The 144,179-nt window shown below is 40.6% G+C and overlaps 1 protein-coding gene across 1 annotated transcript; it reads left to right on the top strand.

Moving 5' to 3' along the window:
* The first annotated feature begins 23,417 nt into the window (after positions 1–23,417).
* On the top strand, positions 23,418–120,328 carry arid3c (AT rich interactive domain 3C (BRIGHT-like)). The gene is given in 8 exon segments (XM_072387049.1): positions 23,418–23,530; positions 23,777–24,397; positions 39,320–39,392; positions 99,614–99,797; positions 114,731–114,972; positions 116,128–116,430; positions 118,745–118,834; positions 120,158–120,328. Coding segments are annotated over 8 exon segments (1,707 nt in total). The 5' UTR covers positions 23,418–23,491; the 3' UTR covers positions 120,313–120,328.
* The last annotated feature ends 23,851 nt before the right edge of the window (positions 120,329–144,179 follow it).

The following is a 144,179-nucleotide window of genomic DNA, read 5'->3' as shown; positions in this document are numbered from 1 at the left end:
TTACTGAGACTGTACCTTCCTCACCGATCTGAGTATGAAATACGAAGTGCCGATCTTCCGACCTACGAGTCTTTTTACAGCTCTGGCTGTGTCCAGCTACCAGGCTCAAACCGTCCTGAGAGTGTGAAAAGTATTGTCAAAGCAAACAGAGACAAATATGAGAAAAACACTGAGGAGATTGAGAATGCACTTGTAGAGTTTGAGGAGAGCAGAGACCATGTGATTGATGAATGGTGTAATCTTGCTCCTGAATCTGAAGTTGTGAGGTTGCAGTGTGATGATGAACTGCAGGAAAGAGAGCCAGACAATGAACAGGAAAATGTGCCCGACTATTGTACTCAGTCTGCTGCTGTAACAGAAATGAGAGCCACCAGAGAACCCCCCGCTATGAATCCAGCTGTGCTACGACAGATGTATCAGAACCTGAACCAGAAGCAGGCCTGTGTGTTCTATGCAATCAGAGACTGGTGCAATAAACTTGTGTGTGGCCTAAATCCAGAACAGTTTTTCTTCTATGTCAACGGTGGTGCAGGAACAGGAAAGTCACACCCGATCAAATGCATTTACTCAGAGGCATCTAAGATACTGAGCAAACTGCAGCTCTACTCAGAGGAGTTTGACATATCAAACCCAACTGTTTTACTCTCTTCTTTCACTGGAACTGCAGCTTTCAACATCTGTGGCACAACACTTCACTCTCTACTGAAGCTTCCACGCAGTCTGAAACCACCAATCCAAGGACTTGGTAACCAACTGGATGAACTCAGATCTGAACTGTTTAATGCTCAAATCATCATAATCGACGAGATCTCGATGGTTTCAAAGACTAAAACAGATCAAAGGCAATCAGAGAGCGTTTGGTGGAATGTCAGTTTTAGCTGTTGGAGATTTTTATCAGCTGCCACCTGTGCGACAGTCTAAACCGCTCTGTGTACACCATCCAGCAGATATTGACCTGTGGCAGGAACACTTCCAGATGATCACTCTGACTGAGATCATGAGACAGAAACATGATGCTGCCTTTGCAGACGTGCTGAAGAGGATTCGGGTGAAACAAAAGGCAGATGAGCTGTCTCAGGCTGACAGAGATTTGTTGTCACAGGCCATCACTGAACCAGCTCGTTGTCCCACTGAGGTTCTGCACATTTTCCCCACATATAAGTTGGTTGATGAACACAACTCAGCAACACTGGCTTTGTTCCATTCCAATATTATAACCATAGATGCAGATGACTTCCAGAAAGATCCCCGAACAGGCAGAATGGCACGAAAAGACACGCCATGTAAGGGAGGTAGAAGTGATTTAGCAGACACTCTGAAAGTTGCTGAAGGTGCTCACCTGACAGAGACTCACCTGCAAGGCTCCTTTGTTGCAGGTTGAGGCTCCATTCTGTGCAGTGATTGCAGCTGTGTACAGACCTCCTGACTACAGTCTGAGACCGTTCCTGGAAAACCTGGTAAGCCTTTTGGATGCACTTGAGGTGTTGGACTGTCACCCTGTTATTGTGTGTGGAGACTTCAATGAGAATCAGTTGCATGGGTCAACAAAGCCAATTCTAGAACTGTTTCAGTCTAAGGGATATGTACAGCTGATCACCTCTGCCACCACAGACAAGAACACACTGCTTGATCTCATTTTCATTTCCCAGCCACAGCGATGTCTCCAGTCAGGTGTCATGAGAACGTATTACAGCTATCACAACCCGGTGTTCTGTGTCCTGTCCACCAGTGAACCATGAAGAGGTCGGTGAGTCTTAGAAATCATGAAAAATATAAGAAATTATCGTCTGAAGTTTGTATTTTTGGTGAAAAGATGAAAATGTTTTCTTTAGATTAAGAAAAGTGTTATCACAATATGCTATTGATATTTAACAGAATCAGATAATGATTTTTTTCCATATATAGCATTTAATATATATTATCATCCTCTACCTTCAACATGTTGTGGTCTGTGCATTTATCTGGGTGGGTTGGGTCAGGGTTGATAAATGCACAGGCCACAACTGTCTGAGCAGCTCTATAAAAGCTGCTACATTTACCAGAACATAGAGGAAATATCAGAAAGCATGAGCTGCATCCAGAGCTCATGCTTTCTGATGACACCAGCTGATACCCCACTGGGATGGAGGGCAAAGTGGGTTGGGGGGTGGGGTGGGCTATATCAGAACTATAACTCTACTAAAACTAAAACTGTTTAGATATTTAGTTATGTTTCCTCCAGACAGGAGACATGTTCTCCTGTATCCTCCAGCACAACAACCTCTATGACAACATCCTCCAGCACAACAACACACACTTCAACATCATCTTCATGAACTGTCAGTCCAAACCAGAGCCATCACGGAGAAACTTCCACATCCTGCCATCCCAGCCTTTCTTCAAAGCAGATGATAAAATGGCCCCTGTTAACCCTCACCCGACCACCTGGCTGACCCTGAGAAAAACCACACATCATGCTGCCTCAGACCACCAGCAACAGTGAACTCAGCACTGCTGCATCACACAGAGACATGTCCTCCTCCTGCCAGTGTCCAGGGTTCTTCTCAGCTGACAGAAGGTAGAGTGGAGATCTTCTCTTTGGAAAGACAAACACTAACTTCATTACTCTGAGTATACTGTTTATTCGTCTGTTAATATCATGATTATGAATCTCTTCATTCATATTACAGCTCACAGTATCTAATTCACAGTTCCCTTGTCTTTCTTCAGGCCTTCCTGTCCTGTGAATCCTTCATAGCTGAGACCCTCACAGATGAACAGAAAGTTATCATCAACACTTCTGAAACATCCACATGTTAAACCTCACTGACAGGAGATGGTTTGTGCTCTGCAGCACTGTTCGAGGTATATACTTATCATGCATCATGTGACCTTTCACCTTGTGTTTTTAAAGACTAAAGTTCATGACAATATTTGTCTTGTGTTGTTTCCTCAGGATCATTTCCACCTTCATGGCTGCATGTCATCATCTTCCTCTCCAGCAGAGACAAACTGCTGTTGACTCTTTGGTTGGTGGTTAGATGTCTGTCCCCCATCTTCACACACATCCATAAAGGACGTGAAGGAGAACAAGGGCCTCCTCATGATGAAGGGGAAAATTGTGCAAGTATGTTGATTCTGTTCATCACAGTAACACACTGATGCACTAACTTTGATCAACATTCCCAGTAATTACAACGTGTGCACTGATCTTCTGTAGTTTTATTGTTGAATCAAACCAGAATTATAAATGTTTTACTAAATAAAAGCTGTCACTATGACATGTTTCGTTCTAACCACATTAATAAGTGCTTTACTGTGTTATTTAGCTGTCATCTGTGAGGATGATTGTGAAAATGAAAAAGGTCACATGGTGAGAACACTTTACATCTTCACATTGACTCTGTGCTTCTTTGACTCTTTAGTTTGCACCATCACATTCAACAAACAGCAACCCCATAAAACTGAACTGTGGACAAAATGGAGGACTCTGAGTAACAACACTCATTTTATCCTGTCCATCCATCCATCCATTTTCTATACCGTCAATCCATCAGTCGGGTAGCGGGTGGGCTGGAGCCTATCCCAGCAGTCATTGGGCGAAAGGTGGGGTACACCCTGGACAGGTCGCCAGTCCATCACAGCATTTTATCCTGTCCATCTGTGTAAATGTGAACGTTTATTTCATGTTCCAGAACAATGCATGAGTGTGTTTTCTCATATGTGGTCACTGTTCAGTAGAAAGTTTTACTCCTTCAGATGTCGTGTGCAAATGTACTCATGAGCACACCAGAGAGAACTGATTCAGTCGTACTTGTAGCAGGAATAAGACAGGTTGTGTTGAGTCATTATGGAGAGCATTCCTGACATTTAGGAATGTGTAATACTTGGTCACCTGATTAAATTGTTGATCATGAACTCTCCACCATATTCTAAACAATAAAAACAAAACAAGAAATTATTTTCAATGGTTGTATTAAAAAATGTTGTATTATTAAAAATGTACTAAAAAAATAGACTTGAAGTCTAGTCACACATGATTGTGTGAATCTTGTCTTAGTGTGGGGTATCAGCTGGTATGTTGGTATCAGAAAGGCTTCCCACATTGTGCAGTTAGACCAGGCTAATATTAGCTCCTAATATATATATAGCTAATATCAATGTGAAAACATTGGTCATATATACAGACTTGAAAACTGAACCTCTTGATGTTCACAGATGTTCTCAGAATGGCCGCCATCAATGAGAAGATCACACAGGCTACATGTAATGATGTGAGTGTTCCTGTGTTTGACATTTTACACAAATGTGACTCAGATTTTTGTGAATCTTTGTGAAACACTATCATATGATTAATGCACAGATTGAATCCGACTTTTAGTCAATCTGAGCGGGAGTTGGACACATAATTGTGAACATTAGCCCTGGACTGAGCACCATGTGAAAAGCTTTTAGAGATACGGCTAAACAAAACTGTGAGTCATTGAGATTGTCGAATCTTTGTTTATCAGTGTTAAAAAAAACACTATAAACAGTGTATTTTATCAGTGTTATTTGGACACTTTAAACATTAAACAGTAATAACCAACTCATTTAGCATGTGAGTTCCAGTAAAGACACAATCTTTACCATAATTCACATATTCTATGCCTTATTTTATTCACTAAGGAAGAAAGACTACATTCAAACTGTTATTTGGACACAACAGTTACCATAAAACCACAAAAAGGTAACAATGTACATGATACAGGATGTTGCTGATTTACAGTGTTCAGCCCTGCCTTTCATCACAGAAACCAATAATGGGAATTTAGTTTGTGTACTCATTTATTTGTCTTCGTGTTATTTAGTTTTTCTTATTAAAGAATTTAAAAAAAAATTATTTTATATTTATTTTACTTATAATAAATCTAAAATCTAAATATTTTACTTATTTTCTTATTTAAGATTTCTATTCTATTTTTTTATGGAGAGACATTCCTGACATCTAGGAATGGCCACCTGATCACATTGGTGATCATGTTATTATTCAATAATTATTTAATAAGTTCAAATTTTCTCAACTTTCCACCATGTGGAAACCAATAATAGCAGAACAGTTGATAGAAAATTATATTTGGCCATTCTAAAGACCCAAAAAATTGCAAATTGAAAAGACAGAGCATTAAAATGGAACACACAATTGAGTGAATCCTGTCTTACTGTGAGGTATCAGCTGGTATTTTGGTTTTGGGAATTATTTGTTATTATTATTAATTTTCATATTTGTATCTATCTATCTATCTATCTATCTATCTATCTATCTATCTATCTATCTATCTATCTATCTATCTATCTATCTATCTATCTATCTATCTATCTATCATAATAATGGACATTATTTGCAATCCATGATACTTCGAAATGACTGAACATGACTTTGTAAATTAAGTGTTTTTGAGGTTTTGTATTCATCTAAATGTTCACATGTCGATTAACAAATCTGTTGTAAACTATTAAAAATTTTTGTAATGCTTTGAAAATAAAAATAAAAGTATTTTGTTAACTTCAAGAAAACTGAACAAATATTACTGGATTAGTCCAGTTTAAGCTCTTATTTATTATTTTCCTTTTAATATCAGAGTGCATTCCAAAGGCCATATTAGCTTCTTTAAATGAATATTTGTTTCACAGCTGAACTTCCTTACATGGTAGTGTTCAGCACTACATGTTCACATGTTTACATGTTCAAGTCGCTGTTTGTTTTTTTAATCCTCTCAGCTTTCATTCAGTTCCAGGTCCTTCAATAATTATTTTTCAACCCTTTTTCAACTAATTTTCTGCTAATTTCTTTCCATTTTTTCAACTCCTTCTTCTTCTCAACAACTTTAGGTGCCACCATTCTATTATGATTGAAACAGAATTTAAAACAATCAGCTGAATTCTTCTGCTTCTGTTTTTAATCAGGTCTTCAACCAAGACTTCATCAACTGGTTTTCTGCAAAACTTTCAATATTTTCAGCTTTTTTTTTAGCATGGTCAGCTTTCCCCATTCAGCTCATCATGTTTGCATGTTTCTTCTCTTTTCTGTAGTTTTCTGCCTTAATCTGGCGCCAAATCCTTTCAAAAATACCTTTGAAGTGCTCTGAAGATTCAGCTAATAACTTTCTGAAAATTTTCAGCTTTTTGAGCATGGTCAGCTATCCCCATTCAGCTAATAAGCATTCTCACTGCTGTTTCACAGGAACAGCTTTTTCTAGTTACAACTTCTTAGTTCTTCCGTAGGTTTTTTTATGCTTAACTAGTTCTGCATACTGTAACCGATTTCAACCATTTTTTATCAAAATGTTCAGCTCCTTCAGGAGATTATTTCTATGACTTTTGGTGTTCATAATTTCTATATTTTTTCAAACTATTTAACTTTTATTCAACTTTTGTCTTCATTCAAATGAATGGAAACTGACTTCAAATATTCAAAAACTTCCTCCTCTTTCCAACCTAACTAGCTGAGCATACTTTCAGCTAGAGACACCATTCAAATTTTAAACAGATCACAAGACATTCAGCTATCATCACATGATTCAGCTTTTTCAAATATTAAGCCAATGTTGAAATATGACGGTTTCAAAAACATGAAAGTTTAGCTCCTTCTTGATTTTTATGCATGAAATTAGGGCTCAATGAGCCCCAAACTGCCCTATTTTAGAGGGCTCATAACTCAGCCATACGGTATCACAGAGATATCATTTAAAGTTTCCATGTGACTGGGAAGACTCAACTTTAAATATGGTAAAGGGCTTGTCGATAGCTTATAAAGCATTGACACAATGGCAGTTTACGTTTTATGGAGTCAGAGGACCTCGTCTCATGCAGCTCACACTCTCACTCCCACTAGAGAGAAAATAGGATCCCTTCGATCAAACTCTGTTTGACAAGTGACCCTTGACCTCTTATCGATCAATCAAATTAATATGACAGGTGACCTTTGTTTGACATCCGTTTGCTGACATCTGGGGATATGACTTTTGACCTCTTATCGATCGATCAAGCTATTTTGACGTGTGACCTTTGTTTGACATAGATCAGCCATCTGTTCAGGAGGCCTTTGACATCTAAGGAAGGGGGAGTTTATGGCTAGGGTTAAGAATGATTACAGCTAAGGTCAAGAGGTTGTAGGAAATATATTAGTTGAATGTTTAAATAAGAGAAAGGGTTAGGGTTAAGGTTAAGTTGTAGAAGCGGTCAACATTTTAACAGCTTCAAAGACTGGTCCCTGTAAGGTAAAGATGAGAAAATAATTAGATATGTGGGGGGTATTGTTCGACCCCAGGTTTGAGGGCCAATGGGTGGACAGGGGAGGGGTTTCGAGTAAAGGATAAAAACCCTGAGACAGTTAGTGTGTAGAGAACGACTTTGGGGTGAAAGATAGCTGATTCAAGATGCCTAGGACAAGAAGCAGAGTGAGTGTAGAGGAGAAATCTACACAGGCACCTGAGAGGACGTGTGCTCTGCGGTCTCTCATTTGTGAGTCTCCGGTAACGATATTTGAAGATCAGCCCTTGATACCAAATGCTCCCAAGAAAAGGATGGTGTTTCTGTGCAGAACGCAGCAACCGCCGCCCGTGTCTCTACAGGAAGACTGGTCACTGGAGCCTTATGGACTGCGGGGAAGATGGGGCTATGTGTTCATGTATGAAACAGTTGACTTCTGTCTGTATCAGCTTGAAGAGGATGGTGAGAAGCCGGGACCTCTGACCACTGTGGGTATGCTAACTTCCAACGACTGGGGAGTGTTGAAACTAGCCATACCGTGTCATATAGAAGGAGGTAAGGGCTCGGCTGAGGAGGTGTTAACAGTGAAAGAAGAACCCGAAGAAATCCCAGCAGCGTCTGCAGCCAAACATCCGAGACTGGAGAGTCCGAGACTGAAGAGTCCTCTGGATGATGCTGAGCTGGCCAAAACAAGGATGGTTTTCACTGCTGTGTGGCAATCGAAAACAGGCGTTACAGGCCGTTGGTTCTTCCGTGCAAGCCACCGGAAATCTAATGAGAATGAAGAGGGGGATCTTTTTGTTCTTGAGTGTTATAACTCTGACTGTGGTGTGTTTAGGACGCTGTTAGCAATACCTCATGCAGCCTGGGTGGAGAAGATGAATGATATAGCGGATCGAGTTTCCATGCTGTTCCGCAGTTGTCAGAACTGGGGTGAGATTCTAGCAGTCAAGAAAATCCTGGCTGTGTAGACCTCCCTCCACTGAGCACCCTCCTCCTCAACCTCAATAACCACACCCCCTTTAGGTTTATAAGGACACACTCCAGCACAGGTCATACACCGATCAACACGAGGGACAGGATGAGAACTAGCCTCCAGAAGACATTGTGCGAGGAGATCACTGACAGCGATCTGGAGAATGCTTCTCCATCGCTATTGATGCATACAGGGAGCCCTTTTGCAACATCCACATCACCGCAGTTTGGATCACCAGACAGCGACAGATACTACCTGGAGCCGTATCACCCTCCTTCACCAGCGACTTTGTCTGAGTCTTTCTTCTCCTCCAACTCCTCCTCTTCTCTCGAGATCGAGTTCTCAAATTCGGCGCCTGATGACCGCTCTACCCGATAGGATCCACCATAGCCGTAACAACGGAGGAAGCTAAATCTAACGAAATGGAGGACTCTCAGCTTCCACTAGGCCAGGGGCCCCCTGCAGACACTCAGGATGGGGAGGAGAGGGCGAGGACGAATTTGATGGATGGGTCCCCTCAGGTTTTATCAAAGTTGTGAAAACTGCAGTGATACACCTCTTGAATGAGACCATCAAAAAATTTATGACTGAATCATGCTACGGGTGTAGTGTCGATCACCCTAGTTTACGCCAACATCAGTGCAAGGATGTGCTCGAGGACGACTTTTTTCATGACCACTACTACACTCTGATGCGGAGACTTTATAATCAATGATTCATTGCTTCCATTCAACATCTTCTAACTGCTCGTAACATTTGTGAAGATGATGCCAGAGTCAGGGCTGTGGCAGAAGCTTACTTGTACGAACTAACTCTGGTGAAACAAATCAACACTTCTATACACGATATGTACGAGCAGTTGATTGGAGAAGATGTAAAGAAATTGCAACAGCTTCAAACCATGACAAAGTTCTGGGAGGGTTAAAAGAAGGATGTAACATTCCTTCTTTCCATCAGCTGGATGTGTTTAGACTAATATTGTACTCATGTGATGTTGTTATAACATTTAACTTTTCTTAAATCCTATATTACTAGCATTCATGCTTTTCGTGATCATGTGTATGTGTGTGTGTATTATCACACATTAGAGAAAAAAATAAAAGGTTGAAATATACTTGCGTTTTGTGTTTTCTGTCATTACAAGCCAGAGTTTGTATAAGGTGAGATGGCTGAAACGAGATTAATGAAAAAGGTTTTCTACGATCCTATCCACCCAGGTAGTTTTGGGGGAGTAGAGAGGTTGCATAAAGCTGTACAGGATGAAACGGGTAAGAAAGTCGCATGCGAAAAAGTGCAAGACTTCTTATCAGAGCAAGATGCATATACTCTACATAAACCTGCAAGAATACATTTTCCGAGAAACAGAGTTTTTGTCACCAGCCCCTTAAAACAATTCCAAGCAGATCTCTGCGACATGCAGGCCTTGGCTGAGTACAATGACGGGTATAATTATCTATTAACCGTCATTGACGTGTTTTCAAAAAAGGCTTACGTTCGCACTATGAAGAGAAAAACCGCCGCAGAGGTGGTAAAGGCTTTTGAATCCATTTTTAGAGAAAGCGAGACCCCTAAAAAACCTCAAACTGATGCGGGGAAAGAATTTTTCAACAAAAAATTTAAGGCATTATTAGAGAACCACAGAGTTGTGCATTTTGCTACTCCGAGTGAGGTAAAGGCATCTGTGATTGAGAGGTTTAACCGCACGTTAAAAACCAGGATGTGGAGATATTTTACTGCTAATAACACACGTCGATACCTCGACGTCCTGCAGGATCTCGTGGAAAGTTACAACCACAGTTACCACACGAGCATCAAAATGAAGCCTGTAGAGGTGACTCTAGAAAACACCTTTAAAGTTTGTCAGAACCTGTACGGCTCTGCACGCGATCGACGCTGCAAGGACTCAAGGATAAAGTTTAAAAAAGGAGATCTTGTAAGAATATCTAAACTGCGAGGCGTGTTTGACAAGAAATATGAACAAAGTTTTACAGATGAAGTGTTTACAGTGACTGAGCAGCTTGCACGATCTCCCCCTGTGTACAAACTCAAAGATTTTGATGGAGAAGCTATTGAAGGTTCCTTTTACGCTGAGGAGCTTCAAAAAGTTAAACTGAATAAAGACAAGATGTATCAAGTGGAGAAGATATTAAAATAACGCAGCATCAGGGGTGTAAAACAGGTTTTTGTCCGTTGGAAAAACTGGCCTGAGAAATTCAACAGCTGGGTCAGAGCCAGTGACCTTCACGAGGTATAAAGGGGGCCATCGCTACTCCTAGCCCGCTACATTACACCATGAACCGAACGGTAGAGGATGAGGGGTTTTATATCACCCTACCCTCCAACGCTAGTCTCAACGTCTTTAAGAATAATACCAGTTCCAGTTTCCGTGTGGATTTAGGCCAGCATATCGATTTCGAAGGTTCGTGGCAGGTTGCCTTGACGGAGATTTCTTATCCGTACACATGGCATAATGCCCCCAGGGACCAGGCTTTTTTTGAATGGAGGAAAGCGGGGCTGGAAAAGTTCTACCGCCAGAATATAGGATGCGGACATTTCAAGGATTTGAATCAGCTCAAAGCCGAGATTGAGGGTCACCTTATAAAAATAGGTTCTGATATTTATTTAGTTGTGAACACGGTGGAAAATAGACTCATGTATCAGGCAGGTGCCCAGTACCACCTGCGTTTTTATCCACCACTGAGCTACATGCTAGGTGTGGAGCCTGGCAAATGGATCGTATTTGATAAAAGGAGTGCCCCTTACCCGATGGATTTAAAAGCAGGTTTCTACCAGCTTTACTGTTACAGCAATGTGGTTGCTCCTCAGATAGTCGGCGATGCTTATGCCCCGCTCTTGCGAACAGTTAGAGTAGAGGGTAAGTTTGGCGATATAATTACGCATACTTTTAACCCAGTCAACTATCTACCTGTAGCAAAGAGGCATATTGAAAACATCCACATAGAGATTAAAACGGATCAAAACACTCCGGTAAATTTTACTTATGGGAAAACCGTTGTGAGACTACACTTCCGACCCGTGATATCACAACGCGTAATGAAATGATGGTCATTCACTCTGATATCACAGAGAGAGTAAGAGGGAATTGTGATTCTATCTCTCCCGATAATCTCTGATCAGAAGTAAATATATATATATATATATATAAACGGGTTGATCAGACTCATTAGTCACTATCAAGCAAACGTTCAGTCAGAGGTCACCTCTGTGTCTGTGTCTGTGTCAGGAGGAGGATAACAAAACAAAGCAACATGGTTCAGATAAACATGAGGGATGATCCTCGCCGCTTCGTAAACTATTACCAAAACCAGGTCGGAGGTACCCTGCCTGGTTTTTATGGAGCACCTGTACTGTACGGTCGCGGAATAGGCTCTATATTTTCAAAATTATTTCGCTTCGTAGCCCCCCTTGTTAAAAAAGGTTTTGCTATAGCTAAGCCTCATCTGAAAACAGCAGCTACAAACATTGCCTCAGATGTCATAGGCAAAACCATGAGAAGGATCTCTGGTCCTGCAGAGACGGGAGGACAAGAAGGATCGGGTATTATGGTTCTGTCACGAAGACCAAGAAAGCGGCCGCCTGGTGAACGTGTGAGGGGGTCACAAATAGTGAGGCCGCTCAAAAGAAAGAAGTCACTTGGAAGGATCAAGCCTAAAGGGAGGAAGTCTGCATGGAGCAGGGATATATTTCACTGAATCATAAATAGAGAGAGAAAGAGAGTAAAACATGGCTCTTTTGCATCACAAATCCCCTGAGTGCACCCTGGCAGAACTGGACTTATTTTCAGTCCCTATGACCCAGCTTTCTATCGAGGATAAGATCTACACGGAAATTATGCCTCTATCCGCTATTACTGAGAATGGTCCGATTGAGTTTTTTATACCGGGAGATGGTGAAAAGTATCTGGATCTCAACGATACCTTGTTACATCTACGCGTGAAGATCACCAACACAGTCTAGTGCCACCCACCCATATAGAGCTATGATCGAGACTCTGCTAAACTTTTCTGAAGACGCGTTAAAGAGTCAGTTTAGCGCTGGTCTTTATTATTTACACCCAATGTCACGTGTGAATGTAAAAACATACTCCATCCCTGAAAATTTGAGGATATGTAATCAGGAAAATCTCTTTTGGGGAGCGATGCCTAAATATATGGTTTTAGGTATGGTGCACCACGAGGCATTCACGGGAAGAAGGGACTTGTCACCCTTCAACTTTAAACATATGGATATAGAGTATGTAGCTCTTTGTCAGGATGGTAAACAAGTTCCCGCCAAGGCATTCCGGCCTCAGTTCAACCAAGGCATTTCAGTCCGGTAATTTTACAATTTGTTCACAGCTACCGGTCGTCATTTAAAACAACGGTTACTCGCTGTTTATCTTTAATCTCAATCCTGGTGAGGATAGCGACGCCTTGTCACCTGTTTCTAATGGGAATTTAAGATTGGAGATGAGGTTTAGAGTACCACTACCTCACACCACTACCCTCATTGTCTATGCATGTTACGATTCCATTTTGGAGATCAACTCGAGAAGACAAGTGCTGGTGGACTATTATTAAAAGAGTAAGCATGAATAACCACCAACTGGAGAGCCTGTTGCACCATCTACTGGGAGACCTATTTTGTGGCGTGTGGGCTAGTGACCAACTCCCCTTGCTCACACAAACGTTTACAAAGCCAGCTTACTTTATTGTGAACACACATCCTTCTCACATGCCTGGGGAGCACTGGTTAGCTCTGACTCTGGAGGAGAATGGTCAAGCCACCTTTTTCGACTCTTACGGGCTACCGCCAGATTTTTCTCACTACCCCTCAGACATTGTGTCATTTCTGAAAGACCGATCCCTGAAGATAACGTACCATAATCGCCAACTTCAGAACACCTTGTCAACCGTGTGCTGTCAGCAGTGCGTTTATTACCTCTGCCACCGGGCGTGTGGAATGTCTCTACAACAAGTATTATCCTCCTACAGTGACGATGTTCTTAAAAATGATGTGATGGTATGTAACTTTGTGAAAAAATATCAGAGATCCATCAGAAAGCACAGTGCTACATCATTTCATCACGGAGCCTGTTCTTTACAGATGTTCAGAGTGCTACAAATTGTGAATGCATGAAAGTGATGACTCTGTAGACTCTGAAAATTGGAATCAATAAAAATTTTTATTGAGAACAAATGACGGTATCATTTTATTCATTTCTTACAGAAATTTATGGTGAAAAGGTAACCCAGCGCGGAAGTTTTATCTTTTTATGCAAACAATGTTCATCTGCAGCCTCGTCTCGCTCACTATTTCCAGATCTTAAAAAATGTGGGGAGATGGTTATCTTCTTCGGTTTTACAGATGGTATTTTCTCCATTCCGCTCGGCTCTGTTTTGAGACGACGGTATTGTTCACGGGCTTGCGGATTATTCACAGAGGATAAAGGTATGTTCAGTTCATTCAGGACATTGAGAAAACTTGTCCAGCCTGTTGGTTGCATGGTTTGGGCATTTCTTTTAAAAGGGAGCAGAAGGTTTTTAAGTAAATCAACCAAATGTGATCCTCTCACAACCTGCCCCTGATAAACAAATTCTCCACTGGTGGTCCAGCCATTTCTCTCAGATAATTTCCTCAAGATGTATTCACCATTTCTGCGATCGTGCTTTGGAAGGATTTTTAATACCTCACTCGCCGTTGCATCCAATTCTACCTGATCGGGCTCGTGAACACGGTCCGTCTCACGGGAATCTGATTCAGGTATTGGATCATTAAGACTGTGTCCACGCGCGTCTCGTTAAAGAATTGCTCGTGGAATTTGACGCACCCCTTGAAGAGTATGTCTACATCATTTTTGCAGTAAAGCATGCTCTGTTCACGAAAGGTAAAGGTACCTTTACACACTCCAACGTACCATCTGTAGAACTCTCCCTGCTGACTGGGGCTCATGAGTTCTACAGAGTAGTAACTCGGTGAAGGAAAAGGCCCCACATATTTCAAATTCTGTTCTGAAGAGAATCTGTGGGGAAAGAAACCTTTGGTATGATCACTGAAACCTAATGCTTTCAGCATCATACTCAGTTTCATAGCCAGGAATATCGATGAATCTCAAACCATAATCACAGTCTGTAAAACAGAGAATTTTACTCCCCTGTGTGATGAGAGAGGGCTTCATACCTAGTTGCACCATGACGTTAAGGATAAGATAGCTATCATATCCTCGTCCGTTGTGAGCAATAAACGTGTATCCACGGTAGCGTGGTCTCCTGAAATGGAGGAGGAATTTCCTGACACAATCCAAGCCGTAGGCAGACCACTCGACCACCTTTCAGCGTTTTTGCACAGACCAGAAAGGGGACATGCACATCGTTCTGACCGACTAAGGATTCAAAATCATAAAAGATCAGTTTTTCGTCAAGCCGTTCGTCTGCGCTGCTAGGCTGAATGTAGCACTGGTGTCCACTGAGAGTTGCTGTAGAACCGGGGGTCAGTTTCTCACCACAGATTTTACATTTTAAACCTTCACACACGTGGCGGGTTTTTACCTTAGTCATTGCAACACAATAAAATCTCTTACACGTCGGACACCTTTTAATCAGATCACAATCATTCACTTGCATTCTGGCTCGGGGTCTCTCACGAGGTTCTTTGTGTCTGTTGAAGCACGACGAGTTACAACAGCTTCTGTTGCAATCGCCACAAAATACAGGACTGAGCTCTTGATTTGTACATGACGAGTCGCAACACACAGGACAGTAACCAGGACAGTAGTGTGAGTGTGGCTCATTGTAACTGGTGTAGCAGTGCTCGCAAATGTACCTCGACCCTATAAATCCTTTGAGGTTTTTTATTCCATAGTAATGGTTTTGGAGTAATAACAGAAAGAGAGGGCTTGATCGATCTCTGAAATCAGTCTCAAATTTACACAGAGCTCGATCACCCTTGGTTCTGTGAAACACCACAATTTTTCTGTTTAGGATTTTTTCAAATTTTCCAACATCACTGAAAAATACAGGCGTCTGATCAGTCAGCCCTGCCAGACGCTGCCACTCTCTCGCCTGGGCCAAAGCCTGACTATCGGTAAATTTAGAGCCGGAGACGTGCGTGAGACTGATGGCGAAGCAGAGCTGATTGTCACAATTATCTGTAATGTACAAGTGACGTTTTTTCTTATGGATTAATTCGCATTCAAAGGTTTTTGAAGCCTTCCGCTTGGCGCCCCCTGTAGGGTTTCTTACTACCTGGAGGACTAACTCCAGGTTAGTATCAGAGGCAATCTCTGCGTTCGATTGAGTTAACTCGTCTAAAAAGTCCCGAAAGGCTTTCAGGATTACATCAGACTCGTCTGTGACAGAAACGGTAATGTGTTGAGAAATACTCTCACCTACTAATTCTAGCTGGACGACATCATTACATCTGGCGAGTGATCGCGCTGTTTCTGCCACTTCAATAAGATTGCTCATAACAGCTGAAGTGAACTCAGCGATGTTGGGCATTATATCAGGGCACGGATGCGGTATTGTGACGGGACGTCTTATTTCAAGACAATTGAAATGTTCACGCTCAATCGGTGGAGGTGTATCTCTCTGATTCGGTTCAGGGACGGCTACATTCTCCTGATTCAAGCCCCCAATCGGTGGAGTTGTATCTCTCTGATTCTGTTCAGGGACGGCTACATTCTCCTGATTCAAGCCCCTACCATGCTGCCAAGTTTGTTCTGCTGCAGCTGGAGAAGGTAAAGAAATAAGATTTGGTGAGACAGTATCTGATGCTGAAGTTTGAGAAGCACTATTCGCTGAGACTGTATCTAGTGATGTAACACAAGGAGCTGGATTTGGTGAGACAATATTCGGTGACTCATTTTGCAAACTCAGGGCGGGTGACGGAGGCCCGTTTAAATTCAGGATTGATGATTCTAATTCGTGTAACACGCCAATATCATAATTTTCATCTTCTTCAATATTCGTAGGAGATGACTGATAATCGACATTAAGGAGCGCATACTCCAGCGGTGTAAAGTAATTCCACACATGAACCGGTATGGGAATGTTTTCCAAATTTCCCACAGCCTCGGATATTACAGCCGGCACAGCTCTGCCTGCTTGATTATCCATCTTTACACAGAATTGAGAATGGCTAAGAGGGGATAAGATATCTACTTATATATATATATATATATATATATACACACACATTTACTTTACTTCGAAATCACCTTCAAGTCCCGGTTAATTTTCTGTATAAGAATCTCGCTACTTCTCACGAATGCCCGAGCTCTTGATTTTTCACGTCGGATGGTAGCGTTTCTTTTCCTCCACAGACGAGGGTCGGGCCGAATTGTAGGACTTATCCGTTCTATCGACAGGTCGGCCTCTGTGGATGAAGGAGAAATAACCATAAAAGTATTTTAAATATGGTTCCGTAATTGTGAATGTTTTAAAAATAAATAAATAAATAATAATTAAAAATAATAATAACATTAATAATAATAATAATAATAATAATAATAATAAAAAATTAAAAAGTAGAGAAAGAAACTGTACCTCTCATTAACCCTCGGACAAGCGACAGTCTGGTGCGCACTCTATTGCACCGTCGATTCTTTACCACGGACCTCACAGGAACTATAACATCAGATTCTGTCAAATTGAAACACAGTTTAATAGCATAAAAATAGATAAATAAATAAAAAACCTTGCTTAAGTATACACTATGTGAAATTTGCATAGATGTTACCATGTAATGCTCCCGTTGAATGCAGCACGGAAAAGTGGACAGAGCAGTAATAATATATCAACTGGCTTGTTTTACAGGCACTTCACATGAGTTCTACTGAAAAAGGCTGCGCTCTTTTAACCACTACCCCTCCCACCCTCACTCTCTCCCTATGCGTCACATCCGTGTTGATGACGTATGACGCTTACGCGCACACGTGAGAAAACAAAAACAAAGAGTGATGAGTTTTTTTGTTTTATTTTTTAAACTTACCCCGCAGATCAGGCTGTTTAGCGAGGGGTCCTTCCTCTCCGCGAACAAGGCCCGGTTCCTTTAATAGCTGTGCCGATATGCAGCCTAGTAAACCGACAGCCTGTGTCCCCTCGCCCTCAACCGTATCGGTGTTGAAGCCGCTCACCAGCAACTCGGGCCGCGGTATTATTCGAGGGGAGAAACGTATGCTCGGTGGTGTGTTTAACACCGATGATTCCAACAGCCTGTCCTCTGTAGTAACACTCGGACACTCCGTTGAAAACTGATTGTCCAGAACAGGTAGCAGTCTTCGTCGTAGCCAGGATTTATTCAGGGTAAGTCCGTTTCCCCTGCTCGGTGCGATGAAAGTCAAATCTCCCTCAAACACGGCTGGGTTCTTCTTTCGGGGAAGCCCTTGCTCCACACTGTTTAATAAATCTGTAAACAGCTAGATCTGATGTTATTTCATTGAAACATTTCACTTGTTAAAGGTTATTAAAGTTAAAGAAACATTACCATAATCGGCTTGCGTCAATTTGAAGAAGTCATCCAGATCCTCCGCGTCCAACTCTGGAAATTAACACTCTGTCATGGTGTGGTAATATAATTATACACGCATTCATATGTTTATCATCAGATCTTTTTACTCACCGTTGAATACTCCTAAGAGGGTCAAAGAACCACCGGTTGGTTGTGTATGCATGTCAGCTCTTGTTTTCCGTCCTAAAAAAAAAGTTGTTTGTTTTTTTGTTTTTTTTTACTATTACAAGTACTGACCGAAGAGATTTAAAGATTTAAAGTTTTAAGGAGACTTTTGCGTACCAGAGTCCATGATTCCTGTCCTGCCTCAGTTGAGCCCCCGACGTAAATGCCTGAACCATTTTATATAGTCTTACATCCCCCTCCATAGAAATAAGGGAGTGTTATAAAAATTTCTTGAAGTGCTAATTTCAACCCATTTGCTCTTCACACTAAGTCTACACCCATCCTACGGTTAGTAACAGATGTATTGATTCTGTTTACTTGTGAAGTAAGACATAGGATGCTTCCCGCACAGCATGATGCATTCTAGTGAACATCATATATGTTCATTTGTTTACTTGCGAACTAAGACAACGACACAGACTGTTTACCACACTGTACTTTGCATTCTTATGACCCCTGGCCATTTGTTCCTACTGTTCAGTGCCACTGTATGATGCATTCTTGTGACCCCCTGCAGTTGAGTCTCATGGTATGAGTTGATCAGTCAGAGAGAACCAGACGTAAACTTTATGGGCAACCTGGTCTATTAGTGAATTCTCTGTAGATCAACCCTTGAAACCATATGCACTATGTATGCAAACTAAGAGGGAAACCTTTTTGTGTAATTTAAACCTACCTCTATTTGCTATAAACACCCCATCCTCCGTTCAGTGTCACAGTATGGTGCATTCTTGCGATCCCCCTGCAGTTGAGTCTCATGGTATGAGTTGATCGGTCAGAGAGAGCCAAATGTCTGTTACCCCCCACCCACACCCAAATCCTTGTAGTGCTGCATTCTTGCGACCCCCCTGAAGTTTAGTCTCATGGTATGAGTTGATCGGTCAGAGAGAGCCAAATGTCTGTTACCCCCACCCACACACAAATCCTTGCAGTGCTGCATTCTTGCGACCCCCCACACATCTAATTATTTTCTCATCTTTACCTTACAGGGACCGGTCTTTGAAGCTGTTAAAATGTTGACCGCTTCTACAACTTAACCTTTTCTATTAACCCTAACCCTTTCTCTTATTTAAAAATTCAACTAATATATTTCTCACAACCTCCTGACCTTAGCTGTAATCATTCTTAACCCTAGCCATAAACTCCCCCTTCCTTAGATGTCAAAGGCCTCCTCAACAGATGGCTGATCTATGTCAAACAAAGGTCACACGTCAAAATAGTTTGATCGATCAATAAGAGGTCAAAGGTCATATCCCCAGATGTCAGCAAACGGATGTCAAACAAAGATCACCTGTCATATTGATTTGATTGATCGATAAGAGGTCAAAGGTCACCTGTCAAAAAGAGTTTGATCGAAGGTATCCTATTATCTCTCTCCCACTCTAAAATTATTTTAAAAAAAACTTCCTCAAACAAATGCCTCTCACGTCCAAAATATCTGCCTGAGCTAGACATATTATACATCACAACGTAGGTATTTTAGTCCTCTTTCACCCAAAGTTTTTTTTTTGAGCTTGGCCACACAGATTTCTCACAAATCACCTCCAAGCGCAGAGAGGCGCACTCCATCTCCCATACCTTTCCATTATAGACAGGCCGAGCAATGAAATCAGTGTGAAAGACTCATTTTAAAATTGCCATAAAAAACAAACCTTACACAAGATCAGAATAAAAACACCTCTGGCTTCCCCCATCCCTTCTGGCGCTCACGGTACAAGAATTATTGGGATACGACTTCTACTTTTCGATCAGCGACCGTTTGTTCCAGACTTGTGCTTCATTATTAAACCCCCAGATTTTAAGGGGACAAAGTGAGGTGTAGATTTGTCAGTTGGCACGTGCAGCTGTTGCCCATAGCAACTAATGAGGAGGCCAGACTCAACATGGCTGCCCTATTGTAAAAGCTTTACACCAGCCTGTGTTATATGTGCTCCTAATGCAAAGTAACATGATGTTATCTGTCTCTCAGCCATCACGGCACAATATTCACACTAAATATTCACATTTTCCTGCATTGTTTGTCATCTTTCTGATTTTTTTCCCAAAAGGTTTAAATGATTCCACAATTTTATTTCACTTTCACTGCTTCAACCAGGATTTCAGCAACTTGCTTTCTGCTAAACTTTCACTATTTTTAGTTTTAGAAATGTCACACTTTAGAAATGTCAAGACTTTTCACTTATTACCTGCTTGAAACCCTTTTGTTGTTTTTAACCCTTCAGCTTTTCTTTGCTGACAGTTACTCCAGCCAACATGGCTGCCCTATTGTAAAAGCTTTATGCCAGCCTGTGTTATGTGTGCTCCAAATACAATGTAAAATGATGGTATCTGTCTCTCAGCCATCACAGCACAAACTTCCATGATAAAGAAGCTGCACTTCTCTCCTTTAAACTGACAGTGAGGGCCGTGTTAAAACTGCCATAAAACCTGTATTCTACACAGGACCTTGATAGAAATGACTTAACTGTTTGCAGCATACCCTTCTGCTTTTAACAATCTATTGAAGCAGCTGATTGTTCTCAAGAGGCACAACCCGTCCTCCTCTGTGTCTCCAGCTTAGGACGTCCTTCTGTGTGCTTTCCCTCATACTGGCCTGGTAAAACCTTACTGCTTTCAGGAGATTATGGCTTTCACTTTTGGTGTTTCTAACTTTTAAACTATTCAACTTTTTAAAAATATTTTATTTTTATTTTTTTTTTATTTTATTCAAATTTTCTGTGATTTTTATGCAAATTTCACGTTTCGACTGTTTCTCCTCTTTTCAACCTAACCACTTCTACATACTTTCGGCTGGAGACACCATTCAAACTTTAAACGGGTCACAAGACATTCAGCTATTACCAAATGAGTCAGCTTTTTCAAACATTAAATTTGAAAATTTGAAATATGACAGTTTCAAAAACATGAAAAATACTTCTACATTTTTTCTACCCTTTCATCAAATCTTTCGTTTTTCCTAAAGGTTTAAATCATTTAACTATTTTTTTCAACTTCAAATTCCTTCACTTCAGCAACTTTTTTTTCAGCAATTGAAAAAGTTTTTCCACTTTTTTAGCATTGTCAGCTTTGCCCATTTAGCTCATCAGCATTCTCACTGCTGTTTCGCTTTTTCTAGTTGGGTTCAAAATTTCTGTTTGAGATTTCCTGAAAATATAGATTAAAAAATTTGAGAATATACAAACTACTTTTTTCCTCTTTCCTCTGTTGTTTTCTATCTTTTTTCCTCTGTGTAAAGATTTAAAAAAGGCACAATAAATGTGAATGAAATAAACCAATGCTTCAGCAACACTTGTTGTAATCACTTCAAACATGTGTCTTATCTACTTTGTTATCATTTCTAAAATTGTACAGAAAATTTATACAGATGTAGTCTTGATCTTGGTATGTCTATTTTTCAACATCCATCCATCATCTGCCGCTTCTCCGGGGGTCGGGTCGCGGGGGCAGCAGCTTTAACAGAGAAACCCAGACGTCCCTGTCCCCGGCCACTTCCTCCAGCTCTTCCGGGGGGACCCCGAGGTGTTCCCAGGCCAGCCAGGAGACGTAGTCTCTCCAACGTGTCCTGGGTCTTCCCCGGGGTCTCCTCCCATTGGGACGAACCCGGAACACCTCACCAGGGAGGCGTCCAGGAGGCATCCACTCCGATCCCCTCCCGGATGACTGAGCTTCTCACCCTATCTCTAAGGGAGAGCCCAGGCACCCCGCGGAGGAAAACCATTTCGGCCGCTTGTATTCGCGATCTCGCGATTTTTCAACATGCTTGTTAGTATTTTTGAAAATGACAAATTGAACTAAATTAAACTAAACAATGCACACAGCACTAACATGTTGAGAGGTGATGGGATTCTGCTCTGAAGGAGATGAAGTGAGAATGTTAACCTGTTCTGATCAGCTTTCACTTGACCTTGACAGCTATTCAAACAGTGTATGACGACTTTAAAGTAAGTAAGTTTTTCAAACTAAAATTTGAGACGAGTCTTTGTTTGACCTCAGAGGTTGTGAAATCTGTAATTGAAAAATTAATTTAGGATTGTTGGACAAATGATCTTTAGCCAATCAGTTGGTGATGGGAACTAAACATTTGCTATAACTGTACATTAATTTAAAAGTGGCCATCCTAATTGTAACTAACATATCAAACAATTTTGTCATCAGTTGTTGCACAGAAAAGACGAGAAGTGCTACACCATGCTTCAATCCTTATCCACCTTCAGCCACCAGAGGGCGAGGATCAGCTGTCAAAGCTGCCATTTCACCAGAATTGATATAATTTGTAGGATTTTAACACATCCTTTCTTAACGAGCAATTACAGTAAATAACTTTAACAAGCTGAATTATATAAATACATATTCTAGTCTGTTTGAAAGGTTATCTGTTCATGTATCTATTTTCTATACCTGCTTCATCTTCTTCAGGATAGCAGAGAGCTGGAGCCTGTCAGCTGTCACAGGGCAAGAGGCTGCACCCTGCACATGTCCCCACTCCATCAGCACAAGACATGGGGACAGTCAGCTATGTACACTCACATTCTCACCCTCAATCAGTTTTAAATCATCAACACTCAGTGGGGTTTTGGACTGTGGGAGGAAACCCACACAGGAGAACGCGCAGCTACTACATCTGCTTTGGTGACTGCAGTTTTTCTGTGGTCACATCACTGCCATACTGCTGAATTGGGTTATTTTCTTAGTGCGCTCATTCACATTAAGGCACATGTCTCTGGCTATTTTGAAGTTTTCCATTCAAATATGCAAAGAATTGCTTTTAGTATAGATCAAACTCTTACACAGTGTCTAATTATTCCGTTAGTCGTAATTTCTCCACACAAATATAGAGATCACTACCTAGAAAATGCAAGAGTTGTATGACAACAACAAAAAAAGTTTTGGTTTTATTATCCTATCTTTATTGTATTTCTATTAGAAAATCAGTAACTCATATCTGAACAGTCACTGTAGGAGACAATAGATAAAAATGATTTCCACACTGCTGTTCTAATCCTCCATGCTTGATTAAATGAGCAGCTATTAAAAGGTAACTTTGCTTTTCAATAGCAGTTTGAATGACAGCAATGCCACCAGAAAGACCAAACCCAGTGTCATAAATGTGTCTTTGTTTTTCATTGGTAATATTTTACACTCAGTTTGAGGAAGTGACAAATGCCTTGTCTTTGTCCCAGTGTATCACCTCATCCTTGCTAATAAGCAAACTGAAGTATGACAATACTGACTTTTAATGTTTTTTCCATCAATAAAGCAGACATGCAAACATTCACTTTCCAATACAAGTAAACACACAATAAAATCGTTTTGGTAATGAATCAAACTCTGTCATCATCGTGTTAAGTGTCCACAGATACAGTAGGATGTGTCTTCGTGAAGATTAGAAACAAAGAAGAAGACTGATGTCAGGAGCTGGACGCTCCCCACACTGAGTTTGTCTGGCGGGACTGGCGTGTTGGGAGCAGATGATCTCTGCATCCACAGGTCATCATCACTGATATCGCCACTTGTTGCCGAAAGCAGCCCAGGGTCCAGCGTTCAACAGCACTTACCAAGTGCTGAGAGAGCAGCCGTAGTCAGTGTGAAATTACTCTGACAGAGAGGGGCATGGCTGATCATACAAGTACAGCTACTACATCTGCTTTGGTGAGTGTCACATCACTGCCACACAGTAGCTTTGGCTTCTTTTCTTAGTACGCTCATTAGCCTAACATCAAGGCACATGTCTCTTAGAAACGTTCCGTTCTTTTACGTTTAAACACTTTAACGCTGTTTAAGTCTCTTTGGGAGTTTTTTTTTTTTTTTATCTCACTTGCTTGGTGAGGCTTTAATGTTGCGCGGCTTTTCTTTAGTGCCCCGAATAATCATTCTATCTAATCTGTCCCTTTGCAGCAAGGCTCTCCGTCGGCCGCCCGCAGCCTTCCAGCTCAGCCTCTCTCCGTAGCCTGCCACGGCCCGATCCGCAGCGCACAGTCTCAGCAGCTGGCCAGCGGCGGCATGAAGCTGGAGGCGGTCATGGAAAACCTGCAACGGCAGCAGGCAGCGCGCCTCGCACTGGAGGACAAGGTCCAACTGGCAGAGAAAGAAAAGGACCTTCGTTCCATGGTAGACTCCCAGATCCACCAACAAGCTCTGGCTTTCCGCCACTACCAGGCGGCGGTGCGCAGCGCTCTGACAGCAGGAGTCAGCAGCTCCTTCACAAGGGTGACGCTGCCTCACCTGGAGGACGAGGACGGGCTCTCCGTAGCAGGCACCAACGGCAAGGAGCCGGGTGAGGTGGAAGATGGCATGGAGCAGGTGATGGTGTACGAAGAGGGAAGCGACAATACTGGGTTGAACTGCTTCCAGCACAGACAGTCTGCACTCCCGGGAGCGTGCCTGTCTCCGAAGAGCGGCACGGTGCACACCATGGTCGGAGTCCCGGCGACCCACGTCCTGGCTTTCCGCGCACAATCGCCGTCGGCACACCCCCAGTCTCATCACGAGTGGACATATGAGGAGCAGTTCAAGCAGGTAGACTGAGAACGCGCTGATTCAAAACTATCTATTAAGTCTTGAATTTGCTGCATTGTGCGTTCAGTTACACACAGCACTCTGTCGTACATTTTCTGACCCGATAAAGTGTCTGTTGGTTTTTAAGAAGCCACCACTTGAATGTGTTTTATGATTTGTAACTTAAAGCTTCGTTCATGGACACTATGCAGCTCTCACGAGCCATTAGTTGATGTGTTCTTTAGTTAAAGCTGAGGAGAATCTGGATCAGAATATATTTATCAGCAACTTGTTGAACATTAAAGTGGAACTCACAAACAGAACTGCTCTGCATTGTGCCATAGTTTTGTGGGGAAAATGTAATTGTGGGATTGAAAGTAATGTATCAATATTTTTTTTTGTTAGTGGTAGGAACAGCCAGGGGCATATTTTAAAGTTAGTCAGTGTGTCAGAACAGAGAGCAAATAAAGAAATCTTTATAATAATCAAACTATTAGAATTGTTTAGTGGAAGCATTAGAATATCATTAGTGAAACAGTGGAAACCCTTGATGTACTTTTCATTATGCGTACTGTCTGCAGCCTGCATGTCTCATGCCTACTTCACAGCATGCATTACTTGTCACGATCTAGGTATTTTTGTGTTTTTCTGTCTGGTTTCAGTTTTTGCCAGTTCCCTGACCTTTTTTTCTCAGTTCCGTGCTGCCTGGTCATCAGCTCCAATCCCTTCACCTGTGTCTATTTATCCTCAGCTGGACTCATTCACTAATCACTCAGAGGTGCAAGTTAAACAGAAGCAAAAAGGGACTGTATGAGCCAAGGATGGTGAGATTATGCTGTGCAGAGAAGAGTCGTACCAGTGATATATCTGCCATTTACTGATGCCACATTTTGCATAATCATTGTTGTAATATTTGTGCATTAGTTCAATAGTCATTAGAAGTTTATGTATCATGGGGAATGCTTTCAAGTACTCTGAGTTATTAATGACATGAGCCAACACGTGTTAGTTTGTAACAGATTTAGTTTTTCCAGAAAACCTCTGTGTTCATTAAGGCAGGTTTCCTTGTGAAGCTCGGAGCGGGCTTGGGATTCCTCAGGATGTGCAATTATTGTGCAGGTCATTTGTATATAGTCATTCAGTGTAATGGTCATGGGACAATAAAAGGCTGAATATGGCTGCTGGGCAGACAGAGAGGAGCCAACGTGGTGATCATGCTGAATGCTGGAAATTTAACCCTGTTTGAAGACAATAAATGCATCTTTGGAAATAAGAACAAGATGTGAGCTAAATGCAAAGAGGCTCCACAGAGCACCTCAGACAGTCAGTGAATGTAAAGGCACTTGTACATGACAGGAACATTTTGACAGCATAATATCTGGCCATTGTTATTTCCCTCAGTATTTCCTATTGTGATCCAGATATTCACTGCAAAAATTGTGAGCTACTAAAACTTCTAGTAAAGCTAGTTCTATCTTGGGATTAGGCAACAAGAGACAGTGTGCAGGAGAATGTAGAGATTAGACAGCAAAACAATGTGGATGGGAAGCTGCCCAGCAGAGATGACACTGCCTGGAGTTTTGGCTACAGCTCAGAACAAGCAACAAACTGGAGCTTGTAGGATTCCAGTCAGGCTCTCACTCAAAAATGCTGGGATATACCAATCTGGCTGTGTCTAAGACAATGCCTGCAGCTGAAAGTCGGCTCACAGCCAAACTATTATGAAAGAGGATTGCATATTGTTACACACTCTGCTTTTCCCTTTATTTCACACACATTACAAATGTGTTTGCACAGACATATGACCCTGTAGAGTTTGGCCAGGTGTCTTTCAGATATACACAAATATCTCCTCCACAACATTTTTTTTTGTATTAAACATGCAAAAGAACTTGTTTCATAATTGAAGCCTCTGATTTTTCAAGGCCACTGCAGAACACTCTGTTCTTATTCCAGGAGGTGTCACAGCCCTGTGGAGAACAGAACTGAGAGGTCTGCTCTGCCATTTTACAGAAAATAACACACATGACTTTTACTGTGGAGTTACACAAGAAGCTTTAAAGTTTCTGCAGTCACAAATTATACAGCAACTTGAAACAATATTGCATTGTATTGCATGGCATTAATGCTATCTTTTATGTTTAAAGTACAGTAGTTTATGAGTCAGTAGGATAAAAATATTGTGCTTGGTTTGATATTAAACAATTCCGCTTGCCTGAGCACATCGAAACTCACCATATTCTATCATTATCATTTTAGTTGCATTTGTGCAGTAAACTCTGCTCTGCAAGCATATGTTGTTGGCAAAGGAAAGGTTTTCAGTGCTATCTCAGGATACTCATCTTTGGCTTTAACCTAGAATACCTTCAATTCAATGTTGTTTCAAACCAGTTTTTCAATTCACTGCAAGCATGAGGATTAGATCTTCTTTCCACAAATCAATCATAGTTGATTTGCAGGGGATTCAGAATTAGGTCACGGATTCATTCCTTTGTACCTCTGTGGTCATCTGTGATTTGGAAGTAAAAGTTAGCTAGCTAACAATGCGCTATCAAAGATAAGAAACTCTTCTTCTTATGTTTGCATGTGTGTGAGGTGGGGGTAAAGACAGGTTAATTTAATAAGACAGCAGGTGGTGTTTTCAATCTGTATATGCACAGCCAAGTGGAGCTAGGTTAAAGCTCGATTTGGACATTAACTGGAACAACATTATAATGTTGAAGACATTCTGCTGCTTCTAACTTCCTCTGTGGGAGATCATGGTATGTGTAAGAACAGCTGTATTCACTGCACAGACGTTGTCTTTAAGTTACTTGAATGGTGATTTTGTCAGATAAGGCTGTGGTTATAAAATTAGGATTTTAACAGTCTGGAAAGTGATCGCCAGTTGACATAGTCTTAATGGGCTGATTTTCAGTCCAAGTTTCTGATAAAAGAAACTCATGTGTGAATGAGAACAGCTTTACTGGGAGTTCAGCTGGATTAATATACACTTGCACTTTACTGTTTTTACTAAAAGATGCATGTTATCCTTTGTTGTCATGCTTCGTTGTTACTGGCTTCTACTTCTGTACACTGCATTGGAACTGTGGAGCTTGTGCAGGAGTTTAATTCAACTTCAGACTGCTTTATCTGGGTGTGTTATTCCAGTATCAGAAACTACATATTTTAGTGATTTTTTTATTTTTAATTCATTAATTTTTTTTATTGCGGTCTAACATTTTTACATGCATTTTAAAAGTTCAGTTCTGGTTTAACTAACACAATAATTCTTACAACAAGGTGTAAATTGTTATACAATGTTGACAGCTGCCATTGTTGTCTAGGGCAAAAAATGCCTCCTTAGGAGGAGAGGTTGGGGTGGTGGACAGTTAAGATTAGAAAATATATACTTTATTTGGAACTATTTATAACTATTTTAAACTTAATATTTGCTCTTTCTGTCACCTGATGTAAATGGTAAATGGACTTGTACTTGTATAGCGCTTTTCTAGTCAAACTGACCACTCTAAGCGCTTCTAACACTACACGCCACATTCACCCACTCACACAAACTCATACAGCACGTCTTAAGATACAAATAACTACGTGCTTTCTAATCATTCATACACATTCATACCCTGATGGATACATCAGGAGGCAACGTGGGGTTCAGTGTCTTGCCCAAGGATGCTTCAACATGTAGCCCAGGGAAGCCAGAGTCGAACCACCGACCTTCCGATTGGTGGGCGACTGCTCTTCCTCCTGAGCTCTTCCTCCTGATGTGAAGCTACCCTACAAAGCAATTGCCTAAAAAACATCTGATCAAAATATACATGATAATTATTTTGGCCATAATCGTGCAGCTAGAGTTTGAGCTCAATTTCTAATATATTTGTCAGCTCTAATCGGGGCTGACTCATCCCCCAACACAAATATTCAAGAGCTTAATGTAACTTAAGCTTAATCTCAAAATTGCATATATCATGGCTAAAAATGATTGGCTTTGTCACAGCAACATAAAACGTGAACAGAATAATCTTCCCCCAATGTAAACCTGTAACAGTTTGATGTAACCATCATTTAGGAACCCAAAGTGACTAAAAATGTTTTTATTGATTACATCAAATTATTATCCTCTTCAGTCGAGATGGTTGTTGAGCTGCAGAAATTAATTCAAAATTCTTTAAAACGCTTATTGATATTCTCAGAGATTGAAAGTAGATCACCGTCTGGAGACCAAACTGCAAACTGGTTGAGGCCAGCTGTTTTATGTAACTGGTATAGTGACACACGTAGCGTGATGTGATCAGATATAAAGTTCTCAAAGTTCTCACTATCTGAATAAGCCTTATTTTACGTCGTTTAGGGCACCACAGTCTATCGAATCATCCGATTCTGGTTTGTTAAATTAATAATCAATTATTAATTAATAATGAATAAATTCCAGTCTCACATAGTCGCTACTCGTGAATTCTCGTTTTGATGAACTCACACGTACGTAAAGAACACATACACAAAAGCCGGTTGATTTTATATATGTATATATATGAACCATTTATTAAAATGATATGACCAAAGACATGAACCTTAAGACAACAGGAGAAATGCTTTGAATAGGGATGATTATATAAGAAACACTTAGTGAATTGAACATAACTAAAGGGAGGGGATGGATGGATACTGGAATCATTCAAATAGTCGAGCTTTGTTACTATTTGAATTTTAACCCAAAAAAAGATTTTGGGTTAAACAAAGGAACCTGGTTTCTTCATTCCTCCATCTCATAAACATTTGTTCAGAGGATTCTAAAACACCATAACTTGTTAAGATATCAAGGGTAAAGATATAGCATAAACTTAGGATATAAAGACATCAAAAACAACATAACATGATGGTTCTGAGTCTCAAAATTCAGATGGATATCTGTAAAGTTATGACGTATGAATAACAAACCAACCAATGTTATTTTCCTGTGTTAAACACAGGGACCTCAGGGACTCAGGACACAAATGCAGGGTATTTTCATATGCAAAGAGGTTCATTTTTTTAAAACACATCACAGGCAAGGCAGGGCAGGATCTCCAAGCAGAGCAAAGGATCAGGCTGTTCAAGTCCCAAGCGCTCTCCTCAGTAACTATGGGTGAGGACGAGTGCAGCTATGACAGTTATCAAACATAAAAACTCTCCACGCTGGGAGGAAAGCAAAGGGCTATGAAAATATAACAAAACAAAGACACGCTCTCCTAACGAGGCGGATTTAAACAAAGGACACACTTGAAAAACAGAGGCACTATGAAACTAACTATAAACTTAAAGCGTATTACTCACTATGAATAAGAATAAGTTACAAAACAAGATAGCACTGCAGAAGAATCGCTCACTGCAGGCTCGTGGAAGCTATGGCTCAAGACAAAAGGCTGGTAATGAAGCTCAAACTGAGACAACATACTGGCACAAGACAAGGGAAACGAAGACTATTTGAACACATGAGGGACCAAGGGGAACAGGTGGAAACACTTGGGAATCAGGGAAGACAATCAGACGCTTGACACGGGAGAGAGGGGAAGGTCAGAGATTTTTCAAAATAAAACAGGAAATGACGAGACAAGACATGAAACAAAACGTAAATCGTGACAGATATAAAGCACACTTAATACAGTTTCTAGATTCAGCTGAAAGTGAATCTGGGTAAGGTTATTTTAAAAGTTCCATGAGGCATCTGCTTCTGGTTTGGATCAGAGTCAGGGCAAACTGTCACCATTGTTTACTTTGACCCAGATAGGGTCAGAAGGGTCCTGTTCTGGTTTTCCCCGATCCCGATACTCTCCTGAGAGGGTCCGTTGTTTGTTCAGCTTAGTTAGCACTAAGTCATTAATGCATTTACCTAAATTTATGGCACAGGTCTGTGGAAAGAGGAGCTGAGAAACTCCCCCAAAATGCTTTCATGGGCAAAGATTGTTGTAAATCTGAGGATCTCTAGTCTTTGCACCTACATTTAGCAGCATGCATCACTCCCTCAATTCTGAACAATTGAAAAAATGTCAAATGAAAAAACATACCCAGCATGATGCTGCCACCATCACACGTAACTGTGGGGATGGTGTTCTTGAGGTGATGAAAGGTATGAGGTATCATGGCATTTCCTTAATGGCAAAAAGCTTCAGTTATCCTCTACTCAATAATTTCATTTATACGCACTTCACTGCTGGGATTGTTTTCTCAGGGTGATAACAGTTATATATAGAGTACAGTGCAATGGTTTTCAGCCACCCCTCATTGTGGGAATGTTGATTCAGCACCCACACTTCTGAGATCCTATATCTTTTATGGTAGAAATCTGAAACAAATTAAGATTTTGAGGCCATTTTGAGCCAGTTATCTTTTAACGGATATTTATTGTAATCTTTGCAAAGGATCTGACAGATTTATGATCCCTAGTCACCTGAATAAAATCTGTATGTGTCTGATACTGAAGACCAGAATCAGTCAGTATATAAAAAACTTCAGAAGAAAAAAAGTTTTTATGATATTGATAAAGCTCTATCTGTCTATCTAATGATCTTTCCATGCAGCTGTAGAAGGGAGGATTCATCCCTTCTATTAGCTTGAGGTAGTAAAACAAATCACTTAGGAAGGCTCTCACACTGAAGAAAATCTACCATGTAGGTAGAAAAGTATATAAAACTGTTAGATGACAATCCAGTTATCCATCCAGTTTTTTATACCAACTTAATCCAATTTAGGGTTGCAGGGGGGCTGGAGCCTATCCAAGTTGCCATTGGGCGGGAGGTGGAGTACACCCTGGACAGGTAGCCAGTCCATCACATGGCAGTTAGATGACAATCAATTACTATTTTTTCTACTACACCTTCTATTGATATTGTTACATATTCTAACTTTATCCATACGTTTTTCAGCACTGAACTATCTGCGCATGCTTTGTGCTATAAACAAAAAATGCCAATATCAAAATGTTTAGCTCAGTCAGGACATCATTGCTATAACTATGGTGTTTGTTTTTTTTAAACATTTTTTTTGTTTTTGTTTTTAAATGAATAGAGAAACTTAAAATCTTTCTACAATCTTTCAACATTATACTTTTTGAAAGCTGACGACTTTAACATCCTGACAGCTAGAAACACCATTAAAAACTTAATTTAGTCACAAGTATTGGGCTATTAATAAAAAAAAATTCAACTTTATAAACTCTTCTACTGTTTTTGAAAAATTAGAGTGTCAAGTTAATTGGTGACTCTAAATTGACCGGAGGAGTGAGTGTGAGTGTGTATAGTTGTTTGTCTCCGTGATGGACTGGCAACCTGTCCAGGGTGTACCCCGCCTCTTTCCCTGACAGGTGGGATAGGCTCCAGCCCCCCGCAACCATGAATTGGATTAAGTGGGTATAGATAATGGATGGATGACATCACAGATCGTAAGACTCACTTTAGCTTCTCACAATAGTTGAGGTGCACACACAGACAAACATGCTTATAAATTACATTGTGAGAACACAACTATAGCAACTCCATTGCTTTAACACACATATACATACACTCACTATTATTAATTAAATGTTTTATTATATCATTGTTGTTTTCCTGACAACAAGAAAAAATAATGTTGAGTTCATAGTTAGACATAAATACTTTGAAATGTAAAGATACTGCACTGTAAGCATGACAAAATTGCAGTAAGTGCACACATATCTGTATGTAGAGTCAGAATATAATTTCAAAACATGTTAGTGAGTGATTATCACTTGAACGACAGACTGACTTCATCCAGGCATGCTAAAAGTGCCAAAAGTGCTTCGGAAGATTTAATTAGCACAAATTTAAGAAAGTTTACAGTGTTTTACTCCATCCATTTCTGAAGACTTTGCTTCTTATTTACTCGTGGGAGGCAGAGCCTGATTTACTGTTGTCTTTATTTGTGGTGTACTCCATTTGGCTGCTCTGTCCTGCTGACGCATTCGAGCTGTCAAGGATGCTGTAGCTTCACCAAACTAATCCAAAGCATTGGAGCAGCAGATATGTAATCACACTTGTGTCTGTGTCATCAGTGGTGGAGTTAATGTTTGAATGGAGGAAACAGAGTTAGTCACAGAGGTATTCACGGTCTCAGCGATTCAGCAGAGCGAGACCAGGTCTCAACAGCATGTGGTCAGTTAAACAGAGAAGTAATGTTTCATCAATAAAGCAAGCATTTCACAGACGTTAAACATTATACAATTAGATGCTGATAAACAAGGCTGGCTTTGTGCTGGGGACTTCTCGAGTAAATGACAGACACATAACGTACTTTGTAGAACCTATAAAAGTTCGAAAGGCACTGTATGTAATTGTGGAACATTTATTAAATGTTCCATTATATTCATTATCTTAAGCTCATTATCTGTGGTTGGGTCGCAAGGGCAAAGGTCCAGGAGGAAAAAACAGACATTCATGAGTGTCTCTACAGCGACACTCTCAAGCTCCTCCTGGGGGATCCCAAGACATTCAAGTAATGGGTGCTCCAGTAGTAAGAGTAATTAACCACCTACCAGCCTCTACAGGCAAGCCTTTATCCTCACCTACACAGGTGCAACCAAAACAAAATGAAGACATCCGTCCAAAGACTTGCAGTGCCAGGTCAGCAGGGATCCAGAGGGGTGCAATAGTGAAAAGTGACAAAAGAGTGACAAAACACAGCTACAGCTTCAAATAGATTAATTTCATCACATGTGGCAATAATATTCACACATGCTGATCTGCACATAGTGAGTGATAGTGATAGTGTTCACAAAAAATTCATAGTGTATATTGATCTTTCTGTACATGTGCGGTAGGTAACATGCTCAGGACAGAATCAAGACAGTTACTATGCAATAATCAGAGGTTATTTTCAGGATAACGGTCTTTAACCCTTCCTAATGTTGTTCTATTAGGTTTATATAAAGGATATTATTACTGTGGTTGATAATCTGTATCTTTTTTCTATAAAATATATACTTAAACCAGCTCAGGTAACACATAGTATATCACCAGTGTTTCATCACTGGACATTGCAACTCTTTGAATCCTAATAAGCTAGAATTAATGTAAGCTAAGGTTTGAATGACCAACGGTATCACATTTTTCATGTGCAGCTTTAACCTATTTAAGGGTTCTCATGGCTGACCAGCAAGAAATGAGTGAAACCTGAGAAAGAAAAACAAGTCTATAAACAGGAAAGTAAGTGTCTAGAGAAGCATGGATCAGCTTTTTGATATCAGCTATCTAGTGGCTGCTTGTCTAACATTAATTAACATGTGAATTCTTGCAACAGCAACTTAGAAGGAAGGACCCAGATGCAGAACACCATGGCAGGTCACATTCCAAAAACCAAAGGTAAATGAACAAATGTATACAGGGAAAAAGAGATAGCCAAGGGCAGGCAAAAGATAAAATTCAAGACAGTCCAATATATCCACACAAGAAACAACCAAATAAGAAATTAAGGATACAAGGAGTATAAAAGTTCCAAATAACAAGGGGCAAAAAAACCACAAGAAAATGCCAATCTTTTGACAGGAGTAAGGGAAAACAACAGCAACAAGCAAAGTTATTTAAAAGTAAAACAGAAAGTGGAAAATGAATTGTTTCAGTGAGTATGCAGATGCATTAGAACAAACAAATGTGAAAAAAAAGTATCACCTGTGGGACTTGAAATTGCGTTATGATGAAAGGTACTCATTACCAGCCCTGTATGTATCCACCTCACTAATTGTACAGTGACGCAAATTTGACTCTTGCACGTATCTCACTTCCAATATACAACCCATTATGTTTAAGACTGGAGGAAGTAGCTACATTAACTGGTGACCACAACACACTTCAGAGATACAATTACACATCCACATCCAAAACGTGTGTATTGGTCGTGTGTTTTATGAATAGTTTATTCATGGGGGCTATTGAAAAATAGAAAGTTGGCTAAAAAATCTTAATGTAATTGGCCATGTGTATTATCATAAAAAAATCCAATTTATCTTTTTCATGTGTGTGGTACTGTTTGGATGGAAGGAAAATTTAAAAACATTCAAATCTAACAAATATCGTCCTATGCCACTTCAACTCCAAATGCTGAATGCTGGGACTGCATCATCCACAACAGCCACTCCCATTAGAGAGTTGACACCCAGGATTAGTCTTTTATAGAGACAAATCAGAGTGTGGAGAAAACAATACAGAGCTCAAAATGTCACGAACATCTCATGTATCCCTCAATCAGGACCTGAAACATGAGTAGGCTGCCCCAGATAGTCTGGCTCAATATGTCACAAAGGGAACTCACGGAGAGAACTTGGATGCAGAGTACTCAGAGTATTCTTCAACCAAAAACAGGGAAATCTCAGGGAACAGAAAGCACCTCAAAAGAGGGATGATCGGAAAAGGCTCTAAATATACTATAGGAGCTATGGAAATACAAAATGGCAAAAGGCCAACCAAAAATCTCTCTTAGCGAAAAAATCACAAAATAACAATCAAAACTAGAATAGCTCTGATTTAACTGAAAGAGCTATTAAATACTATATGGCAAAAAGGCCAACCAAAAATCACTCTTTACAAGGAATAAACAAACTCAACTATGACTAAAGACTTGACTATGGACAAAGGGCTTGTGTGCAGGACAATCAGACGTGACACACTGGCACAGGACAAAGCGAAACGCCGACGTACAAAAAGTACACAAAGTGGGGAACAGGTGGACACAATCAGTAATCAGGGAAGACAATCAGACACAAGATGACACAAGAGGAAGGGCAAGGAACCTGAAACGAGAGGAGAGTTCATTTGCAAAATAAGACAGGAAGTCACAAAACAAACGTGGAGACAGGACAAAAACCTAACTTGACATACCGGTGTGACACAGTAATAGTTCACCTGTGTTACCTGCTTACACTCTCTGACATCTTCAGTTAAGTTTTTGTAAATTAAGAAAAATATAGGTAAATAAACTGACACCCCAGTGTAGTCATGGTGATGAGATTTATAGATGAGATTTAAAGATTTCAGCCTCACCTGTCTCTGCTTAGGGATGGGAATTGTTAAGAAGTGATCAATTCCGGTTCCATTATTGATATCGTTTATCGATTCGGTTCCTTGTCGAATCTCTTATCGATTCTCATCCACTTATATATAGTACAAATGGCTTTTCTTCCAGCAAGACTTGAATTTCAAGTATGCACCAACATTTGATATATTTTCGCCTCTGTCATTTTACTTTTCCCTGCCCTGGAAGTTTTACATTATAGGGCTCTCAAGGGGCCCAGTTGGACGGGTCACAGGAATGGGGATCTTCCATTAATAAAATTATTATTAGTGTCGTTGTTATTAATAACTGCTCTGCTCAGACTCATGGGAGACATGCTTGTTTCCTGCCATTCCATAGGGATAGTGGCGCGCCAGAGAAATGTATATTAAAACATTTTTTCAGCGTGAGAAATACAATGTGTGGCAGGAGTGCGTGACAACAGACCGAAAAGTGTGACTGTCACGATCAGTGCGTGAGACTTCAGAGCCCTGCGTTACCTGGTACTTTTAAGACTATGCTGTGCCACAAGCTCTCCCGCGAAAGTCGTTGCCATTGTGTCAAAGACTTTACATTCGTGCAAAGTACTTGCATGCTGTGTGGTCAAGTGTTTCAGCATGTTGGAGGTATTTCCCCCGTTTGATGTGGTCACAGCTTTGCAATGTTGCAACTGGCTCTGGTATTGTCCTTTTTGGTGAAATATAACCAAACTTTGGAGCACTTCTGCCTCGATGCCATGTTGGAAAAATTGAGCCAAAAGACGAAGTGTGCACATGACGTCATTGTGCAAATGCGTCAGACGTTAGCAGAACCTATAAGCAGGATCATTAAGTAGGCAGATTAACGATTCCACAGAATCAAACTACTGAGAGCCGGTTTTCTTCAAGAACCAGTTCTCGATTCCCAACCCCATCTCTGCTACACTTCTACTTTCCAAAAGTTCGACAACTGATGTTTATTTGTATTTTGTTGTTCACCTATAACAACAAAAATAACAATTTATACAGCAGCAATATAAATTATATTTGGGGATTGATAAAGTATAATTGAATTGAATTGACATCAATTTAATTTAATCAAAGCTACAGGCAATTCTGTGGTTGTCAGGAATCGTGTTTTGTTAGGCTTTTATTTTGTAATGTAATATAATCATCCAAACAGACCTGGGATCACTGGGTTAATGTCAAGTACTACCATGTATGACATATTTTAAATATGGTCCCTCCACAGTTTAAACCTTTGGAAAGCTTTACAAAATTAGTTTTAGCAGTAGTTAACAGTACTCACTCTAAGTCAAAACTTATAATCTATACTTTGTAAATTCTCATTTAAGAAATGATTAGCAATTTTTGCAGCTAGATACAGAGCATACCCTAAACATCTCAACTTCACTGAAATGAAGTGCAGCAAAGGTTCACTCTCCCTTATACAAAATAAGTGTCCTTGTAATGATCCACTTTAAAGAGGAGTAGCTAAACTATTAACTAAAATTCAGTCTGTGGGGCTCATCAGCCACGCACTTTATACATTAACCACTACAGATTCAGTTTGTACAGTTAAATCAAAGTAGTTGCAAGATTAGGATAAATTTTCATCCACTGTGAATGAAACTAAAGTTACATCCCAATGAAAGCCATGCATCTCTGTTGTGAACAATCACAGGCCTGATTCCTCTTAAAAGCTAGACCACTTAGCATCAAACAGCAGTTACTTTATTACATGGCTTTACATGTCAAAGGGTTATTTTGTTTCGGATGGACAGGATGAAAGAGAAAAACAACCTCCTGAACTTGGACCGATGTTCATTAGTAAATTAGTTATTTCCAACTCTATCCCACTAAGACTGCTTGGCTGTGTTTTTAATAAAAGTCCTGCGCTTCATTGGGTGAAGAGAACAGGTGTATTTTCCCATTGTGGATAACCCTAATTTTGCAGGAGTTACACTGGAATCCTCATTGTGCTGAACTTGACCCTCCACAGTATAGATTCTACTGAAAGATCTTGAGCCAAGAAGAGCTTACTTCCCTCATTTGTGATATCCCACTGGTTCATGGAATGGTAGACAAACTCCCGGCCTTGAAACTTGAGAAATCAGATGAGAACCGCTCTGTTCTGGTTCAGTTTTGTTGATGCGAGAGTTTGGTGAGTTCTTTCCAGGACAAAAGATCTGTCACATTCCAGCTTAGCCAACATGGTAACATATATTGAATAAACTCCAGCAATGGTCAGCTTTTTTCAACTCCCTCGTCCTTACTGTCAAGTTTGCAACCAAACTCTGAATGAAGTGACTTCAGCTCAACTAACACCACTGTTAGCCCCACCATCTTGCTAGCAGACTCGTCACTCTGTTTAATGCTGACTCCCGACTTCTTTGAATCTGTTTTCTGGGCAAAAAATTTGCAGTCCTTAGTCAAGTTGATTTGGGCATAATTTCAGTTCGGTTGGCACACTTAAACCACGCTTTTTAGTAAACTTTCTGCACGGTTTTACAGAGCATCTGTAAAGGATTCATCTTGGGTTGTGGCTTCATAGTGCCCCCTTCTTTCAGTCTTGATAAGTAAATAAAGTAACTATGACTGATTTCATACATAAGATAGGCAATAAAGAAAAAAAGTCCCCACTTCGGCAACATTGCTGTCACAACGGACTCTAGTTCAGGACACACAAAGAAATCAGTTATAAATGTCTTTAATATTACTCGAAGTCTTTGGGGTTTAAGGCTGGGGAGGTGCAGGTAAGTAGGCGTGAGCACTACAGGATATCTCCAAGAGCACACATGCAGGCACACTGGAATTGGGTCTGTGGCAAAAGAGATGAGGGCACATAAGAAAGTGGCATAGATTAGTCCAAAAACAAGTTACTATGACTAAGGAGGCCTTGATCATGCTAACGTAACCAAGTAGTTTAATAATCAGGCAATAAGTGAAAGGCGAGTCCAGGTTAAATACTGCTGAGGATGAATGATGATTGTCAGGTGTGCAGAAGGTAAGCAGAGTTGGTTCTCATGCCCACACTGACACATACATGACAGAGGGAGGAAAGATAGAGCAGGTAAGAGAGACAAGGTAGAAGGAGGGTCGGCACCTGAGAGGAAAAAGGGACCACAACAATTCCAGTGCACCAGTAAAAAAGCACAGAAGTTAAACAGAAGACAAAGCAAATAATGAGCATAATGTAACTGTCAGTTCCTGTCACATGTAACTGGAACTATTACAATATCCATACAATGGCATGTACTTTAATGTATATACTTGCATTCTGTTGTTGTAGGATTTGAGACATCCAGGACATTATTTTCATATTTTCCATATGTTGGCTTATTGTCTGGTACTCTACACCTAACATAATAAGTTACATGGGCCTGTGCATACATTTTATGCTCCTAATGCAAGTAATATGAAAATAAGGAAATATTATGCATAATATTTTTTGATTGTAATGATTAAACACGTTGAGCTTTCTACTCATGTCAGCAGTCACTATCTATTTTTTCCATCTTTGATTTCAGCACAAAATCAGGAAATGTAGTACGGTTCGTTATCAGACGATGAAAATAAAAAAAATAAAAAATATTTTTTTTTACAAGTGGAAGAAACGAATGAATGATGCATGAATTCTTTCTGACTTCCAGATGTGAAAAAGCTCTTCATCTCTATGAAGCATTTCTTGATGTTGTTTGAGTGCCTGATTGAGACTAAGCATGTTTCTGTGAAGGTGTGTTCCAGGCCCTCTGACGGGATGATTAGTAACTGCAATGTGACACAACTTTTGTGCTCAATGTTGCTTAGAGACTTTCTTCAAGCAACTCATTGTTCACATCTTTGCTGTCACCAAGTTCAGGAGATGCAATTTTTTTCTTTACTGAAAAAAAAATTACATTTACTTATTATTGCTGTCTTTGTTTTTCAGTTGTATGAACTGGATGATGATGAAAAACGCAAAGAGTTTCTTGATGACCTTTTCAGTTTCATGCAAAAACGAGGTAAGGGACCCTTCCCCCTTCAATACAAAGGTGTCTGTTTACCTGTACTTCTTTCTAAAATCGCTTATGTATATCATACTATCGCTTAAGTATAACATACTTAATATATTCAAATACAAAACAATTGGTACAAAAGAATGAAGTACTTCATGTCTCATTTCAAATTATTTTGATAAACAGTGAGTGAAAGATGGTATTTATGGATAAAGTAATGAAATAGTCTACTGAATGAGTGTGTTTACTGAATATAAAGCAATAGTAAAAATACCCTTTAAAATCAAGATTAATAATTGTAGATTGAAATGGTCCCATGTAGGTAAAGAAACAAGACATTTAAATGTATGATTATTGAGGGTGGGAATTTTTTAATCACACACTTATGGCAGTGACACAAATACCACATTGGGCAAACATATCTGTATGTAATCATGTCATGACTAATCATGAACAATGTTTTGAGGTAAACTGTGACCAAGACCACATAACAGACATATTTGGAAAAAGACAATTACATGAAAAAACATGGATACTTACTCAGTGACTGAAAATGATGACTTGAAAACATGAATGGTAGTCACACAGACAGCACTTGGATGTTTTTGTGGTTTAACATGGTGTTGGCAGAACAGTCCACATCTTGAAATCCAGGTGTTTGAGCAGTAAATGGAAGAAGTGGATGAGTCTGCTGAGAGTCTGTGAATGGAGCGTGAGTGCCTGAGCCATGGTGTCCCTGTGTGAGTGCTGTTAGCTACCTGCTGCTGCTCAGCGTGTTAATTATTTGCACAGGTTTACATGGTTCCGTTTCTATATGCAAAACTGCACAAATTATATATTATTTTTTCTCAATGTATTACCAAACTGTAACTCATAACCAGATATGTTTTTACTTATGAAACCTCAAACATACACATACTCTCTGGTTGAGCCATTTTCTGACCAATAATGTGCAGGTTTCGGGTACAATTCCAACATCCACTTAATGGTTTTGATATATATAAGTTCATAGTTGAACTGATCATAATTCTTTAAATCATACATCTTACACACTTGTGGATTCAAACACAAAAAAAGACAGAGCAGAGCAGATGTTCTCGCTTGAACCAACTGGTTCAACAGACAACACATTTAATTGAAAATATAACAAAAATGTAATGAACAGAATTAGATACATTTAGGTATATTAAACATTACTCACAAAAATTCAGCTTTCCACGTCAACAAATATACATCACTTGTAAAGATAACATTCACAACAAAAAATGACTTGATTGTTTATGTTGACAAAACAATGGCATACCTTATGTCCAGTTTAAAAATAAATGGTTTGGATGGACTATATATTTATACAACTATGTATAAGTCACAAATTTCATTGTTTATTAGTAACGTATGTTAAGACAAAAAAAAAATTCAGGTAAAGAACTATTTTGTAACACTTTTGTAACCAAAATATATTATTTAATGTAATAAATATGCATCTTACACGCTTGTTGTTTACACGGTTGTTTATTGAATCACATTGCATATGGCTCACAACTCAACAGTATACAAGTAAATAAGTTATTAGGTCAATCATAGATCTACTCAATCTTCCAGCATTTAGAGACTGGTTTCCCATTATTTTTTTTGATTAAGAAGTAATCTATAAATCTTACTCATCAATTGCAAGATCCTGTTTAGTGTTAGACTTTGTTATTGCTACAACTTTTCTACTCAAACAACATTAGGTGGACAGAATATGACATGAAATATTAACTGCATGCTCAATAACATAGCTGCACATACATTTCTATAGCTGTAGTGAGTCAGTAGCCATTTTTGTAGGGAAAACATTATAGCAGTGAAAAAAGTACAGTTTCATGAAAGCTGTAGTATGTCTGTGTAACTTCAACAATTACATCATCTGTGTCTTTCACATAGACATGATCTATCAATGTACCTTTTTCAGTTGTACCTATTTGCACATGTTAAGTGTAGCCATGCTGCTCCAGTAACTTTTGATTGGAAGATAAAAACAAGATATCTTCATTAAAGTCTCCCATGATCAGTTTTCTGTCAGCATGCATGTCAAGGTGAAAGATGAGCTGCAATAACTTATGTTGAAACATGTCAATGTTATAGGAGTTTGGCCTGTACAAAACAGCAGCACACCAATTTATATGTTGTATTTCAAATTACAGACATTTAATGTTGTGACATACCATTATGTCTTATGTCAATGATCGATCAATTGCCTTGGAACCCCGCATTGCTGCATGCAACTACATTTGTGTTTGTAGCTTTTCCTATTGTTATTGATCTACTTTCCGCTGCAATTGAAGTCTATGGTAGCCCCATGAACCCTATAGTAAAAAGTTTTGAAATTTGGCACACGTATTGAGGACAGTCCCATTAGCAAAGTCAAGAATTTCCGTGCCCAAAAAGTGAAATCTCTAGCGCCATCAACACGTCAAAATGTGAAGTGCATTCAGCTGCATAACTTTGGACTCATTAGTCCAAATTTCACACAGTACCGTTGGAATCCTTGGAACATGACGAGTCCAACGCACCCTACGATGTCAATTTTCACCTCACTAGATTTTCCACTATTATGGATTTTGTTGAAAACCTTAAATTTTCAGCGGTCGCAAATTTTGACCGATTCTCACGAAAATTGGCACAGACTATTTTTGGACCAATCCGCACAAAAGTTAGGAGATGGATTTTGCAAGAATAAGAGTTTCTGTGATGGGGGGTCAAAAAATAGTTTTGACTGTCTGAACTCGTCTTCCCATAACATTAAATGGCTAGTAATGTCTTTTTCCATAACATTGTGTGGCCAGCAGACATAAACAATATAAATAGCAATGGTACCATTTTGTTAGTCAGACAACTCTGAGCCAGCTTCCTGACATATTTTGCTCATATCTTTGGGCCTGTTGGTCCAAATTTCACAAACGAGGCACCGTTGGAATCCCTGGATGTAGACGAGGTCAAAGCACCCTATGACGTCATTTGCGCCATCTTGGATTTTCTGCCATTTTGAATGATATCAAAAACCTTCAAAAAGTATTACGGGTCACCCAGATTGTCTGATTTCCACGGGACTTGACACATAGAATCTTCAGATCAAGCCTCACGAAAATTATTAATCGGATTTTTTAAATTTGCTTCCGTTTGCCTATAGCAGCCAATCAATTTTGGCGCCGACATGCCAAACAGGAAGTGAGGCCATTTCTCAGCAACCGTTGAAACTTAAGACTTTGGGAATCTCCCTCATTCCCGTGTGGATATGTTCGTGTGTAAGGACCAGAGATCCCCTAATTTATAACAACCTTTAACCAATGAAAGCATTTTGGGGAAGCTTCTCAGCCCCTCTTTCCAAAGACTCACGCCATAAACTTAAATGGATGCATTAACGACTTAGAGCTAACTAAGCTGAACCAACAAAGAACCCTCTTTAGGAGAGTATTGGAGAAAACCAGGATAGGATACTTCCAACCTTATCTGGTTCAAAGTAAACCAACAGTGACATTTGTTCTGACTCTAATCCAAACCAAAGACAGATGCTGCATGGAACTCTCAAAATTACCTCCCTCAGATTCACTTTCAGCTGAATCTTGAAACTGTATTAAATGTACTTTATATCTTTGTATATGTTCTTTCAGGTTCTCAGTGAAATCATGAGCTGCATTTTAAGACATTTTTAAGACCTTTTTTTAGACCGATCTTACTTAGAAGAATACCGAAGAAATCATTATTTTGGAAAATGACTAATCTGCCCATGGAGTCACATTGCCCCAGAGTGGTCTGTAGTATTGAATAGTTAAACCCTTGTATTCCATGTTTAATACAGGAAGATAACATTGTTTGGTTCGTTATTCATATGTCATAACTTTACAGATATCCATCTGAATTTGAGACTCACAATCATTACCTATGTTATGTTATGTTACGTTGTTATTTGATGTCTTGTTATTTAATCATAAGTCTATCTTATATCTTTAACCTTCATATCTTAACAACTTGTGGTGTTTTCAAATCCTCTATATTATGTTTTATGAGACGGAGGAATAGAGAAATCAAGTTTCTTTGTCCATCCAAAATCTCTTAAGGCTAGAATTAGATCGTCTTACAAAACATGCCCTGGCATACCATTGGCTGAAAGTGTAGCGTAAGCCTACGTTTTGTCCCGCCTCTGCAAGTCAAACTCCTGAAACCGCGACGCAAAGTCTGAGTTTTGAAAGAGAAGTTTTGATTCTTTTGAAAATGGAATAGAGAGAGTTTTCAAATGATTGATGAGAGTTTTATAAAATGATTGAGACAGAAGACAGAGAGAAATGAAGTAACCAGAAAGATGGCAGGAGAGGAAGATGAGAAGGAAGAAAAAGATCCAAACAAAGAAAGAAACAGGATGAAGTAATAGAAAGACAGATGCTTTTGTGTTTCTTCGTTTGTCCATGTCATCTGTCTTTCCTCCGCCGCAGCACGCATCATCACATAAGTTTGCTCACCAAGAGAGCCAGCGTCAAGCTTGTCAACCTTTTTGTTGATATTTTGTGAATTTAAGTTCACCTCATCAGAATTGGTCAGCAACCAAACCAACTTTGACACTTGGACAAATTTTGTCATTCTTTTCGGTGAATTCTTCCATATCACCGAGCCTCGTCTCCGGGGCCACCAGAAGCCCCAACCTCCGGCGTAGAAGAGCGACCGGTTCAGGCAACTTTAAAGTCCATGAAAGTCACCCACAACGAAGGCCGTGAGACGCGGAAACGAAAGAGACCCACTTGGATCCGCTGGCGATCCCTGTGGTTCGGAGCTGACTTAACAGGACGAGTGTGTCAAGGAAGATCTGCCCTGTTCTTACATTTCAGACAGTATGCAGTGGGTGTAGAGAGAATTCATTGTTAAAATGATAAATTAATCCAAGCTGTTAATCTTTAACTTCAAGTCGTAACAAACCTAGACTATTTTAATAATTCCGGTATCCATCCATCCCCTCCCCTTAGTTATTTTCAAATCACTAATTGTTTCCTATATAATCATCCATAGTCAAAGCATTTCTACTTTTGTCTTAAGGTCTTTGGTCATATCGTTTTAATAAATGGTTCATATATATATATGTATAAAACCGGTTGTGTTGTATGTTTTCTTTACATATTTGAGACTGTATATTAAGTTTCACATACAAGAATCGTAAGATTCTGTCTTTCGAGACTTCCGGTTATGGAGGCGTAGGGAACAGACGTATGGTGCCGTGCTCCACTTACTAGCTCACTGAAATTAGCCTTCTACTGACTTTTCACCAAGTCAACTCAATGCCAAGTGTGCTTTAATAAGTGGAAACACTGAAAACGAGATGCCACCGAAAAAGAACGACGGAAATAAAGATGAGAAGAACAAGCAAGTGCTATCACCAAGTGCTAGCAGGAATGGCAGCAGGCTAGGTAACCAGTCTCCACAGCACCCGCCACAGTGGTTCATCTCTGAGATGGAGAAAGGAATACAAAGGATCGAGTCAATGATTGCAGGAAGTCTAAATGTGCTTTCTGAAATGATGGAAAAGATTGCTAGAGATAGCGAAGCTATTGGACACTGAGTAAAGAGCATCGAGGGGAAGCAATGTGAGTTTGATGACTCACTAGCCGCCTTGCAGCGTGAGCTGGATGATTATAAAAAACTACAGACGGCGAACAGACAAGTGACCTGAGGGGGCAACTGGACAACCAAGAGAACCGGGCCCATAGGAGGAACCTGAGGTTGGTCGGCTTCCCAGAAGGAGTGGAAGGGAGGAATGCAGTGGCATTTATACAAGAATGGCTACCCAAGATGCTTGACTTGGATGGGGAAACTTTTGAAGTGGAGCATGCTCACAGGTCTCTGCTACAACGCCCTGCAGATGGCCAGGCCCCGCACCATTGTGATCCGGCTGCTCCTCTTCTCTGACACGGTCAAGATTATCGAGACGACCCGGAAGAAAAGTTCAGTACAATAAAGCAACTCGACCATAATGATATTCAGATATATGTCAACTGCCCTGAAGAAGAAGAGGAAAGCCTTTGTTCCACTGAAAAAAAACATGTAGAAATCCCTCCATTAGCTCTCCTATAGCCACAAGTAGCCACATAACAGCACCTATAAGCTAACAGAGCTATAGTACATGTTCGTTCATTCATTCTTCTTAAGGTATTGGTGAAATGAAGACAGATAATGCCTTATTTAGAGACTGCATCGTCCCTGCCCCGTTCACTCCGTTATATGGATATACGCCGATCATGAGTTATCTAAATAGCTTCTGAAGGATGCTGACTTTCACCAAACGGTTCTCGGTGAGTAGATGAACATATTTCATGCCAGAAATAAGGTCTAGGTTTAAAAATACCAGAGTTTCCCTTTAACTTCCTTCGGATTCATAAAATAGACATAGCTCTACTACAGGACACCCATCTAAATGAGGCTAAGCACGTGAGACTAACGCGCCAGTGGCAATGGCAGACCTTTTACTCCTCCTTCACATCCCAATCTTGAGGTGTTGCCACATTGATAGGTAAAAATGTCCCCTTACAAGTGGATAATATTGAGAAAGATAAACAGGAGGTTGGTCGGCTTCCCAGAAGGAGTGGAAGGGAGGAATGCAGTGGCATTTATACAAGAATGGCTACCCAAGATGCTTGACTTGGATGGGGAAACTTTTGAAGTGGAGCATGCTCACAGGTCTCTGCTACAACGCCCTGCAGATGGCCAGGCCCCGCACCATTGTGATCCGGCTGCTCCTCTTCTCTGACACGGTCAAGATTATCGAGACGACCCGGAAGAAAAGTTCAGTACAATAAAGCAACTCGACCATAATGATATTCAGATATATGTCAACTGCCCTGAAGAAGAAGAGGAAAGCCTTTGTTCCACTGAAAAAAAACATGTAGAAATCCCTCCATTAGCTCTCCTATAGCCACAAGTAGCCACATAACAGCACCTATAAGCTAACAGAGCTATAGTACATGTTCGTTCATTCATTCTTCTTAAGGTATTGGTGAAATGAAGACAGATAATGCCTTATTTAGAGACTGCATCGTCCCTGCCCCGTTCACTCCGTTATATGGATATACGCCGATCATGAGTTATCTAAATAGCTTCTGAAGGATGCTGACTTTCACCAAACGGTTCTCGGTGAGTAGATGAACATATTTCATGCCAGAAATAAGGTCTAGGTTTAAAAATACCAGAGTTTCCCTTTAACTTCCTTCGGAATCATAAAATAGACATAGCTCTACTACAGGACACCCATCTAAATGAGGCTAAGCACGTGAGACTAACGCGCCAGTGGCAATGGCAGACCTTTTACTCCTCCTTCACGTCCCAATCTTGAGGTGTTGCCACATTGATAGGTAAAAATGTCCCCTTACAAGTGGATAATGTTGAGAAAGATAAACAGGACAGATACTTGATACTTAAAGGCTCCCTAGCAGGTGAATCTATCATGCTAGTTTATATTTATGGCCCAAACTACAATTGCCCTCAATTTTTTCAAAATCTGTTTTTCACACTAACTTGTCATGCCAGTGAACCTTTTATAGGTGGTGACATGAATTTAGTTCTGGATCCATCCAAAGATCAGTCATCCTCTAACCTCAAAACTCGGTCCTAAGCAGCCAAGACTCTCCAAAAAGAAATAGCAGATTTCAAACTTGTAGATGTCTGGGGAGAAAAACATAAGTCAGTATTAGAATCGATCTTTTTCTTACTCATGCTGACAGACTTCATCTTATATCCTCATGTGAATATCTAGCTATGACTCACTCGAACCACACCCCTCTCATGCTCCAGATGGATCAAAAGAACGCTACTAGTAGTTGCAGGCTTTGGCGTTTCCCCACACACCTACTTAATGACGTATAATATGTCAAACTTATTAGTAACAAAATGGACAGTTTTATTAGCATTAATACAGGGTCTGCCTCACCAACGGCTGTGTGGGAATCCTTACGTGAGAGGTGAGACTATAAGCTACGCATCATGGAAAAAAAACAATACATGCTGAAAACCAATACACTTGATTCAGAGATTAGGAATCTCAAAAAGGAGCACTCTCAAACTCATAGTGAAACGACTTTAGATCTTTTAAACATCAAAAGGACAGAATATAATCTTCCAACCACTAGGGTAATTGAAAATACTATGGCTAGAACAAAGCAACAGTACTATGAACATTGGGACAAAAATGGTAAATTATTAGCCTGGCAGATCCGAAAAGAAGAAAACTCTAGATGCATCCCCTCAGTTAAGACTAGAGGTGATGCTGTAATAATCCCAAACATGTCAATGACATTTTCAAGGATTTTTTATGTTGACTGATATTATTCTCAGGGCGTCGATATTCAAAAAATTAATAATTTCTTGGAGGGGATGTGGGCGAAGACGTGGGAGAGACTGGAGACAGATATTACTAAACAGGAGGTTCTGACTGCAATTGGTAAGCTTTCAGCAGGGAAATCGCTGGGGCCGGATGGATTTTCTATGGACTTCTATAAAGCATTTGCATCCAATCTAATTGCACCACTAATGGATATGTTCAAGCACTCACTTGAAATACACCAACTGCCTAAAACTTTAGAACAGGCTCTGATTACTGTCCTGCTAAAACCGGGCAAGGACCCAAAGCTATGTGGCTCATATAGGCCTATCACCCTCCTCTCATCAGAATATAAGGTATTTACCAAGATCATAGCTACCAGGTTGGAGAAAGTGATACCTGACCTTATATATAAAGATCAAACTGGCTTCATTCAGAACCACTTTTCCTCTGATAATATTCATAGGCTCCTCAACGTGATTTTCTACTCCCAAAACAACAACACGCCAGTCATTGCCCTTTCTTTAGATGCTGAAAAGGCATTTGATAATTTATGGAGACGTCACTCCTCGCCCTCTGCACCTTGTTAGAGGACTATAGCTGCATCTCTGGGTACAAGATAAATAAACAGAAGTGTGATGACGCCTCTTAACCCAGGCGCTCAAGGATTATCAAGGGGAAACATTTCCTTTTACTGGGACCATCTTTTGCCATCTTGGTCTGTAAATACCCAACCAGCAACATCAGATTTACTCTCTCAACTATGAATCTCTGTTTAAAAAAGTTGAAACAGACTTGGACAGATGGCAGTCGCTTCCTATATCCCTAATTGGAAGAATTAATTGTATTAAAATTAATATTTTACCCAAATTCCTTTACTTATTTCAAGCACTGCCAACACCCGTTCCGAAAACTTTCTTTAAAAACCTGGACAAACTGATATCTAGATGTCTGTGGAACGGTAAAATTCACAGAGTCAAGCTCAAAACCCTCTGTCGGCCCACTGAACAGGGAGGGCTAAATTTACCAGATTTTCAGTTATACTATTTGGCTGCTCAATCCAGAGCTATCTGGACATGGATTAAAGACCTGGAGCACCCTCCAGCTTGGAAACAGATCGAACAGTCCCACACAGTGGAAGCGTTGTCTAGCATTCCATTTATTTACTCTTATCACATGCAAAAAAAATTTACTTCAAACCCAATGATAAAACTTACATAAAAAATCTGGAATGAAATTAGAGCAAAGTTCCATAGTGTCCATACACTGTATAGTTCCACTCCATTCCATTTTAATTCGGTTCTACCTGGAGCACTGAGAGATGGCATCACTAAAGACTGGCATAACAGAGGTATTTGTACTTTTGGGCATATGATCACAGTAGTCTGAGATCCTTTGAGCAACTGAGGCTCGGCCCCTCTGCACATTTTTTAAAATATTTGCAAGTCAGAGATTTTATTAGGGTACAGCAAGGTGGGAAACTCTCCCCCTTAGAGGATTTTGAGATAGACAGCATGAGATAACTCGAAATGCTTTTTATCCTATGCTTATAACAGACTAATGAGACTAGCAGAAAAATAAAGCATTTATTGCAAAACTTAAGTGGGAAACTGACACTGATTCTGCCTTCGAGGACTTTGAATGGAGGGAGATTTGTAGTAGCTCTCAATCATTTTCCTATAATAGCTGACACAAACTGTTAGAATTTAATCTTATACATAGGGTTTACTTGATACCTGATCGACTCCATAAGATAAGTAGTACCTACTCTGAATACTGCCCTAGGTGTCAGACTGAAACAGGATCCCTCCTCCATATGTTCTGGACATGTAGTTGTTTGGAGCAGTATTGGAGAGCTATCTTAGACATTGTTAAAGGGATTGTGGGGGTGGAGGTCCCAGCCAATCCATGGCTGACGTTATTGGGGGACCTGTCGGTGTTACCAGTGAATATGAGAGTCAACACTCGCTTCATCAGACTTGCCCTAATTGCAGCTAACAAATGTATAGCTATCAACTGGAATAGTGGGGACCGCCCTGGTGTTTCTTTGTGGCTTAAAGAGCTGTCTTCATACTTGCCATCAGAAAAGATCATGTTTAATCTTATCAGCCTTTGATAAATGTTGGGGAGGATTTGTAACCTTTTTACATAATAGAGCAGCTCCTATAGGTGACGTTACGGTGGCTGAGAAGTGCAAAACACTTACAATTAAAAAACAAACAAACAAACAAAAGAACACATTTACAATTAAAAAAACACTAACAATTTTTTTTTTTTAAAACACTACCAAATTTTAAAAAAATGTGAAAACAAATTCACAAAAAAAAGACATTTTAGCAAAAACAAAATTTTTGGGAAACACATTTATGTTTAAAAAAAAAAAGCGTGCCGACACAAAACTACAAGTTGTCACGACCTCAGGACACAGATGCAGGGTCGGTTCAGATGCAAAGAGATGTTTATTAAATAAACACAGCACAGCAAGGCAGGATGAGGATCTCCTCACAGAGCAAAATAACAGGCTGTTAAAATCCTAAGCGCTCTCCTCAGTAACTATGGCTGAGGATGAGTGCAGCTATGAAAGTTAACAAAAGTTCTCTCCATGCCAGGAGGAAAACAAAAGCTATGAACAATAACAAAAACTCACGCTCTCCTGATGAGGCGGATTTAAACAAAGGACGCTTTCAAAAAACAGAGGCACTATGAAACTAAAACTATAATCTTAAAGCACTCGTTTAACGGAGGCGTGACAGATCTTACAAGCACACAAAAACAAAACTCTCCACTAGAGGAGGAACTATAAAACATTATTTTAACCGAATGTAAAGCTCTGCTAATCGGAGATGACGATGAAAAGTTACAAATCAATAACTCTCCAAAATCGGAGGAACAAAACAAAGCTATTAAACTTACCGTGATGAATAAATAAACTATGGCTATGATTAGAAAATAAATTACAAAACAAGTTAGCTCTGCGGGAGGATCGCTCACTCTAGGCTTGTGGAAACTATGGCTGTGGTTACTGTGAAAACTGTGAAAACAAGACAAGACTGGTAATGAAGCTCATGGACAGAGACAACATACTGGCACAAGACAAGGGAAACGTAGACTATTTGAACACGAGGAGCCAAGGGGAACAGGTGGAAACACTTGGGAATCAGGGAAGACAATCAGACGCCTGACACGTGAGGAAGGGCAAGATACCTGAAACGAGAGGGGAAAGTTAGTGATTTCAAAATAAAACAGGAAATGAAGAGCCAAGACATGAAACAGAATGTAAATCATGACAAGTGGCTAAACAGTTACAAAGCGAAAAACAAATTAACAGAAGACAGAAAGGGATTGTCCTAAAGACCGGACGTGACGTCACGGTAACCCAGACTTGTAGTACAGACAACTGAATTTGTAGTCCTGCTTCACGTGGAAAGTCAGCGGTAATTTTTGATGGCAAGAACTACGCTGAATGTGTTTTTTCTTAGGTTTATGCTGACTGAACAATTTGTTTCCCTTTTTGTGGAGTAAATTTCAGCCAGTTTACACCATTTTGTTCTTCGTGCGGATAATAATGCTGTTAATGACGTTCTCCTGATGAATCTTAGGCGTACATCCTTGAGGATTAAGCTCCCAGAGTAAATTCATGACATCGTCTCTCTCTTCACTTTGAGATGGTACTTTTGTCTAAGTACCTGCCTCATGGTTCTATACCCAAACAGTTGTCCAGGTCCACGAAGTTCTTCCCTGATTGCATTAATTACGGTGGTCCTGGAGCGAAAATATTTTCTCCAGTTCAAACCAGTATTATTGAGTTTACTTTTAAGATTTCTCAAACTCATCTTAACACTATGTAAACTTGATGTTATGTCCAAGATTACACTGTATGAATGATCCTCATTGAAATAATCAACGCAGCATTGCCAGCTGCACGAAGAACAAAATGGTGTAAACTGGCTGAAATTTAGTCCACAAAAAGGGCAACACATTGTTCAGTCAGCATAAACTTAAAAAACACATTCAGGAACAAGAGTTCCTGGTGGCAGTATCTCTAACATTTGGGGTCAGTAGCCTATTCCTGCATTCAGCTGCTAATGTTAGCTGATCCTTGGCGTGACAAAATGCAGTCTTCAGTCTTTTCTGATGCTCAATTACCCACTCATGGGTGGGGCCCGGGGTAAGGTCATTGTCAGTGGAGCCCAACAAGAAATCAACAGGTAGCTTAGCTTTTTGGTGAAACATTAGCTTGAATGAGGAGTAACTTGTGGAAGCATGCTCTGTTGTATTATAGGCAAAAAGGATCTGGGGCAGATCCTTTTCTTTTCAGGTGGGAGACTACGAAGTAGGTCAAGCAATGTCCGATTGAATCTCTCACACTGTCCGTTGCCCTCTGGGTGATATGGTGTGGTGTGGCTCTTCTCAGTGCCATATATTTTGCACAACTGCTTCAGCAGCTCGCCTTGAAAATTCCTTCCTTGGTCACTGTGAATACGTCTGGGTACTCCATACATGTAAAACCATTTTTCAGTTAGAACTCGAGCTATGGAGCTAGCTTTCTGGTCTAAAGTTGCATAGGCTTGAGTAAATCTAGAAAAAACGTTTGTGATGATAAGGACATTTTCTTGCCCATTGCCAGCTTTCTCCAAGACCGTGAAGTCAATGGCAAGGATCTCCAGAGGCTGTGATGCCACTATGTTACCAGGAAAAGTTCTGACTTTAGGCTGGGGTGATTACAATTGTGGCAGTATTTTTCAATATCTTGCCATGTGTTGGGCCAAAAACATCTCTCTCACCAGGTGTATGGTCCGTTCGACCCCTTGGTGACCATGATCATCATGCAATGTTTTAGCACTTCACTCTTAAGACTTAAGAGGAGGAGTTGAAAATCCTGTCCCATTGTTGGACAAGTTTGCGAACATCTTTGGGCCCTTCTGTCAACTCCTGCTTTGATGGATGTCTTGCACGCAGTCAATAAGACTTAAATGCACCAATCACTTGATCAGCTTCTTGTAGGGCCTGCAGATCTGCTTTTTCCCGCGCTGGGAGAGCCTGAGTTGCCACAGTAGTGACAAAATCCTGATGGGGGATCTGTGGCCCATGCATTTGTTCCCGAATCATATTTGGTACTTGGATGCCAGGGGTTACAGAACAAATTGAGTCATTTCTATTTGCAGTGCCAGGATGATATTTGACCTCGAAGTCAAATGCAGCTAGGTCTGAGGCCCAGCGCTGTTCCACAGCCCCAAGTTTGGCTGTTTTCAAGTTGCTCAGGGGATTATTATCAGTATAGACAGTGCACTTATTGCCCAGCAAGTACTCCCTGAATTTATCAGTCACTGCCCATTTCAGAACCAACAGTTCTAGCTTTCTTGAGCTGTAGTTCCACATGTTGCGTTCTGAGCATCTAAGGCCTCTGCTGGCAAAGGCAATAGGTCTCCTGTGGCCTTCTTGATCTTGTGACAATACTGCACCCATTCCTGCATGATTTGCATCAATTTCAAGCACAAAGGAGTTAGCAAAATTAGCATAGCCAAGGACTGGGGCGCTAACTAGTCGTTCCTTCAAGGACTGAAACCCCTGCTCACATCCTTCATGCCAGTTCTCCCCAATGGAGCATTTGCTGTGGCCCTTGGACTTACGTTTGCTTCCAATTACATCTGCCACAAGGTGATGTATTGGTGCGGCAAACTTTGAAAACCCCTCCACAAAGCGGTGATAATACAGTGCCAAACCAAGGAAAGACTGGAGCTTGGTTACAGTAGTGGGTCTTTTCCATTCTGACACGATGCTGATCTTGTCTGGGTCAGTGGCCACCCCAGCAGCTGACACTATTTGCCCCAGGTACTTGACCTCATGTTGAAAAAAACATTTTTTTAATTTCAACTTCAGGTGGTGCTCTTGCAAGCGAACCAGGACCAATTCCAAGCGCTGTAGGTGGTCTTCAAAGGTGGATGAGAAGACAACATCATCAAGATATAACAAAAGTGACTGAAATGACTGATCACCAAAAAATGCGCTCCATTAGTCGTTGGAAAGTACCAGGTGCATTGCACAAACCGAAAGGCATTCGATTGAACTTAAAGAGTCCAAATGGGGTGCAAAATGCTTTCTTGGCTTTATCTTTTTCCGCAATGGGCACCTGGTTATATCCACTAGCCAAGTGAAGTGTAGAAAACCCCTTTGCCCCACCCAGGCCATCCACGGACTCCTCTATCCGTGGCAGTGGATATGCATCTTTTCTTGTCTTAGCATTAAGGAGCCTATAATCCACACACAACCTTATACTCCCATCTTTTTTTTGGACGATGACTATGGGGGAGGCATAAGGACTGCAGCTTGGTCGAATGATGCCACTAGATAAAAGCTCCTGAATGTGAGCCTTCATTTGTTTATACTGAGAGGGTGGCAGCCATCTATAGCGCTGACGAAGAGAGATATCATCCATCAAAGGATTCATGTTCTACTAGTGTAGTACAGCCCAAATCTCCTTCTCCTTGACTGAACACTCCTGAATATTTCTCTAATTGTGTCTTCCCTTGCTGCTCTTGCTCAGACAATAGGTTAGGCCGTGATGCATTAGAGAGATGAAGAGGTGCGCTATTATCAGTAGTGACTGATTGAACCCTAGCTACATGGCTTCCATCCTCATCTTCCAACGTAACTGAACACAGAGGAGACTTTGTGTGAACCACATGCAGTACACCCAGTGGGGTGTTGGATCTGAGCCATGCATCCTGTAAGCCAACATTGACAACAGGTATTTCCACTATACCTCGATTAACAGTCAACAGGGCCTTAGAGATCAGTACACCTGGAGGCAGACAGTTTCCATCTTCAAGAGGTTCCAGTAAGACAGAGGGAAGAGTGATAGCAGCAGCACTTGGGCAGACAATAGGAATGAATTTCAAAGAGCCTGCTGGAACGCGTACAGATCGACCTTGGACTCTAGCCTTTCCTATGTGCCCTTGTTCCTGCAGCAACTCAATGGAATGGCACTCTGACAAAGTCTCTTTCCAGCCAGAACCAGCAGCTTTTAAAAAGGGGGAAAAGCTGAACAAACAACTCATGGTAGCACCGTCGAACGATGTTCATACCAAGCAACCTGGGCACAGAAAGTTTGTTTTCTCATACAAGGATCTTGTGGGCTCTTTACGATCAACACCCCCATTCGGGGGAGGGTCTTACTCAGGACATCAATATCAAACTCCAAGTAACCTATGTAAGGGATTCCTAATCCATTTGCAGCCTTCAACTGCAGCCAGTTGCACTGTCGCAACTTATCTTCCCCCTTTGCCTGAAAGTGCTTGTCAGAAAAATACTCTCAAAATTAGGCTCAGAGTCGCTTGATACGATTAACACAAAACATTTATTTCTTGCAAGAAAGAGACAAGTCCGCACAACCTGTCAGGAAGCTGGCTCAGAGTTGTCTGACTAACAAAATGGTGCTATTGCTATTTATATTGTTTATGTTTGCTGGCCACACAATGTTATGGGAAGACGAGTTCAGACAGTCAAAACTATTTTGCTTGCTCCATAGTATTATGAGAACCAAAAGACAGGAGGAGGCCTCCCCCCATCACAGAAACTCTTATTCTTGCAGCTTTTCTCATAGTATAACTATATAATTTTTCTAACAGTGCTCTATGAAGAAGTCTTCTGTAGTAGTAGAAACCATGGACCCGGTGTCCAGTAAGCAAGGAACTATGATGCCCCCCATGCTCACTTTCACTACTGGATATTCCCCGACCAATTCAGGTGAATCCCCATTACTTGAGCCTGAAAGTCCCCCTCCTGGTGCCTGGCTCCCCACACCAGAGGGTGCTAGTTTTCCTGCAGCCAAACTGAGGTGGCTCAAGCATTGTTTACTTGTATTGTTGCTTGACATCCTGAGCTTTTAGTGGGACCTACAGCAGACTGTATTTGAACCCTACAGAAACGTGCTATGTATCCTGGTTTATTACACCGCAGATAAATTGGTATACCGTCAGCTTGAAAACGATTTTTGTGTCTCTACCCTCTTTTTGTGAACTCTGCACATGTTTGATCGGATTTAAGATGCCTATATGTTTCATAATAGCATCTAACTGTAACTGCTGTTTTTTTAAGACATTCTCAGCTAAGTCACTCTGAGATGGCACAGTGATAGCATTAGTCTCAGCTACATCCCTGTCCTCTAAAGTGGTGTAGGTATTGCAAGAAAATGCACAAGCCCTTTGTCTATTCCCGTTTCTGCCCTCTTATGCCCACCTGATGGCAATACCACGGAGCGTAGTAAAGGACATAATAAGGTTTTGACTAATGCTCTGTTTCAGCTCCCTCCGCAGCATGTCATCATGTACATGTTCTATAAACTGATCCCGCAAAATTTGATCAGAGTTAGGGGTGCCACCAGGTGTTTTGCGAATAACTACATCCATAAGTGACTTTAAAACATGGGAATAGTCTCTAAGAGATTCCCCTTCCCTCTGACTGCGCTGGAAAAAATTAAGCTGTGCAGCAACATACGACTGGGAACTACTAAAATTTTTTGTCAGTATTGAAAATATCTTATCGGCATTGTCTCGATCTGCCAAATCATGGAACTCAAGCTCTGCTTTTGCACCTCCATCTAACTGGTCATACAGAAAAAGAACCTGTTCAGCTTGAGACATTTGTCTAACTGCCAGGCACCTGCGAGACTCTTCAATCCATTTTTTAACAGTTATCAAATCAACAGAGAGAGAATTTTGAGCACTTTCGTTGTCTTGGAACATACACAAACTGAGTTTGTACTGGGGGAGCAGTAGGGATAGGTACGCAGACACTTCCTGAAGTGGAGGCATGGTCATGCACAGCAAGAGAAAACATCACAAACACATGGCAATTTGGGACTGAAATACCACTACACACAACCCAATTTACATGAGATCGAACACTCAATTTACCTGTTAACAGCAATCTTAAGGTGACTTAAACCACACAATAGAGCCCACATACATGGCCGCACTGCTACTCAGTCTCCCCCCTTAGAGATGGCAGAAAACTCCTCAAAAAATAGCCTGCCCAAATGATAAATTAAAAACAACCTCAAATCAAATAAACCTGGGAAAAACAGTGGTTGGCTTTTTTTTTTTTTCATTCAAAACTTTTCACCTTGGAACATAATCCCTCATTCCAGTTGGGGATGCAGGTGACTGGAGGCAACATTCAAAGATAATCATGTTAGTTTTGTTGTAGAAAGAATAAAATCTATTTTAAAATATCTCAGCACTGCTTAAGCGTACCTCCTTCTTGGCTGATGTGTCTTTAAACAATCATCCAGTAGATCAGTCCCCTCCCAACAAAGAATGCCAACAAACAATTCATACCACAAATAAACAGCTAATGGTTATTCTCTAGTGATCAAGTAATATTAAAATCGTGCTTTCAAATATCGAAAAAGTAGAGCCTACCAACTCAGCTTCAAACAAAGCCTCAGCTCAGCTGCTCCCAGGTGTGTCAGTGCAGGAAGAAAGGCTCAAATGAGTCTTCCTGCCCCTTTTATTAAACTCCACTCCATTTGCCTGCTCTTAGTGCTAGACTGTTTGTTAGTTTTTTTTAAAATTTGTTAGTGTTTTTGTTTTTTTAAATTTGTCAATGTTTTTTTAATTGTAAAAGTGTTTTGCACTTTTCAGCCACCGTATGACGTTCATAGTCTGAATTGAAATATATACTGTAACATTATGTGTTAGAATGATATAGGCTAACCTTATCCAGGCCCTCTGCTGTTGTTCCTATCTCCTGTACCAACCTCTGTAAGTCATGTCTTGTTTTACCTCTGTAGCACATTTTCTACAGATGTGAAAATGGGTTAATATTGTTTTTTTGTAACTTGACTTGCTTTATTGTTACTCTCCTTTTGTTTTTTGTTTATTGTTCTGTTTTGTTTGCTTTTACTATTACTGTTATTGTCCTGTTGTTATCCCATTTTTATTATCATTTCCTTATTATTTATTTACAATTATTACTGTTATCCTTTTTCTTCCCACTCTTGTCCATGGGGGGTGGATTTACATCTAATGTTACTTGTACTAATTGTGGTACTTTGTTTGGAAAAAAATGTCAATAAATAAATTGTTAAAAAAAAACATTGTCTTTCCTTCGATTGAAGGTGGTGCCCATAAACACAAGGTTATATAAGGCTGATAACTCCTTATATTTTATCACATCAGGCTACAGGTGTGTCACACTATATCAGCTTAAGTCGACAACCAGTCAATGTGCTATATATCACTCTGAAAAGTGGTTTGCTAACACATTCAAGATGTAAAATCTAGATGATTCACACATACATAAATAGGAGTCATATATTTGGGTCTTTAACCAGCTAGGATTAGTTTCCAGGTTTGCTAGTACCCACAGTTTTTAATGCATAACGTGACTAGTTCGCCTCTATTAGGTCAACAACTACACTGCTACAATACGCAACTAGGCAAGCTAAACGTAAAAAAGACAGGAGCGAGATCTGGCAAACCTGATAAAAAAAAACAAAAAAAAACGCAGCGTGGTACAACCACATCTTTACGTTATGACGTATACCAACTTTAAAGTGTCATTTGATCCCTTGAATGGTGCTATAAAATGCTAGTTATTATCATTATAGTGGCAATCACTTTAATGGGACTTAATAATGACAAATTATGTGTTCATTTCATAAAGATCGTAGACTGAACATTCTAAAACACTTTTTCCTTTTTTAAATTGATGTTTGCTCTTCTTCTGTACTTTTTCCTTTTTTGGGTCATGTTTACTCTTCTTCTGTACTTTTTCCTTTTTTGGGTCATGTTTACTCTTCTTCTGTACTTTTCCCTTTTTTGGGTCATGTTTACTCTTCTTCTGTACTTTTTCCTTTTTGGGTCATGTTTACTCGTCTTCTGTACTTTTTCCTTTTTTGGGTCATGTTTACTCTTCTTCTGTACTTTTTCCTTTTTTGGGTCATATTTACTCTTCTTCTGTACTTTTTCCTTTTTTGGGTCATGTTTACTCTTCTTCTGTACTTTTTCCTTTTTTGGGTAATGTTTACTCTTCTTCTGTACATTTTCCTTTTTTGGGTAATGTTTACTCGTCTTCTGTACTTTTTCCTATTTTGGGTCATGTTTACTCTTCTTCTGTACTTTTTCCTTTTTTGGGTCATATTTACTCTTCTTCTGTACTTTTTCCTTTTTTGGGTCATGTTTACTCTTCTTCTGTACTTTTTCCTTTTTTGGGTCATGTTTACTCTTCTTCTGTACTTTTTCCTTTTTTTGGTGCGCGGCCTCGCCATGAAGGGGTTCTGCTAGTGCTCCCCTTACTGGCTCACTGAAATAATGGCCCACTGATAGAAGTGGTTGATACCAGCCTCCTGAACCTACCAGTAGGTTTAGTAGGCCCCTACTAGCCCATATCAATGGGACTGATGTGTGCTGACAACGTCCATTGAATAGACTGATAATGTTGTGCAGAAAAGAGTGGTCAGACTCATCGTGTCAGCGTCTTATGGGGAATTTATTGAACAGACCGTCACAGAGACATGTACATTTCAGCATACACGGAAATTCCCAATGACCTCAGTTTGTGACAACTCTTTATACCTTTCTATATCATTCAGTGTGTACGTGGCCCAAACCCAATCTCTATTTGGCGCCTGCTGTCTGAGGATGCTACTGCATCTTCGTCATTATTGAGACAGAGTTCATTCGGACCTCAACAACATCTTATACAAGCAGTGTCAAGACATAATATATGGATCGAGCCGTGTCAAGGCACAATATGTGGAGCAGTGTCAAGGCTCTACTCTGCCACAGTAAAGTCAAATGGGCTGCACATACATGAATGGGAAACGGGTGGAAACCATCAGGGCGGGGCAGACAATCAGACCAATTGGAAACACAAGGGGATGGGGAAAGTTACCTGAAACGAGAGGAGAGTTAAATGTCAAAATAAAACAGGAAGCCATGAGACAACATAGACACAAAACAAAAACTAAACATAACTTAACTTCTTAGACATGTCAAGGAAATAGGGAGGAAGAAAGACAGGTGGATCAGAAGAGTGTGAGGTGATGAAAGGGAACAGTGAAAAAACTGATCATTCCTCATTTCAAAATACTGTCATATTTCTCTGAGGGCAGAGTTTAGTATCATCAGATAGGGGCCATTAGTAACTATAGATTTGAGTTTTAACACCTTCGTTGTTCATGTTGAAGGCTCACTCATGTTGTGTTTTCCACCATTTCAAGGTGGTCAAGGGCAAATGAGATCCAGGTATTGATTTAGGATACTGAAACAGGTGAGGCTTCAGGTTTTTTTTTTACACTCAGTTTAAAGTAAGCTCTGTCTTTCTAGCTGGATTATTTCATCAAACACTGTACTGTTGTCAACAAACTAAAGGGTGTCCTGAAATGGCATAGTAGCTTTATAATGTGTTCAAATGTCCAAACTCCTCATAATTTAAGCCATCTGTGTGCTCATCAACATATTAAAAGGCAGACAGCACAGTAAAGCAGTAGAACAACTCAGGAGGGAGATGCAGGTGGTTATGGAAATATGACAGAAATTCTACAGGCAAAGATAACTGAAATAGCTTAGGTAATGCCATCTGATGTCAAAACTTGGTTGTTTTGTGTCAATTCAACATTTTTCTAAACAAAAAATAATCCCACCTTTAATCCTTTTTATTTGTTTCTTTGTAAACTGAATTTACAAAATGGAGAAATGCCTAACCTGCAAGGCATGGATAATTATTTATCAGAGGATGAGTCTGATTAAAATCTTTCTAAAATTTAAGAAACAAATTTAAGGGTTCTTAAAGACAATTCAGAAATTTTGCATGTCTGTTATTTTTCTCATGTTCAACAAGGCTCTTTTGCAAACTGTCAAAAACAAAAACAGTTCCAGAAAAAAATGTTCCATAATGAAAATGTTATCATGGAGCTGTAATATTTTATATATTGTATATATTTTCTTCTAATCCAGATTCTGTGAATGCTGTGAGTGATGGAATGGTTTCCCCTTTTTCTGTGCACCATGGTCATCTGTGCTACTCTACATTAGCCAAGAGCTTAGATTATATGAACATTTAAAACGTGATTTTATAAGAACCTAAACATTGCTTTGATCCAATCTCCCGTCCTAAGTGAACACAAGGTGACGGTGGAATAAAAAAAATCTCCATCAGACAATCAAGTTGTGTGGGAGTAAAGTGTAGCTGTCCTGCACATGGCAATTAAGACAATGATAATGGAATTGATTTTTTAGATTTGCTCACAACATTCTCTGATAGACACCTACTATATATAAATTTCTTCTCAGATGCTGTATAGTCAAGTAATGTAAAATGAAAGGTTATCAAAAAAATATACAGAGATTATAATATTATCCTGCACTATGGTTGATATTATTTAATCTGTGGTAAATATTTTGAACTGTTATATAATTGTAACTGGTGTGAATGGTTTGTTTATTTTCTTTGTTAATTCTGAATTTGGTTTAAGTATTCTTATGTGTTGACTTTCCTTTTGTATGTAATAGGGGTAGGTGTTATATCAGAATCTGCTTCAGTCTAAATCATATATATATCTAGAAATAGATACACTATATTGCAAAAAGTATTCACTCACCATTTCAAATAATTAAATTCAGGTGTTCAGTCCATGGCCATAGGTGTATAAATTCAAGCCCCTCGGCATGCAGACTGCTTCTGTAAGGTAAAGATGGGAAAATAATTAGATGTGTGGGGGGTATTGTTAGACCCCAGGTTTGAGGGCCAATGGGTGGACAGGGGAGGGGTTTCGGGTAAAGGATAAAAACTCTGAGACAGTCAGTGTGTAGAGAACGACTTTGGGGTGAAAGATAGCTGATTCAAGATGCCCAGGACAAGAAGCAGAGTGTAGAGGAGAAATCTACGCAGGCACCAGAGAGGACGTGTGCTCTGCGGTCTCTCATTTGTGAGACTCCGGTAACGATATTTGAAGATCAGCCCTTGATACCAAATGCTCCCAAGAAAAGGATGGTGTTTCTGTGCAGAACGCAGCAACCGCCGCCCGTGTCTCTACAGGAAGAATGGTCACTGGAGCCCTATGGACTGCGGGGAAGATGGGGCTATGTGTTCATGTATGAAACAGGTGACCTCTGTCTGTATCAGCTTGACGAGGGTGGTGAGAAGCCGGGACCTCTGACCACTGTGGGTATGCTAACTTCCAACGACTGGGGAGTGTTGAAACTAGCGATACCGCGTCATATAGAAGGAGGCAAGGGCTCGGCTGAGGAGGTGTTAACAGTGAAAGAAGAACCCGAAGAAATCCCAGCAGCGTCTGCAGCCAAACGACCGAGACTGGAGAGTCCGAGACTGCAGAATCCTCTGGATGATGCTGAGCTGGCCAAAACAAGGATGGTTTTCACTGCTGTGTGGCAATCGAAAACAGGCGTTACAGGCCGTTGGTTCTTCCGTGCAAGCCACCGGAAATCTAATGAGAATGAAGAGGGGGATCTTTTTGTTCTTGACTTTTATAACTCTGACTGTGGTGTGTTTAGGATGCTGTTAGCAATACCTCGTGCAGCCTGGGTGGAGAAGATGAATGATATAGCGGATCGAGTTTCCATGCTGTTCCGCAGTTGCCAGAACTGGGATGAGATTCTAGCAGTCAAGAAAACCCTGGCTGTGTTGACCTCCCTCCACTGAGCACCCTCCTCCTCAACCTCAATAACCACACCCCCTTCAGGTTTATAAGGACACACTCCAGCACAGGTCATACACCGTTCAACACGAGGAACAGGATGAGAACTAGCGTCCAGAAGACATTGTGCGAGGAGATCACTGACCACGATCTGGAGAATGCTTCTCCGTCGCTATTGATGCATACAGGGAGCCCTTCTGCAACATCCACATCACTGCAGTTTGGATCACCAGACAGCGACAGATACTACCTGGAGCCGTATCACCCTCCTTCACCAGCGACTTCGTCTGAGTCTTTCTTCTACTCCAACTCCTCCTCTTCTCTCGAGATCGAGTTCTCAAATTCGGCGCCTGATGACTGCTGCTTAACGCTCTACCCGATAGGATCCACCGTGGCCGTAACAACGGAGGAAGCTAAATCTAACGAAATGGAGGACTCTCAGCTTCCACCAGGCCAGGGGTCCCCTGCAGACACTCAGGATGGGGGAGGAGAGGGCGAGGACGAATTTGATGGATGGGTCCCCTCAGGTTTTATCAAAGTTGTGAAAACTGCAGTGATACACCTCTTGAATGAGACCATCAAAAAATTTATGATTGAATCATGCTACGGGTGTAGTGTCGATCACCCTAGTTTACGCCAACATCAGTGCAAGGATGTCCTCGAGGACGACTTTTTTCATGACCATTACTACACTCTGATGCGGAGACTTTATAATCAACGATTCATTGCTTCCATTCAACATCTTCTAACTGCGCGTAACATTTGTGAAGATGATGCCAGAGTCAGGGCTGTGGCAGAAGCTTACTTGTACGAACTAACTCTGGTGAAACAAATCAACACTTCTATACACGATATGTACGAGCAGTTGATTGGAGAAGATGTAAAGAAATTGCAGCAGCTTCAAACCATGACAAAGTTCTGGGAGGGTTAAAAGAAGGGTGTAACATTCCTTCTTTCCATCAGCCGGATGTGTTTAGACTAATATTGTAATCATGTGATGTTGTTATAACATTTAACTTTTCTTAAATCCTATATTACTAGCATTCCTGCTTTTTGTGATAATTTGTATGTGTGTGTGTGTATTATCACACATTAGAGAAAAAATAAAAGGTTGAAATATACTTGTGTTTTGTGTTTTCTGTCATTACAAGCCAGAGTTTGTATAAGGTGAGATGGCTGAAACGAGATTAATGAAAAAGGTTTTCTACGATCCTATCCACCCAGGTAGTTTTGGGGGAGTAGAGAGATTGCATAAAGCTGTACAGGATGAAACGGGTAAGAAAGTCGCATGCGAAAAAGTGCAAGACTTCTTATCAGAGCAAGATGCATATACTCTACATAAACCTGCAAGAATACATTTTCCGAGAAACAGAGTTTTTGTCACCAGCCCCTTAAAACAATTCCAAGCAGATCTCTGCGACATGCAGGCCTTGGCTGAGTACAATGACGGGTATAATTATCTATTAACCGTCATTGACGTGTTTTCAAAAAAGGCTTACGTTCGCACTATGAAGAGAAAAACCGCCGCAGAGGTGGTAAAGGCTTTTGAATCCGTTTTTAGAGAAAGCGAGACCCCTAAAAAACCTCAAACTGATGCGGGGAAAGAATTTTTTAACAAAAAATTTAAGGCATTATTAGAGAACCACAGAGTTGTGCATTTTGCTACTCCGAGTGAGGTAAAGGCATCTGTGATTGAGAGGTTTAACCGCACGTTAAAAACCAGGATGTGGAGATATTTTACTGCTAATAACACACGTCGATACCTTGACGTCCTGCAGGATCTCGTGGAAAGTTACAACCACAGTTACCACACGAGCATCAAAATGAAGCCTGTAGAGGTGACTCTAGAAAACACCTTTAAAGTTTGTCAGAACCTGTACGGCTCTGCACGCGATCGACGCTGCAAGGACTCAAGGATAAAGTTTAAAAAAGGAGATCTTGTAAGAATATCTAAACTGCGAGGCGTGTTTGACAAGAAATATGAACAAAGTTTTACAGATGAAGTGTTTACAGTGACTGAGCAGCTTGCACGATCTCCCCCTGTGTACAAACTCAAAGATTTTGATGGAGAAGCTATTGAAGGTTCCTTTTACGCTGAGGAGCTTCAAAAAGTTAAACTGAATAAAGACAAGATGTATCAAGTGGAGAAGATATTAAAATGACGCAGCATCAGGGGTGTAAAACAGGTTTTTGTCCGTTGGAAAAACTGGCCTGAGAAATTCAACAGCTGGGTCAGAGCCAGTGACCTTCACGAGGTAGAAAGGGGGCCATCGCTACTCCTAGCCCGCTACATTACACCATGAACCGAACGGTAGAGGATGAGGGGTTTTATATCACCCTACCCTCCAACGCTAGTCTCAACGTCTTTAAGAATAATACCAGTTCCAGTTTCCGTGTGGATTTAGGCCAGCATATCGATTTCGAAGGTTCGTGGCAGGTTGCCTTGACGGAGATTTCTTATCCGTACACATGGCATAATGCCCCCAGGGACCAGGCTTTTTTTGAATGGAGGAAAGCGGGGCTGGAAAAGTTCTACCGCCAGAATATAGGATGCGGACATTTCAAGGATTTGAATCAGCTCAAAGCCGAGATTGAGGGTCACCTTATAAAAATAGGTTCTGATATTTATTTAGTTGTGAACACGGTGGAAAATAGACTCATGTATCAGGCAGGTGCCCAGTACCACCTGCGTTTTTATCCACCACTGAGCTACATGCTAGGTGTGGAGCCTGGCAAATGGATCGTATTTGATAAAAGGAGTGCCCCTTACCCGATGGATTTAAAAGCAGGTTTCTACCAGCTTTACTGTTACAGCGATGTGGTTGCTCCTCAGATAGTTGGCGATGCATATGCCCCGCTCTTGCGAACAGTTAGAGTAGAGGGTAAGTTTGGCGATATAATTACGCATACTTTTAACCCGGTCAACTATCTACCTGTAGCAAAGAGGCATATTGAAAACATCCACATAGAGATTAAAACGGATCAAAACACTCCGGTAAATTTTACTTATGGGAAAACCGTTGTGAGACTACACTTCCGACCCGTGACATCACAACGCGTAATGAAATGATGGTCATTCACTCTGATATCACAGAGAGAGTAAGAGGGAATTGTGATTCTATCTCTCCCGATAAGCTCTGATCAGAAGTAAATATATATATATATATAAAAACGGGTCGATCACAGACTCATTAGTCACTATCAAGAAAACGTTCAGTCAGAGGTCACCTCAGTGTCTGTGTCTGTGTCAGGAGGAGGACAACAAAACAAAGCAACATGGTTCAGATAAACATGAGGGATGATCCTCACCGCTTCGTAAACTAGGTCGGAGGTACCCTGCCTGGTTTTTATGGAGCACCTGTACTGTACGGTCGCGGAATAGGCTCTATATTTTCAAAATTATTTCGCTTCGTAGCCCCCCTTGTTAAAAAAGGTTTTGCTATAGCTAAGCCTCATCTGAAAACAGCAGCTACAAACATTGCCTCAGATGTCATAGGCAAAACCATGAGAAGGATCTCTGGTCCTGCAGAGACGGGAGGACAAGAAGGATCGGGTATTATGGTTCTGTCACGAAGACCAAGAAAGCGGCCGCCTGGTGAACGTGTGAGGAGGTCACAAATAGTCAAGCCTAAAGGGAGGAAGTCTGCACGGAGCAGGGATATATTTCACTGAATCATAGATAGAGAGAGAAAGAGAGTAAAACATGGCTCTTTTGCATCACAAAGCCCCTGAGTGCACCCTGGCAGAACTGGACTTATTTTCAGTCCCTATGACCCAGCTTTCTATCGAGGATAAGATCTACACGGAAATTATGCCTCTATCCGCTATTAGAAGATCACCAATGGCCTCTATAATCATTTTCGATTATATGTTCCAGATGTTTGATTCCTTTGATCTTCCACAGAGTAAAGTTTAGCATTTTTTTGTTTTGCAGTATGTCAGGATTGTTCCAGATGGGTGTAAGCTTACATGGGACAATTGAAGACTTTGTTATTTTAAGAAATTCCCACCAGGCTGTCAGAGAGGTCCTGATGTTAATGCTTTTGAAACATTTGTGATTTTTTACGTTTTGACTAATAAGTGGCAGGTCAGAGATTTCCAGATTATCACACAATGCTTGTTCTATATTTATCAATGGTTCATCTATTGGGCTAGGTTTAAACCATTTTGATATATACTGTAACCTATTGGCTGAGGAATAGTGCTGAAAATTAGGTAAATCTAATCCACCACAGTCCTTGTTCTTCTGTAGGGTTTTTAAACTAATACGTGGTGGTTTGTTTTTCCACAGAAATTTGGAGATGCATGAATCTAGTGACTTAAACCAAGTAGTAGATGGTTTTATGGGGATCAATAATTAACTTTTGGTAGTATCATCATTTTAATGGTTGTAACTCTCCCCATAAGTGATATAGGTAAGGACTTCCAACGAGAGAGATCGTCCTCTACTGTCTTTAATAATTGCACATAATTTAGCTTTGTTAGCTCTGAGAGCCTGGAGGAAATGTTTATGCCTAAATATCTAATATTTCCTGACTGTAAAGTGATCGCAGGTATGTTCTGGACTCTGCAGTTAATGGGCAGAACTGTGGTCTTAGACCAATTGATAGAGTAGTCAGAAAGTGCTGAGAATTTATTTATGATTGTGATCGTGTGAGTGAGAGACGTTTGAGAGTTCTGAAGGAAAAGTAAAACATCATCAGCATAAAGACTTATTATGCTCAATATTTTGGGGTTGGATGCCTTTAATATTTCTTTCTTGTCTGATAGCAGCTGCTAAAGGTTTGATGAAGAAAATAGCAAAAAGTGAGGGAGAAAGTGGGCAACCCTGTCTTGTACCTCTCTGCAGACTGAAGCTTGGTTTGATCATTTGTCCTGACACACGCATTTGGGGAGCTATATAATATCCTTATCCAGTTGATGAAGTGTGACACAAACCCAAATTTGTTTAATGCTGCGAATAAAAATTTCCAGTTCACTCGATCGAATGCTTTTTCTGCATCTAGAGAGACTATTGTGGTTTCCAGGTTGTTGATGTTAGAATAGTCTATGAGATTAATTAGCCTGCGAGTGTTAGTGGATGAGTGTCTACCCTTTATAAAACCTGTCTGGTCAGGATGTATTATAAGTGGAGTTATTTTTTCTATTCTTTTGGCGAGGGCTTTACAAATTATTTTGAGGTCTGCATTTATTAGAGATATTGGGCGGTAGCTGGATGGAAGTATGGGGTCTTTTCCTGGTTTCTGTAGCAAGATAATGTTAGCAGAGTTCATGTGTGGGGATAATCTGCCATTCTGCTTAACTTGTAATACCATTTTCTGAAATGCAGGTGCCAAAACAGTCCAAAATTCTTTGTAGAACTCTGCTGGAAAACCATCTGGTCCCGGGGCTTTGTTACTAGGCATATGTTGAAGGGCTTCATGGAGTTCTCCTATTGAAAGAGGTGAATCCAGAGCCATTGCCTGTTCGGTTTGTAATTTTGGAAGGTTGATATTACTAAGAAACTGATCTATGTTACTGTCTGATGGATCATTTTGTGATGAATATAAGGTTTTATAGAGGTCCCTAAAAGCATTGTTGATTACATCGGGGTCATGGGTGACATTTCCTTTTGAGTCTTTAACAGAAGTGATTGTTGTTTTGTCTTTGTTTGTCTTTAGTTGGTTAGCTAGGAACCTTCCAGATTTATTGCCGTGCTCAAAGTTCTCCAAGCGAAGTCTTTGTATCAGAAACTGTGTTTGTTTATCAATAATTTTGTTTAATTCAAGTTTAGCTTTTCTTAGTTCATTCAGTGTGTGTTCCTCTTTGGAGGTACTGTAGACAATTTCTAATGATTTAATCCTGAGTTCTAAATCTGATATCCTTGAACTTTCCCTCTTTTTCTTATTTGATGAAAAAGAGATTATTTTGCCTCTCATAACTGCTTTTCCGGCTTCCCAAAGAGTACAAGCTGACATTCCTGGCAGGTCATTATTTTCTAAATATACAGACCATTCCCTTTTGAAATAATTAATAAAATCAGGGTCTTTTAGTAATGATGTATTAAATCTCCAATTCCTAGCTGGTGGTGTAACTCTGTTATTCTTCAGTGTGATAGAAACTGGAGCGTGATCACTGATAGTGATGGGGTGGATTTTGGTGTCTGAAATATCCCTCATCAAGGAACTGCTAACTAAGAAATAATATATTCTTGAATATGAGTGGTGTACCGGTGAGAAGAAGGTGTATTCTCTAAAAGTGGGGTGAGCGCCAAGCATCACAAAGACCAAAATCTTTCATATACTGTTTAACAATATTCGTGGACTGCCAGTTCCGCTGACGTCCTGAAGTACTGAGTCTGTCTACTCCTGAGTCTAATACCATGTTAAAGTCCCCTCCTATTATGAGTGTGTTATCTGAGTGATCAGAGAGTGAAGTGAAAAAGGAGTGAAAAAATGAGGGGTCATCCACATTTGGACCATATATATTTGCAATGCATAAATTCATATTTTGAATAGATAAATTAACTATTAGAAATCTACCTTCTGGATCTATAACTGTGTTGTTTATGGTGAAATTTACTCTTCTATTTATCAGAATGGCTACACCTCTTTGTCTGGAGTTGTAACAGGCTGAGTACACATGAGGAAACTGTGCTGTGGTGAGAACATCAGCTACAGTCTTTGATAAATGAATCTCCTGTAATAAAACAATGTCTGCCTGTAAATCCTTCAATTTATTGGAGATTTTTAATCTCTTCTCTCTGGACCCAGCTCCATGCACATTCCATGAGATAAACCTCAGCGTGAACATGCTCAGACTAACGCAGTGAGTGCTGGATGCTTGCTAAAAGCATCCCGTGCATGTGTGTGCATATATGCTTCCATGAACATGCCATTGTTGGTGTTTCAGTTGTCAATATGAGCTTGCTACAATATGTACTTGCGCTGTCGATGCTGTGTGGAACTTGATTATGTGCTCTGCTCAAAACTCTATGTGTGCCGTGCTTGTTAACATTACTTATTAAGGTGGAAATGCAGCGGGTTGGGGAAGAAAGACAAAATAGAAAAACAGTGCAAAAGAGTGGAAGTGTGAGATAGAAAAAGGAAAAACAAAAACAAAAAAACATACCCAAATAAACAAATATGAACTGCATACATCCTGTGCTGGTGAGACTGGCAGTTAGCTATATATATATATATATTTGCCTTGATAGATAACTGTGAATTGGATAGATTATTTCATCTTACTTATGTCATCTACAGTGAAATGATTCATACAAGTTAACAAATACAGATCACCTGGAGTTTAGAAGAGCCAAGGAGTGGTTTCCTGGTCGCGGTACAGCTGCCCGTTGATGAATAATTTATCCACCGCGATGACAGCTCGGGAGCCTCCTTCCATGAACTTTCTCCGGATGGGGAACAGAACCCTGCGTCTTTCCAGGATTTCTTTGGGAAACTGGTCGTTGACGCTGAAGTTCGTTCCTCTCAGCTCCCTGCCGCGTCCCCTCACCTGGACCTTCTGTTGATAATGCTCGAACTTGGCCATAATCGGTCGCGGTCGGCGGGCATCAGGTCTCTTCCCTCCCAGGCGGTGGACTCGGTGAAAAGTAATGTTTTTCACTACATCTACTGGAAGTTTCAGTTGATTTTGAATGAAGTTTTTCACTGCGAGTTCAGGATCCTCGTCTGCCTGCTCCGGGATTCCAGAAAACACCAGATTGTCCCTCATACTACGAGCCTGGAGATCAATAATTGATTCTTTTATCCTCTTGTTCTCATCAGAGATCCGGCTCATTCCCTCGATGAGTGTTTTCACCGATCCTCTGAGGGCTGCGTTTTCTGCAGCCAGCTTCTGCACCTGTTGCTGGCTGAACTCCAACGACTCCCGTAATGCCTGGAACTCTCTGTGTAGAATCTCCAACAGAGACATACGGGCGTCGAAGCTGGATTATTTGTTATCGATCGATGTTAAAATGTCCGTCGAATCATTACCAGCTGGAGACGTCGCTCCGGGGGACTCTTCATTACGACTTCTCTTTGAAGTTGAAGCCTTGCTGCTAGCAGATGGGGTTTGGTTAGTTTTCCCCATGACGATCCTGTCAAAACACTCGTCGATGAAATCCGTGAGGCTCTCCAGGCTTTCTTCACTGTACTCCAGTGTTTTGTTTTTGTTTCACCCGATAATATATTTATTTAAACAGTAGTTATTGGCGTAATTATAATCTTACTATATTGTTTGCTCTATTTGAGGCGCGCCTTGTTTGAATCTGCCGATTGTCTCACACAATCTCGCGACACTACAGCATCACACCCGACCCAGCCAATCACCATGACAGGTTGTCATTTAAAAGATCTCCCTCTGAGTATCACACGTGAAGAATTTAACAACGGTTACTCGCTGTTTATCTTTAATCTCAATCCTGGTGAGGATAGCGACGCCTTGTCACCTGTTTCTAATGGGAATTTAAGACTGGAGGCGAGGTTTAGTGTTCCGTTACCTCACACCACAACCCTCATTGTCTACGCATGTTACGATTCCATTTTGGAGATCAACTCGAGAAGACAGGTGCTGGTGGACTATTATTAAAAGAGTAAGCATGAATAACCACCAACTGGAGAGCCTGTTGCACCATCTACTGGGAGACCTATTTTGTGGCATGTGGGCTAGTGACCAACTCCCCTTGCTCACACAAACGTTTACAAAGCCGGCTTACTTTATTGTGAACACACATCCTTCTCACATGCCTGGGGAGCACTGGCTAGCTCTGACTCTGGAGGAGAATAGTCAAGCCACCTTTTTCGACTCTTACGGGCTACCGCCAGATTTTTCTCACTACCCCTCAGACATTGTGTCATTTCTGAAAGACCGATCCCTGAAGATAACGTACCATAATCGCCAACTTCAGAACACCTTGTCAACCGTGTGCTGTCAGCAGTGCGTTTATTACCTCTGCCACCGGGCGTGCGGAATGTCTCTGCAACAAGTATTATCCTCCTACAGTGACGATGTTCTTAAAAATGATGTGATGGTATGTAACTTTGTGAAAAAATATCAGAGATGCATCAGAAAGCACAGTGCTACCTCATTTCATCACGGAGCCTGTTCTTTACAGATGTTCAAAGAGTGCTACAAATTGTGAATGCATGAAAGTGATGACTCTGTAGACTCTGAAAATTGGAATCAATAAAAGTTTTTATTGAGAACAAATGACGGTATCATTTTATTAATTTCTTACAGAAATTTATGGTGAAAAGGTAACCCAGCGCGGAGGTTTTATCTTTTTATGCAGACTATGTTCATCTGCAGCCTCGGCTCGCTCACCATGTCCAGATCTTAAAAAATGTGGGGAGAGGGTTATCTTCTTCTTCGGTTTTACAGATGGTATTTTCTCCATTCCGCTCGGCTCTGTTTTGAGACGACGATATTGTTCACGGGCTTGCGGATTATTCACAGAGGATAAAGGTATGTTCAGTTCATTCAGGACATTGAGAAAACTTGTCCAGCCTGTTGGTTGCATGGTTTGGGCTTTTCTTTTAAAAGGGAGCAGAAGGTTTTTAAGTAAATCAACCAAATGTGATCCTCTCACAACCTGCCCCTGATAAACAAATTCTCCTCTGGTGGTCCAGCCATTTCTCTCAGATAATTTCCTCAAGATGTATTCACCATTTCTGCGATCGTGCTTTGGAAGGATTTTTAATACCTCACTCGCCGTTGCATCGAATTCTAGGTGATCGGGCTTGTGAACACGATCCGTCTCACGGGAATCTGATTCAGGTATTGGATCATTAAGACTGTTTCGCTGAAGAGTCACAGTCATCCGCGGCTCCTCCATCTGTCCTTGCTTGATTAGGGTGAGGTATCTTTGCAGCAGGGCGTCGTATTTCTTAATTTTTTCATAAGAGGTCATTCCTGACTCGTCGAGTATCGCTCTCATTTTATTATCCAAATCATCCTCCGCCGTCTGTCTGATAGAAGTCTCTGACTGACTCAAGTGTTTCAACTGATGAGGTGAGATGAGAAACATCTTTTGTTCCGTCCTGAGCGACATCTTATCTTCTAACGATTCCGGCCACTAGATCCCCAATTACGGGTGCAAGAACCGTTAGGATGGGGAGAAGAAACCCACCTCCTTGACTTTTGAGAGCCAGCTGCTTACGTTTTAAACCGGTTCTTTCTTTTGCTTTTTCACACTCCGATACTGAGGAGGGGATAGCTTAATGTTACCCTTTAAAATATTCAGAGCAATCTCACACAAAGCTTTAAGAAAGTCGGGTGAACAATGGCCGAGAATGTCCTTACGTTTCTGAGGTGTGGTGTGGTACAGAGCTCTGAGTAACGGAGCATTCCTTTTTATACGGGCTGACATGATAAATTACTATGCTTTCGGAACATAGACAACTGGCCACTGACTAGGAAGTAAACCCGTTCTCAGTCTGTATTGTTCTGGGCATGAATGGGTCAGGTCGACGATTAAATACCCATGCGGCTCTCTGGTGGCGTCCTCAAAGCTCTCCAGGAAGATAGCTTTCTCTGAGGGGAAGATTTGACGGGCTAGTATATTCACCTGCAATCTGTCTCTGGGATTCTTAAACAGCACCAGGTAGTTACTGTTCAGGCTGATGATGCGACTGTATTTCCCTTGATGAAATACATTTTGAGTCAACATCATGACACTCATATTTCTGTGATGTCTGTACTGTGTGAAAATTTTTACCACTTCAGGATGGTCTGAAGCCTGAAAAATAACGTCGTCCAGAATAACCAAGTGCTTACAATCAGGAGGGAACAGATTTTCATCTTCAAAAGAATGAGGCAATCCTTCCACAAATTTGATGTTTTTATTTAGCCGCTGCAGTTCAGCGTACAATGGTTGGAAAGAGGTATAAATCCAAACAATATTATCAGGTACATCATCCATCACATGGTTACACTTTTTTAAAACACTTTTAACAAAAAATTATTTCCCACATCCGCTGGGCCCCACAATCAGACATGGAAAAGGAGTCTTTAGTCTGGGGTCAAAATCAATCTCCTTCATATCAGAAAATTTTTTTTATTCATTTTTTCCCTCTTAACCACCTTAATACCTTAATAACCGAAAGGCAGAGTTGTACCGTCAGGAAAAAGGCGTCTCTTGTCATACACCTCCCGGGAACTTTTTCGGGAATGTCACATTTTTTAACAGAAACCCCTTTTTATCTCTTCTGATGGTACGCTGAGGGGTCTCGATCACCGTTTCTCTGGAGCCAGCCAAGTATCCCTCCACTAACTCTTTGACGCTGTCAAAGTTGACCTTCTCGCTGCATTCATGCGTCTGAGTGATGCCTTTAACGCGTATCGATATTTTTTTCTGATTTCTGGTCTGGTAGGCGTAACTCTTGGGTCCTGCTGCAACAAATTCCTGAATTGTGTCACCACCCAGCTCATTGGTCAAATCCCCCAGATAGTTTCCCAGTTTCAGAGGAGTCTCACCTTTTTTCACCACATAGATCAGACTGTCTGTGTCTATGTAGAGAATTTTGTCCTGCATTACTTCCAGACAGCTGTACAGCTTTAAACGTGCATGGTAAATGCTGCAATGAATACATTGTTTACCTTGTTGGGAGGTGCGATGCACCGTTTGCTGTAAGTCCACTGCAACATGCACATGTCAGGGTTTAGAAAGTGGAAGTAGGCTATCTTGTATTTACCCGAGAACATGAGATTAAAAAATTAATTCGGGTCTGTGACGATGGTGGTCTGATGGAGGTCGTTCCTCTGCGCAAATTTCCCCCAGAAACTGTTCAGACACAGTTTAGCCACCCGTCTTTTAGCAGGGTTCACCTCTATTTTGCTGGTATCCAGCTGAATACCTTGATGGATTTTGTAATCTCTGATGTACCTCAGCTTACTCTCCTCATCAAGTGCGTCTGCGGGATATCCTGAAGCCTCTTTATTTACCCTTGTGAAATGTGTGTATGTAGTCTACAAAGATTGAGCTACTGGTCCTGTCAAAGTGCCACACCTCAGTGATTTTAGCAAGACGATAACCAAGCTTTAACGCCTTGCTAAACTCCACACTCACCCACACACCTGTTAGTGCTCTCTCCTCATCGCTGTGGTTGCATGCACCTGCCTGGTTATTCATTTCAGCACAGGTGCGACAGAGAGTGAATACAAGTTTTCCGTGAGATGACTTGTAAGGTAAAACTGGGAAAAAAAGCCCACAGCTCTTATGAAACCAAAGTAGCTGTCAGGGTCAGCAAAATCTTTGCAAATAATTGGGATGGCCGAGAGGGTAAGGAAAGCTGCAATTTACATAGGGGTAAAGAGATGTAAAGTCAGCGTAGTGCACAGTTTCATCTACCCCCGCACTGTACCTCAACCTGAGTGCGCAGGTCCGACCACCGTACAGTGCTTGTCTGGGAGAGAGAGGTTCAGGGGCGTTAAAGCTCTTGAGAAATTCAATCACCTCCGGATGGGACTTTTTCATCTCAGTCCACTCGTGCTCCCACATGATATGCAGACGAGGACCATACACTGACTGAAGCACTCTCTCTTTCTCATGGGTCTCTGCATAGAACTTTTCAAACGGCTCCTTCCTCAGCGGACATGCGTCCTGAGGCAGATAGCAGATGGGGCAGCCGTGAAAGAAACAGCCGTAAAACTCAAAAGCTACCCTCACACCGTCAATTTCCGCATACCCATCTACGTGATAAGGACCGATTCCCTTTTCCCCTGTGTTTAACGCGTGGCTAATCTGAATCCCTCTGCTAAACGCTAACCACTCCAGCCACTGGATGGATGCGTTTGAGAAGGTCTGCTGACTGTAATCAACGGGTGAAGGTATGGCCAGGGTTTTAGGCTGCAGAAAGTTGGCGGTAAAAACCTTCATACAGGCCGACGCGATCGTGATGGATTTCAGGGGGTCCACGCGCGTCTCGTTAAAGAATTGCTCGCGGAATTTGACACACCCCTTGAAGAGTATGTCTACATAATTTTTGCAGTAAAGCATGCTCTGTTCACGAAAGTTAAAGGTGCCTTTACAAACTCCATCGTACCATCTGTAGAACTCTCCCTGCTCACTGGGGCTCATGAGTTCTACAGAGTAGTAACTCGGTGAAGGAAAAGGCCCCACATATTTCATATTCTGTTCTGAAGAGAATCTGTGGGGAAAGAAACCTTTGGTATGATCACTGAAACCTAATGCTTTCGGCATCATACTCAGTTTCATAGCCAGGAATGACAGACTATCGATGAATCTCAAACCATAATCACAGTCTGTAAAACAGAGAATTTTACTCCCCTGTGTGATGAGAGAGGGCTTCATACCTAGTTGCACCATGACGTTAAGGATTAGATAGCTATCATAACCTCGTCCGTTGTGAGCAATAAACGTGTATCCACAGTAGCGTGGTCTCCTGAAATGGAGGAGGAATTTCCTGACACAATCCAAGCCGTAGGCAGACCACTCGACACCTTTCAGCGTTTTTGCACAGACCAGAAAGGGGACATGCACATCGTTCTGACCGACTAAGGATTCAAAATCATAAAAGATCAGTTTTTCTTGAAGCCGTTCGTCGGCGCTGCTAGGCTGAATGTAGCACTGGTGTCCACTGAGAGTTGCTGTAGAACCGGAGGTCAGTTTCTCACCACAGATTGTAAATTTTAAACCTTCACACACGTGGGGGGTTTTTACCTTAGTCATCATAACGCGATAAAATCTCTTACACGTCGGACACCTTTTAATCAGATCACAATCACTCACTTGCATTCTGGCTCGGGGTCTCTCACGAGGTTCTTTGTGTCTGTTGAAGCACGACGAGTTACGACAGCTTCTGTTGCAATCGCCACAAAATACAGGACTGAACTCTTGATTTGTACATGACGAGTCACAACACACAGGACAGTAACCAGGATAGTAGTGTGAGTGTGGCTGATTGTAACTGGTGTAACAGTGCACGCAAATGTACCTCGACCCTAAAAATCCTTTGAGGTTTTTTATTCCATAGTAATGGTTTTGGAGTAATAACAGAAAGAGAGGGCTTGATCGATCTCTGAAATCAGTCTCAAATTTACACAGAGCTAGATCACCCTTGGTTCTGTGAAACACCACAATTTTTCTGTTTAGAATTTTTTCGAATTTTCCAACATCACTGAAAGATACAGGCGTCTGATCAGTCAGCCCTGCCTGACGCTGCCACTCTCTCGCCTGGGCCGAAGCCTGACTATCGGTAAATTTAGAGCCGGAGACGTGCGCGAGACTGATGGCGAAACAGAGCTGATTGTCACAGTTATCTGTAATGTACAAGTGACGTTTTTTCTTATGGATTAATTCGCATTCTAAGGTTTTTGAAGCCTTCCGTTTGGCGCGCCCTGTAGGGTTTCTTACTACCTGGAGGACTAACTCCATGTTAGTATCAGAGGCAATCTCTGCGTTCGATTGAGTTAACTCGTCTAAAAAGTCCAGAAAGGCTTTCAGGATTACATCAGACTCGTCTGTGACAGAAACGGTAATGTGTTGAGAAATACTCTCACCTACTAATTCTAGCTGGACGACATCATTACATCTGGCGTGTGATCGCGCTGTTTCTGCCACTTCAATAAGATTGCTCATAACAGCTGAAGTGAACTCAGCGATGTTGGGCATTCTATCAGGGCACGGACGCGGTATTGTGACGGGACGTCTTATTTCAAGACAATTGAAACGTTCACGCTCAATCGGTGGAGGTGTATCTCTCTGATTCTGTTCAGGGACTACGTTCTCCTGATTCAACCCCCTACCATGCTGCCGAGTTTGTTCTGCTGCAGCTGGAGAAGGTAAAGAAATAAGATTTGGTGAGACAGTATCTGATGCTGAAGTTTGAGAAGCACTATTCGCTAAGGCTGTATCTAGTGATGTGACACAAGGAGCTGGATTTGGTGAGACAATATTCGGTGACTCATTTTGCAAACTCAGGGCGGGTGGCGGAGGCCCATTTAAATTCAGGATTGATGATTCTAATTCGTGTCACACATCAATTTCATCATTTTCATCTTCTTCAATATTCATAGGAGATGACTGATAATCGACATTAAGGAGCGCATACTCCAGTGGTGTAAAGTAATTCCACACATGAACCGGTATGGGAATGTTTTCCAAATTTCCCAGAGCCTCGGATATTACAGCCGGCACAGCTCTGCCTGCTTGATTATCCATCTTTACACAGAATCGAGAATGGCTAAGAGGGGTTAAGATATCTACTTATATATATACACACATTTACTTTACTTCGAAATCACCTTCAAGTCATGGTTAATTTTGTGAATGTTTTAAAAATAAATAAATAATAATAAAAAATGTTAATAATAATAATTAAAAAATTATAATAATATTAATAATAATAATAATAATAAATTAAAAAAGAGAAAAAAATATTAAGAGGAAGAAGCTGTACCTTTCATTAACCCTCGGACAAGCGACAGTCTGTTGCGCACACTATTGCACCGTCGATTCTTTACCACGGACCTCACAGGAACTATAACATCAGATTCTGTCAAATTGAAACACAGTTTAATAGCATAAAAATAGATAAATAAATAAAAAACCTTGCTTAAGTATACACTATGTGAAATTTGCATAGATGTTACCATGTAATGCTCCCGTTGAATGCAGCACGGATAAGTGGACAGAGCAGTAGTAATATATCAACTGGCTTGTTTTACAGGCACTTCACATGAGTTCTACTGAAATAGGCTGCGCTCTTTTAACCCCTCCCACCCTCACTCTCTCCCTGTGCGTCACATCCGTGTTGATGACGTATGACGCTTACGCGCTCACGTGAGAAAACAAAAACAAAGAGTGATGAGGTTTTTTTTTTTTTAAAACTTACCCCGCAGATCAGGCTGTTTAGCGAGGGGTCCTTCCTCCCCGCGAACAATGCCCGGCGTCTCTAATAGCTGCACCGATATGCAGCCTAGTAAACCGACAGCCCGTGCCCCCTCGCCCTCAACCGTATCGGTATTGAGGCCGCTCACAGGCGACTCGGGCCGCGGTATTATTCGAGGGGAGAAACGTATGCTCGGTGGTGTGTGTAACACCGATGATTCCAGCTGCCCGTCCTCTGTAGTACCACTTGGACACTCCGTTGAAAACTGATTGTGCTGTACAGGGAGCAGTCTTCGTCGTAGCCGGGATTTATTCAGGGAAAGTCCGTTTCCCCCGCTCGGTGCGATGAAAGTCAAATCTCCCTCAAACACGGCTGGGTTCTTCTTTCGGGGAAGCCCTTGCTCCACACTGTTTAATAAATCTGTAAACAGTTACATCTGATGTTATTTCATTGAAACATTTCACTTGTTAAAGGTTATTAAAGTTAAAGAAACATTACCATAATCGGCTTGCGTCAATATGAAGTCATGCAAATCCTCCGCATCCTACTCTGGAAATTAGCACTCTGTCATGGTGTGGTAATATAATTATACACGCATTCATATGTTTATCATCAGATCTTTTTTACTCACCGTTGAATACTCCTAAGAGTGCCAAAGAACCGCCGGTTGGCTGTGTATGGATGTCAGCTCTTGTTTTCCGTCCTAAAAAAAAAGTTGTTTGTTGTTTTTTTTTTACTATTACAAGTACTGACCTAAGAGATCTAAAGTTTTAAGGAGACTTTTGCGTACCAGAGTCCATGATTCCTGTCCTGCCTCAGTTGAGCCCCTGACGTAAATGCCTGAACCATTTTATATAGTCTTACATCCCCCTCCATAGAAATAAGGGAGTGTTATAAAGATTTCTTGAAGTGCTAATTTCAACCCATTTGCTCTTCACACCTGGTCTACATCCATCCTACGGTTAGTAACAGATGTATTGATTCTGTTTACTTGTGAAGTAAGACATAGGATGTTTCCCACACAGCATGATGCATTCTGGTGAACATCATATATGTTCATTTGTTTACTTGCGAACTAAGACAACGACACAGACTGTTTACCACACTGTACTTTGCATTCTTATGAACTCCTGGCCATTTGTTCCTACTGCCCAGTGCCACAGCATGCATGCAGTTGACTCTCATAGTATGAGTTGATCAGTCAGAGAGAACCAGATGTCTGTTACCCCCCACCCACACCCAAATCCTGGCAGTGCTGCATTCTTGCGACCCCCCACACATCTAATTATTTTCCCATCTTTACCTTACAGGGACCGTTCTTTGAAGCTGTTAAAATGTTGACCGCTTCTACAACTTAACCTTTTCTATTAACCCTAACCCTTTCTCTTATTCAAACATTCAACTAATATATTTCTCACAACCTCCTGACTTTAGCTGTAATCATTCTTAACCCTAGCCATAAACTCCCCCTTCCTTAGATGTCAAAGACCTCTTCAACAGATGGCTAATCTATGTCAAACAAAGGTCACACGTCAAAATAGGTTGATCGATCGATAAGAGGTCAAAAGTCATATGCCCAGATGTCAGCAAACGGATGTCAAACAAAGGTCACCTGTCATATTAATTTGATTGATCGATAAGAGGTCAGAGGTCACCTGTCAAAATGAGTTTGATCGAAGGTATCCTATTATTTCTCTAACGTCATATTTTACAGCACCACAACAAAAAATTCAGAGAAAATATAACAGAAGACGAAACAAGATCTGACACTGCTGATGATGGACAGCAGCATCTGGCTGAGGAGAGCTCCCAGGCTGAGGGGTCACTTGCTAATCCCTCGTCCCCCAAAACCATGGTTGGGGGTGCATTGAGCCTGGTCGCTTCACTAAATGGTGAGAGGGTCGAGAGTGGCTTACTTTCACCACAGACAGGTCAGTCCAGTGCACAGCCTGCTCTGAAATTAAAGATCTGGGTCCCTATACTCAAGAGAGGCTCCACATTGACCCTGCATTAATTCATGGTGTAAAAGAAAAGACAGCAAAAAAACTAAATGACAAAATAAACCGACATGGAAAGCGCCACTCCCACTTGAAATGTCTTGATATTTTAAAGACAAGACAACAGGCCTGACAACAGGAAAGCAGAAAAAAGGCTCAAGTGCGTCATCAGAAAAGCCTGTTTTGATAGTCTGACCTAGTCTACCTGATTAACCATTAAAAAAAAAAACTTGTGGTATTTCATGTTTTCTGTTGAATTGATATCAGGAAAGAATTAAAATTAAATTTTCTTTGGCAAATTTTCAAACTATTTTGAGAAAATATTTCTGCAAATGCAGTGGTTAAGTTAACATTCAAAATAGGCCTACCGCCTACGTTATGTAGCCTAAGTGTAAGGTTTAATACACAAGAATCAACAGTTTTCATGTTTTCACACTATTGTGTGGTCATTTTTCTGAATAAAATGTTTCTCAAAAGTATCCCCCTCTCTGTTTTTTTCACAAATCCCACCCTGTATAAATGTATATGCTCGTTTACAAGAACAAACTGGAATCTACCAGATAAATATGACAATGTTCAAGTCTCTGTAATAGAATCCTGTGATTGATCGTATTAAATGCAGCACTGAGATCCAACAGGTCAAGCACAGACACAAGTCTATATATATATATATATATATATATATATATATATATATATATATATAAAATTTATTATATTAAATGACAACTACAAAAACGTATGTTGATGGAATAATGATGTTGTTTGGTAGTCATTTGAGTTTCAAGAATATGGATTGTTGTTTGAGTGTTCAATTAGAGATTGATTTTGGACTTAGCGTAGGGAGACATTGTCAGTGCAAAGCAGATCACCAGAGGCCTATCTCCACTTCTCACCCTTGAAAGCTGTGATCAGAGTGGACTTTTCTAAATGTCTATCAATTTTTCTTGAAGACGTCTTGAAGACTTGTCAGCCAGGTAGGATTGCCAACCAGATATCCCAGTGAAAAACAGTGAATGCTGCATTTAATAGCTGGGAAGAATAAAAGAGAATAGGCTTTATTGTCATTGCAGTTGAAAAATATTCCAGTTGAAAACTGTTATTCATTACATAGTGGAATGCGTTGAGAATAAAATAACATAAAATGTTCAATGTAAATCAAAAATATTATCCCATTGAGGTCAGGATTTGGAATCATACTCAAACTAAAAGTGGTTTATCAAATTACTGCCTGATCCAACTTCAGTGGAAATTCCTCAAGACAAGTCAAAATGTGGCTCAGTAGTGTGTGTGGCCTCCACGTGCCTGTAGGACCTCCCTACAACGTCTGGGCATGCTCCTGATGAGGCGGCGGATGTTCTCCTGAGAGAGCTCCTACCAGACCTGGATTAAAGCATCAGTCAACTGGATATGCATACAGTCCTGGACAGTATGTGGTGCAACGTGACGTTGGTGGATGGAATGAGACATGATGTCCCAGATGTGCTTGATTGGATTCAGGTCTGGCGAACGGGCAGGCCAGTCCATAGCATCAATGCCTTGATCATGCAGGAAAATTTTGAGGAAATTTTGCAGGGCTCTGGCAGTGCTCCTCCTTGCACAAAGGAGGAAGTAGCGGTCTTGCTGCTGGGTTGTTGCCCTCCTATGCCTCCCTCCACGTCTCCTGGTGTACTTGCCTGTCTCCTGGTATCTCCTCCATGCTCTGGACTCTGTGCTGAGAGACACAGCAAACCATCTTGCCACAGCTCGTACTGATGTGCCATCCTGGATGAGCTGCACTACCTGAGCAACTTCTGTGGGTTGTATACACCACCTCATGCTACCTCTAGGCACTGACAAAATGCAAAAGTGACCAAAACATCAGTCAGAAAGGATGAGAACAGAGAAATGGTCTGTGGTCACTACCTGCAGAACCACTCCTTTATAGGGGTTGTCTTGCTTATTTCCACCTTTTGTCTGTTCCATTTGCACAATAGCAGGTGAAATTGATTCACAATCAGTGTTGCTTCCTAACTGGAAAGGTTGATTTCACAGAAGTGTGATTGACTTAGCGTTACATTGTGTTGTTTAGGTGTTCCCTTTATTTTTTGAGCAGTAAATACATCTAGATATAATACATACATATATATATATATAAATATACATATGCACCTATATATTCATCTGTACACACACACCTATATTTACATATTTACATACACACAACAGAGAAAAATAAAAAAATGTATGAGGGTGTGGGTGAAGGGGGGCATGTCAGTAATTATTTGCAGTTCGTATGGCCCTAGGGAATAAGCTGTTTGTGAGTCTGCTGGTATGAGACTCAATTGACCTGAAGCGCTGTCCAGAGCGCAGCTTGTCAAACATATGATGGGCATGGTAGCAGGGGTTTCTTGTGTTGGTTCTAGTGTTGTTCTTGTGTTGGTTCTTGAGGCAGGATCTGGACAAGTCATCGGGAGGGCAGAGAGCACCTGATGATTTTTTGGGTGGTGTTGATGACTCTCTGCACATAATTCCTGTCCTCAGCTGTGGAGCCAATCTAAATACACTTTCAACAGAGGAGTGATAGAAGACCAGCAGCAACTTCCTGTCCAGGTTTTTCTTCCAGAAGTGCAGCCTCTGCTGAGCCTTCTTCACTGGGGCCTTGATGTGATGAGTCCAGGAGAGGTCACTGGAAATGTGGGTGCCCAGAAACCTGACGGTGGTGACAGTTTCCATGCATTCTCCATTTATGAAGAGGGAAGTGTGGCCTTGCCTGTGCTTCCTGTAGTCCACAATAAGTTGTTTTATTTTATGGACACTCAAGATCAGGGTTGTTTGCTGAGCAACAGAAGAACAGCCTCCCTACCTCAGCCTTGTATGCCGTCTTATCCCCGTGTGAGATGAGTCTGACCACTGTGGTATCATCAGCATATTTGATGATGGCATTGGCTGGGTGGGTTGGAGTTGTCATAGGTAAACAGGGCATACAATAGGGGGCTCAGCACACAGCCATGGGAGGAACCAGTACTGAGTATAATTGGGGAGGAGAGGTGGGGGCCAAATCTGACAGACTGTGGGCGGTGTGTGAGGAGGTGTTAGATGGAGCAGTTTGGTGGTTAAGATGTCCAGAATTATTGCTTTGAACGTTGTTGTGCAGGGTTATGGCAATGGCATCCTCCGTGGACCGGTTTGCTCTGTAGGTGAACTGGTGGGGGGTCAAAGGAGGGAGGAAGGCAGTCTCTGATGGGTGGGAAACCAGTCGCTCCAAGCACGTCATGACTACAGATGTCAGGCTACGGGTCTGTAGTCACTGAGGCATTCTATGTCAGTTTCTTTAGGAATGGAGATGAGTGTGGAAACCGTCAGACATGTAGGGACAGTAGCATGTGTGAGGAACATCTTGAACAGCTTGGTGAAGATCCCTACTAGCTGGTCTGCACATGCTTTGTCCACTGCCCCTGAGATGCCGTCCGGTCAAGCAGCTTTCCTCATGTTTCCTCATCTTGTGTTCCTGGAGAGTGATGGGAGAAGTATTGGAGTTTTGGGGAGACAATATGTGCAGGTGTGTGGTGGTCTTGATGTGAGTGAAGAAGTTGTTCAGCTACTCTGCCCGTGTGCCGCTGTAGCTGCTGGAGGATGAGGGGCTCTGACCTCTGTAGTTGGTTATGGCCAGGATGCCCCTTCACATCTGCCTTGGGTTGTTATTTGTCAGATATCCCTCCATCTTCCTCTCATATACCTCCATTGCCTGTTGGATGCCTCTCCTCAGGTTGGCTCTGGCAGTACTGTAGAGAAGGCTGTCCCTCGTCTTGAAGGCTTAGTTACAGGCTCTAATCCGGACATGGACTTGACTAGGCATCCAGGGTTTTCTCTTTGAAAGACTCTTTGTTGACTGTCACATTTTCCATACAGCACTTTATGTAGTCTCTGTGTGCGTTTCTTGAGATCATGATGTTCAAAGATGTTCCACTGTGCAGGCAAAGCAGCCCTCTCTAGCCGAAGGAGAACGTTTTCAGGCCAGGTTTTGAAAATTTCTGGGTTTGGGTTTGTTTGTCTTCTGAGAGGGGTGTAGGTCGGTATTAGGAGAAGAGAGAGATGGTCTGATAATCCAAGATGGGGGGGAAGGATGTCCCTCTATAAGCATGCTTAATATTGGAAGAAACATAATCAATTATCTTATCCCCGCTGGTAGGACAGGAGGAGGAGTGGTCATCTGCCAATCAGAATGTCTGTCGTTTATTTCCCTTTGTCTCCAGTCCAAATGCCTAAGCATCCTTGGTAAAGACTGTGAACCCCACTCTGATGCATTGTCATTGTTTGTGTTTATGCATTTAGCAGACACTTTTATCCAAAGTGACTTACAGATAGGCAGAGAGGGTAAGGTGGTCTTGCCTAAGGACCCCTACTGGAGACAGCACCTTTCATGCAGGAGATTTGAACCCAGATCTCCCACACAAAAGGTGGCAATCATACCACTACACTATCCAGTCCCATTGTGGACTGCGTAGCCTGTTACACTAAAGATTAAGACATGCTGTATGAGTGTGTGTGTAAATGAGTGAATGTGTTTTGCGGTGTAATAACACTTTTAGTAGTCAACAAGAACAGAAAAGCACTATGTAAATGCAGTCCATTGACCATCTAATATGTTAGGTTCCCTGAAGTCACTTGCTGGACTGTCAAAATGTGATATAGATGTCAAGCATTACACATTTTTGCCCAGAGCCCTATGCTCTGATTTGATCATATAGTTAGTTTTTCTGTCTGCACAGAAAATTATTGGATAACTTATCATGCCGTTGTATTAAATACCATTGGAAATATCAACTTGTTGTGTATGGCATAAAATTAATATCCAGAATGGGTCCTGGTCAGACAAAATAGTATAAAAGTTAAGAAAAAAACAACAACATTTTGTTATTGCTTGAAATCCAGAATAACATGATACAAACTATCTCAAATCTCTAAACACATTTTTTTGCAGGTGTTTAAATTGTCATATCAGTGTTTCATATATGATTTTCCGCTGTCACCAAGTGTTTGCTGAGAGGGAATTGTTGAAGTGTTTGACTTCTTTATGTAAAATGTCCATAGATGGCTCTTTTTTTGGAGCTCAGACTCCTTGTCAGTCTGGCGACAGTGCTGAAAAGAAATCTGGGATTGTTCTTATTCTCTTCTATCTAAGTAGTTACAAACGGCTTTATTTTATGGTATTAGACTATGTTTCCAGACTCATTGATACTCTTCTAAGTTAGAGGAACGCCCTGTTGTCTATTTTGCTTCTGACTTAAATCTTGAACATCTTATCAGTGGTATTTGAAGTGGTAGTCTGAACATTGAGCTTTAAAAAGCACCACAAATCATCTGCTCAAACATCACTCCCACTGCTACGGTATCATAACAGACGTTATCTTAAGAAGATAAAACGGAAGACACAATATGATCAGAGCTCCTGCAATCGACTGCCACTAATGTAGTGCCCTTCATCAACATTAAACACTGCCCTGAGTAGATATGCAGCTGGAAAAAATGATATCTAAATATTTTTCAAACTATACACACAAGACTATGGAGTCTGGATTTCCAATAGCTGTGGGAAAATATTATAAATTTTTCAATTAATGTTAATAATTTTTGTTATTTTAATTTTATTTAACTTTCTAACTAACTTTTTTTCACTATTCTTATTTTTATTTGATTCCTTTTTTTCATTTTTGCCTTCAACTTGTCTGACCATGTGGCAATCTGGCCATAAGCAACATGTTAGTCTAAATTCAAACATACAATGTACATTCATCAAATAAAAAAACAAATCACTTCTTAGTTGGGACTTACCTTACTTCTTGCTTCCTGCCAATCCATCAATATTACTTTGAGTAATTGTAACAAAGTGTAACAACCCTACACACAAGATGAAGCAACCACATAACTTCCCTTGTAGAGGTAATTAGCACTGATTTTGTCAATTAAATAGTATTGTCAGAGAAATTTAAAAAAGCGCAAACTCGAATAACCCTTTTTTTCCTCATAAATTTAAGCTACACAGTCCTTCCAACCACATTCACACACCAATGGCTGCATCGGTAGGCAACGTGGGGTTCAGTGTCTTGCCAAACAAGACACGTGGCCCTGGGAAGCCGGAGTCGAACCACCGAATTTCTGATTGGTAAGCGACTGCATCTCGTCTCCCTCCCCCTTCATTTAATGTCTCATTAAAGGTATTTAAGCACTCCTTCACAACCGTCCCATCACTAAACGTTTTTTTTTATGTTGCCCCAAAATCCACGATATCTTTCGTGAGCATTCATTTGCACGGTGCTGATCTGTAATTGACTCTGTAATGAGTCGGGTAGATTGCTCATACGGGGCTACTTTTAATTAATGCTACATTTTTGGAGCATAGGAGACACATGTATTATGTGTGTTTTGTACGTTGAGTTAGTCTGTAACTTTGTGTTTTGCTTGTCTCTCTTGTAAATGAGACCCTGGGTCTCAATGAGATTTTACCGGTATAAATAAAGGTTAATAATAATTTTTTTTTTAAAAACACTGGTTTGGAAGACTGCTGGAGGAATTAACATAAATATCTGACTTTTTTTTCTATGGTCTTTTTTTGTTCTATGACTTTGTTATTGCCTTAATGTGTTTTTCCAAATTTAGGTCTGAGTCCATCACTACACCAAGATTTCTGGCCTGGTTGGTAGATTTTAGGTGTATAGACTGAAGCTCTGTGGTGACCTGTAATCATTTCTCTTAGGTTCCAAAAACAATTACCTCAGTTTTGTTTTTGTTTAGCTGGAGAAAGTTGTCGCACATCCAGTCATTAAGCTCCTTAATGCATTTACCAAGGGCCTATACAAGGCCTCGGTCTCCTGGTGACATTGTAATATATATCTGCGTGTCATCTGCATAGCTATGGTAATTTATTTTGTTGTTCTTTATAATATGTGCCAGTGGGAGCAAGTCGATGTTAAACAGAAGAGGTCCCAGGATGGAACCTTGGGGAACTCCACATGTGATTCTTGTCTGCTCAGATGTAAAGTTACCTATTGACACAAAGTACTTCCTGTTCTCTAAGTATGTTTTGAACCAGTTTAGTACAGTTCCGGAGAGACCCGTCGAGTTCTCCAGTCATTTGAGTAATATATTGTGGTCAACTGTATCAAAAGCAGCACTGAGATCCAGTAAAACTAAGACTGACATTTTTCCACCATCAGAATTCAGACATATGTCATTAAACACTTTGTTCAGAGCAGTCTCAGTGCTGTGGTGCTGTCTAAAGCCTGACTGGAAGGTATCATAGCAGTTATTTTGTGTTAAAAAGTAATTAAGCTGTTGAAAAACTGCTTTTTCAAGATCTTACTTAAGAATGGGAGATTTGAGATGGGCCTGTAGTTGTTAATTTGCGTCTTGTCAAGATTGTCCTTTTTCAGCAGAGGTTTAATTACAGCAGTTTTTAGTGGCTCTGGAAACACACCTGAGTTCACAATCAGTAACAGGTCTGACTCCAAAATCTTTGAGACCCCTTTGAAAAAACCTGTTGGCAGGATGTCTAAACAGCAAGAGGAGGACTGACTTAAGATGTCCTCCAGGTCTTTACTGTTAATGGGTTGAAACAGTGTCATGGTGTTTAAACCGGTTTTTGGTGGACACAGTACATATGCTGAACCTGCTGCTGATGTACCAACTGCTTGTCTAATATTTTGGACTTTGTCTATGAAGAATTTGGCAAAGTCATTGCAGGCTATGGTGGAATGGAGTTCAGTTTCCACTGATACAGGAGAATTTGTTAGCCTGTCAACTGTAGCAAATAAGGCCCGAGCATTATGACTGTTTTTGGTGATGATGTCAGAGAAGTAGGACTTCCTTGCATTCATTAGTTGTAAATTATAAGAGTGAAGTTTCTCTTTATTGATGTCATAATGAACCTGGAGATTTGTTTTTCTCCATCTGCGCTCAGCTTTCCGACACTCTCTTTTCCCATTTTTCACCAGTGTGGAATTTCGCCATGGAGACTTCTTCCTTCCAGAGATAACCTTCACCTTAATGGGAGCAATAGTATCCATAACATTTAACATTTTAGCTTTGAAGCTACTGACGAGCTCACTTACTGAAGCCCCAGAGCAGCACTCACTGTCGAGAGGGTCCGTGTATATGACAGCCCATTTTCCTTTTGATATTGAAAAAACTAAATCGTGAAACAAGCCGTTTCCTGATGACCAATAATAAAAAGAGAAACGGGACATGATTCGTCTTTCGTTTTTTATTTTCAAAATGAAAAACAGAAAACAAAAAATAAGCTGTTATTTGATTTCCGACAGCATGTTTCTAGATGACAACTTGGAATCGGAAAAAATCAGGGTATCATTTGTTCTTTCCATTTTCAATCGCCAATCAAAAATCAAATCGTGAAAAATTGACTGGTTATTTTGTTTTTCATTATAACACCAAAAATGAAGAAATGCCTGGTTTTTATATTTCACTTTTAGGCTCAGATCAAAAATACAAAATGGAAAAACAGGCAACAGGATAGAATTTGATTTTAATATTTAATTGGTCGGGTTTACGTGACTGGAAGTTTGGTCAGGCTGCTCAGCCTGGGAGGACATGATTTTGAAAATCATCAATACCTTGAAGGTTCTTTCTGAAAGAAAATCCAAAGACTTGATTTCATCCAGGCTAGACAATCAAATGGTCTTAGAAACTACACCTGAAAGAGGCTGACACCAAACAGAGATGAAAATGAAACTTTGTTGTAGGACAAAATGAAAGACATTTTTGAAAAGACCTGGTGAGTAACATATGTCGGTGTGAAGATTATAAATCAGTCCTGCCTTGAAATATTGACCTCTGTGCAATTTGGAAGGTTTTTTAATCATTAACAGAAGAGGCTACAGATATGGGACCAACTGTTATCGAGAGCTCTTGACTTTAGCTATGTGACTATACCCATATGGGTATGGCCACCAAGTGGGGGCGCTATCAAATATGGTAAAAAATTCATTTTTACCAATTTCACAAATTCCATATTTAAAATCTGATCATGTTTTCCACCCCTTTAAATCTCTCCTTGTACTCTCAACTTAGTGTTTACCACTCCAAATTATAAGAAATACGACCAATTTCCTTGTGCTGTGTATTGTATCTGATACAAATACAACAAATATTTGTAGTTCTTTCAAGTTTGCAAAGTAGGGTTTTAAAAACATATCTACTGAATATATCAAATATCTAGTGCAGCTGAATTAGTAATTACATTTCATCTATATGATTGATGTTTAAAAAAATATAAAGATGTTGGTTTATGTTAGATATTCTAACTGTTGTTGTAGAAATGTGGTTTTTGGGTTAGCAGCGTCTTCAGTTTTGCAAAGTAGTGTTGTGAAAACATACATCTACTAAATATATTAAATATCCATTACGGCCGAACTAGTAATTACACTTCATCTAGATGATCAATACAAAGAAAAATTAAATAAGTTTATTTCAGATACTTTTAGAGCCGCACCATGTAACATCATAAAGAATCAACACCATACTCGTTTTACTTCCAGTTTGCAAAGAAGGATTGTTTATAGGGTCGCAAAAAGACTCATAAATATGTCAAATATGTAGTTCAGCCAAACTAATAATTACAATATATATACATAATAATTACACTATATATAGCTATGCACAAAATATATACGTATAATCTGTAAACACATTTTTACTCCAATACGATTCAAAACCTACAACATGATCAAATAATATATTTATGATGAATATATTATGAGAGATACACTTTTTGTCAATAAAGTTGAAAAACAAAAAAAAAAGCACATGCCTGATAACAGGCCCCCCTTACTGGCTCACTGAAATAATGGCCCACTGATAGGAATGGTCGATAACAGCCTCCTGAGGTTTAGTAGGCCCCTACTACCCCATATAAATGGGACTGATGTGTGCTGATAATGTCCATTGAATAGACTGATAACAGTCAAATCGGGTGTTCAGCCTGATCTCATGAGACGGCATGTCAAAATAAATGTATTGGAGAGCATTTTGAGTGCTTTGGGATTGCATTACTTGTCGGTAAAATGCAACAACAACAAAAAAAAAATCTCATGAAATAAACTTCTATTTTCTTCTAATATATATATAAAAATTATCAAAATCGTGCTGACAGGTTAGACGAAAAATCACTTTGTTTACTAAGTACTATAAGATCCAGCAAGATACAGCAACGAAGACTAGAATATGCAATAAGAACAAAGATCATGAAGCACAAGCAACAAAGACAGGTGCCAAACAACCAAGAAGAAAAACACAAAATTCTTTTGGTTATTCTTTGTTACAATTCATAATTCTTTTAATCTACAATTCTCTCTTTCTCACACTGAGCTCTGTTTTTTACCCGTGTGGGGTGGAATGTGGGGCAGACTTAGTCTGTAATTGCAGCCACTGGGGATGATGGGAACTTTAAATATCTTGTCAGAGATGCAATGGTCCGATTCAAAGTTTACTTTGAGTAGTAAACTGAAATAAAAAAACAACAACATATATTTCTCCATTCTCTTATGAAATATTCTCATTCAGAGGCCTGAAAATGGATGGATGTCGAGGGACAAACAGGTTAAAGAAGCACAGGCTACATCTTCCCTCGATGCTGATGAAGAATGTCAGGGTTAGAGGATGTTAGCCGCAGGGTCCTGGAGACCTGTGCAGGACTGCTATGTGGGATGCTACAGCACCTCTTCAACCTTAGTCTGTGTCAGGACAAAGTTACAGTGCTGTGGAAGACATCCTGCCTTGTTCATGTACCTAAAAATCTGTCCTCAGTGACTACAGACCACTTGCCCTAATATTCCATGTCATGACAGTTCTGAACCTGGAGAGGCTGTTATTGGCTCGACCAAATAAGCAACCTTTCGGGATCCACTTCAGTCGGCTTATCATCCTGGGTTGGTGTTGAAGATGCTATCATCTACCTGCTTCCTCCAGTCTTGGAAAAGAGGTGGAGGTGGTTGCGGAAAACAGATACCTCGGAGTTTAGCAGGACAATAGACTGAACTGGAAATACAACACTGAGGCTGTCTTCAAGAAAGGACATAACAGACCGCACTTCTTAAGGAAACTTAGGTTGTATAAGGTCTGCACCAATATGTTTCATATCTTCCATAGGTCTGTGGTGGAGAGTACAATCTGCTTTTCAGTATCTGTTGTGGCAACAGCATCAGAACCAGAGAAGGTTGGCCCTGTGCTGGGGACTTCTTTGGAGCCCTCAGAGCTGATTATGCAGAGAAGAATGTTCCAAAAGCTGATCAATTTAAAGGACAATACTGTTCACTTTCTACATTACATATTGATCAAACAGACTGATGAGTTCAACCACAGGGTTCTTCAGCTTTGCAAATAGAGCAGAGGGTGTTTATTTCACTAATGCTAACTGTCATGGCTGGTTATAAACACATTCCAAGACAGTGTTTCCTTCCATCTGCATTATTTTTTCTCTCTTTTTTGTTCTGTATCCAAATATAACTTACTTTTCTTTTTTGTGGTTTGTCGCGTTATACGTCTTCAGCCATCATACACAGCTGACTGGCAGCTCACACTAATCAGGGGGGTTGTTGCTACACAGCAACAACAACCTGGGATCCCCGCAATTTTTGTGTTTGAGTCATAAGGAACAGCTCATACCCCAGGACTATATGATGGGAATTAAAAGTGGTTTTGAGGCTGTGACTTTTTCAAAATAAGGTATTTAAACTAAGGCCTTAAAACAGGAAAGTGCCCCACACACATGGTTTTCTAGAATGGTTGGAGAAAGAATTACTGGGTAACATGGTGTTATCTGGCAGCATGGTTAGTCTGAACCACATTTTTTTTTATAGGAGATAAGATTGGAGATGGTTGTCAGTCATCTAACTGAGGCATTCCTGATTCTGGTCCTGTGATTTAAGACCTTCAATCAAACCTACACTTCTGTGCAGGTGTTTCAGTCATGAAAACAAAGACATGCAATCTTCCTTGAGAGACTCCATCAGATGCAGAGCAGACAATGGCTTTGATGGCTTCCTTTGTGTGTTGATAAATACTCAGGATGATTTACTGTTGCCTCAGGGATGTGGCCATTAATTGATCATTATCTCTTAGACCTACAATCAGCAGTTTTTTTTTCAAATAAGTCAACTTTTGTTGCTCAGCTAATTGCTTAAGATTATGTGGAAAAAGAATAGACTGTTTAAGAGTTAATCTTACTGCTGCTAACAGTTTCCACCTTCCATTTGATTTCCCTAATTTTTAGATTTAGTGTGTATGCTTTCTGCCGGTGTTTGTTTATGCAATATGTGGATATTCTGCACATACTTATGAAGCTATGCAGTATATAAGTAGTATCTGAAATGCATCAGCAGCTGTCTGCCCCTGTCTCTTGAGAGTTCTCTATATAGCAAGAATTACATAGTGAGTGAGTGAAATTTAGTCCACCTGTGATTGGAGTCACTTTGAGCAGGAGTGTTACATGATTGTTTTTAGGACAGGGTAAGCAGCAGTCTTTGTTGAACTTTTTAAATTAGACCAACCTGATTTGGATGTTGATATCCAATTTGTCGCCCCAGTTTTCAGTTTCACTTTTAGCCATTGTTATTATATTAATAAAAATGTTAAAAATGTATTTTCCTTAAGCCAATTCAGTATGGTCTATTGCCACTTTCTAGTTTCCCTGGCCATACTGGCCATACTGGGTTGTACAGAAAGACTGATAATAAGAAAAACTAAATGAAAAACTCAAAAAATATTGACAGTTGTCACCCAGGCAACTACTACAAGTGTAGTTTGGTAGGTGGTGGGGGTCTAAAGAACTACCAAGCAAAAAGGGTGAGCAGAACAATCAAATAAAGTACGATGCTGACACAAATCTGGGTAGGAGGAAGTCTGGTGGCTCTGGGAGAGGAACTGGCAAAAGTGTCCACTGACTCTGGGAAGACCATTGACTCTGGTCTGAATACTTTAACGATTCCAAAACTGCTTTGGAAGGGCTCAAACAACATGCCTCAGCCCCCAAACTTCAAAGCCATCAATCTGATGGCATCTGTGAGAAGGAAGCCTAATTCACAAAGTACTCACCCCACAACCCATAGGGCTCAAAGGATCTGCCGCTAACATGCAGGTACATTAGACACCCTAGGACACCTTCAGGTGGTCTTTGTCCACATCCTGACTACTCACAGCTGTTTTGAAGGCATGAGGAGGATCTACCGTAAATTCCGGACTATAGAGCGCACCTGAGCATAAGCCGTACCCTCTAATTTTAAAAAGAAAATCCATTTTGTACTTGTATAGGCCGCACCGGATTATAAACCTCGGGTATTAGCATTGTAATATGAGATATTTACACAGAAAGATGTTACACTTGAGGATTTAACTTAAATACCTATTGGTAACGCACTAATACATAGCGTAAATGCTTTTTTCTTTTTTTTTAACAGTGCCTGTAACATGGCTGGTAAAATAAAAAAAGTAGCCTACCTGGAAAAGTCATTGATCGCCTTCTTCATTTTCCTCCTGCGCACTAAAACCATCAAAGTCATCTTTTTCAGTGTCCGACTTGAACAGCCTCAGAACTTCGTCTCTCACTTCAGTCTCTTCGTTGTCGCTTTCCTTCTTCAACAGCCACATTAATCGCTTTTAATTTAAAAGCTGCATCATATGCATTTCTTCATTTGTTTTCCATGTTGAGGGTGAGTACAAAAGACCGATTTACAATAATTTAGTAGTGTAAGTGTTGGATTTATCGAAAAAAACAAACATATTAGCCGCACTGTATTATAAGCCGCGGTGCTCAAAGCCTGGGAAAAAAGTAGCGGCTTATAGTCCGGAATTTACGGTACTCTGTGCAGTATTAGGATCTCAATGTTGGGCTGATTACTTGATCAAGTATAGTCAGTTAGAATCATTTTGGATACTTAAACCCTCTTTTTTCTCTCCCCGACTGTTCAGACATTGGTGATGTTTAAGAGTCTGTTCGTTCCAACCTGTTCCTTGTCTTCATGTAGGGAGCTGAACAGAAGTAGATAAACAGCTGATTTTTCCTGTGTCCCTGCATTAATCGTTCATTTCAAGGGTTAAAAGAGCCCACAAGCAGGAGAAATTCTCATCCCATTATCGGCTTGGAGGTGCAAAGTGAACGCCTCAGCGATGAAGCCAAGCATAAAGATGATTGCTGCACTAATAGAGGTCCTGATGCTCCACAATGTTCTAATTACAAAGTCCTCCTTTTTTAGCAGCTGAGGAATTAACTGAAGAAAACTATTTGCTCACTGTCATAATGACACATGGCCAGATGAGAAAGTTGGTGCTGACAAAAAGTCTCTATTCTGGCTCTTTTATTCTTTATATCTCTTTCAGGGAATCAGAGGGACAAATGCATCACCCTCAGTATTGAAAACACATAAATCTTGTTTTAAGAGGCTTGTGTCTCCTCATAGTTTGTCAGACAAAGGCTGAGGCTTTTATTTATTACCTCAGTCTCTGTTTGCTGTGCTACTATGTCTTCAACAAAACAGTAGTTCTATATATGAGCTGGGATACAAGTTTAATCAATGATAATAAAGACAAGCTGTAGACATAAACTGAAGAATCACATATCAGTTCAGTTCCAAATCATTTCTATTTTGTTTATCTTATTTATCATATCATATATAACATGGACAACACTTTTATTTTCTTCCTTTTACAAACCAACGTCATGCCTTGTTTGGCTCAGTTATAAGCCAGAGTTACTTTAAAATGATCAGTCGTTTGAAATGGTTAGAACTTGAGTGAATACTTTACAATACTGGAGGACTAATTCAAAACATCTTCACTGCTATTGTACCTCAGGGATTTTTTTCTTCACATGCACAACATAAGATGCTGAGTAAATACAAAATTAAAATAATGTTATAGTCATGATGAGTAATATCAAATCAACTGCAAAACGATTACTTCAGATAAATAGGCAAGTGAATACTTTATAATGCACACTTCATTGTGTATTAGCTATACTGTTGGGAGAGTAGATTTGCTATTTTTCCCCATCATATACTCTTGATGGGCCACAGTGCTAATGGTGCTAATGGTTGTTTTGAGCCACACACTTCATTAACTGAACTGATCTGACCCTGTGCCACATTACATAAGAGTCTGATGGAGCAGTCGGTTGGTCACACTGCCCTTTGCAAGACAGAAGGCCAGACGCACCATAAAAACATTTCTAGAATTGACACATCACCTTCCCAGGTCGATATGAAAATTTCCAAGTCTGTGATGATGTTTGAAAGTTGATTACTGTGTTGGCAGTGACCTTGCACCTTATAGTAGAATTTCAGCCCGTGAAAACCTGGATTTCCTTTTTTATAGCATTCCTTTGTACTCACTCACAAAAAGAGTGTGATAACTTTTTAATGGAAATTAACACTTTCTCTTGAGATCAAATTTGTCATGGTAGGCTTTATCCATGTTAGGTATTGAAGAATAGATAACCAGATATCCCATTTTAGTGTGTACTCATCTCATTAGAGATTATGTGTACTCTATATTAGTCTAAATCACTGCATAACATTCTGAAGTTATTCATTTTATTGTTATTATAAAGTAAAGCACTGCATTTAAATAACACATGTATGAAAATGTATTACTCTGAATGAATTATGAAAATATATACTAACACACAAGAAGTGAACTTTTTTTTTAAAATGCAGTGGGTTTTTGCCCAAAAACAATGGTGAGAAACAAATCTGAGAACATTTTAGATCTGCCTGGTACAGGTTGGAACTGGTTTGGTCCAGCCAGAGAACACACATGACACCATGACCTCAAACAGAAGGAATTTGAGATGTTGGCCGAAGGGGAGAAGTACTGGATGTGATCTGATTGTTGCTGGGCAGAAGAGAGTTTTTTTTCTTTAAGAAAAGGCTGAGCCTAACAAAAAATTTTGTTTAATGATAATAATAATAATACATTTTATTTTTAAAAGCACCTTTCTTAACACCCAAGGATACTTTACAACACATTAAAAAAATACAATAAATAAGATAATACAAGTTAAAAAGGGCAATGAGGCTAGAGGGAGAATACACCCCTGTTGCCTGGTTGCTGCCTGGGGCGGGAGGGGCCAGGAGAAAGAGTTGTTCTGCTGGGTCGGGGGCTTCCTCTGCAGTCTTCTGGGTGGATGCGTGATTGTCCCTGCGGTGGGCTTCCCGGGTTCCGGGTGAGGGGACCTGTGGATTGTGGTCCTATACACTTATACACTCATAACTAAACACGGTTATCATGTGGGACCTGCCATGTGTATTGCATGTTTATGCACACACACGCATTCATTAGCCCAGTAGCATGCTCGCTAAGCAGTTGATGTGTTATCCTGTGGTTTCAGGTCATCTATCCACAGTTGTGTTGTATGTGATTGCTGCTACTTGTGCTTGTTTTTGTTTGTTTGTGTGTTTGTTTGTTCTCTGCTTGTCTGCTTTCAGGTGCTCCTGGTGGCGGTAAGGCTGGATTCCCCACAGAGGCCGTGGATTGTTGTTCTGTTTTGTTTTTACAGGTGTAGCAGCTGGTTGTCTGGTTTTTCATTGTTTGTATCTTTCTATTTCTGTTCCGTTTCTTTTTCTTTTCTCTTCCTCTTTCCCTGTCCTCCGGTCCGGTTCAACACTATTTCATGTTAATTATTGTAGCAAAAATAAATAAATAAGCACTTGACGGGCATCAAGGGGAGCTTGAGTTGGGGAGCAGTGCAACTGAAAGCTCTACTCCCCATGGTGCTGAGACGGGCAGAAGGCACAAAGAGGTGGAGGGAGGAGGAAGACCAGAGGGAGCGAGACGGGATGACAATAGATAGGAGATCAGGCAAATATGGGGGGGCGAGGTTGTGGATGGCCTTGAATGTGCGGAGAAGGATTTTGAATGTAATTCTGAATTTGACCGGGAGCCAGTGAAGCTGCTGGAGGACGGGGGTGATATGGTGAAAGGAGGGGGTTCTGGTAATGATGCAGGCTGCAGAGTTTTGGACGGGATTTGTGAGGGGCACCGAAAAGGAGTGAGTTACAATAATTGATGCAGGTGATGAGGTGATGAGGCTGTGGACCAGGATAGCAGTGGTGTGAGGAGTGAGTGAGGGTCGGAGACGATTAATGTTACGAAAATGGAAATATGCAGCTTTCACACTGAAATTCCTACAGAAACCCCTACATAAATAATAAATAACATTATGTGGGAGTGGAAAGAAAGTGTGCTGTCGAGGATGACACCCAGACTCAACCTGGGGGGAGGGGGACACTGTGGAGCTTTTTATGGTGAGGGAGAAACTGTCAACTTTGGATAGGGTGGATTTGGTACCAACAAGGAGGAGTTAATCTTATCACTGTTGAGTTTAACGAAGTTTGAGGTGAACCAGGATTTAAGCTCAGAGGCAGTGGGTGAGGGAGGAGGGAGGGAGAGTGGCGTCAGGTTTACTGGACAGATAGAGCTGGGTGTCATCCGCGAAGCAGTGGAAATTAATACCAAATTTCCTGAAGATATTGCCAAGTGGGAGGAGGTAGATGATGAAGATGAGGGGTCCCAGGACAGAACCTTGGGGAACACCTGAAATAACGGGGGAGGGCTGAGAGGAGAAGGACTTGAGCTGTATGAACTGAGTGCAGCCTGTGGGGTAGGAGTGAAACCAGTGCAGGGGGGTGTTGGTGATGCCTGAGGAGGAGAGTCTATTGAGAAGGATGGGGTGAGAAATGGTGTCAAAGGCTGCGCTCAGATCAAGGAGGATGAGGATGGGAATGAAACCGGAGTCAGCTGCCATGACGAGGTTGTTGGTGATCTTTATATGAGGGCTGTTTCTGTGCTGTGGCGGGGATGGAAACCGGACTGGAATTGTTTGTAAAGGCTGTTATTAGTGAGCTGGGAAGCAACATTTTTTTCTAGGATTTTGGAAATGAAAGGAAGGTGAGAAATGAGGCGGTAGTTATTGAAATCGTTGGGGTATGAACCAGATTTTTTCAGGATGGGACTGACAGCTGCAGACTTGAAAATAGCGGGAACAATTCCAGTGGACAGTGAGGAGTGGATAATGGCTGATATAAGGGGGAGCAGAGAGGGGAGGCAGGATTTGACCAGGACTGTGAGGAGGGGGGTCAAGAAGACAAGAAGAGGGCTTGGACTTTCTGATGAGGTCCGATAGTGTATAAAAGCTGTACGATGTCTTTTTCCGGATACATTGGATTTTTTACTTTCTCCAGTGTCTCTTTTGGTTGTTTTTCTGACTCCAACAAACACTGAGAAGGACCTCTGTTTTGCTACCAATATTCCTGTAATGAGGCAATTTTTCTAAATGTTTGTGTAGAAGTCCAGTGTTAAAACAAGAAAACAATTATGATGGTCTGAGCCCCCTCTGTTTAGTATTTTAGAATTACTAAAGGGGAACAGCGACAGGTTGCTGAGAACGTCAAGTGAATACGATGAAAAGGTTCATGCTGACCAGCAAGTTCAAACCCAGATCATAGCAGCTGCAAGTGTTGTAACCATTGCATCACCATTGCATCGTGCTAGAAATTGTCTTCCTTTGAGTTATACGAAGACAAAGATACAGTGTTTTTTCATGTTGATATACTGCAGCTTCACAGTATTGGTGGTATTGTCTTGTGGGGAGAGGGGCGCATCAGTCTCTTGTTTAATAATGTCTTATTCGTTCACTTGCCATCACGGTAAAATGAAGCCGTAATTACTGACCTTAATTGATGTGGCTTTACCACCCCAGACAATTCTTCAGCGCTTTCTTCCCATTTACTGTAAGAGCCCCACCAATGTTGTTTGCACTATATTTCTGCAGTTATTGATTGCTATTATGGTAAATCCAATAGTCACAATGGAACTCTGTCAGCAAAACGCAGGTTAATTATCTCAGGGTCAACTACTTTGGAATTGTCACAAAGACTTAGCTGTCCTCCTTTTATGTGCGGCATTAAATTGCAAATGGAAATTATCGGAGCCTCTTGACTTAGCAAATAAGGTGGGATTTTTTATTTTGAGAGTATTAAACTACTCATGGCAAATCTATCTAGAATTCTGCTCCTTTCTCAGTATTTAATATATTGGGAAATGTAATGTATGCAATCCATGCCTGATAGATGTATTTAGTTGCATGTAACCAAATTAGATCAAAGTAATTTGTCATTATAAATATTCACACAAAGGCTCTTTCAGTACGTCACAGAAATAATAATTCATATCCAGGGGATACATTGATAAGACATTGGTGATATTCTTTAAGTTATATTTTGAGCTTCAGAGATGTCAAACATTTGACTGGCTAAAGATAAATTGGCCTTGTAAGAAGATGCAGGAGCATATTGATGGGAGGAACCAAAGTTAATGGAATTGATTGTGGATATTGTGTTTGCTTTCTGCAGGGACTCCAGTGAATCGGATTCCTATCATGGCCAAGCAGGTGTTGGATCTCTACATGCTCTACAAGCTCGTCACTGAAAAAGGTGGCTTAGTGGAAGTCATCAATAAAAAGATATGGCGTGAGATTACCAAAGGCCTTAACCTCCCTACCTCTATTACCAGTGCAGCTTTCACTCTTCGAACACAGTAAGTATAAATTTCACTTGCACTGCTCCCTGAACACCAGGCCAGTCAACTGTTATGACACCACAAGAACGAGATATTCATTTGTTTTTATTGTAAATAATAAGAGTTGGATCAGGCTCCTGCTGTTCTTTTCTTAAAATGCCTGTAGAGGGCTCATTTTATTACAGACAGGTAAGTGTAGTCTGTATTTTCTGCAGCAGCATCATGTGAGTAGTCTGAATCAGCCAGAACCTGCTGTGATTCATAGTAATACAGGTATTCTAGCTGGCCTGGCATTAATCTGAACTCACAGCCTTGTTAGATTGCAGTGAATTGAATAGTCCTTTCCTTAACAATCCCACTGTAATGACTCATTATTACGTAGCTGAATATTTATCAACAAAGTGTTCAAAATGTTTTAACCTCAAATATTTGAAACACACAAAGAAATTCATGTCTTTGACATAAAGAGTCCTTTGGCGAATATATATTTAATTTTTTGTTTTCTCAAAAGATTAATTTAATCTTAATCAAACAAACTGTTACTTCTAGCAAAATGATTTCTACTCATGAAGACATTTTTTTGCTTTGCTGTTGTACTCTTTTCTTCGGGAAAAAAATGACCACAGACAAGTACACATTAAATTCATTCAATGGTTCTACAGCACAAACGTCAACCTAGAAACTTCCCCCTTAAACATATGCAACTTTGACTTTTACAGAATTTGTTGGAAATAGATTTTTCAGTTATCTTAACACAATATTACAGCATGAGATAAGTTCACACACCCACAACCCAGTAGAACCACTGCAATTAAATTAGTTTCAGTTATATAGTATATTTAATTTAATGTAATCTCACTTTTACACTGAAAGACACCGAACACATTGTGAAACAGATGAGCCATGCTTCGTCTTTTCTAAATGACAATGATGGATGCAAATTCAAGTAAAAGCTGCAAGCAGCATAAACAGGCCCTCACAGGAGTTTTACTGCTGACATGCTGGCAGGCATCCTCTAGCCTGAAACCTATTTGGATGTTGTGCAAAGAAACCACATGATGATTACAGCATCAGTGTCAGCACTTTAGAAAATGTGCCACAACAGACACAAGATATACGAGTCATTTTGTTCCAAAGTATCTGTACAGCACACTAAGTTTGGGCAGCACTGAACCATGTATGTGTCTGTTACAGAAACTTTTCCTTTCATGGCCAAAGGAACAAAGTTTGCCAGGATGCAATGGATGTGCCAATGACAACTACGACGCACTGCACTTTAGCAGCTGTGGATTGTCCAATTTTGATTCATAACACATATTGAAACATTTATGTGATCAAAACTCCAGGTAGAGTACATTCAATATATACATACATACAAGTGTATGCATATATTGTGTATGTATATATACACGCACACGTACAAGTGGGATGTGTGTGATCTACTGGAAGCAGAGCTGATTGTACAGTCTGATACCTCTCCTTCATACACTTAGGGTGAAAGAGCCTGTCACTAAAGGAGCTGGTCAGTAATTTCAGACTGTCATTCAGAAGGTGAAGCTCTTTCAGCCTCCTCTCACTCACCACCATAGTCTGTGAGGGAATGTCCCCAAAGAGAATCAGATGAGCCTTAATAAGAGCGTCAATGTCTGACCTTTGTGCACAAGACAAGTGAGAGGGAGTTGTGGATAGATTCAACAGCCTCTCTGAACTTAATAACCTAGCACACAGATTGCATTACGTAGCTCCAGATCATCTTCATCTGACCCCAACACTATCTCTGATGAGGCGCTTGACAAAACAGATTCTAGCCACAGTCAAGGTTCCAGGTCCATGTATCCTAACGTAAAAAGTCTTAAGCATGATAAGATTACGCAGATTAGTCTTACGCTTTCTCTCAGGGATTTGGACCAGTTTCAGTCACCATTATAAACTGGACCCCTTTAATTTGAAAAGAGGGCTGTACTTCCACTGTGAAAAACCTAATCACTAATTTAGAGGTAAAAAGGCTTAAATGGAAAATCTTTCTTATGAGGAAAATATTTTGCAGAGGCATAAAATTTATTCACAAAAACCTTCTTGTGGGTCAAGACAAATTCATCAGCTGTAGCAGCTACCTTCAACATTTAAACTTTTTGCTCATTCAAATAGACAAAACTGAACTTTTAATTCTTCCAATACCACCAGTTGCAATACTTTCAGCACACCACTTATCAAAAGTCTTGTCTTTTCTCTGCAAAAGATTTGCTCTGGCATTTTCTTGTGACTACACAAGTGGTGCCTATATGCTTATGGAACAAGCTCATATGCTGCAAAAATAGCCATTTCCACAACATCGTATTTTAAGCTATCTTCTAAACACAAGTTAAACAGATTTCTTGAGCCTTTCCTACCAATTTACACTGAAGTAGGAGAGGCCAAACCTCTTTTGGCCAATGCAATGAAGCACCCACACGCTCAAACAGCATCAACTTCTAATTCACAAAATGGAGGTACCAACACAATGTGTTTACTCACATCAAAAGTGGAAAAGAGGGGTGCAGTATAATAGTGCAGTATGAGTAAAAGTACTTGTAGTGGAATCTGATGAAAGAGGAGCATTAGGAACAGCTGAACCATTTACAATACTATTAATATGAGGCAGCGAAGAACTTACAGAAATTTGTGCTTGTAATTCTAGCCAACACAATCTGATTTCCTTTTCACTGTGCAGCTAAAGCTCCAGCTCCCTAAGTTTAAAAACTTTCTGTTTCTGCCCCCAGCTCCACTTTACAATGCTCAAAATCTGTCTGAAGGGCTTGGGTTTGATCCTGACCCTAACATTGCAGTTGTGCCAGATGTACCTTGATCAAAGTCTCCTCCTTTAAACCATAAGAGAGGGATAACTAAAAGAAGGTGGTGCATCACTGTTCCCAACCTGTTGTTGAAGATCAGCAACAGGTCCCTCCCCACCCCCATCAACACAACAGGCTTCAATTGGTCATCAGCAATTCTATCAGTAGAAGCTGACAGGCATGTTGAACCAGACCAAGTAAGCAACCCTTCATCCACTAGTTTCTTTGAAACTACAGTTTTCTTCTTTAACCATCTTTTAGTTACATTGAATCCAAAGTGTGCTGCCAGGCTCGTAGGCAAACTCCAATGGATACGTCTACTCTCTCACAAGGAGGCGTAGATGGGCAAGAACTAGCTGCTCCAATGTCTTCATCCGGTGTGATATCACTCCACGGGCCTGTAGTTATTGAAGTCCTTGGGCTGTGGCGTCTTTGGCACCAGAGTCATGCAGGAATGTTTTCCACAGAGTTGTGGCACTCTCACCAATCTTATGTTGAAGATGTGCTCCCACACAGCTTGAGAAGCCTGGGACAAATTCCATCAGGGCCTGTAGCCTTTCTCACCTTGAACTTCTGTCTCACCAGGGTTGTTGTTACAAACAGGTTGGAGCAGGGGGGTGTTTGGTGGTGAAGCTGGGGGGTGGGTGTGTGAGGAGAAGCAGCAAGGGGTGTCTGTGTCTGGGAGATGATGGAGGAGGTGGGGGTGGGGAAATGGACTAAATGGGTTGAAAAAGGAAGTTTCAGCAGTGGAAAATGAGCAGGGGGAGGAACAGGTGATTGACGAATCTACCCAGATTCAGTGCATTCACCCACTCCTGAGATCCTGTGGCCTGAGAGTCTTGTCATCTGAGGCCAGATATTGTTTTTAGTCCTCTCCAGACTCCACCTTTGTCCCTCTGCTACAGCTGATACTCCAACTTCTTCCTGTCGCTGTCCTTATCCTGATTAATCTTACTCTTAAATAATTGGTGACTCTAAATTGACCCTAGGATTGAGTGTGAGTGTGGATGGTTGTTTGTCTCTGATGGACTGATGACCTGTCCAGGATGTACCCTGCCTCTCACCCAATCCAGACCCCCGTAAACCTTGAGCTGGATTAATTGTGTATAGAAAATAGATGGATGATCAACAAAGGAAATGTTCAGGAGATCATCAGAGGTTATGTCACTTTGTAAAACTTGTCACAATCTTTTGCTTGTAGGAATGTAGGGGGTACTACATTTGGCACTGATGAGGGAAGGGCAGAATTATGTAGGCAGATAATCATCAGACAATCATTTAACGCACTTCCTGTTGTAAGGCAATACAGGACATTTCACAGCCACCCCATGGCTACAGCCAAAAAAAAAATGAAATGCTTTGTAATTCAGTATTGTACATATTCAAACTGTGCCTACCCTATTTAAAGGCAGTCAGATTATTTGTTAAGGTGGGGTTTGTTCATAACAAACCATTCATTTATGTTCAAGTCCCATAAAATATCACATTTTCAACAGTTCAGTGTTGAGTACGAACATTCATGACTTTTTCAGTATGTTAGAAGAGCAGTGTTGGTCAAGTTACTTGGAAATAGTAAGTAGTTGCTGATTACTTCTCCAAGAAAGTTATCCAGTTACTTTACTGATTACTTTACTTGGTTACTTCTCAAAAACATGATGCACAACCAGAGTATGCTATAAAGCATTAGACCTTTCAGCCTAATTCTATTCTTTCTGCGTATTCCATCTTATAGAATTGTCATAATAACCATTAAGTCGTATTCTCTCTCAAGGTATCCTGCAAATGACTTCCTCTGTGGTAGCTTGACACCGCTTTTGGTCGGTATTTTTTCTACGATGTGTCAGAATGATTCTACATGGTCTACATGGGCAATATGTCCTTGACAATATAAGCAGCGACTAGCTTCTTCAGCTCAGTGGCACTAAGTCCTGTCGCTCTTAAGTCTATTTTTACCTGTTTAGCAGGAGGTGGCTGTTGGAGGTTTGCCCGGTGGAATTTGATGTAGTAGCCGCAGCGGTCATGTCAGTGGGGGCGATCCGACGGTTTCTCAATGAGTTTCTGTCGCAGTTTATGTTTTCTCTGTCACAGTTTATGTTTTAATAGCCTTGTTTTCAGTTTCTTCATGTTTTCAGGTTATGTTCTTGCCATGTTTTTCCACTGCCACCTAGTTTCACTCATGTCACCTGCTTCATTGTCATCAGCTGCACTTCATTCACTGATCACTCCCTCCACAGTATTTAGTCTCCTGGTTTACTTTCAGTCACTGCAGAATCCTCATCAACCCTTCATGTCATGATCACAGAAGTTAAGTCTGGTTTCCTGCCTCATAGCCTTGTTAATTCAATCATAGTCATAGTCTTGCCACAGTTATGTTTGTTTGTTAACCGTAGTCTTGTCTCGTTTTTTCATAGTCTTGTTCCATAGCCACAGTCTTGTTTTGTTTATCAACGTGTCAAGTATTTTTGAATCCGGCTCTGCCACGCCCTTTGTTTTTTCCCTTGCTACCTGTTTTGCATTTATTGGAATAAACCTTTTTGAACTTAAAAGAACTGCATCTGGGTCCTACCTTCTCCATCGTTCCTGACAGTTTCACATTCCTGTGCCGGCTTGCTCGGTGCTTGCTCAGATTTGAGGTGGAATTTTTCACTGTAGATAAAAAAAATGTCTTCCCACACAGAGCGTCCAGAGGACGCTACTGTTTTTGACACTTTTTACCGATTCAAACTCAAAGTAATGTTGGTACTTCCAAGCATGGCCCGTGGAATGCATTTGAACAAGGGGAGGGGGCTGGGCCATAATTTCAAGTCACATGGAGGGGGTGCATGTGCATCGAAACAGGCAATATTAGGCCTACTGATGTATTAAATAACGTCGCGGAGTACTTTTTTATACCGACACCACACAGTCACATCTACAGTACACGCATGATGAACACACACACATGCCTGCTCAGATTAACCCCTTTGATCCCACTCTAACATTCGCACACAACAGGCCAAGTCTATCTACGTGCACAGATGAAACTATAGCAAACAACAAAGTACATCCAGTCCAGTCCACAACCACAACAAAAACTCATCTTGATGCCTTGAATCTAAAACAACATCATACTCATTATCATCACAAGTCAACACTCATATCAGACTGATGTGCAGAGTCACATGTGCACACACACACACACCCAACAGCGCAGTTATATGAAAAGTAAGCAACACCACAGGCCTATGCCTACTGCAGTCATACTACAGAAAATAACGTAGGTTATGAAATGCGTCGCTCATTTTGCTGGATGAATTCCTTGGCAACCGCAGTCATGTCCACTTGTGCCAAAACATCCCGGTGTATGTTGCTGCACATCAAGTCATTAAGCCTTCTCTATGTCATAGTTGAAGGCAGGTATGTTTTGATCCGGCGAAGTGTCAAGAAAGATCTTTCAGCTGATGCTGTGACTGAGATCATGAAAAACAGTTTTGGTTTGTGCACTTCTGACTTTAGTTCTTTGGTCACAGGGACAGCATTTGTTGCTTCACTTATAAGCCTTACTGATGTTTTTTCAGACTTCGTTTGAATCACTGATGTCTTTATGGTGTCTGGCAACATGCTCAACTGTGCACGCAGACTGTCAAAGTAAAAAAGTATCAGGACGTGAAGACGGGAGTGTCACCTGTTTGGCAGAAGCTGCAACAAGCAGCTTTTCCGTGTCCATCACAACCCCGAAGTCACTGATCAAAACGATGACTCAGTTCATTATTCAGCAAGTCCAACACCTCAAAGTATTGTTTTCTGTAATACTCTGATAGGCTTGCAAATGTGTGCTTGGTATCCCCGCCACCAAGCCGTTTAGGGAGCTTGCGTTGCCTGGGCATCAATCACTGACCTGAAGAAGCTGTCAAATGCTTCATCTGACCATCTGTCGCTGAATAAAAGCTTGCGTTACAGCGACTGCACTCTGTGCGTCTTGTAGCACTGTGTTGGTGGCTTGTAATGTCTTGGACAGCTGTTCGGTTGTATAGATAACCAGATAAGCGAGGCACATACCGGAATAGGTGCTGAATTTTTCAAGCATGGCCAAAATGCCTTCAGCTTTCCGACCGCATTCATCATGGGATTCTTCTGGAAACTCTTCCATCGCAGTGGCGAGCACAGAGTAGTTGTCAATAACTGACTTTGAAGTGCAAGTTCTCACTGTCCATCGTGTTGGACAAAGGGTTCGCAGGTTTTCTGTGTCAGGTTTCATTTAGTTTTTTAGTGACTGAAATGCATGGTTTTGTTTGGGGGATTGCTAAATCAGGTGTGTCACATCATGCACAATATCCAATGCATCTCAAATCACTGCATTTTTTCGCAGCGTCTTGGAGGCATAAGTTTAGGCAGTGTGCCAAACAATGCATAAATATAGCTGCAGGATTGTGCCCTTAAAGCTCGCAGCGACTCCCTTCAAGTGACCTGACATGTTGGCAGCACCGTCGTAAGCCTGCCCTCTATGGTTTAGATTTAGCATTTAGATTTAAGTGTAACATTTAACATTGGGATTTACATATTTAAAATACCTCTAAGTTGACAAATATTGTTGTAAATGTGCAAAAAAAGTGACTTAAAAATTCACACCATTTTTTTAAACTTGGTTTGAAGCTAAAAGTGACAAAATGTTGCTGTTATTTTCAGCAATATATTGCACCGTCTCACACTGTCATTTAGCACAGTGAAAATTGTGTGTGCATCCGTTTTTGGCAAATCAAAAAGACCCACAAAAATTTCACAGAAAGTGTATGCATCATACACCCAGCGAAGTACAGTAACAAGCTGTTCTTTGTTAGCAATCTCTCTGGTTTCAGCGAGCATCGCATAGTATTCATCCCGAATAGGTAACAAAACTTTTCGTAAAACATCAAGTGAAGTCAGGTGGATCATCTCATTAAGAATGTCATGACACATGTAATTCTTCTTCGTAAGTCACCGGACAGTCCTCATATCTCAGCTGCATCAGCTTGTACAGGTTACGGTTGTTACCGTCTGTGGCTAAACCTTGACCAGTCAAAATAGCTCAGAGAAGTTAGTAGTTTTATTAGCATCTATCTGTTGATCCTCTGGTTCGCTTTTAACTGTGTATCCAGTTATGTGTCCATGCAGGGCTGCTGCGACACAAACACCTGAAATTGAGCCACACACTCTCTGTGATGTTTGCTGCTGCTATGCTCCTTAAATATAGCATTTTTCTAGTTTTGAAAATCGTGAATGGTAAGCAGGCTCAATGTTTTTCCTGATCCCCAGGCACAGCAGCGACGTTACAATGCTTCACACAATGTCAGCCAGTTAAAATCTTTGAACCACTGATATTGAACTGATCTTGCTCGTTGTGAAGACCAAGTCCCTTGTACCCTTTTGGTATTCATTAGCACAGCATGACCATGCTGTGCTAATGAATACCCCTCCACCCCGCAGCATCGTCATCGGAGTCCGTTGTGGACGCTACCTGATTGTCATGAGACACTCTCACAAACAAAATCACGGTTTAGTAATGCAGTAACGTAGCCTGCTTACTGGAAAGTAACAGTAATCTAATTATTGTTTTTGCAATTGTAATCCGTACTTTACTTGTTACTTGAAAAAAGTTATCGGATTACAGTAACGCGTTACGTTAGAAACGTTACTGCCCATTTTCTAAGAAGTCACAGTTAGGATCAGGAAGGCAAAAAAACAATTAGGAAGAAATAAGTGACTAGAGAATGCAAAGTTGATGTCACACATCAGTTTGGATATCATAGTGTATTCTCACTTAATCTGAAACCGTCTTTTGTATGTACAGACACTGAATATCTGTTTCAAGATCATGTTTCTACACCTTAGGTTTCTAAAGTCATATTTCTGTCCATTTCTAATCCTCATAACCAAATGTCAAACATATGTTTCCACTGCAAGTAAAAATCACAGTCATTAAAGTGACTATAATGACGATAATGAATGATATAAAGTAAGTTTCCTACACATGACCTCATAGAATAAACACACATTTGGATGTAGTTGGTAGTGTTATAATTTATGTAGATTTTACATAAGATCAAAGGGGTCAGGCCCTTTACCAAGCATCAGTATGTGACGAGTTGGTAAGGGGAATATTTTGGAAATAAGGGTGTGTCTCTCCCCTTTAAAAAAAAAGATTCAACACAATTCTACATTTTAAGACGATTCACTGTCTGATATAGTCTGATACATCTCATAATACTTCTTGACACACAGAAATTAATTTTCTCTTGTAAATGACAACAAGTGATTTTCTGCATTTGTGTCATGTAGCCAAAAATATATGTAGCCGACACACGTAGCATGATGTGATAAGATATAAGGATTTATCCGAAAGTTCTCACTATCTGAATAAGCTAGTTAATCTTATGATTCTGGTATGTTAAATGGATAATTAATAAATTCCAGTCTCATATATTCGCTACTTGTGAATTCTCGTTTTGTTGGACTCACACGTACGTAAAGTACACATACACAAAAACCGGTTAATTTAATATATATATATATATATATATATATATATATATATATATAAATGATATGACCAAAGACATGAACCTTAAGAACACCCACCGCATACCAGGCTTCTGGTAGCTTGAAGACGAACGGGTGGTGTGTCAGAATTCACCGCAAATAATGACAAAATTTTCCAAGGGTGGACTTGGTTTTGGTTGCTGACCAACTCTGATGAGGTGAACTTAAATTCACCAAAGATTGACAAAAAGGTTGACAAGCTGAACGCTGGCTCCTTTTGGTGATCAAAAATAGGTGAGGAAGCTGCAGCAGCAGAGTTTAAAACGCAAAATGTATCTTTCTACTACATTCTTCCATCTCATCTTCCTCTCCTGCCATTTCCAAAGACACTCCGCCAGACTCTCATTCCATCATTTTAGAACTCTCTGTTCTTCATGATTCAATCTGTTCAATTCTCTACTCTCTCCAATTGTCTCCCTTCTACTCTACTTTTCCTCGCGGTTTCCGGAGTTTGATTCGCGGAGGCGGGGCATGACGTAGGCCTCCGCTACACTTTCAGCCAATGGTATGCCTGAAACTGTTGTGACGTCTGCCTGGGCGTATTTTGTAAGGCGACCTGCAAAGAGGTTTGCGTCAAAGGAATTCGACTCCTGTATTCCTCCGTTTCATAAACATTTGTTCAGAGGATTCTAAAAACACCATAACTTGTTAAGATATAAAGGGTAAAGATATAGCATACACTTAGGACATAAAGACAGCAAAACAACATAACATGATGGTTCTGAGCATCAAAATTCAGATGGATATCTGTAAAATTATGACGTATGAATAACGAACCAACCAATGTTATTTTCCTGTGTTAAACACAGAATACAATAAGAAACAGCTGAAGCATTGGTTAACAGTTGCATTATTTAATATAAATGTCATATATCATGCAAGTTGCTGACTTCATTTTGGGTTTAACTATTCAGTACTATTATGATCATATAACATAACAGACGGATCGGCGTTTGGTTCGCATGGCTCTCATCAACACCAGATCCGTTGCGAATAAGACATTTATCCGAAATGACTTTTTTACTTCGTATTCCTTGGATTTCCTCCTGTTGACTGAAACCTGGCTTAAACCAGGTGATAACAGTGCATTCTCTGAGCTTCTTTCATCCAACTGTTCTTTCTTCAGCTCCCCGAGAGTGTCGGGGCGAGGAGGGGGACTTGCTGCTGTGTTCAATACCAATTTTAAATGTCGGCTTCTTCCCACAGGTACATACTCCTCGTTTGAACTGCAATTGTTTGCGGTAGAGTTCGCAAGTCCCGTGTTGTGTGCAGTTGTCTATCGCCCTCCGAAATATAATAAGGACTTTATTCATGAGTTCTCTGAGTTTCTGGCTGACATTCTCCCAAAATATGACAAGATCTTGATCTGTGGGGACTTCAATGTTCACGTTTGTTGCCCATCTGACCAATTCGCCACAGACTTCAAAAGCCTTTTGGAAACTTTTAATTTGATTCAATTCGTGGATAAACCAACACACCATCTGGGACACACATTGGACCTTGTTATTTCTTCTGGACTTTCAGTTTCCCTTAAAGCAGTGTTTCTCAATTCCGGTCCTCATGACCCACTGCCCTGCACTTTTTCGACGTTTCCCTCCTCCACCACACCCGTTTGAAAGGATCGGCTCATCATCAAGCTCTGCAGTGGCCTGATAAGGAGCCATTCATTTGAATCAGGTGTGGTGGAGGAGGGAAACATTCAAAACATGCAGGGCAGTGGGTCATGAGGACCGGAATTGAGAAACACTGCCTGAAAGACATTTCTGAGACTGCAATCTCAGATCATCTCCCTATTGTTTTTGAATGGATAGCCCCCCAACCAGTGAACAAACCTTTGCTCCATCCCATCATTCTGGACACTATTGCCCCTTTTAGGCAAAAATCTGTCAAGCCAAGAACAGACCCCTCATTGAACGACACCACCCGCGCTATCAGGCAATGTTGCAGGCAGGCGGAACGCAGATTGAAGAAGGACAAACTGCATGTGTCTCTGGAAATGTTAAGGGACTGTCTCACTGATTATCAGAGAGCCGTACGTGAAGCAAAATCTCAGTACCTCTCTAATATTATTTCTAGCAGCAGTCATTGTCCTAAGGTGTTATTCGATACAATTAATGCTGTTGTTAACCCTTCTGCTGTGACTGATGTATCGATAGCCACTTGTGAGAATTTTCTTCTTTATTTTGTTGACAAAGTTGATTCTGTCAGAACAGACACTAAGTGAGTGTTATTTTGAGTACAAATAAGGATCTGCCTGTTGTCCCAACTCATTCTGCTGTGTTTGATCAGTTTGAGCTGGTTTCCCTCTCTTCTCTCTGTGACGTAGTGAAATCTCTGAAACCTACAAATTGCCTATTGGATATTGTCCATGCCAACGTGTTGAAAATGGTTTTTAATACTGTGGGGCCCAGTCTCCTATTTTTATTATTAACTCCTGCCTTAGATTAGGAACTGTCCCAGCTGCCTTTAAACATGCTGTGGTCAGGCCCCTTCTTAATAGGCCTAATCTTGACCCCTCAATGTTATCAAATTTTAAACCTGTTTCCAATCTGCCCTTTCTTTCTAAGGTTTTAGAAAAAGTTGTTTTTATACAAATACAGTCCTTTCTTGATGATAACTCTGTTCTTGAGAAGTTCCAATCTGGATTTAGGTCTCGTCACAGCACTGAGTCTGCACTGTTAAAGGTGCACAGTGATATTGCTCTGTCTGTGGATGCCAAGTGCCCTGTTGCCTTAGTGCTGCTTGATCTCACAGCAGCCTTTGACACAGTGGACCATGCAGTCCTCCTATTACGTCTAAGTAATTATGTTGGCATCCATGGCACTGCATTGAAGTGGTTTACATCTTACTTATCCAGTAGAACCTTGTCCGTTATGGTTGGTGACCTGTCCTTTTCCATTGCTCCTCTCTCCTGTGAAGTCCCACAAGGATCTAGTCTTGGCCCTATCCTCTTCTCATTATACATGTTACCACTTATGTCAATTATAGCCAGGCACAACCTTTCTTTTCACTGATATGCAGACGATCTACAAATCTATCTGCCAGTGAAGCCAAATAGTAACAGTGCACAATGTTCTTTGATTGTATTGCTGATATTAAGCAGTGGTTGGCCCAAAATGTTCTACATTTAAATGATGACAAAACTGAATGTATCGTGTTTGTTTGTATTGGATACTGTGACGGCTGACTTTAGCACCTTGTCTTCAAAGCTCAGTTAAACCGTCAGAAATCTGGGAGTGACTTTTGACAGTCATCTGAAGATTGACAAACAAATTAACAATGTTGTCAGGACTAGTTTTTTCCTGTTGCGTCTCCTGGACAAATTGAAAATGTTTTTAAGCCGTTATGACCTTGAGAAAGCCTTCCATGCCCTAATAGGTTCAAGGTTAGACTACTGCAATGCACTTTATGTCGGCGTCTCCCAGACTTCTCTCAGTCGCCTTCAACTGGTGCGAAATGCTGCTGCCCGTCTTTTAACCAACACTGACAGACGTATGCATATCACTCCTGTTCTTAACTCCCTTCATTGGCTTCTTGTCCTTTTATAGAATTGATTTTAAACTTTTAATGTTTGTTTTTAAAGCTCTTAACGGCCTCGCCCTATTGTATTTACCTGAGCTTTTAACTGTCCGTTATCCTGGTAGAGCTCTGAGGTCAACAAATCAACTTTTGCTGGAAGTGCCCAGGTCAAAATACAAGCACTGGGGTGACCGAGCCTTTTCCGTTGCTGCCCCCAGGCTCTGGAATAAGCTCCCCCCCGAGATGCGTCTTATTTCTGACCTGGGCCTCTTTAAATCTAGGCTAAAAACATATTTATTTCAGATGGCTTTTAATACCCAGTAGTATGGTGACTCTTTTTCAATTTTGCTGTATTTTATTGCATTTACTGTTATTTTATTGTTTTGTACTTATTCTTTTCTTTATTTATTATCTGATGTAAAGCACTTTGGTACACCGAAATGGATTGTTGTAAAGGGCTGTATAAATAAATTACATTTACATTTACATATTGCCCCCACTAGCGCATTACTAGATCAGTCATTTTCCAAAATAATTACTTCTTCTGTATCCTTCCACGTACGATCATGAAAAAGGTCTTAAAATGCAGCTTTGGATTTCACTGAGAACATGAAAGAACTTGTACAAAGATATAAAGCACATTTAATACAGTTTCAAGATTCAGCTAAAAAGTGATTCTGGGTGAGATCCTTTTGAGAGATCCATGCTGCGACTGTCTCTGGCTTGAATCAGAGTCAGGGCAAACTGTTACCATTGTTTACTTTGACCCAGATAGGGTCAGAAGGGTCCTGTTCTGGTTTTCCCCAATACTCTCCTGAAAGAGTCCGTTGTTTGTTCAGCTTAGTTAGCACTAAGCTATTAATGCATTTACCTAAATTTATGGCACAGGTCTGTAGAGAGAGGGGCTGAGAAACTCCCCCAAAATGCTTTCATGGGCAAAGGTTGTTGTAAATTTAAGGATCTCTGGTCCTTACACACGAACATCTCCACACCGGAATGTGGGAGATTTCCAAAATCTTAAGTTAATTAAAATTCCACACTTGAGTTCGCTACAGTCAAATAATAATCAAATAACTGAAGATATTTAAAAAGACCAGGGAACAACTGTATGTTTGTTACTTTGTAACAAAGCAAGAAAACATTTTGGTAATTTTTGTGTCACTACTTACTTTACTTTGATATACAAGTCAGGCACACATTTGTTAGTTAAATACAGATCTGTTGGTATGTTTTATTGCAACTCTAGTGTACAAAGCAGTCACTTTGACATTCGTACATAATGATATATATGTGTCCTTATTTTGTGTGATGTTGTTGTTGTGTTAGCTGTAATAGCATCCAAAGACTCACCATTACTCCCTACCAGCTGAGTATTCAGACTTGATCCAATGGTCCAATGTACCTTTTACTTACAAAGTCCAAATGATGTCCAGACGGAAGAGCTCACGGTGCTTTGTGAACCGCATCAGCCTTGGTCATCAGATTTGTTTTGTGTTTACCTCTCAGGCAATAAGAAGTGTGCATACACTTCCCTCTCCTACAGTTGATCTGAGCTGGACATCCCGGCAGGTGGGCCAGCTAGTTAAACGGAAGCCATGTTCCACTCACTTGGTGTGTGTCAGTGTGCTTATGATGCTCTCCCACTCTTACATTGTACTCTGAAAGTGAGGCAGAAGTCCCCGTTGACAGTTTGTGGGATATACTGCAAAACCTTTTGCTGCAGATATTCAGATATTGTTTTAAATGTTCAGACTTTATTAGTGACACATTATATTAGAGTAAAGGGTCCATGTACCAATGTAATTAAATCTTTAATGGTAAAATTGGATTGTGATTGGTAACAAGAGAACTGCTGATATTAAAGTTGAGGTGGACAGAGGAACTATTTGAGTTTTATCATAATTTATAAACTATACTTAATCATCACACCAAAGACAACTGGACTCGAAATTGAATTGACTGATTGATGTTTGACAACATGTCACAAAGTGATTTGAGACAAAAAAAGCTATGTTAACCATTTGATATTATGTCTTTTTTCTGTAGGTACATGAAGTACCTCTACCCATATGAATGTGAAAAGCGGGGACTAAGCTCCCCTGGAGAGCTTCAGGCAGCAATCGACAGCAACCGAAGGGAGGGCCGTAGGCAAAGCTATGGATCTGTCATCTTCAACTACTCTCCTGTGGGCACTCCAGCCCTCCTCTCTTCACCAAAGATACAGTCTCACTTCCCTATGCTCACTCACAACAGTGGTCATAATTCCCAGACACATGTGGTGAAGACAGGTAAAACATAATAAACATGGAAGAGACAACTATTTAAAAAATGTCTAGATGAAAAAATAGATTCTTATAGAATAGACTTCATCCCACTGCCCAAAAACATGCATGTTAGGTTAATTGGTGATTCTAAATTGACCCTAGGAGTGAGTGTGATCGTGGATGGTTGTTTGTCTTGTTTGACTTCATGTGGTCCTGTGATGGACTGGCGACAGGTCCAGGGTGTACCCCGCCTCTCGCCGAATGACAGCTGGGATAGGCTCCAGCCGCCCCCGACCCTGAATTGGATTAGGCAGGTATAGAAAATGGATGGATTTTTTGCGGTTTGATTACCCTGCCGCTGTGAGTCAGAATTAGATTTTACATTCACTGCCCTATTTTTATCAGATCATGCTCAAATAACTCGCAAATAATGTGATCATTCCTATCAAAGAGGACACATCCTGCAGGATTTTCTCAGTTTCAAAGACACAGCAAAAACTTTGGAAGCTTGAGCTGTTTACTGATGAGTGAAATGGCACAACAGCTGTTTCTGAATTATAGAAAAGGTTATTTTATTATTTTTAGCGGAACACAGTTAAACAAGTTAAACATTACAGTCCTGTTCATTCTGGATGACAAACCTACTAATACCTCCAAAATCTGCCTATCCCCTGCAGTGGGGGAAGGGTGCAATCTGCATTTAGTCATGTCTGATGACTTTGCAGGAGTCAGAGGTGTACTGTATGATTGTCCCTGACTCTGATTAATCAGCAGCAATAGAAACATGACGCCCTGGTGGACACCTTTTAGTTGAGCGTGCAGAACTTGGGAATGCAAGACAGGCGATAACTGACTGTTTGTTTTATAATAACAATATTGTAATTGTTATTCAAATAATATTCTAAGAAGAAACTTTACGTACGTATAACGGAGAAAAGATATATAGCACATGCATTATGACCTAAAATTTTAAACAGATTGCAGTGCTCTTAAATATCCATACATATTTCTTGTTATTCTTTTAAAACCAAATCTCATTCATAAAGCATGTAAATGTATTAATCTTTTTACTATAGTACAATGAAAACAAAGGTAAAATATAAAATATCTTTATAGCGGAGCAATATCAGACAGACTTACAGGACCTTAAATGTGTACTGTGTAAGCATATAGATAGAGTTATGACCTTCTAATTTGTACTGGTCTCTCCAGAGGATCCCACGGCTAGCTGCTTGCCCAGCAGGGTGGCCATCCATATGTCACCCAGCGGCCACCACGCAACAGCCATTGCTGCCCAAGCAGCAGCGGCTCAGACAGCAACTCTGGGGCAGCTCAAAGAAAAGATGGTAAGCACGGAACCACCACAAAAGAAGATGATGATGGTTGCAGAGGAGCAGCAGAAGATCATGGAGAATGCCTTTCAGCAGAACCTGATAGCAATGGCCACCCAACTACCCCTAAACATCAAAGTCAACAACAGAGGTGAGATACTTAGTGGAAGGCTACATGAGGCGCACGTTGTACTTTTTATTATTTCTTTGTGTTCTCTGGGATTGATAATTTTCAGTAAGTAGTATCAAGGGTTGTATAGGAAATTTCTAAACAAGATTTTAATGCTATCTAAGCGAAATAGCTAGTGACTCATATAAAGTTATGAACACTGCTCTGGAGTCCCTGGAGATCACTGTAGAAAGGAGACTGTTGCACAAACTGCTCAACATAATGGACAACACATCCTATTCATAGCACAATGATTAAACATAGTGTATTTAGTCAAAAGCTTCTTCGGCTTTGCTGCGATAACAACTGATAACCACATTGAACCAAGGTTAGACCAGGGCAGACAAATGGCCCGGGAATATAATTTCAGCAGTTTTTGTTTAATCAAACCTGGAAAATAATCTCCTTTGCTGGTTCTAAGATAAAGAAACAAAATACAGCAAGATATATGTTTAATAAAAATCTGTGTGACTGTTAGCTATGCCCCCTTACTTGATATCTCTAAAAGCAAAACAAGCCAAATTAGCCCTCTCATAATGAACCGCACCACATCACTGGTGCTGGTTTTTTGGAGTTCTTCTGACTTTGAGCATTATATTGGTAGCAAAGTTCATTGGTTAGGAGTTAAGGATGTGCAAAACTATAGCCAAACATGTTGAAAATACCTCCTTCCTAAAACCCACCCACCTGCCCAACCCAAACCAGTAATCATAGTGTCTGCTGCTATGTCAGAGTGCAAACCAATAGGTTTTAAACTGTATAATTTTTTTCTCAACTGAACCTTATTTCGATTCAGTCCCCATCCTGAGCATGTGCATGCAGGTGACCAGGAGATCCTATTTTAATACGAAGAGACCTTCAGCAGAAATTTCCAAAAAGCATGTACAATGCACCTTGAGTCCAGTTAATCGTATTTTATGCAGAGTGATTCAAACCCCAACTGCAATGTCTCTGTGTGTTAGTCCAGCCTCTAGAGCTTAGATTTTATACAATTTCAGTTAAAATGCATTTTAAAAGGTCAAGTTTTGGTTGGACTGACATAATAATTTTGTTTCTTTTTCTAGATAAGAATAGCTGAGTATCATCAACATACCAGTTTTAGACAGTATTATTAGACAGCAATGCTGTCTAAAAGAAGCATGTATAAAGTGAAAGGAATCTCTCCAAGCACAGAACCTTGTGAAATTCCATGACTTACTCTGGTGTGCGAGGAAGATTCCTCATTTACATGGACAAAGTGGAATCTATCAGATAAATTACTCAAACCAGCCTAATATGGCTAATTTAATCCCAATAATGCCATATAATAGTGATAATTTGAAGTTGTAAGTCTTCATTAGGAACCAGTAGGACTAAGAGCCACGGGTAGTATGTGGAAGTAACAACATTTTGAGAGAAAAAGTATCACTCTCGTGATCCTACTCTTTTAGGGGGAATGTCAAAATCCAGCTCTATACCAGACATGTTTTATTGTTGGAGCTTGTTGAAATAATAATAATAGTATTAAGTCTTCTACATAGATGTTTGAAGAAATAGTGTTTCTTGGCTCCCACCAAAATCTAGCTCATCATGAGTAAAAATGTGGCTGAGCTTTAGCTGCAGCCAGCATAGCTGATGACAAGTCATAAGTCACATCTGACTTAATGATAGAGGCTAAAGGAAGAATAAGAGGCCTACCTGCTCAAGTGTGATATAATTTCTGTCTGCATGACTGCCTCTCTCATATTAGTTATAATAGCAGGTTTGCACTCAGTGTGTGATGGAAAAATGAGGGATAATCTTCTTCAGGTTAATTCCCATGCTAGTCGTCTAGATCTGGGTCTAAAAAATAAATACTGCAATTTAAAGATTACTGCACCCACTATTACCTGTCTCCACCCAGATGCGCTTAGATGTTTCCAGATTGCCTTATTTGATGCCAGGTTGCTGAGATCACTGTGTGATTTATTTGGTTTAAGCTCATAGTTTTGTAATGTTTTATGGCAGAAGACCACTAAGAGCTTGCTCTGTTTTCCCTGCTCAAATAAATTATTTGCAAAGATTTCTAGTGTATGTGATATAGTCACATTTATTAAGTTTACCATCTGTAAGTTGCGATGGGAGTTATCCATTATTCACATGAACAAATGGCTGTAACATCTTTCGACACCTCGTAATCCCCACAACTCTTTAATAAAGCTCTCCTTGTCCTGTCACTCTCTGAATCATCACCAATACTCCTCTTGCTTCTTCTGTTCCCTTTCTAAATGCTCATATTGAGTTTTTCTCTCTCCCTCTGTGCCTCCTCTCTTGACAGATGATAGACAAGAGACTGCATTGAACCTGTCTACCAACGGCATTAGCAGCATCAACATGTCAATAGAAATAAATGGAGTTGTCTACACAGGTAAATAGAGGGGCCGTTTGCTGGTGTAATTGCAGGCAGGAAATTCAATAAGTTATAGCAGCACCCTGGTGCTTAGTCCTCTACGCAATTTGATGTCTTTGCTATAAAATCCATCATGATGAAGTGCCAGCCCAATAGAGTTTAAAAGTTAAATATCTCAAAATTGGGCCTGTGGATTTGAGGTCGATGGAGCTTGTTGTTGGTGTGTGTGTGTGTGTGAGTGTGCGTGTGTGAGTGTACACTAAGGTAGTTTGTGCCTTGAATAGCTATCTGCTTTTTCAGAGGCCATTCATATCAGCACATGAACTTGATGGCCATCACATCATAACTGTTTTGTCTTTCTGAGAGACAGTGTATTTGGAGAGCACAGTTTTTCACATGATCAACCTGTTATGGCCAAAAGCTGACACTCACTTTAATGTGTCTTCATGTTTGGAGTTGCACATGCTGAACTATAGAAGGTTGCAGTTGACTCTCTGTATGATGCTGTCCAGAATGGGCAGATGTGCAGTCGCCATCTCACTTCTACATCACAGAAGAGAGGCACAATTCTAATTCATTGCTAATGAATGGACATGACATCATGATATTAAATATACTGTATATTGGACGGTCCACATAATTGTACTTCATAATGACTTGCTAACTGTACAGTATTTGTAAGAAGTTCCACACTTTGAGTACTGCTTTAATACAATGAGCTTAAGCTTCTACACATATGCAAGTGCAACATCTTTAAAGAAAATTGTGTTTGTAGATAAATAAGGACTTTCTTTTTAACAGCCTAGTCATTTTTCCATCTTTCCCTAGGTGAGCGCCATTGCATAAATATGATTTTTACCATTATCAGTTTAAGGCAGTGTTTCTCAATTCCGGTCCTCATGACCCACTGCCCTGCATGTTTTCGATGTTTCCCTCCTCCACCACACCTGATTCAAATGAATGGCTCCTTATCAGGCCACTGCAGAGCTTGATGACGAGCTGATCATTTGAATCCGGTGTGGTGGAGGAGGGAAACGTCGAAAACGTGCAGGGCAGTGGGTCATGAGGACCGGAATTGAGAAACACTGGTTTAAGGCATCAAACATGCCCATTTTCTAACCCTACCTGCACTGTACGAAGGGGGTTTTCAGTTTTTATTTTATTATAATAAATAATTATATTTTTTATTATAATAAAAGCTGCCCAGAATGTATTGTGTAAGAAAAAGATGTGGTGGGCAGAAGTGTGAGAGACACTTGTTGAAAACACGCTAAAGTAAATGTTGCTCTGAAAGAAGTGAAGACAGGACAGTGTGAGTCTGACTTGATGTCTGCTCCTCAGGTGTCCTGTTTGCTCAACAGTCGACCATATCAGTGATGACAGGACATCGTGGGAAACACAGCAACTGGAAGACTCAGGGAAAGTCAAGTTCTCCACATTTTCAGCCCACTTGCTCCTCATCCTCACTCCATGGGCACATAAACTCCTCCCTTTAAGTACCGTGTCTTCCTTAATCTCCTCATCTAACATCTTCTCAGTGTGAAATAGTTAAACTGTGGTCACCCATCAATTTAAGAAGTAGCCTGGATGAAACTAAACTATCCTCTGCTCGCTCAAAAGAGCTGAATAGTTAATCATCAACAAGAAACTACAGTTTTTGAAACTCACTGCTTCCTGCAGATACCAAAGAAGAAAATAAATTTGTGCTGCTTTAACAAATCCAGAATTATGGGTGAGTTTAACACCAACCTGAGGACTACAGCATGAACACGTGCAGACATCATGTATTCTTTAGACTGACAGTCTAAACTTCTTACCAGTATGTTGTCATTAGAAACTCCTGAATAGGACTTATGTCTCAACACGTGGAGGCTGGAAAGAGTCATGTCTGTGTGCATCCTATAAGAACAGAACAAGTACAGTGGAGAGACAGGGGTGGTGTTTATAGTGTGAACTTGGCACAAAGGTATTTTTTTTAGTGTGTAAACGTGTGTAACATGCTTATCACATGTTGTCAAGAATACTTAGCTACAGGCAGTCTCCCAAATTATTGTAAAAGTTTTCACCATATCTGAATTATTCTGACGGTAACCCTTCAGTAACTGTGTCTGTTTAGTTCTCCAGACTCAGCTATAGTGTTAGTAAAGAGTCAAAGCTACACAACTCTATATGCATGACCAGTATGGCCATGAGTTTTACATTACCCAGAGGCCTTTTATTATTGGAGGCTGCTGACAACATAAGTCAGGCTTTTTTTAAAAAGATTTTTTTTTTAAATTAAGTTTCACTTGCTGACAAGTTCTTCATCACAGTAACAAGCTTTTTTGATCACTACATAAATGATTGTGTTAATTAGAGATCCCAAAATGTGGAAACACAAGTATCTCAAAAGTGAAACCCAACTAAAATGACTTGTTTGGCTTACATTAACATTGGCTTTGAATGTATAGATGTGATGCTGAAGAGACTCAAGATGTCTTTTGTTTTCATAGTATTACATGTGGCAAAGTTGTGATGGAGGAGTGACATGAGATGGATCCTGAACAGCTCCAGTGCACATTACACTTGGATAAATGCGACCACCATTCAATCTTTACCCAAGCCCTGCAAAGAAGTGAAGATAAGACTGAAGACATTTGAAAAGTCTGTGGTGTCAGTGTAACAGGTGCCACTCAATGCTGATGGAAGAGCTCCACCTTATGGCATCAGCTGTTCAAGATAAACAAAACTGATGTGAGTTGAGGAAGGTGGAGACTTTCTCTGAGGACAGTTTCACTCTGGTTTGTGCAAAGATTAATAGGACTGATAAATCAAAGTCCAAATTGTTCATATGTGACGTGATTGTGGTTCAGCTGTGTTGGTTTGAACTTTGATTGTTCTGTTTTTTAAAGATCCAATGGCTGAGAACCCTATTGAATTTAACAGACATTGAACAACAACAGCTGAGGGTCCTGTGGCAGACAGTAGCTGTGGTCACATGGGCTCAAACTGAAAGACTCCTTAATCAGGTTGTTTATAAACCCCTTGATAAACCCTCTGGTAATCTACAGTGAAATGTTAGCATATATACACTAAATATGACTGTTTCCCTCTGACAGTCTAGGCCTATAGCAGCAGAACTATGGGATGTTTCAGGATGACCTGAGCCATCCCTAACTATAAGCTTTATCAAATAGGAAAGTTTTATATCTAATCTTAAAAGTGGAAAGGGTGTCTGCTTCCCGGACATTTACTGGCAGCTTATTCCACAAGAGAGGGGCCTGATAACTGAAGGCTCTGCCTCCCATTATACTTTTAGAAGCTCTGGGAACAACAAGTAAACCTGCAGTTTGGGAGCAAAGTGCTCTGTTAGGAAAATATCTTACAATGAGATCTTTAAGATATGATGGAGCTCGGTCATTAAGAGCTTTATATGTGAGAAGAAGAATCTTAAATTCTATTCTGAATTTAACAGGGAGCCAATAAAGAGAAGCTAAAACTGGAGAAACATGATCTCTCCTGTTAGTTCTCATCAGAACTCTGGCTGCAGTATTTTGGATCAGCTGGAGGCTTTTCAGAGAATATGTGGGACAGCCCAATAATAAGGAATTACAGTAGTCCAATCTTGAAGTAACACATGCATGAACTAGTTTCTCTGCATCACCCTGAGACAGGATGTTCCTGATTTTGGCAATATTATAAAAGCGAAAGAAGGCAGTCCTGGAAACCAGTTTTATATACGAGTCAAAGGATAGATTCTGGTCAAAAATAACACTGTAGTACTAGAGGCCAAGGAAATGCCATCTAGAGTAACTATATAGCTAGACAGTTAGATCAGACTCAGGTTAAAAGGCAACAATTTCAGCTTTGTCAGAATTTAGAAGCAGAAGAACTAAACTATACGACTAAACTATATGACCCAATGTAAGCATGTATAAAATTAAAAGAATTGGTCTAAGCACAGAACCCTGAGGAACTCCAATGTGTGAGGAAGATTCTTCATTTACAAGAACAAACTGAAATCTATCAGATAAAAATTACTTAAACCAGCCTAATGCAGTTCCTTTAATCCCAATAACATGTTCAAGTCTCTGTAACAGAATGCTGTGATCGATCGTATCAAATGCAGCACTGAGATCCAACAGGACAAGCACAGAAACAAGTCTGCTATCAGAAGCTAAGAGGAGATCATTGGTAACTTTCACCAGTGCTGTTTCTGTGCTATGATGCACTCTGAATCCTGACTGAAACTCTTCAAACAGATTATTTCTATGTAAATGATCACAAAGTTGAGCTGCAACTATTTTATCAAGAACTTTACACATAAAAGAGAGATTGGATATAGGTCGATAATTAGCAAACAGTCCTTAATGAAGAGTAGGTCTTTTTAATAAATTTATTTACAGCAGCCTTAAATGTTTGTGGTACATATCCTGTCAACAAAGACAGATTGATCAAATCCAATATGGAAGTATTGATAAAGGGGAATATCTCCTTGAACAGTTGGGAAAATATTGCAGATAAGATTACTGAAATACTAATAATATCTCTGCTTAGACTGAGTCCAGTACTTAATGAAATTGTATGGTTCTTTGAAGAAATCACTGACTGAAGCCAGGACCACCAGAGTGTAGAAACTATTAGTGACATTTACAAAATAAATCTGAAACTGCTGTTGGGTAAAAAGAATCAATTGATGTTGTCTTGGTGGAAAATTAAATAAATGAATCAACGGAGTCAAAAAGTGGCTGTGATTGTTTGAGACAGGCCTTTGAGAGGGAGGAATTGGGCACTCTATCCCGTTGGCAGCGGAGGAGTTGAGCATTAATACATGCAAGACATAAGGATATACAGTCAAGAATTGCTTTTATATGTGGTCATTTTTAAAGTTTCTTTTTTAACCCTTTCGTGCACGAATTATGAAAGCCTCAGCCAGGATTTTTTTCCCCAAGTACTTTCATTTATCTTTATGCATACAAATTATTATAATTATTATTATTATTTACACCAATTACTTAAGGAGTTGCTAAAATGTCACATGGAGTGAACATTGTGCATCTGAGGAACAGACACAGAAAACATGATGCTTTAACATCCAATTTAGTGGCCTATGTGCAACTTTGACAAAAAAATCCAAACATTTATTATGATAAAAAATACATTTTTATTTCCGTCCACTCACTGGACATCGTGCATGTAAGGGTTAAGTAATGCACTTGTATCTTAACATCACACAACTTCTCCTTTTGTTTTCTGTTTTATGATTTCAAAAACATATTCTGTATTCTAATTGTTTGTACTATGAGGGAAACAAGCAGACAGTTTGAAGGTATATAGGTTTTTAAATTAGCAGTGTTAGCATTTGACTGCATTCTGAATTAATATGTATTATGTTTTATACTGCAGATAATGCATTCAACTCAACTGAATTTGTTGAAAAATCTTTTTAAAGCCCCTTTCACACATGCAACACATAATATTCATGTTTATTGAAGTGAGAACATTGTACTGTGGGTGGGTCACTTTACTTTTACATTCATATCCAGACATGTCTGTAACAGGGAAGGAGAGGCACCCAGCAGTATGCTCATAATGTTTTTTAGATTGGAATGTATATTGACTGATGCACAAAATCAACGTGTTCTCCCATATCACCTTGCACTGATATTCTGTCATATTATTGCATATCACTCACATTTCCCCAATAACTCCACTGTGGACAGAGTTTGTTTGCTTGTTTGCTTGTTTGAATATTCAAGCTTGTTGAACTGATGTTGTGATCAAGGCTTCTTATCTACAATCTACAAAAAACATGATATTTCCCTTTCACTGAGTTCATAGTTTCCACCACAGTCTCTTTGCTGTCCACTGTGGGGCACAGAGAGTTCAGCCTCACTTGTTCCTTGGTAAAAAATGTATACCTAAACGTTGCCAGCTCTGAACTTGTACAAGCATTGACCAGGGTCCTCATTTAGATATCTAGCTAAAATATTCAGATCTCCTCAAAGTAATGGAAATTAATACATTTCTGAGGGATGAGTTTTTCTGAATGGAGAAACCTCACTCATCAGCATGTATAAGGTATAAACACAAAATATACCTCACATGTCATTTATTTACATTGTAGAGCTATTTGAAATTAATGTTTTACTTCCATTTAATTTTTTTTATGTTATTTGTTCTTATGACAAAGAAAATAATATTTTATTTGATACACATCTACCTCATTTGTTATAGAACGTGCCAAAAAGTATGTCCTTGGTCTTAATTGAGAATTTATAAAACTGTATTTGAGATGTTTTGTCTTGGTGTTTTTTGTGAAAACAAAATGCTTTTTCTGAAGGAATTTCACTACAGTAAGTAAATGTTTTTTGTAGTCAGTTGTGCTGACAAAGCAAAACAGCTTTTTGCATGACACTTAGGAACACTTGTCAAAAGTTGCATTTCAATCAACAGCTCCCAGAACTTCCCTGGGGGTTTTCTTCCACTTAAGCCCTTGTTCTGTTGCATTTCCTTTGCGCTCTAAAGTTCAGGATAGATCAGGTAAATTAAGTAAAGCGAAGTCTGCCGCTCCATCCCGTCTTTACTCGTCAGAGTCTCTGCACTGCTACTCTGCTGTATTATCTCTAAATCATGTTACATATTCACAGATGAACATTTCATTACTCTGGCCTCACTGCTTTGTTTTCACAATGTGTGCTACCTGTCCCTCTGAATCATCTCAACCACTACAGCTCGTAATGTGCGCTCTCCTCACTCACTGCTCGTCACCTCCATTCCTACAAATCTGTTCATGTTACACTTCTCTACTTGGGGTCAGGTGTTTTTTATTTGTGTCTTGGAGCTTAGCCACTGTGAAACAATGTTTGCTCTCATTTAACTACTTTCTTATAACAGTCTTAGCTCTGTGTCCTCAATCATTATTATCTATTATTATATCAGCAGTACAACTTAAAGTTAACAGATTTTAGAGCTAGATTGAAAGTTGGATAGAAAAATAGGAATAAAATGCTGGGGATAGTCAATTCAGAAGTGTCCAGTGCTGCAAGCCCCACCTCAAATGTATTACCTCCCACATAATTCTGTTTAGCAACTGGTTCCTGTGGCAGATGAGGGAGATAAAATGACTTCCTAAAGTAACCTGGTTCCATGGAAAGATTTTTTTGATTGAAACAAAGCTAAACTTAATCCAATCTACATGAACATAAGATGGAGGACAGCACTCACTAGCAATTAATGCTCATCACATTTTATAGTATGTTGGTGTCAGTTGAAAAAGAAGAGAAGCAGTGTTGGTTTACATGCAAGTGTATTTGTGAACAAACAAGTTCTCTTATGGAACATTTCAAGTGTTTGGGGCCCCTCTGGTGGCCATGGAGGTTATAATAAAAAAAAAAAAAAAAGATCTTATGTGTCAGGCCCCCTTTTATTCCATTCATCTGCACATGTACATGTGCATGCATTACACGTTTGTTATCAAGAAGAAAATCATGGTGTTGGAGCCTGTCAGTGCTGACACTGGGCAAGGTACTGAGTTCATGCTGGACATGCTGCCAGTTCATCTCAGGACTAGTAATCTACCTACACAGTCTAAGATGACCAGGCTTAAAAGTATTTACTGAGTTAGCTAAAATAAATAAATAAATTGGGGAGGGAACAACACAACTTTGCAGACCATTGTTTGCACATTTGCAAACCAATCAGGAGTTTGTAGACGTACATGTAGTCCTGTACATGATAACTTTTGGATCAGCAGTGGAGAAGCTTCCCTCGCATCAGCACATAATGTTAGTCTACAATGGCCTATGTTATAAAGAGTGTGAGTAACAACCATTTTCCTGCAAATACCTCATCAAAACAGTTCATGTTGTTCCTCTGCTCCTCCTCTACTAAGTCTGGTATGCTGTTTTTTTTTTGTTTTTTTTTTTTTGTTTTTTTTTAATGGTGGTTGGTCCAGGTGCATGCCAGCATGCTCAGTCTGTGTGGTTATAATATTTCTGCTGCAGGCAGTTGACCACAGAGGGATCCAGTTGACCCTTGCTGACCGGAACAGGTGTTAAAATTTACATTACACTACCAGACAACTGAACTAAATGGTCAAGAAACTACTACAAACAAAACACTGCATCTCAGCTTGTGTGTGCTGGTAATCAAGTACAGATAAGTACCTCAAGTAACTACTAAACTGAGACGCAGAGGTGAGCTGCTCACATGAAATCACAGCACAAACCGTGACGGTTAGCATGTGAATATAAGCAGGTGAGCAGAAGTATAGAGGAGCATAGACAGATTACTGTAATTACTGGTTTTCCATCAGGCTTTCAGATCAGAAAGGTTTGAATGTATTTTAAGAGTGACAACAGTAACTGAGCTCAAATCTGTAAATCCATACTTGCTTTAAACATGTTCATGTATTCACCAGTCATTAACCCAATATGTGAGTACTACACACAAATATGTTATTTATGTTGTAAATTCTGTGCTGGACTTTTAAACCACTTTATGGAAGTGTGTTACATTCACAGGTGAATGCAATATTCCATATCTTTGAATGGCATCGGTTCATCTCGCTAGAATCCGTGGTTTAGCTAGAGGACAAAAAGTCTCAGTTTTAGTTAAATTTAAATTTCTACATACACTGGAGAACAAAGGAATCAACAAAACTGTTTTTTTTTTTTTTTAAATTCATAAAAATGTGATATAACCATACCATGGTGGTACAGTACCATGTAAAGAAAAATACCAAAAGAAAAGTTTCCTCTGTTCAGAAACCATTTTTTTCAAGACTGACTTTTCTTTCTACTGTGATGCCCTGGGTTCAGTACCTGCTTCTGTGAGACTCTGGGTCAGCATTCCTAGTTCCTACTTGAAAACCATGTCTTGCTAGTGTTTTGGCAGATTTAGGTCTGTAAAAATGATTGGCAACACTGTGTGGTGATTGGCTAATATCCTCTGGGCAACGACAACATTGGATATGAATATATTTGTAATTATACAACATTGGTTTATTAGCATTTATCTTTTAAAATAATAAAGATTCTTGAAAATTCAGGGCTGGCAAGACTTCTCAGCTCAACTAAAGAAATTTAAACGATGGCATTTTCACCAACCTGAAGAATCCATCCTGGTTACAGATGTGCTTCTCTCACCTTCTAAATAAAAGTCACATGATGGATTTTTAGGTTAAGTCACTCAGTTAAAAATAATGTATATTTTCTTGATTGCAACAGGCACTATAATCAAGAAAACCACTGGAATATTCCCCATAGTCCATCATCAAGAACCCAGACATTTCAGTCACAGTACAACTTCTCTGGGTCAAAGGCATGCAGCTGGGAGACATTTAAGAAAGTGGTGAAGCTGGAAAAAAACATGTTTTTTTCAATAGATAGGTCTGCTTCTTATTCAAATTCAGTCACTGAGTCAGGAGGACGAAAGCCCTAATTCTGTGTATAATTGTATCGGATGGGATTATGTAGAATTTTACACACACACACACACACACACACACTTTTGCACCTCAAATTCAAGAGCTGCATTAATGCAGCTGGAGATATTGCTAGGGATGGGAATTGTTAAGAATTTAGCAATTCCGGTTCCATTATCGATATCGCTTATCAATTCGGTTCCCTATCGGTTCTCTTATCGACTCTCATCCAATTATTTATAGTACAAATGGCTTTGGTTGCAGTGACACTTTAATTTCAAGTATTCACCAACATTTTATCTATTTTAACCTTATATCACCTTAATATCAGATACAAATTATTCATACAGTATGTCGCTAACATTAATACAATCAACAGGTCCTGAAAGTTTTACGTTACAGGGCTCTCAAGTTTTGAATGCAGGCAAGCAGTGGCGGCACCAGAGTACTATTGCAGGGCTCACCCACACAGCGGTGGGGCTCAAATCAATGCCATAATTTCAATGTGAATATATATTCAATAAAACAACACCCTCCCACAGCTAGAAACACACATGCAGGCACACACACACACACACACAGACAGACAGAGAGAGAGCGAGAGAGATAGAGAGACGGTATAGTTAATAGTTAAGTTGTCCTAAAGTCATATTCTACCACACAGCAGCCAAGAGTCACAACACACCTCCGAAAAATTAAGTATGCTAATTAGGCAACAAGACCGCAGCAAGGAAGAGCATGAAACAGGCAGCGCGCAATAAAAAAGCCAGGAAAGTTTCCAAAAACAAAAAACATTAAAACTCACCAGGTTGAGATTTTCAAATAAATACAATCCGCCGGGTTTTGTGATTGGAGGACGAGCATACACTCAAAGCGCGCTCACATGAGTGACGTATGTCATCATCCCAGAAATCATCCAGAAATTCTGTTCCCCTGAAATAATCTGTTCCCCTGGTATCGGGAACAACACTCAGAGTGGCAGATTCTACAGTCTATACGTAATTTCTGATAAATTTGAAGGTAAAACAACAAAACGTTATCATTTATCATGTCATGGTTGTTATTTTATCTTTGAACCCGCGGGCTCCCAGTATAAAATGTGTTTTTGACACAGTTTCGTGGGGGGGGTTTTATGCCGAGAGAACCGTAGTCTTTTTCAGTTTGAACGACAGTTTGACAGATAACACAGTCAGTCACCCAAACACTGTATTCCCACACATGTTTATTTCTTCTTAATGCTGATATAAAGGGCTGGAAGCTCGGTCTGCTGGAGATGAAAAATAAAACTTACTGGAAGTTTTCCATGTTATTCCTGTAAACCGCGTTTCTAATATCATAATAATATGGTTTTTTTTTTTAGTTGTTCAAATGTATTTGTTGTGTATGGTACTCTTTCAAATCTCAGGGTTTAAAAAATGTACTTGATAAATACAGAACAAGATTGTCCTGTTTTGCAATTTAATTTGCCACATATGAAGAAATAAATTCATGCTTATGATTTAAATCCATTTTTACTGTCATCATTATCACACACTAAATTACTGTATTTTATCTCCACTGCTGTCAGAGCAATGGGTGGAGTAAATAGTTGGAATTGAGGTTCATTTTAGCTGGTGTTGTTTGCGAAACATGTCAGTTTTAGGAAAGATACTTTATTTATTAAAGTATCGATACTCTCGGTTACATGCACGATTCTGAAATCCCACTATACCGACATGGGCCTCAAATTGTCAGAATGGCGACACTTAATTTTCTATCAAATGTCCCGTCATTCCGACACTTTTTTTCAGAATGACGGGGCGGGGTACACCCTGGACAGGTTGTCAGTCCATCACAGGGCCACACAGAGACAAACAAGACAAACAACCACACACACGCTCACACTCACTCCTAAGTACAATTTTAGAGTCACCAATTAACCCAACATGCATGTTTTTGGATGGTGGGAGGAAGCCGGAGAGAACACACACATACACGGGGAGAACATGCAAACTCCTTTAATAGCCTATTAAAGCCTATTTTTTCTTATATTAGGCTACCCAAAACGTCAATCTGTTAATCGGGTAGCGGGTGGGCTGGAGCCTATCCCAGCAGTCATCGGGCGAAAGGCGGGGTACACCCTGGACAGGTCGCCAGTCCATCACAGGGCCACATAGAGACAAACGAGACAAACAACCATGCACGCTCACTCCATCCATTTCTGCCTAATTATTTTTTTTCTACAATACTAAATATGCTATGATATCTATTTTCTTTACCTACTCCAAGGGTTTAAAACTGATCTAGGCAAAACTCTGCACCATAAAAACAAATGAAGAGCCGAAAGATGTTACTGGACTGAAAATTTGATCTATGCATGAGAACAGAAGTCATGTGCGTTCAAATTTTTATTGCTAACTATCAATTAAAAAATTGTGTCCTATTACCATTGTGGTAATAGGTATTAACATGAAACTTTGATCCCCACTCCATCTTAATGATCTGTACCAAATGTGGCAATTGCCAAATTCTAGGGGGAGCAGTAGTTTATAATACAAAATTGTCTGAACAGATTTACGCCAAACTTTGTATAAATGGTCAGTGGAGAGTCTTAAATTTCATAAATTCCATAAAGACTGGACAAGGTGGGGGTTGCTTATGGAGAAAATAAACTAATGAAATTACTACAGATTTTAAAACTTTAAAGAAAAACACTGAAAATACTATGTCTTAGGCCTACATTTTCAATAAAGATTCATTGAATGCTGACAAACATTTGATGTCAATCTTTTCATTTCAAAATACAATGTAATTTCTTTTAACCAAAATATGTAAATTAGGCTAATGTCTTTATCTCACACCATCTCAGTCCACTATTTTCACATCAGGCTAAACACCATACCAATCAGGTGAGTTTTTTTCAGAATTTTCAATGCAACAGTAAAGAATTTTCAATTTTAAGGAACTTAAATGGATTTGCATTAAACTTGGTTTACATAGTCATTACATAGTACTTGGACAATTTGCAAATATTGGCAACAATTGGACAAAGAGAGGATGGCTTATGACAGTTCTACTTTATTTTGTTATCTATCTCTCTCTCTCTCTATATATATATATATATATATATATATATACATATAGATATATACATGTGTGTGTGTGTCTATATTTATGTTTCTGTATTTAGCAGACGCTTTTATCCAAAGCGACTTACAAATGAAGATATAACAAGCTATATAAAAAGCTAACAATAAAGTACATAGAAAGAACCCACTAGTCAGACTCTGTCAGAGGTGACAGAGTAGAGATAAGGTGCAGGCATAGAAGAAAGTGCAGAAAGATAAAGTGCAGAGATAGAGGGGGTAGGGAAGTACAAGGAAAGTGCTAGGATAGGAGATGCTCTCTGAAGAACTGGGTTTTCAAGAGCTTCTTGAAGATAGACAGGGACGCCCCTGTTCTGGTAGCGCTCGGTAGGTTATTCCACCATCATGGGACGACACATGAAAAGAGTGGATTGTCTTAAGCGTGGTGTAAGACCAGACGCACCGCCGCGTTCTTGACCATCTGCAGAGGTTTCAGACCAGTTAGGAGATCATTGCAGTAGTCAAGGCGGGAGATGACCATGGCCTGCACCAGGAGTTGGGTGGCATGTTGGGTTAGGTATGGTCTGATCTTTCTTATGTTTAGTAATGCAAAGCGGCACGAACGAGCAACCGAGGTAATGTGATCTTTGAAGGTTAGTTGGTTTTCAATCATGGCACCTAAGTTTCTAGCAACCTTTGATGGAGCCAGAGATAGGGATTCAGTTTGGATGCAGATGCTGTGTTGTATGGTTGGTTTGGCCGGAAAGACAAGCAGTTCAGTTTTTGGGAGGTTAAGTTGGAGGTGATGGGCTTTCATGCATGTTGATATGTCAGAGAGACAGTCTGAGATTCGTGCTGAGACCGTGTGGTCATCAGGTGGAAATGACAGATAGAGCTGGGTATCATCAGCATAACATTGGTATGAGAAGCCATGTGATCGGATGATCTGTCCCAGTGAGTTGGTGTATATGAAAAAGAGAAGAGGTCCCAGTACTGAGCCTTGGGGGACCCCTGTGGCGAGGTGGTGCGCTGCAGAAGTGTGACCAAACCAGGATACTTTGAAAGACCAGCCAGTGAGGTATGATTCAAACCAGGAGTGTGCTCTCCCTGTGATGCCCATGCTGGAGAGTATGGACAAAAGGATACTGTGGTTGACAGTGTCAAATGCAGCCGATAAGTCGAGCAGGATAAGTACAGAGGACTTAGCTGTCGCTCTGGCTTCTTTTAAGGCTTCTGTCACAGCTAACAGAGCTGTGACATGAGTGTCTACTTTTAAACCCAGATTGGTTTGGGTCAAGGAGGTTGTTATGTGAGAGGTAATCAGTGACCTGCTTAAAGACCGCCCTTTCAATGGTTTTAGACAGAAACGGGAGGAGAGAAACCGGCTGATAGTTCTCCACGTGAGTTGGAGGGAGGGAAGGTTTCTTGAGCAGCGGTGTAACCTGAGCTTGCTTGAATGTGGTAGGAAATGTGCCCCATGTCAGTGAAGCATTAATCACATGCGTGGCTGCTGCAGTTACAGTAGGAGCAATGGATTGGAGAAGATTAGTAGGGACTGGGTCCAGCGGGCATGTAGTAGGACGGCTACATGTGAGAAGTTGGCTTTCTCCCTGCCCCCCTCTGCAGCACAGCCGGTGGTGTAGTGTAGCCGGTGTAGTGACATTTTGATACCAAAATTGTAGAAATCTGTGAAAATATGCAGTAGTTAACGTCCAAAAAACTGCAGAAGTCTTCAACTGCTCGCGGCTTCACCCACCTGTGGGCACGTCTTGACTCCCAGGGCACTTGGCCAGGGGCACTGGGGTATGCGCTTACCCACTGTGGCTGTCTGGGGCGCCTGGCCATCTCGAGTATTGGGTGGGACCTCTGCCGGGGGGTTTAGGGACGCTCGGGCTCCTGGGGCCCGGGTCCGGTGCATGGCCCATGTCTGGGTGGCTGGGGCCTGGAGGGGTCGGTGGGCTGTTGCCCCTGATTCCCAGGGGGCCTCTGCCCTATGCTTATGGGGGCTCTGTCCAGGGGCTTCCTCTGCAGTCTTCTGGGTGGATGCGTGGTTGTCCCTGCGGTGGGCTTCCCGGTGCTCTGTACACTTATACACTCATAACTAAGCATGGTTATCATGTAGGACCTGGGCCATGTGTATTGCATGTTTATGCACACACACGCATTCATTAGCCCAGTAGCATGCTTGCTAAGCAGTTGATGTGTTATCCTGTGGTTTCAGGTCATCTATCCACAGTTGTGTTGTATGTGATTGCTGCTAGTTGTGCTTGTTTTTGTTTGTTTGTTTTTGTTTGCTGTGATGGACTGGCGACCTGTCCAGGGTGTACCCTGCCTTTCGCCCGATGACTGCTGGGATAGGCTCCAGCCCACCCGCTACCCGATTAACGGACTGTCGGTATAGAAAATGGATGGATGTTTTTGTTTGTTTTTTTCTCTGCTTGTCTGCTTTCAGGTGCTCCTGGTGGCGCTAAGGCTGGATTCCCCACAGAGGCCGTGGATTGTCGTCTGTTTTGTTTTTACAGGTGTAGCAGCTGGTTGTCTGGTTTTTCATTGTTTGTATCTTTCTATTTCTGTTCTGTTTCTTTTTCTTTTATCTTCCTCTTTCCCTGTCCCCCGGTCCGGTTTGGCACTATTACATGTTAAATATTGTAACAAAATTAAATAAATAAGTAGTTGATGGGCATAAAGGGGAGCTTTACATTCATAATGCTTTCCTTGGCAAAGCAACTCTGTTTGGCATATATGGTATTCAGATTACAATTCTGCTGCCATAATGCTGGACAGGACAAGAGGAAAAAAACAATAAAAACAAAAAATGCATGTTCTTTGAGAACAAGAAATTTAGCATATCTTATCTAAAATGCTGCAAACAGAGTTGCACATTTAACTAAGGTTAAAAATAACCTACATGAGCGTTGATCCATTCATTTCACATTACTGAGACAAATTTTTTGAAAACCCTCTCTGAAGTGAGATTTCAGTTTGGATAGTGTCTGAATCATGGTCATTTTAGAGAATGATCCATGAGGTAGGTAATACTGTGCTTTCCCACATGGAGCAAACAACTAATGAAAGAGAGAAAACGTTTTGGCAACATGGGCACTGGATTATGTTTTAAACTGGGTAGCAAAATTTCAGAGGACACCTAATTGGTGGGGCGGTCTGGGGGTCCTCATGTCCCTAAAAATGTTTAAACAACTTTCAAACAAATTTCCTGCATTTTTATTTCACCTAACCTTTTAGCTAACCTAGGAATCAACCACCTACATTAGCCCAGATTTTTTAATATTGACGATATTATGAAAACCTAGAATGCATCATGAACAGTGTAGATCAATGATCAATGATTAGGACAACAATGTCTATTCTATTAAATGAAAATATTCTATAAAAAATAATGTAGCCTATAATGAGGATGATCAGTTTGTAAAAATGAAATAATTGATCAAATTTATGATTAGTCATGCAAATGATATGATTTGAATACATTAAACTTAAGAGTTTCTATCTCAACAGTCTATGGTCAGTTCCATTGTCTAACTAATCCATCAATCTGGATGGATTTAACAAGCTTCACAGATATTAATTTCCAACTCCCCCTGTAGATTAGACCCTCAGAATCTATGGGTGTTAGTTCTTCTCAATAAAAAGAAAACTAAATTTTGAAGGAAGAACTCACCCTTCATACAAACTCAAAACTATGTTTATCTGAGTCAGTTAGAACCCAGGAGCTGAAACACCGCAGTTAGCAACTTTGGTTTCCTGCCCAGCACAACAGAAAGTTTCGGTGCAATCTGTTGGTTTCCTTAGCTAGGATATATATATATATATATATATATATATATATTTTTTTTTAAATTGGCTCTATATGAATTAATTGGATTATGATTACAATGAATTTAATTCCAATTGTCTTGAATTGGACTATATTACTCAAGTGCCTTGAGATGACAATTGTTGTAATCTGGCGCTATATAAATAAAATTGAATTGAATTGAACACCATTTTACTTTATGATACTGTCAGTGGAGTGCCATCGGATCGGATTAATGACTAAATTACAATAAGACTGAGTTCTTCAGTTTATGTAGACACCTTAATCTGACAAAAAAACGGCTCGTGTTACTCGTGATCGGATTAAGACCCCAAGATAACTCGATCCAAATGTACACTAAACGTGCATGTAGACGGCAGAAGCACGTTTTGGATTGGGAGTTCTGCGCATGCTTGAGATTTTTTGCCGGGATTGTCACCCGGAAGTCGAAGGAGACGATATTACTGTTGCTGTCGCTGCCGTCAGAAAGAAAGAAACAACGCGATGGAGAATGCGCCGTTGTGCATTGTGTTTGTGCCATAACCAGCTCATCACAGATGTAGAGGAACGTAGTTTCTTCTTGCTCTTCATTTGCAATCTTTCTCGAATACCTGAGTTTGTTGTTGTTGTTGTTGGTGGTGAAGAGGTCAGCTGGAAATGGCTCTATTAGCGATAGTTGATATAAGCGATGGTTGAAATGGGTACAGCGCCACCTATCGCACTGGGGTATAACATGCTTTGTGTGCCAGTGATTCGAGTCATTCACCACCATATATCCAAGGATAATTACCCTTGCTCAGATAAGAAGCATAACCCAAATATAGCTATAATCGAGTTAATCTCATCATGGAGACCCACTCTGTGACACACCAGCAATAAAATCAGAGGAGATTGAAACTTTGGTTGATTCCTGTAATAAAACTAATGAAACATGTTTACATTGTCCAGATATTTACTTTAGGGATCTGTATCTTAACTAACCAGAAATACACAGCATTACAACAGCAGCATTTTCATCTGTGTAATGTTACTTATCAGAGATTTAAACACAAGTTAGAACCTTATTGTTATCATCTGTCTCATGAATGAAGCCTCAATTAGCTCCTTAGTTCTTTTTCAGACTAAAATGGAAAAAAGTTCTTCTCATGGAAAAATGTTTGGTCAGTTTTTATAGATGTTTTCAAAATGTACTCTGCTCTCTTCAATAATTGGAACTGTAATAAATACAACGTATATTATGTTGCATGTGTGTTGATTTCACACACGCGACAATTCAGATCCTTCAAAAATGTAAATCAGAAAAAACTAACTATATTACAGATTAATTAGAATATCTTTTTTGTTTGATCTTTTTGTTTGCATATATGTTCATCACATATATCATAGTATATGGAAATATGCATTCTTATTCTAGTCAGGTTTGAGACTATTCCGATTATTTAAGAAGTTTTGTAGCAAACATCTCTTGATATCGACTTTCTTCTCTAGTTTTTGTATTCACGTTAGATCATGCTCACCCAGTACTGTGTGCACCGAATTACCAACCGCCTAAATATAATAAAGACTTCGGAAGATATTTAGATAACTCGCGATCCATATAACGGAAGAGTGAACGGGGCTTAGACGATGCAGCCTCTAAGTAAGGCATTATCTGTCTTTATTTCACCAATACTTTAAGACGAATGAATGAATGAACACGTACTACTGCTCTGTTAGCTCATAGCTGCAATATTGTTTTATAGAGGGTTTTGTACACACTCGTCTACTGGGATGATATCATCGACACCAGTCGCTGCAGCACAGCTCATTCACTCCGGTAAGGATGTCCATCGTACTCAAAGTTATCGTCCACGTCGTGAAAATCCGATAAATGTCCTGCCAAGTTGCACGAAACTGTCAGTAGCAAACTACGTGTGAAGTTAGCCGACTGTCACAGAGCGCGGAGTAAATAAACTGAGAATAATTAATTAATTGAATAATATTCTTGATATTTCTTGATATTAAATATAAATTCAAACATCTTATTTATCAACTGTGTAATCAACCAATTAATAACGAATAGATAATAATATATAATAAAACAAACAAAATAGAATAGAACAGAAAAATACTAAAATTAGTCGAGTAGCTAAATAAATTATTAATATTGTAATGACTTGCGGGGAACTTCACAGACAGGACGTTGTCGAACTGCCCTTTTATTTTACTCTACTCAATCCAGTTTACAACAGTCACTGTTGGACCAGAACACACATGGCCGGCGTGAGAGGGCATCTGCATTAGCGTGACGCACCCCAGCCCTATGCTCCACCCTGAAGTTAAAGGCCTGCAGTTCCTCTAGCCACCTGGCCACCTGCCCTTCCGGCTCTTTGAATGTCATTTGAATGTTAGAAGCTGGAACAGGGGCGCAGCAGTGCCGGCAAAACCCCGCAAAAACCTCCGAGAGTACGACGCCAAGCCTAAAAAACTCTTACGCTGCTTCTGATTAGTGGGAGTGGGCCAATCAGTAACAGCCTGCACCTTCTCCTTCATGGTGCTGATGCCCTCCCCTCCCACCTTATGTCCTAGAAAATACACCTCCCGCTGCAAGAAGTGGCACTTGTCTGGATGCAGCTTCAGGCCAGCTGCTCTAATTCTCGACAGTACCAGCCGCAAGGAATCCAGGGCAGCCTCGAAGGAATCGCCATGCACCAGGATGTCATCCAGGTAAACAACACACTGCCGACGAGGCACCCCAGCCAGCACCCTGTTCATCAGCCTGACAAAGGTGGCAGGAGTGTTACCAGTGGGAGGCGACGTTGGCGGCACTTGATAGGCTGTGCCTCGCCCGTGTCGATCTCGTGCTGCACAAGATGAGTCCTTCCCACCTCCCCATCACTCATGGCAAAACAGTCTTGAAACTCCAGCAGCAGCTGCCACAATTGTTCCTGCTGTTGTGGATCAAGGCTACTACAGTTTTTGTTCCACATCTCTCTCACTGCAGCCATCCTTTCTTCTTTTCCCACCTGAGGCCATGACGGCGGGGTCGGTGTGGAAGGATCCCTGTCTGGGGTAGTGTGACCACTGTCACTCTGGAGAGGGGACACGGCAGAGGAAAGTACAGGGAGAGGGCTGACAACAGTCTCTGGTGCAATAGTTACTATCCTACCTGGGTGCCTATCCTGACTAAGCTTGGGGAACAAGGTGACAACTGGCCCCTCATAAAAGCTCACAGTCCCTCTTAACAGGTCTAACTGACAGCCAGTAGCCCGTAGAAAATCTAGACCCAGAATACAGGGGTCCTGTACTGCAGCTATCCATGCCATGTGACGTAGTGATTTCCCCCCCACAGTCATAGACAACACAGCCCTACCAGTCATAGGAGCCAGCTCACCTGTGACCATGCACAGACGTACCAAAGTAGGCTCGAGCGAGGTCCCCCTCTGGAACTACATCCGGTCTCACCACAGTCACTGTCGACCACGTATCCACTAGTGCTGCACAGGGCACCCCTTCAATTGTAACAGGAACATAACAGGAGTCTCCAGTACTGACACGTCCCACCGCGACCATCACCCCCCCGTCTGAGTTGTCGTCTGTTTCTGGGAAAAGCTTCCTCGGCTGTGATGAAGGGCACCTCCAGATGGTGGTGAGAGGGGAAGCTGCAGTGGTACAGATGGGGCTGAAATCTGGGTCCGCATATCCCCAGCTATGCGGGCCCCGAGCCGTTTCCCGGCAGCCTGCCTGAGCTGGGGCACTCTCTGACCAAATGTCCTGGCTGACCACACCCCCAGCAGACCCTGGGTCCGGGGCGAAGTCGGCATTTGGTCTGTAATGACACAGCTCTCAACAGTTCAGTCACTTCACTCACCCAGGCTGGCTTCTCCTCCACCAGGTGGCTCCTTTCTGCAGTTCTCACAGCAAGTTGGCTCTTATCTTGACAGGCCCCACCATCGCCAGCCATACCCCACACATTCTCTCTTTCCACCGCCATCTCCAAGGCCGCCTGAAGGGTCTGCGGTTGTAGTTGTTGCACCTGAACACGCAGCTCTGCGGGTGCGAGGGCTCTGATGAACTGATCCCTGCTCACTTTGTACACTCAGGGGCATGTGAGCATATGGCCGCCGTGTCAGGCTCTCCACGTCATTGGCTAAAACCCGTAGCGGCTCCTGAGGTTTTCTGGCGCGGCTACTCAGTTCATTACGCAGGAGCTTTGGTTGTAAACACTGCCCAAAACGTCTCTGTAGAGCCCCCACCAAAGCCCCATAATCACACCTGTCATTAGGGCTCAGCAGCAGAAGGCAGGACAACGCATCATTGGTGAGGCTCAGAGCCAGCTGCAGGGCTTTCTTTTCTGCAGACCACCCCTCAGCCTGGGCCAACAGCTCGAACTGGGCCAGGAAAGCCTCCCAGTCTGATCTACCGGCATACCTGGGTGTCTTCACCGACGAGACAACCACTGGAGTCCGAGCGCAGTCATGGCCGGTTACATCAGTAGCCTGCAGACCGCCTCCGGTGCGGGAAAAAGTGGCGCGGATCGCCATTGTGGGGGTCAGCCCGGCTGCGTTAGCCATTTCCACCGCGGCCTCTCTTACCTGGTCTCTTGCCTCCTGTGTAGCCCTTGTGAAGTCACTGACCACATCCGCCAACCATCTATAGGTGCCGTCTTTCTCCTCGTCTCCACTCAACTTGTCTTTCACCCGCACTTTGCGCTTCACATCCATGCTCCGCCGCCAGGTCTGGCTAACAGGCTAATCCGAGAGCAACGTACAGCCAGTCCGACAGAACACCGTGTACTGTCTGGAATCACTTCTGACACCAGTGTAATGACTTGCGGGGAACTTCACATACAAGACGTTGTCGAACTGCTCTTTTATTTTACTGTACTCAATCCAGTTTACAACACAGTCACTGTTGGACCAGAACACACATGCGATCATCAGCACTGCTCCTCAACCAATCTCAGGAGAGCACCCAAACCTGCACACAGACTGGCCCACGCCCACTCTGTCCCACCAACCACCAGCCCATACCTGAGTGACATGACCTGCGGTCTAGTGATTGACAGGAAGAGGCGGAAACAGCCAACTGTGTGCTCTTTATAACTTTATTCTGGGTCGTTACAATATTTACAATGATTTCATACTAGACAACAACAGCAACAACAACAACAATAATAATAATAAATGACAAAATAAATAAATACATAAATTTGAGAAGAACATGTCAGCAGTCACCATCAAAAAGCCTTATGGCTTCACGAAAGTTAAGTCTGGTTTTGCCTCGTAGTCTTGTTTATTAATCATAGCCTTGTTTTTCACAGTTACCATAGCCATAGTTTTTTATAGTCTTGTTTCACAGTTAAGTATTTTTGAGATCCAGCTCTGCTTTTTTACCTTGTCGCTTTTGGTTCATACTTTTGCGTTTATTGGAATAAACCTTTTTGAATTTGAAGAACTGCATCTGGGTCCTACCTTCATCCACTGTTCCTGACACCAACTATAATCACTGGGAGTTTGATCCAACTCTCTTGTATTGCACAAGGGTGTTCCATAATGGTCCATTCTTGGCCCTCTCCTATTTTCTCTTTACATTAATAACATTGTCCCCTCCTTCCCAACCTGCAACATTAATTTTTATGCAGATTATACTAATTTATACAGCATTGCCCCTACTCTTAAATCAGCCGTTGATAACTTACAATCTGCCTTCAACCATTTGCAATTGTCTCGTATTGCACATAAACTTGTATTGAACTCTGGAAAAACTAAATGTATGTTGTTCACAAGTTCCAACGAAAATAACTCATGTCTTAGCATTTACACCTTACATGGACAACTCATTGAAACTGTCATTACTTACAAATACTTGGGCACTTGGCTGGACTCCAAGCTCTTTTCTTACTCATGTTGATCATCTCATCAAGAAACTCAGGCATAGAATTGTTTTTTTTTATATAGAAACAAGTCTTGCCTTTCAACTTTTAATAAGAAGACTGTTGCACATGCCTCTGTAATGTCTGTTCTTGATTTCAGTGATGTAATTTATATGCACGCTTCAGCCTCAATACTGAAACCCCTGGAAGCCATAGTGTCTTATGTTTTATCACCGGGGATCCATATCCAACACATCACTGCACTTTATACAGCAAAGTAGGTTGACCATCCCTCACCGCCCGCAGAGAACAGAACTGTCTAATATTCATTTATAAAGCACTACTTGGAACACTCCCTCCATATCTGACTTCACTTTTCAACTTCCATGCTACAGGTCTCCTCACCCGCTCTCAGTCCCATGTCAGACTCCACCTTCCTTACACAAATACAGTGTAAATACAATGAGGTAAAACAGCCTAACCCTTTTTTTTATTACAGGATTCACTGAAAACTCACTGACTCATCTCACTTGGTGCTTTTAAAAGTAAACTTCATACCATAGTATTGGGTATTCAGACCTGTTCCTGTTTTAATTAATCTGTTTCCCATCATCTCTCCATATTTTTATTTTATTGTTTTTTACCTTGTCGTATTCACTGTATGGTATTACTGTATAATTTTTGTTTTTGTTTGCTACAGGGCATCCTTGAAAAAGAGAGCCCACTCTCAATGGACCCTCCCTGTCAAAATAAAGGTTAAATAAAGAGAAGATGGGAGATATAATTTACTCCTATGGTGTGGGAAGATTTTGGGTGCAAGATAGAAAGAAGGTTGAAGGAAAACATTTAGTTAAGTCAAGACGGCAAAGGGGAAGAAGAAACTTAAGAAATCAGTGGAAAAGAGCTACAGAGGAAGAGAGTAAGGGAATAAATGTTTTGCAGGAAGAATTGAGAAGCAGGCTAAAAATACTCAGAAGGGCCGAATATCTTAGGAAAAAGAGAAAGAAGAAAGAATATGTAAGGACTGCGTTTTACAGGGTCCCGTTCAAGTTTGTTAAAGGGTTGTTTAACTAGGAAAAGGGAGGGCACTTTAAGGCAACAAAGTCAGAGGTGGAAGAGTATCTAAGAAATACATATTCAGATCTTGAGCAGTGTAGAGTAGTAGGCATTCCACCTGACATGCCACCATTAGGAGAGATAGCTCATAAGATGGATGTTAGACCACTTGGGTGGAAAGAGGTTGAGGAGGTAGTCAGGCGTGCAAAGGCTTTGTCGGCCCCAGGGCTAAATAGATACCGTGTTTATAAAAGTGCACCGGATATTCTAAAGTTTTTGTGGAGGCAATTAAGAATAGTTTGGGAGAAACAGTTTATTCCTAGAGCATGACGTAGGGCAGGAGGTGTTTTTATTCCAAAGGAGAAAGAGTCCTCGGACATAGGTCAGTTCAGGATGATCTCTCTCCTAAATGTAGAGGGGAAGATTTTCTTTAGTGTAGTTGCACAGAGATTAGCTAGTTATTTAGAAAATAATATCTTAATAGATACTACTGTGCAGAAAGCAGGAATACCAGCTTTCACAGGGTGTTTAGAGCACACTAGCATGATTTGGCATGATTTGATTCAGTACCATATAGCCTTATTTGGAACGCATTTGATTATTTTAGAGTGCCTGTAATTGTTATTATCTGAGTAAGAGGAAAATTTTCAGGATGTGTGGCCTTGTTTTTGCTGGCATTTTTAGTGACTGTACAACTGTTTAGGTGAGTTTCTCTGCTGAATCTTCTATTGTATACCGTGTATTGCCTCCACCTCTGGCACTCTCTTTACTTTCATTTCCCCCTACCCGAACCAGGGTTTGAATCCCATTCCTACTCATCTTTACCTCTTCTATTTCTACCACCTAACTGAACCATGGTTTGTATCCCCACCCCACTATGACTGGTGTGCAGTTGGTGAGAGGCTGGGGTAGGTGATAATAATGCTGCTTTTGGTTGTTGTCCCATGCCCTCTCTTCCCAACCCCCCACAATGTTCCTGACCTTACCTGCAACTTTTCCCATGGAAGTCTTTTGGTGTGTGCAGGTCATTGCTAAGGACTTTTTAGAACAGAGTGATTGTATCTGCACTGCTGTTTGCTGTGGTCTGCTGGGGCTGTGGAGGCTCAGAGAAAGACAGGAAGAGACTGAATAAGCTGGTCAGGAGGACCATCTCTGTGCTCTGTGACTGTTTTCTGTACTCCATTGAGGAGATGGGTGAGAGGAGAATGTTGGCCAAGCTGACATCTATCATAGACAACCCCTCTCACCCCCTGCACCACCCTATGGGGGCTCTCAGCAGCTCCTTCAGCAGCAAACTGCTTCTTCTACAGTGCATGAGTGAACATTTCCGCAGATCTTTCATCCCATCGGCCATCAGGGTCTTAATCAACCACTGCTGATGCAACACAATGTTTCTCTGTGCAATATAAGATGTGCAATATGTTTATTACCAGGACTTAAAAATGTGAAAAAAGTTGAGTTTATTCCCTACCTTGCTTTATTTTATAATATAGCCCATATTGAATATTTTTGCATTTTTTTCGATTGCCGTTCTAAATATGTTGTTTATTCTATCTTTTTTTCTTCTTACGTTTTTTCAGATATATTCCTATTATAACAATGTGTGATCTTTTTTTTCGGTCACCTGCAGTCTTGTACCCTGCTGCTGCTGTGACAAAGAAATTTCCCTGCTGCGGGATGAATAAAGTTTTTATCTTAGCTTATCTTATTTCACTATACTAGGGCCAGTCTGAAGAAAATATTTTCTGATGCAGTTTATTTCTGTATTATTCCCCAGCAGACCATACACACTCTTTCTTCTTCTGCCCTAAGGTACACTCTTTCTGGACTTTTTTTTGACACCCTTTCCTGAATATTTATATTTCTCCATGCCCCTTGCTTGCTATATTTGGTGTGTCTCCTGTTGTGGGGAAATTTACCAGCCACCAGGCTGATGTTATTGCATTTGCCGCTCTTATGTCCAACCGTTAAATACTGTGCCACTGGAAAAGCTCTAAACCACCTGGTACTCACTCCTGGTTAGAAGAGGTTATGTCATTTTTACACATAGAAAAAAACATACTGACATAGGATTTCAATTTTGTAAAACATGGAAGTCTTCTAGCTTCATGACATATCTCAAGGCACAGAGAGGATCATGTGACACAGAGAGCTAATCAACAGCTCCA

The sequence above is a fragment of the Leuresthes tenuis genome, unplaced genomic scaffold (genome assembly GCF_036924035.1).
Source record: "Leuresthes tenuis unplaced genomic scaffold, fLeuTen1.0.hap1 SCAF_6, whole genome shotgun sequence".
NCBI classification, from domain to species: domain Eukaryota; kingdom Metazoa; phylum Chordata; class Actinopteri; order Atheriniformes; family Atherinopsidae; genus Leuresthes; species Leuresthes tenuis.
The sequence above is the reverse complement of the archived record's forward strand: the minus strand, read 5'-3'. Positions and strand labels throughout refer to the sequence as shown.